General features: G+C 43.3%; 1 protein-coding gene and 1 non-coding gene across 3 annotated transcripts; both read right to left on the reverse strand.

Annotated features, from left to right (window-relative positions):
- Positions 1-4,134: 4,134 nt before the first annotated feature.
- Positions 4,135-99,101, reverse strand: PRKCQ (protein kinase C theta). 2 transcript variants are annotated; one of them, XM_068987063.1, is made up of 17 exons: positions 98,984-99,101; positions 94,270-94,469; positions 90,210-90,270; positions 79,333-79,495; positions 77,942-77,973; positions 77,760-77,845; positions 76,489-76,618; positions 73,062-73,171; positions 71,982-72,099; positions 69,876-70,036; positions 65,105-65,278; positions 30,910-31,001; positions 28,509-28,571; positions 23,868-24,006; positions 15,991-16,179; positions 7,077-7,205; positions 4,135-4,290 (listed from the first exon to the last, which is right to left on the reverse strand). In XM_068987063.1, exons 1-17 carry the CDS (start codon positions 99,099-99,101, stop codon positions 4,135-4,137), a joined length of 2,121 nt encoding a protein of 706 aa, XP_068843164.1. The 2 variants fall into 2 exon arrangements, with proteins under 2 accessions (XP_068843164.1, XP_068843165.1); XM_068987064.1 differs by lacking the exon at positions 15,991-16,179.
- TRNAF-GAA (transfer RNA phenylalanine (anticodon GAA)) lies at positions 61,734-61,806 on the reverse strand. The gene has a single exon. It is a non-coding gene; the product is annotated as a tRNA-Phe (tRNA).
- Positions 99,102-144,179: the final 45,078 nt, after the last annotated feature.

The raw sequence follows: 144,179 nt of genomic DNA on the forward strand, positions 1-144,179 counted from the left end.
CTGTGCATTCACAAGTGTCTCTGGGTCTTTTCTCTGACAATATTGACAGGTTTATAAACCACAGTGTGGATGTTCCACCGGCAGGAAGAAACAGCTGCCAAAGTCAAAAATCGAGAGCCGGACAGAGGCCTCTTCCTGTGCGTGTGGAAAAACCACGAGCTCTGCAGTCAGAGAGGATATTGGAGGCCAGAGAGGGAAGAAGCTGGTGAGAGAAACAAGGTGACGAGAGAAACACACAGGCAAGAGTCAGAACGCGACAGGAGCTGAGCGACGGTGGAGGTGTTGCTGCAGGAGAAGGGATGTAAGGGTCTGGCCTGGGTGGGGAGGGCCCTGTCTGTATCAGAGACAGGATAGCCTGAACCTCACCATTGCCCTCTCCCAGCGCACCCACTGCTGGCTTCCCGGAACAGAGCATCCATTTCCTGCAGCTGCTGTCGTAAGTGACCATAGGCTGGTTGACTTGAAAATGACCCAGATGTACTCTCCCTCAGTTTAGGAGGGGCCTGCGTGTGTGCTCAGTAGCTCAGTCATGCCTGACTCCTGCATTTGCTGAAAGATTCTTTACCACCGCATCACCCAGGAAGCCCTCTCTAGGTTTTGGAGGCCAGAAGATCAGCCAGGGTGCTGGCAGGCCACGCTCCCTCTGTAGGCTCTAGAGGCGGCTCCGTCCTGGCCTCTCCCAACTTCTCGCAGCCCTGGGTGTTCCTGAGCCTGTGGCTGCCTCACTCCTGTCTCTGCCCCCAGCCGCCCCTTCTCCCTGCGTTTCTATTATAAGGACACCTGATGTTGGCTTTCGGGTCCAGCCCTACAAAATCTAGGACGCTCTTACCTTGAGATCTTTAACTTAATTAAAGAGATGTGCCAAGACCCCTTTTCCAGATAAGGTCATGCTGGCAGGTACTGGGGGACATATCTTTTGAGGGATCACTATTCACACACTGTGACATACACTCCTTACTCAACTTGCCTGACAGCTCCTTTTCAGCCTGAATATACAAAGGAAATGTGGGAAGTGAGACTGTAAACCTCAGGGTTTACAGTCTAGAAACAGAGGCAAAGCAGATGCTTTTAGAGCTTGATGGAAAATGGTGAGTGTGTTGGAGTCGTGGAGAGAAATCCAGTGGAATGGAAGCTTAAAGGGGCAAGAGATACACCAGCTTGGGTTGGCGGCCTTCAAGAAAAAGGAAGCTCCTCATAGCAGACCTGAGAGACAGGACATGAACTTGTGGGATGGGGACAATCTGGGCAGAAAAACTAGCCTCAGGGAGGCCCAGAGGCAGGAAGCAATGGGGGTTCACAGGCAGTGCTAAGAACCATCTGGAGTGATGGGAGTACAGATGAACAGAGGGCAGAGGCAAGAGGGGATGGTAGAGAGGCTGTCTGGGGACAGGATAGGGCACCTTGAATGGGGTTTAACCAGGGAAGCCTGCACAACATTATGAATATAAGGGCATGGTATAAAAACCTTGATTTCTGAAGACAGTACTTTTATATTTCATAAATAGTAAAAATTATTTTTTTCATAAACAGTAAAAAATTATTTTAAGCTATTTGAGATGCAGTAGAGGCAGAAAGAGGCCTTTCTGCAGCTTCCTTTAACTAACTAAATGCAGACACTTCAGAGAAGTGAGAACCACCATAGATTCCTTCTTTGGTGTGTGTCTGATCCCAGGAGTGAGACAGAGAGTAAACCCACCTCCGCAAACTCTCATCTCCTGAAACCTATTTGCTCTTTCCATTGGAGACTTTTCCTTTTCCTCCCTGTCCTCTGGCAAGTTAGCTATTTAAGCCCCAAATCATAACCACCATTTTGAGTGCCTCATCACGGAGCTCTCCCACATGTACACACGTTACACGCATAAATAAAAGTACGCTTCTCTTGCTCATTGGGCTTTTGTCAACTTAATTCACAGGCCCTTGGGCACAGAACATAAGAGGGTAGAGGAAAAGTTATTCCCACCCTACAGTTTATATATTGTACATGTGAATTAAAATGTGGACAGACTTAAGATGGGAATACTGGTTCACAGACTATTAAATAATCCAGGCACGATTAGCAGGGGAGAGAGGAGAGATACGTATGTATTTGGAGAGACTGCAGAGGCAGATTCAAACGGATTTTGTAGAAGGGAGAGAGGGAGGGAGGTTAGAAAGGGAGAGCACATAGTTGACAAGAACTCTGTGGCTCTAAGCCTGGATGACCAGGTCCATGATGGTGCTGTTATTAGAATTAGGAAGTAAGAGATAGAAAGATCTTAAGAAAACAGGACATGTTAATGGAACCTGCGTGAAGCCTGGCAGAGAGCCTAAACTGGAGATGAGGATTGAGATGATTGCATTGAGGATCCTTAAAGGCATGGGATAAGAGAAAACTGTTAAACAAAAATGCGGGGAGGGGCCTCAGAGGTGATTTGGGGAAGAAGGAGGGAGTGACGCCAGCTAGAGGTGGGGAGTTAATCAAAGGTGGAGGTGATGAAAGAGGAAAGGTCAGAACATCCATGGGGCTGGAGATTAAACAGTTCGTATTAAACTTCATATCAAAAGTTGCAGAGAGGTAGATAAGGATCGAGCACATTCCATAAGAACAGGAAAGAAGGCTGTCATTGGAGAAAGCAGTGTCAGGAGAGAGGTTAGGAGGCAGAGCTGAATTCGGGTGTTGGAGATCATTCTTTCAAAGAATCTTATTGGAGGGAAGAGCATCCCAGGTGCTGAGAACAGGAAGTGCAAAGGCCCTGAGGCAGAACTACGTCCAGCGTGACGGGGAGACCACTATGACTGAAGTCGTTGCAGCAAAGTTGAGAGTGGAAAACTAAAGACCTGATCCCACAGGTCCTTGGAAGACTGTGTAGGGAATTTGGAATAAAGTATGTTGGAAAGTGAGTGGAAAAAGAAATCTTGTAGGAAAGAGAAAGAGAAATATAATACCAATAACTTCAGGGTTATCTGAGCCTCTCTTCTGGTTGAGGATTTTGAATGATTCTCAAAATTTAAAACCACCTCAATGATAGCTAAACAGATGATAACCCAAACAGAACCAAGTTGGGGGAGAGGGGGATGAGTAGGGAATTAAACTATGAAGAGACATCTTTCTTTTATTCCATTTTTATGTATCCATCTCTTTGTCATGAAGTCATAACATTTTATCAAAATATACAAGCAACACAGATACTTTAAACAGGTAGAGCTAGAATTCTTATTAAATAAGATCACTGTGAATAGCATGCATGGGTGTTTATCCTGAAAGATGTCTCTCTCAAGAGACTTACGAGTCATCAAAACATCAGTAACTGTATCATAAAGGAATGGGATTTCTTTTCCCTAGAAGAATTACACATTTCATTTTTTTCTCCTGTTCTAATGTGAGGATGATAATGAGAAACTGCCACTGATACTGAAATCAGCTGAGAATGGATGGGTGGGAAAGTTTTATTGGCAGGAGGAAAATGATTCTATGACTAAATCTTCATTGGATTCTAATTTCTATGTTGACAAGGTAACAAGAGTAGCGGTCGAGTCAACCTTTCATATCAATGACACCAACACTCTCCACCTTCTTTCTCCCATGAATTTCCTAGCTAATCAGAACGAATGGATTTGTAAATCTCAACTTATAAGCTATGTTTATTATGAAGAGTTCCTGTAAGACCCTATTCAGGGCTTCCCCCACCCATTCCCCCTTACACTTGCACAGGTGTGAACAGAATGAAATGGGTTAGTGGTGACCTGTCTGTGGCTGAATGGAAGCCAGTGCTATGCCAGGCCATGTGCTGTCTTCAGTCTTAAGAGGTTCAGATTATGCTCCTTGAGTCAACACGTAGGTCATGGACCAGTAGCTGGTGCCCAGGTGAAGAGTCATAACTCAGAGCAGAGTTCAGTTTTCAGATCTTTCACAGCATGGAGATCCATCTTCAAGTAAATAGCTACAGTGAGTAAGAAACTAACTTCAAGACTGGCCACAGTCATCAGTGAAGCAGAGCTAGTTTCTGCTACAGACAAAGCTGCTGAGGAGCTCCCAGGGGCTCAGCCTCTATGGGTGAGTGTTTCTTTTCTTTTCCAAGTTGAAAAGGAACCCAAGGAGTGTCTGCTTGAACCAGTTCACAGAGGGAAGAGGGCAAATCCTCCGGAGAGGCGAGGTCAGGATATCAGCTTCTCCATCCCTGGGTTCATGAAGGAAAAGTTCCGGAACATGTTCTGGTCCATGCTGTTGATCAGCGCCCTGTCTGCGAATGACAGCCGGGGCTTCTCATTCAGGAACTCCTTGTCGAAATTGCTGCAGTCGTATGGCGATTTCTGGATCAGAGTTTAAGTGGTGGGGAGAAAAAGAGAAGATCAGCCCCTGAACTCGTTATCTTTGTTTTCACCATCAAGGCTATACTCTGCATGTGAAAAAGCTGGCATCTGCAAATAAACTAACACTTACAGCTGATCACATGGGAGTTTTATTGACCGTCTCTCAGACCCCGGATCATCAGTGTTATCAACAGTGTAATAAATGCATACAGAGGGATTCTATGACTTGCACATTCAAATAAGTTTACGTGAGGCGGGATTGGCAACCTTCGGGAAAATGGTCAGCCCCAGTCTGACCTCTGATTTTTTAATCTACAGGTGACCCTGGGTGGAGAAGTAGTGAGAGGTAGGGGTTGGGGTTGGGAGGGGAGGAGGGGAGGAGTTTTGCAGATTATACATTCCTGTTCTGTCAACATCCTTCCCTACTGTTCATTCCCCTTACCCACAGTCATCTTATTTTTTTTTTAAGTCATTTTATTTTTTATTAAAACATTGTATTGCTGTATAACTGATTTACAATGTGTTAGTTTCAAGTGTATAGCAAAGTGAATCAGTTTTATATATATATATAAATACATAAAATACTACTCTTTTTTTAGATTCTTCATAAGGACCTACCGTATAGCATAGGGAACTCTACTCTTTAATGGCCTGAATGGGAAAAGAATCCCATGCTAATTTTATTATTAAACCTCTTGGGCTGTCTTCCACAGACAAGACAGATTAAGGTGACCTCCCTTCACGCCACCCGATCTACTGGTGCCCATGACCAAAAACAGACCTGTTCACAAATACGGCTCAGTATGGTGTGCGCTTCCACTTTCTAAGATTAACAGCAACCATTACGCAATCTCACCCTTATACGAGCATGACTTAGAGTCAGCCCTTCCACTCTTAAGGGGCCCCCAGAGCTGCTGAGGTCAACGGTTCTTTGGCCTTTGCCCACAAACAGCTGCTTAGACTGCAGGTCATGGAAATGCCTTCCTATGGGAAGCATCTGGAATCATCCCACAAGGAAAGAGTAGATCAAAGGTCCGATTATTTTTGTGCAGAAAACATCAAGTCCATCATAGTCTCTCATGGAAGTCGAGACAAACGACATTGCCCTGATGAGCTGGAACAAGGCAGAAATTACTCTCTAAATTATTAACCTGTGTATTAGAAATGGTGCTGTTACAAATACGAAGACTGATCGGGGCCAGCCCTGTAGGACCCTCGGAAAATGTTGAGAATAACTAACTCTTCCTGGCTTGGGGACACACTGCCCTGACTGGCCATCCACCACCACAAGTAACGACAGAAGACGTTTTCTAGAGTGAATGCAGTCTTTGAAATCCACAAGCCTGTGCCACCTGGTGCAAAGATGGCTCATATTCGCCCAGGTCACTGCTATCTTATTCTCAGAATCACCAGGAATGAGCATAGAGCTGGCAAATGCACCACTTTGCTTTACTCTTAAAAAAAAAAAAATTGTGATAAATATGTCTATCCTAATCTCCCAGTCTACCCCACTCTCCCCACCCCCTTGGAATCTATATGTTTGCTCTCTACAAATACATGGGTCTGTGTTTCTGCTTGCAAATAGGTTCACCTGCACATTGTTTAAATTCCACATATCTGTGTTAATATATGACGTTTGTTTTTCTGGCTTCACTCTGTATGATATAGTCTCTAGTTCCATCCATGTCTCTGCAAATGACACAGTTTTGCTCCTTTTTATGGCTGAGTAACATTCCATTGTGTATACGTACTACTGGGGAGTTTGTGTTTCACAGGGACCGAGTTTCAGTTGAGGAAGGCGCAAAACCCAGGAGGGTGGGTGATGGTGAGGGCTGCACAACCTTGCGAATGTCCTTAGCGCCACTAAACAGTGAAATGTGGTTAAAATAGTATGTTTTTATATTATGTGACTTTTACCATGATAAAAAAATTAAAAATTGTGGTAAAATGTACACAACATGAAAGTGACCATCCTGCTGCTGCTGCTGCTGCTGAGTCGCTTCAGTCGTGTCCGACTCTGTGCGACCCCATAGACGGCAGCCCACCAGGCTCCCCCGTCCCTGGGATTCTCCGGGCAAGAACACTGGAGTGGGTTGCCATTTCCTTCTCCAATGCATGAAAGTGAAAAGGGAAAGTGAAGTTGCTCAGTCGTAATTGTTCAGGTGCATTCATATGTTCCGTCACATACCATCTACCTTCAGAACATATGTTATCTCAACTTTGCTCATTTACAGTGCCCAGAAAGTTCTGCCCTTGCTCAGGGAGGTTGGGGACTCTTGCCAGTGGGAATTTAGAGACCTGTCTTTTTCTAAGCACCACCTTACTTCTTACATGAAAAAAACATCTACCAATTATCATTAGAGTCTGTAGTTACATGACCAGATGACACGTGTCAGGGAAAATTTCACAAATATCACAGAACACATGGCTCCAAAATTCCTGTTAAAGGAGGCAGGGTTTATGCTCAGTTTGGGTCACACAGACTTGACCCTGAAAGCCTGAATGCATCCGTGCAAAGCTCCACATTGCATCTCAGGGTTACCTGTCCACACACATATTCAGTCTAAGGCCTGTATACTCAGTGATCCATTCTTCACGCAGCTGCATTTGCAGACACAGTAAATGAGTTACATCCCCCTCCCCAGCCCCATAGCCTGATTATGGTTAAGTAGATTTTCTTCCAAGAACAGCACCCCAGAGGGTGGGTGGGGAGTCAGGGTCCAGGCAGCCTGGGTGTGATGTGAGGACGGTGCTGGCAGGACCTCAGGGTCCCGGGGGCCCCTTACCACTTTAGGTCTGAATGGCGGGTCGATCTCCTTCCTTTCCAACTCTTCCCAGTTGATCTCCCGAAACAAGGGGTGCTGACGGATGTCTCCCCTCACCCCCAGCCGCTTCTCAGGCTCTCTTACGAAGAGCTGAAAGGGAGCAGAAGGGGAGCAGTTACTTCTCATGGGATGAACCAGGCTCCTCAGATGCAAGAAGCCTGGACCGCAAGGCTTGACTCCACTAGGAGAGGGGTTTGGCTCTTGCCACCTGATTTCAGAGCCTTCTTTTTCTACAACTGTCTTAAACTATCGACTCAAGTCAAACTAGTGGCAACAGGTCTACTGAATATTCCAGAGTCTGAGCTTTGCTCTAGAAATGCTATTTTTTTAATTATCTAGACCTCGATAGAAATCAGCTTTGCCCTGTGTTATTCATGAGGCCGCCAGCAAGTCACAGAGGCTCTGAGTCAGGTTCCTCATCAGTAAGGTGAGTGAATCCTCCTTACAGGTCTGTTCTGTGGGTTACAACAACACACACACACGCAGGTGTGCGCTAATTCCTGGTCTGCAAAACACACCAGCAGAGGGTAACTGACCAGGGTGTGTGTTTGTTGTTTGGTTGACTGCCATCAACCAAGTTTGGTTTCTTACAAAGCTGCTTTCTTAGGGTCACACTCATGCTCTAAGGAAAAGCTTAGCCTCATGTTGTTTTAATTAAATGCTTCAGGGAATCAGGTTAGAAGTATAACAGCTGCCTGAGGCCAAGTGTGCACACACTAGTTTTCTGTTCATTCCCCCAGTAACATGGGGAGTTTGTTCCAAGAGGATCATGAAAAAGAGTTTTCTGAGCCTAGCAGATATACCTGTGAAAGGTAAAAAAAAAAAAAAAAAACGGTAAAAGGAATAATGAGAAGGTAATGTGATCTCCAGCTTCAGGACTCCAAATCCTTTCTAGTTTTGCACAGATGAGTAAACTATCATCTCTGCCCTGCAGCTGATCCTCCCCACCCTGGTCCTGAAGATGCGCATTGACCTTGTGGGCAGTCATCGTCTCTGCCACAGGGGAGGCTGCACCAGAGGAATAAATGCTTACAGAGAAAGGTTTGATTTCGTCCATAAAAGCTGTCACAAGTGTGGTTTACATTTGTAGGAAAAGGCACATCTCTTACATAAACGGCCAGTATGCAGCTGGAGTTTGTTTAAACGTATTCGACTGTCTGGGCAAGAAAGCAGTGCTGGGACGCTGCGGATGGCCCCCTCCCCTCGACCCCCAGGCTTCGCATCTGCCACTAGAATCTCCCCTCCAACCTCAGTCCCTCCTCAGACGGCTCTTTCTACTAAAGGGAGAGGCGTTTCTGTCTGGGATCAATAGTGTTTCATCATTTTCCAAACAGACAGGACATCCTGGACGAATAAATGAGGAAGAAAGGGGCATGTCTCTGACCACCGTCAACCGGACAGCCGTGTTCCCGCTGTAATTCTTTAAACCTTAAAGAAGACATTCCCCACAAGTTTTAAAGTTTACTTTTCATTTAGTTATTACAAAACATTGGCTGTATTCCCCATGCTGAATAATACATCCTTCTAGCCCATCTTGCACCTAAGAGTTTGTGCCTCCCCTCCCAACCCTGTGTTACCCCACCCTCCTCCCCACTGGTAACCACCAGCTCTCTGTGTCGGTGGGCCTGCTGCTTTTTCGCTATATTCACTAGTGTGCTGTACTTTTAAGATTCCACATGTAAGTGATATAGTATTTACCTTTCTGTGCAAGTGTTAGTCGCTCAGACCTGTCCAACTCTTTGTGACAAGATCTGACTTATTTTCGCTTAGCATAACGTCCTCTAAGTCCATTCATGTTGTTGCAAATGACAAAATTTCTTTCTTCCGTATGGCTAAACAGTATTATACTGGATGTGTGTGTGTGTGTGTGTATGTATTACATTGTGTGTGTATATATATATGTGCATACATATACATACATACGTCTATAAAACATCTTTATTGATTTGTCATTGATGAAGTCTCATGTCTTTGCTTCTCACGTCTTTGCTATTATAAACATTTCTAGATTTCTGAGGAACCTCCATGCTGTTCCCATAATGGCTGCCCCAATATTCACATTCTCACCAACAGTGCAGGAGAGCTTCCTCTTCTCTACTTCCTCGCCAACGTTTTTTACTTGTTGTCTTTTTGCAATAGACGTTCTGACAGGTATGAGGTGACATCTGATGGTTTTGCTTTGTGTTTCCTTGCTGATTAATGATGTTGAACATCTTTTCATGTGCCTCTTGACCATCCTTATTTCTTCTTTGGAAAAGGTCTTCTGCCCATTTTAATTTTGTTATTTTTTATTTTTTTCATTTCTTTTTTTAATATAAATTTATTTTAACTGGAGGCTAATTAATTACTTTACAATATTGTGTTTGATTTGCCATACATGAACATGAATCTGCCACGGGTATACACGTGTTCCCCATCCTGAAGCCCCCTCCCACCTCCCTCCCTGGACCATCCCTCTGGGTCATCCCAGTGCACCTGCCTCATGCGTCAAACCTGGACTGGCAATTCATTTCACATATGATGTTATACATGTTTCAATGCCATTCTCCCAAATCATCCCACCCTCGCCCTCTCCCACAGAGTCCGGAAGACTGTTCTATACATCTGTGTCTCTTTTGCCATCTCACGTACAGGGTTATCATTACCATCTTTCTAAATTCCATATACATGCGTTAGTATACTGTATTGGAGTTTTTCTTTCTGGCTTACTTCACTCTGTATCATAGGCTCCAGTTTCCATCCACCTCATTAGAACTGGTTCAAATGTATTCTTTTTAATAGCTGAGTAATATGGTACGGGCACAAAGACAGGAATACAGATCAATGGAACAAAACAGAAAGCCCAGAGATAAATTCTGCCCATTTAAAAATTGGATTGTTTTTCTTTGGATGTTGAATTGTGTGAGTTGTTTACGTATGCTGGCTATTAACCCCTCGTTGATCATACCGTCTGCAAACGTTCCTTCTCCCTAGTAGTCTGTCTTTCGGTTTTGTCAGTGGTCCCCTTTCCCAGCTGTAACTCTCGCTGGGGCACAGCCTCTCTTGACATGCATTTGTTCCGCGCACTACATGCATCTACGCCCTTGCCGGACTAGAGGGTGGAGCCCGGTGCAGACACCACTGCCGTTACAGAGGCCAGTGAATACTCTGCCCACCTTTTTCAGAGGATCCATTACTTCTGGGTCTCACAACATTAGGTGTAACTCCCTAGAGGGAGTTTCTCTCAAAATGATTCATTAGCATACCTTTGATTTTTACAGAAAAGGGAGCTCAAGGATGTGAGGGCTGTTGGATTAAAATCATAGAGCAAAAGAGATGCAGAGATGAAACTAGAGGCCAGTCTTACAATCAGCACATCGCAAAATGGAAACCAATTTTTCTCAGCCCAGCTCCTAGAACCTGGGAGATCTTCCCATGGAGCAAGGACATGGACATTCTACTTGCTCACATGAGAAAGAATAAGCCCAGATTCCTCCACATGGATTCAAAACCTCTTTCAACAACTGGTTCTTTTTCTTCCCCTTCTTTATCCTTAATTGTCTTTGTTTCTGCTCTATTCAACAAGAAAATTCACTTTCTACATTCACAGTAAATCTTTCCCCTGCCACTGAAACTCTGCAGGTGACTTTTTTTAAAGCGGAGGAGGGTATTTGCTAGAATTTAGCTTTAGATTTAGTTTTGTTTTTAAACTTTTTATTTTGAAATAATTATAGGGCCTCGGTCTGCTGTAACAAAATGCCCCAGACTGGGAGGCTTAAACAGCAGACGTTTGTTTCTTGTGATTCTGAGGGTGGGAAGTCTAGGAGGCGCTGACATGGTCAGTTTCCGGTAAGACCTCTCGTCCTGGCCTGGAGGCGGCCATCTTCTTGCCACGGGCTCACGTGGCCTTTTCTTGGCGCACATGTTTGGAGGGAGCGATCTCTTTTCTCTCCCTCTTTTTGTAAGGACACTAATCCCACCTTGAGGACCCCACCCTCATGACCCCATCTAAACCTAACTGCCCCTCAAAGGCCTCACGACCTATAACGTCACTTTGTGAGTTCGAGGGCTGAAACATGTGAGGCTCTGGGAGCACGCAAACATTCAGATCATACACGTAGATTCACAGGAAGTTGCAAAGAGAGTAGAGGCGGGTCCTGGGCGCCTTTGCCTGGTCTCCCCGAGCGCTTCCATCGTAACAGGACGACAGTGCAGGAGGCCGACACGCGCACAATGCATGTGCCTCGTCCTGCGCGCTGCATCACACGCAGAGGTCTGGGCGGCCATGAAGACACATGGGATACAGGACTGCTCTACCACCACAAAGATCTCCCGTGGGGCTCCCCTGGATGGTCACTCCCCTGCCGCTGCGATCCCTAACCCCCAGGAGCCACTAATCCGGTTTCCAACTCACAGTGTTGTCCTTTCAAGAACGTTACAGACGTGGGCTCATACAGTACGTGACCTACAGAGACTGGCTTTTTCTTCTTTTCACTTTAATGTCCTTTGCTTATTTGGTGACTCAATAGTTCTGTCCTTTTAATTGCTGAGTAATTAAAAGATGGAAACTTGACGTTAGTAAGTAAAAGGCCCATGCCCTTGCTCTAGATAGTTCTCCCAGGTTCTAGGTGCTGAGCTGATGCAATTAGTTTCCATCTTGCACTTTTCACCGCATCTTTCCTCCTCCTCAATCTTCCTCTCCTTGGAAACCACCCCAACCCTGGTGTCTTTCTGTGGACTTACTCCCATCATCTCCACCTGGGCTGGGTTACACCCTCACTGCGTCCTTGCCGGGGAGTCTCCTCTGCTGAGCTGGGAGGAGCTGGGTTTGGAGGCACAGGTGTTCAGCTTTATGGAAAAGGTAGCTGCAATGTCAGCTTCAGACCCCCCAAGCCTTTTCCTCGCTTTCTTTTTCTAGTGAGTTCTGACAGTCCAGGCCTTTGGAGGGCAGCCTTCATGCTATGGATTGAACCGTGTCCCTTCAAAATCCGTGTATGAATCCCTAGCCCCTAGTGTGGGTGAACTGGGAGTAAGGAGATGCTTAAGGATGAGGTCACGAGGGTGGAGCTGATCTGATAGGCGAGTTCTTATAAGAGGAGGCGTCAGAGTTGTCCGCGACAACACAGTGCCTGCAGCCAGGAGGGTTCTCACCAGAAACCCCACCTGCCAGGCCCAGACCTTGGATTCCCAAGCCTTCAGAACTGTAAGAAAATTTCTGTTGTTTAATTCGCCTAGGCTATGGTGTTTTGTTACAGCAGCTGGAACCAACTAACATACCTCAATTAACTCCTTCCAAGAGCCAGGGTGTAAAATAAATGTACCAACTGTCATAGTGCCTGAAGCTGCCATTATGGAAAAGCAAAATTGTTTACATTCAATGCTTGTAACTAATTTTTACTGTTGTCATCTTTTTTTTAAAATTGGTTAATTTTGAAATTAGCCTTCATTTTATAGATGTGTTGTTCAGTCATTAAAAGGGAACTTGATTGGTCATTTGGGGAGTTTTCTAAGTTTACTGCCTGTTTGGATCCATCAGAAAGTGCAAGCTGAAGGTGTACCGGTTCAGATTTTTAAATACCATCAACCTTGGGCTGGGGCTCCTCTGGGGGCCCTGTCAGCACTTCAGATTCAAGACCTTGATTCCTCAGGGAGAACTCCACAGCTGCCTCTACGTATGAAACATCCTAGTCCAGCTGACAGTCGGATGAGAGGCTGAAGTGCATTACGCAGTTTAAATTTAATTCTGAGCAGTTCTTCATGAGAAAAAAGGAGACTGGTGAAAAAAAGATAGGCCGGATAATCTTCTAAGTTTGGATTTAAAACCACTGATAACATCTGATGTGGAAAGATCCTATTCTCGTCCCCTTTTCATTATAAGAAGAGCAGAGCTAAAAATTATTTCCCTAAATGACTTTTTATTTTAGCTAGCTGATATGAGTTGTCAGGAATCAAAACTCTGTTTTGTTCAAAACACCTGCATTTGCAGTTCTTAGATCTGCTGGCTCTTGGTTAACACTTGTGGGTCTTTTTGATCCACATAGTTGCTGGAACAGCTCAGTAAATGTAGGTGCTTATCATGATATGTAATTAGCATGTTGTATGAGCATGAGTTTCTTTCTTTCTTTCTTTCTTTTTTTTTTTTACAACTTACTACAATCACACTGCACTGGTGTTTTGCATCTTCAAAAGAGGAGAACTTAAAGTTTAAATCTGCAGTTGGCTTTCCCGTGCATCGTGTGTCTGTGCAATGGACTGATTCCCTGGGCTCTCCTGGTGCATGGTTAGTGATCTTGGAGTCTGTAGCACTGGGTTCTGGTTCTTTTTCTCTCTTAAGTAACCTCCTTTCTTACTTTTGTTTGCTTTTGGCTGTGCTGGGCCTTCGTTGCAGGCTCTTCTCTGGCTGCAGTGAGTGGGGTGCTCTCTAGCTGTGCTGCGGCGGCTCCTCTTGCTGCGGCCATGGGCTCACGGGCTCAGTAGCTGTGCTGCGTGAGCTCAGCTGCTCCGCAGTATGTGGGATCCTCCAGACCAGGACTCGAACCTGTGTCTCCTGCATTGGCAGGCGGATTCTTTACCGCTGAGCCACCAGGGAAGCCTGCCAAGGCTTAAGTCTGGTCTATCGCAGGTGAGGTCTGACTCCTACTTTGATAGTAAATTCTGGAGATCGCTGCTAAGATGATAAGAGCCTGCAGTATCAAGGGTTCTGGGTGAAAAATACATCAGTGTCTCCTGTGGACACGGGTCAGGAATGTGGCAGGAGGGCTGGCCTGCGTCCATCTGGACAGCCCCTGGACTCTGCTCAGCAGGAGTCTCACCCACATGGAGTGTCGCTGGCTTAAGGTTTCATACAGAAGTTGGGTTGAGGGATGAATTCAACAGCCTGAGTCTCAAGGGCTTCATTGCAAATTGTCTCCAATTACAGGCATTTCCAAGACACCTGGTAGAATCCCATACAAAGCCTTGGCTTTATCCTTTTTATTTTTTAATTTTTTCGGCCATGTCATGTGGCTTGTGGGATCTTAGTTCCCTGACCAGGGATTGAACCTGGGCTCTCTGCATTGTGAATGCACTGAGTCCTAAGTACTGGGCCACCAGGGAACTTCCAAAGTCTTAGCTTTAAAACCCGTCAGATTCAAAGAGCCGGCAGCCCCCAGTCATACAAGAGCAGTTCTTTCTCTTCATAATCTCCCTGTCCTCTTGCTGTGTCCGGTCTGAAGCAGAAACCCAAGAGTTGGAGACGAAGGGAAAGCGCACACAGTTGGTACTCTGTGACCACACTCTCTTCTCCAGAAGTGAGCAGCTGCCAGCCGTGAACCTGGCCGGAGGAAAGGGAGCTGGAAGTCTTTGCTCTCAAGTTAGGACTGATGTAATGACTTATATCTTGGCCAGGACAGCTTTAATTTCTCAGCAGAGACAGTGTTTTCTGACTTAGGAGTGACAAGAACTTTTTCTTTTATCTAAGAATGAGCAGAAAGCCACACATCTTATCCACATCTTCATCCAGGGTAAGGGGGAGATTCTTAATTACATTTCAGGATCAGCGTTATAATTTGACATCTGTACACATTACAGAGCGATCACCACTGAGGTCTAATTACCACCCATCACCACAGAGTTGACTCCCCTTCATCTATTTTTGCCCAGTCCCCTAACCCTCTTCTCTTCTGGTAATCATGAATCTGTTCTTTGTATCCATGAGCTTGTTTTTATTTCATTGTGCTTGTTTTGTGTGTTTTCTCAGATTTCACATGAGTGAAAGCACATGGTACTTGTCTTTCTCTGACTGATTTATTTCACTACCTAGAACGCCCCCTAGATCCATCCATGGTGTTGTAAATGGCAATATTTCATCTTCATGACTGAGTAATATTCCATTTACGCATCTCTCACACACAGCATAGCTTCCCCTGTTCATCGATGGATAAACATTTAGGTTGCTTCCATATCTTGGCTATTGTAAACAATATTGCAGTGAATACAGGGGTGCATATATATTTCCCAATTAGCGTTTCTGTGTCATTCGAATGAATAACCAAAGTGGAAGACCATATGAGTGCATGGCAGTTCTAGTCCTAACTTTTTGATGAATCTCCATACTGTTTCCCATAGTGTACCTATCGATTTACATTCCCAACAACAGTGCATGAGGTTCGCTTTTCTCCACATCCTCATCAGTACTTATTTCTTGCCTTCTTGATAACAGCCATTCAGACAGGTACGAGATGACAGCTCATTGTAGTTTTGACTTGTGTTTCCCTGGTGAGTGATGTTAAGCGTCTTTTCATGTACATATTAGCTACCTGTATGTCTTTGAGAAATCGTTTATTCAGATCCTCCTTTGCCCATTTAAAAACTGAGTTGTTTGTTGTTGAGTTGTATGATTTCTTTATGTATTTTGGATATTAATCCCTTATTAGACATATGATTTGCAAGTATCTTCTCCCATTCAAAGTTTTCATTTTGATGATTTCGTTTGCTGTGTAGAAGCTTTTTAGTTTGATGCCGTCGCATAGTATTTTTTTGCTTTTGTTTCCCTTGCTTACAGAGCCAGATCCCCCAAAATACTGCTAAGACTGATGTCGATGAAGTCTGTTTTCTTCTAGGAATTTTACGGTTTCAGGTGGACAGAATAGACTGTATAGGGATTGTTGCTGGAGACTTCTTTTGTAAATTATGCATGTGAGGGTCTATCTTACACTCATTTTGATAGCTCATGTTCATCCTATTGGTGCCTCAGTTAAAACAGATGGCAACCATCCCCTTTAAGGCTGGCTCAGAACAATTATTGTTTACTATGTATTGGGTTGGTCAAAAAGTTTATTCCAGTCTTTCCATAACATCTTACGATCAGAAAACCTAGTGCTAATCTTACAAAAGTCTCCTTGACTTCACTTCTTACCTTCACTAAAAGGTCCTTCGCCTCCTTCTCGAGCCATCGTGGGTAAAAGGGATTGTCCATGCGGATGGAGTGGAAAAGCTCCTCTTCATCCTGCCCGTGGAAAGGGGACTGACCAACTAGCATCTCATAGAGGAGAACACCGAAGGACCACCAGTCCACAGAGTGGTTGTACTTCTGACCCAGGAGGATCTGTGTGACCAGGAGGCAAAGACACAGAGAATAAAAATGAGGTTGACTCAGATCTTGCATGGACTTTTCAAGGCCACCCAGGATATAACTCATGAGGACAGAGCACAGTTTTAGCAAAGATGACACTGAAAACGATGTTTTGAGAAGTTAATGATTGGGTAGAAATGAGTGGGCAGTGCCCAAACTAAGCAAATAATTTTGAGATCAACCTCTTTTTTCCCCCACCTAAGTGAAACAGCGAAATTGTACCATCACCCTTCATCTGCCCATCTGAGACGGGAGCATGTGGGTGACAGATTTAGCCCAGGAGAGCTGGTGTGTATCTATGCCCTTCAGTGCCTCTAAACCAAACCCACGGATTTTATGGACTTTCTGTTAAGTGCTGGGGCTTCCCTGATCGCTTGTTGGGTAAAGAATCTGCCTGTAACGCAGGAGACACAGGAGACACGAGTTCAGTCCTTGAGTTGGGAGGATCCCCTGGAGGAAGAAATGGCAACCCACTCCAGTATTCTTACCGGGAGAATCCCATGAACAGAGGACCCTGGTGGGCTACAGTCCCAGGTTCACAAAGAGTTGAACATGAGTGAGTGACTAAGCAACCTAAGCAAATGGTCCTGAGTCTTTACATAAAGTTTTTGTAGCTAACCAAGCAGCCAAGGAGGTTGACCAAGTCCACCCCTTAAACTTAAGCAGTCATGGTTACGAAGAGTCAAATTTTGTGACTATGCTGAGACAGAGTAGGACAACAAGCTGATAGATATTTGCAAAAAATAAAGATCAAGTTGCAAACAGAATTTTTCAATCTGCCACTGACTTCCAGGATAAAAATGCTATCTACTGGCCTTAATATTTGAACACCAAAGTTATCTTAAAGTTCAAAAAATAACCTTAAGGAACAGTGTAAAAGTGGACCTAGGGAGAATGATAAAATAAAGATGAGCACACACAGCACAATCTTAGTTCGGGGGCCTTTGCCTCAAGTGGGGACTGGTTCAGGTGCAATTTCCAGGACGTGCCACAAGGGGGAGCCCAGGGCAACCAGAAGCCGCTCTGAGCATCACATCCTGGTACACAATTTCATTTCTGTTGGATTAATGAAAAGAAATGTGGAAGACAGGAGACAGTTAAGGTGGGAATTCAGTCTGCCAGGGCTAGGTGATAACGAGTTTCAGTCCTAAGTTAGGAGAGAGAAGCACAATGCCAATTCAGTTATTCATGGTATGAACAGAAAATCTGCAAACGTCTGTGATGGGTACTGGGCGTTTCCCCCTACTTCGTGTGTTACTGACAGAACATCTGGGGTAGGTCCTCTTATCCCTGTTTAACAAAGGACAGTGACTGGACCCTGGGAGGGTCTTCACGTCTTCCTTAAGGTCTCCTGGTTAGTCAAGAGCTATGTTCTGAACCCTGGTCTTTGGGGATCTTACTATACAACGTTCCTTTTCCATTATAATGTTGTCTCCAGGATTGAAACTTTGCTCTAACTTGGTCATGCTCAAACTAGTCTATATTTTTAAAGAAACTGGTGGAGAAACACTGGCTGGAGCGGCCCCTTCTGAATCTCAGACCCTGATTCCTTCTCTTGGCCATGCTGTCTTTTGTCCTGTGTCCCCCCCATCTTTGCTCAAAATAATACAGGTAATCATAATGTTACCAAACCCTCTTTCTCTCTTAGAGTAAAGGAGAGCTGCAATTCCATCTGCCTTGTGGAGCTAGTAATGTGAGGTCTGCACATGGCTCACCGGGTGATGTACACAGCAGAGGAAGTGTTCTTAGAAAACCAAGTGCCCTCCAGTGCCCCCACTCAGCATGACTCCTGCCTTCTCCAGGGAGCACCTTCTCTGTATTAAAATTCTTGACTAAGTGGCTGGTAGATGTTAGAAAGTAGGGTGTCTCCTTATTTTACTGTTTTCCTATTCTTTGTCAAAATGAGTGTAGACCTCCAATTATACGTCAGACCCTCGGTCTTATAGCAGTGACGGGACAAGGGAGGTTTTGAGAAGGCCCCAGGAGGCATGGACTGCTGGGACTGTTCCCTGGTTTGGAGGAGCACAGTCGGCTTTTTCACGCATCGTTCCTGACACTGCACTGAATGCCTTAACTTCTTGGGTTTTGGGATCTCCGCCCATATCTTTGGGGTCCCCTGGGGGAGAGTGAGTGAGATGAAGGAAAAACTTCACCAAGGCCCATGCATGGCGTGTGTGTGGAGCCCATTTGGAAAATGGGTAGGGTTCTGACGGAAAACGGGGAAGCTAGGGAGTGTTCCTGTGTAAAAGAGGCCCAGAGGCGGGGGAATCCAGCACAGGTTGAGAGACGGGCATTTGAGGTGCAGGGCTGGGTGTGGACATTCAGGGGACGGGTGACAGATGCTCTGAGTGGCAGGGGAGGAGCCTAGACATCGAAGTGGATAAACTGTGGTCCTTAACGGTGCAAAATTCAGTTTACTGGCAAATCGATTACGTGTGCGCTGCGGGGGCCACAGAGGAGGAAACAACCGCTTAGTGTAAGAAGCCAGGAGCATCTTCAGGGAGAGGATGACCCTGGAGGTGGGGGCTATCAGACCCAGGATCCCAAGTGCCCGGTTCAGGGCCACGGGAGAGGAGGGAAGCTGGGCTTCTCAGGACATACGATTAAGGACCTTCGCTCGGGGTTTCGGCTTGTACCAGACGATAACGGGGACCTCCTGAAGATGCTCAAAGTCGTGGCATGGCAGGTTTTCCCACTGGAAAGGAAACCTGGTCGTGCAGTGGAGGAGGGGCCCTCGGTTCAAGGCACTCCAGGGGTCACCTAGACGGTGCCACAGGATATAGATGAAGAGACGAGAATCTGCATTTCTGCGAGTTTAAAAAAATTCTGAGGGACATCTGAGCCCTGGTTTAGAGACCTGAACAAGGACTAGGTTTCCTGAGAGGGGAACGGGAAGCCTCATCTCAGGAGGAGCTGCTGGTGTGTCCGCCAGGGCATCTGTTTCCAGCACGTTGAGAGGTGTGTCTGTTACGACGACTTACTGTCCTAAGGTGTGGATTCACCTGTGTCGTAGGCCTGGTTAAGGGGATGGCTGGGTTCTGTTTGAACTAAGCTCATTTTCACAACATGGTGGGTCCTTAAAAAGTTACCTGCAAAGAGGCTTGGGATGAAGACCACGCTAACTGATGTAAAGCCAAAGAGGGCAGTGCAGGGGCCTTACTCCTCGTCCCAGCTCCTTGTCACTTTATCATCAGGCTGAAAACGATCATCTCATTAGTTATAGTAGGAAGCTGGCTAAATCAGGTGTATCAAAAATGCTGTTGTAAATTCTGGACTTACATCCACTGTTCTTAACCATGAACCTTGCCTTATACCTTGCGGCATCTATCTTACACTGCGTCTTTGTGAGGGCTCTTTTCTAGCTATGAGCCACTAAAACCAGAAACTGAAAGAAACTAACCATCTGAACTCAGAGTTCCTAAGAACAGCAAGGAGAGATAAGAAAGTCACCCTGAGGGATCAATGCAAAGAAATAGAGGAAAACAGCAGAATGGGAAAGACGAGATCTCTTCAAGAAAATTAGAGATACCAAGGGAACATTTCATGCAAAGATGGGCTCGATAAAGGACAGAAATGGTAGGGACCTAACAGAAGCAGAAGACATTAAGAAGACTTGGCAAGAATACACAGAAGAACTGTACAAAAAAGATCTTTATGACCCAGATAATCACGATGGTGTGATCACTCACCTAGAGTCAGACATCCTGGAATATGAAGTCAAGTGGGCCTTAGGAAACATCACTATGAATAAAGCTAGTGGAGGTGATGGAATTCCAGTTGAGCTATTTCAATCCTGAAAGATGATGCTGCGGAAGTGCTGCACTCAATATGCCAGCAAATTTGGAAAACTCAGCAGTGGCCACAGGACTGGAAAAGGTCAGTTTTCATTCCAATCCCAAAGAAAGGCAATGCCAAAGAATGCTCAAACTACCACACAATTGCATTCATCTCACACACTAGCAAAATAGTGCTTAAAATTCTCCAAGCTAGGCTTCAAAAGTATGTGAACTGAGAACTTCCAGATGTTCAAGCTGGTTTTAGAAAAGGCAGAGGAACCAGAGATCAAATTGCCAACATCTACTGAGTCATGGAAAAAGCAACAGAGTTCCAGAATAACATCTATTTCTGCTTTACTGGCTATGTCAATGCCTTTGACTGTGTGGATCACCATAAACTGTGGAAAATTCTTCAAGAGATGGGAATACAAGACCACCTGACCTGCCTCCTGAGAAATCTGTATGTGGGTCAAAAAGCAATAGTTAGAACCAGGCGTGGAATAGTGGAACAACATGTTTCCAAATTGGGAAAGGAGTATGTCAAGGCTGTATATTGTCACCTTGCTTATTTAATTTACATGTAGAGTATATCATGCAAAATGCCAGAGTGGATGAAGCACAAGCTAGAATCAAGATTGCTGGGAGAAATATCAATAACTGCAGATATGGAGATGATACCACCCTACAGCAGAAACTGAAGAACTAGAGTCTCTTGATGAAAGTGAAAGAGGAGAGTGAAAAAATTGGCTTAAAACTCAACATTCAAAAAACTAAGATCATGGCCTCTGGTCCCATCACTTCATGGAAGATAGATGGGGAACAATGAAAAGAGTGGGGGACTTTATTTTCTTGGGCTCCAAGATCACTGCAGGTGGTGCCTGCAGCCATGCAACTAAAAGATGCTTGCTTCTTGGAAGAAAAGCTATGACCAACCTGGACAGCATATTCAAAAGCAGAGACATGACTTTATTGACAAAGGTCCATCTGGTCAAAGCTATGGTTTTTCCATTAGTCATGTACGGATTTGAGAATTGGACCATAAAGAAAGCTGAGTGCCGAAGAACTGATGCTTTTGAACTGTGTTGTTGGAGAAGACTCTTGAGAGTCCCTTGGACTGCAAAGAGATCCAACCAGTCCATCCTAAAGGAGATCAGTCCTGAATATTCACTGGAAGGACTGATGCTGAAGCTGAAACTCCAATACTTTGGCCACCTGATACAAAGAACTGACTCATTGGAAAAGACCCTGATGCTGGGAAAAACTGAAGACAGGAGGAGAAGGGGACAACAGAGGATGAGGTGGTTGGATGGCATCACTAACTCTATGGACATGAGTTTGAGCAAGCTCTGGCAGATGGTGATGGACAGGGAAGCCTGTTGTGCTGCAGTCCATGGGGTCGCAAAGAGTCGGACATGACTGAGCAACTAAACTGAACCAGTATTTTGAGTGCCTATCACAAAGTACTAAGCCAAGATTTTAAAAATTAATCGAGCCTCATGATTTTAGTAGAGCATAAAACGTACTATGAATAGTCATAATTATTTAAGACTATTTCATCTTAAGTTTAGCCAAATCCTTTTCCTGCATGTTTTAGAACTTACGCTGTACTGTTGCTGCTGCTGTTGCTAAGTTGCTTCAGTCATGTCTGACTCTGTGCGACAGACTAGCTGGTGATAATGTATAATAAATACATGTAAGCTGGCGATGCATTTTAAACTGATGAAAGATGATCTAAAAGTGAAAATATGTAATGATGCACTGGCTGTTGGTGGTCCTGGAGCAGAAAACCAGGTCAAAAGGCATCACTGGGGTCCAACCAGAGGTGCCGAGGTCCAGGACAGGGATTTGCTGCTGAATTTGTTTTGCCCCAAACGGGGAGGGACTGGAGAAGCTCGTATTTGATTCACAAAGGGATTCACTCTGAGCATCAAAAAAGAATCAAGGTGTGTGGCAGGGAGGCGGAGATCTTAATTCACAAGACTGGGGAGGGAAGAGAAAAGATGTGTGAAGTCCTGAGGTCTAAATTTAGAGGATTTGGATTTGGGAGGGTCAAGAAAGAATAGAGAGAACAGGTTTGGAACCTGCTATGTTTGAATGGCCTGTGCCAGTTAGTTGGAGATCTCAGCAGGAAAACAGACATACGGGTTTGGACAAGACGTCTGGGCATGGCTGCAGTGATTCAAAATCACAGTCACACATCTGCTGCTCATGGAGAGTGTATGGGAGGAGAAAGGGCCCGGAGTGGAGCTGTGTGAAGACAAGCATGACTGAAGGTGAGAGGATGAGTCTGAAGCTGCAGAGAGAAGCCAGTCTCGGACGCTAAATTCTGGAAGATGCCGAAGAAAAGAGATTGAAAAGGAAGGGCTGCCCAAGATAGGGCGGGGCATAAGGTATGTGTAGACAGGGCAGTTAAAGCCACAGTCTGCTCACCAGAGGCCAAGCTCACATTTCAAAAAGGTGCAGTCAAAACTAAATACATACGTGCAGGGCAGAATCTCCTGTTTCCCAGACTGAAGATGCTGCTGTTACTTTGGCAATGACAGGGATATGTCGCTAAATTTGTTTTGCCCTGGAAATCAGAGGCCCGTCACTGTCTATCTAACAACCACTCAGCACTCACACACTTACCAACAATTCTTCATTCACTCTTTGAAAAGGTTTCTATTAGTGCACCTTAATGTGCCAAGCCTTGTGCTCCATCCTTGGATATAAAAGTAAGAATATACTGATCCACACAAGCGACAAGACGAGAAAACAGAACCGTCTACACCTGCACCAACATCACTGCCCTGGTTTTGCTATTGCACCATAGCTATTGAAGATGGAACTGGTAGGGGAAATGGTGAACGGTAGACATGAGTGATGTTTCTTTACTCTTTTTGGAAGCTTCTTGTGAATTTGTAATGATTCCAAAATAAAACGTCTAAAAAGTGTACAAGCAGCAGTCCTGGGACCTCCCTCGTAGTCCAGAGGCTGAGACTCCCCACTCCCAGTGCGGGGCGCCCAGGTTCAATCCCTGGTTGGGGAACTAGATCCCACGTGATGCAACTAAAAAAAAAAAAGAATCCTGCATGCTTCAACGAAGATGCGGTGCAGCCAAACAAATACTTTTTAAAAAAAAGGAAACGGCCGCTGGCATTAGAGCGATCATCCAACAGTGCAGAGAGATTCAAAGACAGAAAAGCCACGATGACAAACTTACGGTGCGAGAAGAACCACGTGGCAAGGGGGTGTCTTTCTCATCTGCCCCTGGGCAGCTGGCATGGAATCCAGAACTGGGGGCGGGGAGGGCAGTGGGCAAAGCAGGATTGAAGGATGCCTTTTGAGCAAACGCTGCACTTGCAGGGGCTCAGAATACAAGGGCAATGGCTTGTTTCTGTTTTAAACGTTCATAGGCTCTCCCATGTGACGAAATAGCACAAGACAGAAGTATTCTCATTTTACACGAGAACGTGGGGCTCTCCAGGCTCACACGGGACACAGCCTGGAAACCACAACTTGGGCGTTTCTAGTCCCAAACGAAGCCACTGAATGCAGGTGGATGCCCCAAGAGCCTGTTCAGGGTCCACCTGGCTCTTCTCCAGTGGCTGCTTTCGGTTGGTCTGAGCAGGGTGGATATATTTTAAGGCTGGGGTGCGGGGAGCTAGGACAGGATGGACCTGCTGGGTCCTTCACGCTTGGCGAGATGCTGCAGTCAGGGCTGGTACCACCCGCCAGGAGACACTGGCAACACCTTCGTGCAGCTGCGTTTGTCAAGTATTTGGATTAATAAACACACCTCCGGCACCAAAGCACTTTAAAGTCTTTTGGTTTTTCCAGGGAGGCAGCAGCAGCAGTGCTGGCCTGGGGTGTGCTGAGGTGGGGAGGGGCCGGGATGAACCCTACCTCTGGCGCGATGTAGTCGGGGGTCCCACAGAAGGTGTTGGTCCTGGCGTCTCCCAGCATGTTCTCCTTGCACATCCCGAAGTCTGCGATTTTGATGTGTCCATCTTTGTCTAAGAGGATGTTATCCAGCTTCAGGTCCCTGAAAAACAAAGCAGGTTCTCACTTTAATAAGGCAGTTTTGGTGACATGGGGTTGCTGTGTAAGACGGGACACGGTGGCCTCAGTGTCCCATCGGGTTTTTCAAATCAAGATGGCAGAGCAGAAGGACATGCATGGGTCTTCTCCCAGCACAGCTGGAAAGGCCACCCGTGGGTGCTTCGCTGGCCTCCTCTCTCCTTTCAACCCTTCATCCACGGCATGGCTCAGGGGCTCACTGCCTCTCCTCCACGGTGTTTCCTCCGTGACCAGCGTCTCTGCCCAGGGCTCGATCTATTATAGCCCCACGCAGGCAGGTAAGCTATTTCTGGGCCCAGATCTGACAGGCTTCCCTGGTGGCTCAGACGGTAAAGCGTCTGCCTGCAATGTGGGAGACCCGGATTCAATCCCTGGGTCGGGAAGATCCCCTGGAGAAGGAAATGGCAACCCACGCCAGTATTCTTGCCTGGAAAATCCCATGGACGGAGGAGCCTGGTAGGTTACAGTCCATGTGGTTGCAGAGTCAGACACGACTGAGCGACTTCCCTTTCCTTCACTCTGACAGTCTTGTACCTTCTATGCCCGGTGCAGTGCCTGGCCCATCTCAAGAGCTCCATCTGTATTTCTTGTATGAATGGCTGAGCAGGTGCCGAGATGGGGATGCTTAAAGGTCATGTGCCATCTCTGCAAAGCAGCACCCCTCAATATTAAGAGGGGCCTTCCAGAAATGAAGCCTGGTGTGTCTGGGGTCGGGTGGTATTTAGTATTGCACAACACGTACACGCGTTCACTTCTATGCAGATAGGGGTGCAGATAAACCCGACTCATCAAGGAAAAGGCTGGCTGCTACCCATTTCCCTTTCTCACTTATTAAGGAGTAGTTGTTACTCGGTCGCTCAGTTGTGTGTGACTCGTTGCGACTCCATGGACCGTATAGCCTGCCAGGCTCCTCTGTCCATGGGATTCTCCAGGTAAGAATACTGGAGTGGGTTGCCATTTCCTTCTCCAGGGGATCTCCCCAACCCAGGGATCAAACCCACGTCTCCTGCATTGGCAGGAGGATTCTTTACCACTGAGCCACCCATTCATTCAGTGAGGCCTAGCTTCTGCTTAAGCAAGAGTTTGAGGTTTTACATTGCTTGTAATCAGTATCCACATTCTTAAGTTCCCATCGCTATTTCTCTCTCTTGTGAAACTCTAAGCTTCAAGAGGGTGGAAATGCGTATTGTTACTGTACAGCAATGCTCTGACAAGAGTGTGGCGTGTGGCGATCGTTCCATAAATATTTGTTGAATGAATTACTCACGAGCCGGTGACTACCTCACCACTTCATTGCCTGCTGCAGTTAAGTCCTGAGTAACGGTTCCCTTTCAGTGCTTTCTCACCTTGTGTGGGCGGATCAGCCGGGGACAGAGAGCAGGGGATACAGTCCTGTTCTGGTGGGTGGATGCGGCTAGCAGCTGCCCCAGAACTGACGTCTTACATCTGGACCAGCGTGCTAACCTCTGGCACCAACGCCTCATGGACAGTCTGTCTGAGCAGAGGCGTGGATGCTCCCACGGTACAGGAATGTGTATCTCACATTCATAGCAGTATCGGTTCTGTTTCTCCCATCCTAAACTCAAATGCCATCACGCTCTCATTAATGAGGACTACACACTTCCGATACGTCTGTCTTCTCCTTAGGCAGGCCCTCGGCTTTATTCCTTCATTGTAATTAAACCCACTTTCATTGTGATGTGTTGCCTGTATTTAGACTTGAGGGAAATGTCAAGTTAGAGTCTAGTGAAAAAGAAAACTTTTTTCTCCCACCCATGATCACAGACCTCTCACATTCTGCCTTGGACCCTAGGCTGAGCATGTCTGTCTGAGAGTCTCCCTCGGGCACTCTTCATTAGAATCTTATTCCCTTGCCGTTCGTGTCTTTTCGTGTACTTATATTTCACCTTCAAAAAAACCCCAGAACCCCAAACAAAGTACAAACCCAGAAAGTGACTTCCTCAGGTATCCAGAGGCTGGACTTCTATAGCTTCAGTACCCACCATGATGCTTAACAGAGGCTGTGTGTTCAGCGGGTGCTCTGCCCAAGTTACCAGGTGTAGTGGTTTAAGGTACCCCCTCCCCACCAACGATGTTTCTATCCTAACCCCCAGGACCTTATGAATGAGATCTTATTTGGAAAGAGAGTATTTGCAGATGTAACCAAGTGAAGGATCTTGAAATGACGTCATCTTCGATTATCTGTTGTCTGACTCTTTGTGATCCCATGAACTGCAGCCCACCAGGCTCCTCTGTCCATGGGATTTTCCATGCAAGAATACTAGAGTGGGTAGAATACTAGAAGGGTAGATCCTCTTCTCCAGGGAATCTTCCTGACCCAGGGATAGAACCCATGTCTCCGCACTGGCAGGAGACCAGTGATCCACCAGGAAAGCCCTGGTTTATCTGAGTGGTCCCTAAATCCAATGTCACGTGTCCATGTGAAAGGCATACAGGGAAGAGACACAGGCAGAGGCGAAGGCTGAGGGACAATGGGAGGGACACCCCAAGCCTGGGAACCCCTGGGGCCACCAGAAACTGGGAAAGGCCAGAAGGACCCTCCCTAAGAGCTCGCAGAGGAAGTGTGGTCCCGTGGACACCTTGATTCTGGACCTTGGGACTCCAGAGCTGGGAGGGGATAAACTCTGTTGGCTGAAGTCATCAAATTTGTGCTAAATCTTATGGCAACCCTTTGAAACTAATCATCAGTGGACAGAAAAGGGAAACTAATAGAATCTCCTTGTTAATTCGGGAGCCCAGTGAGTGTCAGTGAGTAAGTTTACAAGGTACCTTGTAGGCTGAAAATTCTCTGAAGGCCAATCTCAGTGTCCATGTACCTGCTAGGTGATGTCCCTCAATTCAAATTATTCAATGACTTCCCAGGATCTCCTACAGTCCTGTGAGTACACTGCTAAATAAATGTAGTGTTCTTTCTTAGAGGCGCATAAGGCACTTCAGAAAACATGATTTCCCAAACAATTTATGATATTAAAGACACTCATGGACCCTCACTGTCTTTTTGTCCTGAGTGTCAGTAATTTACAAGAGATGAAGAGATAGAATGTGGAGAAGCAGCCTGCACTGGGGCATGTGGGGTTTGGTGGCATGAGGTCCCTTTCAGCTCTAAGATCTCTCTTCTCTTTGGTCTTCCTAGTTTTTCCTCCCTCTTTTCCTATCCGTCCATCCCACACAATCTAGAGGGCCTCAGTATAGGTATACTTTGGGGATATTGTAGGCATTTCATACAGAAGGAGAAAAACAAACCATGGAATCTGATCAGGGTTTTCACCATCCTGGTGATCAGATCTCAATTTCCTGAAGGTTAAAGAATCATGTCAGATTTTTAACCTATCGTTTTGTAGACAGACCCCCACCCAATACAAAAGTATATCCAAAGGGTGTCAGAGAGACTGCTTAAGAAAAATGAGTGCGGAAATCTCCCCTGAGTCATCTGGTTCGGCAGGTCTAAACAGGGTGCCCACACTTGGCTGCACCCCCTGGAAGTAGAGGTTTCCCCAGGCAGAGTTTCAGTCTACTCTGTAAGCCCTGGTACGGACCATCCTGGATGGAGTGCTTCTCAACCACATTATTATACAGTTTTCTGTCTTCAGCAATTTGTGCAGAGCGTCACTTAGCCTTTCCTAATGACTCGGGGTCCTTCCCGAGCACTGGTCCCAGGAAAGCAGGTGATCCCATCCTCCTGGGCTGTGAGCTTGTCCTGCTTTCCCCCTTTATGTCGGGTCCTCAGCTGTCTCTTCTCACCGTGGTCACTGTGCAGGCCTCCAGCTGCTCAGCCAGGATCCTGTCTAGCTCCTTTTTTTATAAACAAATTATCTCCCTCTCTAATCTGCAGTGAGTTGGAAACTAGATAACTAAGCCTTTGAAGATTTGTATGTTAAATGAGTTCAAGTGTGCCTTGAGAAATGGACACTGAAGTACATTAGCTTTTATCCAAGAAGGTTGTGAGATGATGGTGTACAGTAAGTTCTGGATGGATATCCGCTCAAGAAAGAGGGGACACGTGGTGTCCTGGGTACGGTGACTAGGTGTAGGCATGTAGGTTTTCACAGGCGTGTTTGAATGTTCAGGGAAGGACTTCCCTCTGCCCTCACCCAGGAGGACACTCAATATGCAGATACAGGCAAGAATGAAAAGGAGACAGAGAGAAAGCAACTGTGAGATGCCAGAGAGAAAGTAACGGGAGGAAATGAGACAAAGGGAGGCGAGAGGGCGAAGAAAAGGAAAGAAAGAACAGAATGAGGTTGCAGCCCCTCGGCGTTGAGATGGGAAATTTCCTCCTTGGTTGGTAAATCAGTGTCCGCGATCGCTCTGGGCGGGAAGCCTGGGTGTGGAACTTTGTGCCACAAAAGCACACTGACCGCTTCCGGTCACCTGAGCATGATGAGTAAACCACCCGGAGCAGGGAATCCCGACATCCCAGGGCTTGTTCCCAAAGAACCAGCCTACCTGTAGACAATTCCTTTGGAATGAAGGAACTGCAGACCGAGGATGATTTCGGCAGCGTAGAACCTGAGCGAAGGAAAAATCGAGGTTCCACATGAAATGTTTAGTGGGAAAAAGGTTCCCCTTTAGACAGTGAGTGTGTGGCGTTCTGCTGAATATACATGCAGAATTTTGTTTAATCCTAACAAAAGGAAGACCACATCCATTCTACATGCCCAGCTTCAGTCCTGAGAGAATGAACAGAGCTGATATTTAGTGCTGCTGCTTATACTGTGAACTAGAATACCCACTCCAGTCCTCTTGCCTGGAGAATCCCAGGGACGGGGGAGCCTGGTGGGCTGCAGTCCATGGGGTCGCTGAGGGTCGGACATGACTGAGCGACTTCACTTTCACTTTTCACTTTCATGCACTGGAGAAGGAAATGGCAACCCACTCCAGTGTTCTTGCCTGGAGAATCCCAGGGACGGGGGAGCCTGGTGGGCTGCCGTCTATGGGGTCGCACAGAGTCGGACACAACTGAAGTGACTTAGCAGCAGCAGCAGAATGCTTGAATTATCATTTTGGAGGATTATGAGAATATTCAAAGACACTAAAATGTAATAATAATGTAATAAATTTCCCTTTTATTTTTAAATCTACCTGGACCCCAGATTCCACATGGACCTGACTTGCTCACACATGAAAGATGCAGTTTGAGAGGAGGAACGCACAGCGGTAGAGCTCAGTGATCTCGCAGGTTCAGCTCTAGAACACTGCAGTAAAGCAGATCTTTTTTTTTTGGTGGTGGGGGGGTTGGTTTTCCTGTGCATACAAAAGTTACATTGACACTATACTAGTTATGAGGTATGCAATAGTCTAAAAAATGCACATGCCTTAATTAAAAATACTTGCTGTGAAGTATACTTCAATAAAAATAAATGAAAATACAGCTGAAAGATGCGTACCATCATCTGACAATGTAGAGTTGCCACAAACCTGCATTTATTGAAAAAAAAAAAAGGTATCTCAAAGCATGATAAAATGAAGTGCAATAAAAGGAGATATGCCTGTGTTAGGGGGTGATCCTGTGCTCTCCACCTTCACAGATGAGTGACTCAAAGGAGGTGAGTTTAACAAACATCACTAGTTGGATTAGCTATAAGGGAGAACTTCCTGCAAGTGTGATCTGCTGGATCTTGGAGAGGAATGCAGGAATCCCTTCCCGGGAGGCAGTGAGGAAAGACAGACAGCGTGTGTCTGTGATGCCTCCTACACTTAACAGACCTGGAGGGGGCTGGGAGAACCCTTAATAGCAGAAAAATGCCTGAAGATTTCTGTGCTGCAGAAATCCCATAAAATTATCCCCTGACACTTGGCTGACGGGTCCTGGAGACAATAAGATCAGCAGTGAGCTAACCACTGGATGTGACAAGACGGACGTTTCAGACCGGATTTCTGCAGAAGCTGCTGGAAAAGTCTGTCTGTCAATGCAGCTTGACATGAACCACTCTTGAGTGTTTGTTAGGGGTGAGTGAGAGACTGTTGAGCATTCAGCGAAGAAGGCTAGTGTGTACCCACAGTTTTAGGTGGGCCTAGGGGCAGTTTTTGAACGTCTCAGGGGTTTGATGACTCAGGAGAGGGGGACCGAGGGAGGCCGGATGCAGAGGGCTCTGTGAGCTCTGCTACAGTCCACCTAGTAAACCCACCTTGCTTGATTTGCCTGCATCCAGGGTGTGTGTGCATTCAGTTGCTCAGTGGTGTCTGACTCTGCGACCTCATGGACGGCAGCCCACCAGGCTCCCCTGTCCTTGGTATTTTCCAGGCAAGAAAACTGGAGTGGGTTGCTGTTTCCAACTCCAGGGGATCTTCCTGACCCAGGGATCAAACCTGAGTCTCTTGCATCTCCTGCATTGGCAGGTGGATTCTTCACTACTAGAGCCACCTGGGAAGCCAGCATCTAGGGTGGCTTGATGCCAAAGAAGGTGGAGATTTATTCTCGAGAGAAAGCAATGTCTCTTCCGGTTCTCCAGTTCTCCTGCCCCCAGAGCTGAATGCTTGATGCTTTACTCTAAGCTTCCCTTGAAAGGCCCCTGTGGACATCCCACCCGTGACCCCTCTTCCATCTGAGTTCCATTCAAGGGGCAAATCTTGCTTCTAGGTTCAGGTGACTTGGAAGGCTGATGAACTGGGGTGGTTCCTTAAACTAAGTACTTGATCTCGAGGCAGAAAAATGAAATAAAACTAACTGAATGGAAGCTTTAGGAGCCGGGAAAACAGGTGCCTCGTTGGATGTGTTTCTGGGGTCGCCTTGCCGTGGAGTTTAGGTCCTCTGAGTAAAGCATGTGGGAAAAAGCAAGGTGTGGGCACAGTGGACCCCAGTCCCCGACCAGACAAGGGGGACCCCAACCCTATGAAGGGCTCTTACGTGGCTCTGCAGAGGTCGAACTTGTGGCAGCTCTGGATGTGGTACATTAAGTCTCCTCCGTTGAGATACTCCATCACAAAAAAGAGGTTCTCCTGCAGAAAGACACGACAGTCCCACTGTGAGCTTCTTTTTTTATTGGGGTATAGCTGCTTCACAACAGTGTGTTTCACATGGTTTCTGCTGTACAACAATGTGAATCAGCTGTCTGTATACCTATATCCCGTCCCCCTTGGACCTACCCACATCCCACCCCTCTAGGTCATCACTGAGCACCAAGCTGAGCTTCCTGTGCCATGCAGCAGCTTCCCACTAGCTATCTATTCTACGCATCATAGTGTATATATATCAGACCCGATCTCCCAGTTCATCCCACCCTCTTCTTCCTCGCTTGTGTCTGTTGGTCCATTCCCTACATCTGTGTCTCTGCTCCTGCCTTGCAAAGAAGCTCATCAGTACTATTTTTCTAGATTCCACATATAAGCATCCATATATGATACTTGTTTTTCTCTTTTGGGCTTACTTTTCAAAGGAATGAGTTTCATTATTTCAGAGGAAACGATTCTGTCCTGAAATCCCTTTCAAAAAGGCTGGCAACATAATTTAGTTGATCTGCAGCATTTCTGAACCCCAAGAAGTCTGGGAAGTTGGGGGGGGGTGAGCGTGATGCTGGATGCCTGAAAGCGCTGATGCAGCGGAGCAGATGGGGGCGCATGAGGGAGGGGCCGCCTGGACTTGCTCACTTGACCGAGGGATGGTCTCGGGCTCTTCAATGTGTGCTGACTGTCTACCTACTCAAGCTGACAAGGGTGGTAAAAGTGGGGCTTCCCTGGTGGCTCAGACGGTAAAGAATCTGCCTGCCAATGCAGGAGACATAGGCTGCGTCCCTGACTCGGGAAGCTCCCCTAGAGGAGGAAACGCAACCCGCTCCAGTACTCTTGTCTGGGAAATCCCATGGACGGAGGAGCCTTCTGGGCTACAGTCCTCGGGGTCGCAAAGGACAGGACTTAGCAAATGAGCGTGCACACACGAGCACCGTGATTTTGAAAGTCCTCATGAGCCACGGAATGAGCGATCTATTCAGTGTGGGGATGGCTGGATGTCTGCACATAAATCTCCATCTGTGAACCTGACCCGGGCGAAGTTTTTATTTTTTAAACAGAATTACCATGACGCCCGCAAGATCACGAAATAGAGGTGAGAGGGCTTCCTCCTGTTAAATCATCTACTGTTCATGCCAATGGAGCTCAGCCTGGGGGCAAATACCTCTGTGCACCACGTCCTGACTGCCTTAACATCTAAGTCAAGGCCGCCATGAGCCGAGGGCTGAGAAGCAGAATGGGTTAGGACGGAGTGGGCGGCACGATTCTGAGCTTGACAAGAGTGAATCACTTTTCGATCAGCCTTTGTCTTCTGTGTCTGAGTCGTGTGTTTTGTTCTCTTATAAAGAACTCAAGCAGGCCTGCTCAGAGTGTATTATTTCTGATTTCAGAAAGAGTCCAAACAAAGAATTAGAATTCAATAACCTCTAGGATTTGCCCCCGAGTCTGAGCATTTGGCAAGTCTTTCATTTTGCCTACTTAGCTGGCAAAACCATACCGTTTGTCAAGTAGCTCCATGAAGAAGTGAATTTTACAAGAGGAAGGTTGCCTTACTTAGGATGCTCCCTCCAGCAGGGGTGTGGCTGAGGTTCTTGTTCATGACACAAGAAAACATTGAGCATCTTTCCATCCGATCAGTGAAGTCAGTTTTATCTTTTATTTAAAATCTTTTTTTGGCTGTGATGCACAGCTTGTGGGATTTCAGTTCCCTGATCAGGAACTGAATCTGGGCCGTCAGCAGTGAGAATGCAAAGTCCTAACCGCTGGACTGTCAGGAAGTCCCTGAAGTCAGTTTTCACTGGGCTTTGCCAGTACCCTGATTATGGACACTAAAAGAAGTGATACAGTGAAGAACCTCTGGCTAAGAAGAAAGCATTTGGTACATCATTCAGTGTTTATCTCTCAGCTCCCCAGTTTACAAATGGAATACATGCTGTTCTGTGCCTGGCCCACAAAAGCAAGAGAGTCAAGAGTTAGTTTCTGCTTTGCAGTGGTTCTTTGACAATTGAAGGCAATAATTAATGCTGATATGCTGGCAAAGACTGAAGGCAGGAGGAGAAGGGGACAACGGAGGATGAGATGGTTGGATGGCATCACTGACTCAATGGACAATGAGACTGAGCAGGCTCTGGGAGATGGTGAAGGACAGGGAACCCTGGCGTGCTGCAGTCTATAGGGTCACAGAGTGGGACATGACTGAGCAACAACAACATGCTGTGAACAGGCTCAGGGGTAAAGAATCCTCCTGCAGTGCATTTCTGGCAGAGTGCATATTCCTGTAGAGTCATTTATTTTTTAACTTTTTATTGGAGTATAGTTGATTTACCATGTTGTAAAGCAACAATGTTAGTTTCTGCTGCTGCTGCTAAGTCACTTCAGTCGTGTCCGACTCTGTGTGACCCCATAGATGGCAGACCACCAGGCTCCCCCATCCCAGGGATTTTCCAGGCAAGAGAACTGGAGTGGGTTGCCATTTCCTTCTCCAATGCATAAAAGTGAAAAGTGAAAGTAAAGTTGCTCAGTTGTGCCCAACTCTTCGTGACCCCATGGACCGCAGCCTACCAGGCTCCTCTGTCCATGGGATTTTCCAGGCAAGAGTACTGCAGTGGGGTGCCATAGCCTTCTCCGATGTTAGTTTCTACTGTATAGCAAAATGTAGAGTCAGTTAAATACTGAGTACATTCAAAACTTCAGAACAATAAAGGATTCTGTGTGTTTGTATGCAAAGTACTGTATTTTCCAGAGCATCTACAAATATCTTTCATCACTTGGCTGATAGGATGTATTTTGTTCTCCTGTGTTTTCGGTTGACTAAAAATGTTCATTCACGTTGACCCGTAAGATGTTGTGGAAAAACCCAAATGAAATTTTTGCCCAACACAATACTCATAAAAATATAAGAGACCAATTTAGGGGGCCTCTAACATCTAAATTCCTTTGTATTCATCTTCTTTGTGAAATATTTACATAAAATTTAGCTGTAAAAGTACTTTATACTAGTAGAAAGGAGGAAGGCCGGTCACAGCTATATACAGTAATAGAAGTACTTAGACACTTCACTAATCTAAGAATTGGGAAAAAAAATCATTTTTCATGTGAGAGATATGCATTCATCTCAGTGGTTTTCAAAGCCAAATCCTTGAAATCATTAAGGTCTAAATTTAACCTAGATATTGCGCTTGGATCTCTACCTTGGTGGATCCCACCCTTGTTACTTACTCTGCCAATGCCCTGAGTGTGGACGAGAGTCAGAGTGGAGGCAAGTCCCCTTCAGAGGGCTGACTACCTCTGCAGAGATTTACATCTTTACTTCTCCTTAATGCCCCCCCAAAATCAAGGCTTTGGTTTGAAATTAGAGACTGAACAAGTTACTTCCTGGACATCCGCATCTCTGGGGTGGGGAGGAAGAGCATGGAGCCGGGGTCAGGGCTGCCCACGCCAGGAGCTCACAGAACCAGTGAGTGGCCCAGCCTAGGGCGGAGCTTGCATCGCGGAGGCACACCTGCTCAGCACCTGGGCAGGGCGCACCCAGTTCCCCTGTCGCTCCAGGCGCACGCCCACATCAGGGTGGTCAGGAGAACACTCAGTGTCTTAGGTATGCTTGTAATTTAGAAGACTGGAGTCACTCTGAATCTGGAGAACTTAATTTATTCCTTAGTTGTTTACCGAGCCATAAGCTAACACATCCTAGGAAACAGGTTTATTTGCTTTTTTCTAAAAGAATAAGCCATCAAAGAAAGCCAAAGATAATCACGTGTACTTCTGCTATCTGAATGTTGGGTGCGTATGCGTGTGAGGGAGGCAGGGCTCCCTGCAGGCTGGCAGACTCGTTCATTACGTACGGCCTATTTATATTCCTACTGTAAGTTCTAATTAGTAAAGTTCACTGCCTTCCATAGATTCGTTAAAACGTGTCAGAAATAAAGTGCCCAAGTTTCTAATGCTTGTTCCTGCACCAGAACTTGTGGCTCAGTTGGTATTTGCTGGCTTAATTGTCCCACAGGGTCATCTTGTAGTAACTAACAAATTCTCTCCTTCTGTAACATGTGCTAGCAGGGATTCAGTTCATGAATTTTAAAATTGTTTTCCGTGATACGACTGGGTCTCTACTAAGAGAAAATAGTGTAGTTAGGCTGATGGACTTTGCTCCCAAATTGCTGCCCTGCTTGACAGTTGTGTGACCTCTGGTGTCTTTGTGACCCCTGCAGGGGTGACCTCGATTTCCTTGTTTGTAAAATGGGGATAATAGTGTCTACTTTGGAAGGCTGCCCTGAAGAATAAGTGATCTAAAATACATAGCATGCCTAGAAATGATTTAAGATATGTAACATGCCTAGAACATGGACTCGCACGCAGTAAATGCTTTATAAACACCAGCTGTTATTTATGACTATAATTACTATACATAATATACACGCATGTTGAGAAATATACATTCACAAGCACAGAAGGATTCCTGGAACTGACTGAATTTTAACATAAAAGACAAGTTTTAAGGAATACGGTTTTGATGTGAAAATGATCTCCTCTGCTGAAGATTTTAGTTATCTTTCCCCCCGTCACTGGCAATGAGAAACGAATACTGAAAAAAGATGAAATACTCAAAAATCCTACCTCTGGGTACCTTTGAATGATATAGCTAGAAATAACTCTCTTCTTTAATGCTTTTGTGTATTCTCCACTTTTTAAAGTATATTTTGGTGTAATTACTTTTATAACTAGGGAAAATACTAATGAAATTTCCTTAAGAATGTATAAGTGAGTGAGTTTTCCATCACCTAATGTTTCCATAGTGTAGATTCTCTGTATCTACCAAGGGGGTTTGCTATTTGATATGGACATCTCAATTCAGTGTTTGATGCAAAGTAAGATGCTATCTTTTTTAGCTCAACTAAATTGAAACTGGCAGGCCTAGCATTATGAAGACAGCATGACCAGGTAGCACCCGATACTCCCTGATAAAATCGGAGTCATCTGATAAAAGACTTCTTACATCATTTTAATCAAAATAATACACATTTAAAAAAAGATTTTAAAAAAAGAATTGATAACAAAAAGATCTAAAAGGGAAAGCCTCATTAAAGGGAAAGTGTACACTGACAATGTGAAAGAGGATTAACTGTAAGGTTAAAGTGACAGATTTAACAAAATCAGTGATGTAATTCCCATAGGACTGTTTGCATGTCAGTGTCCTTTGGAGGAATTACAAGACCCAGGGCTGTCAACATACCAGGGCTTACAACATGAGCTTATTCTTTAAAAGACATTTTGCGAATAAACACTCTAGAATTGGTAAAGGGGAAGTGTAAACTTACCCTAATATGATCTGGCTTCTACCTGACTTCTCCTTCGAAGGATCACATTTGTTTTGCACAGGACAATGAAAATAAAGAACTTGGGAAATTATTCAGTCATGATGACTAGCGAGTCAAGTACTGAACCAATAGGGAACAGTTGCCAAGTGAGCCTAATTATCAGCAAAGTGAGAACTTTTTAGCATTAGAGACTTTATGATCTTATCAAACTTGTAATAATTTTGAGATTACACAGAAGACGTGGCAAATACCATGCAAATAAGGTCAGGAATATAGATTCCCTTTCCAGAAAAAATAAAAGGAGGAAAAGAATAATTAGTCATTTTTTCAGGTTTTTTTCCTTCTCCCAAGGGCTAATGAGTTAATATAGTAAACTTTATATGAGAGAAGATTTGCATGTTTGAAACAATAAGGTTAGAATTCAAATATTTAATGTCCAAGTATAAGGACTTTTTTGGCAGTCCAGTGTGCTTCTAATGCAAGGGGCACAGGTTCAATCCCTGGTCAGGGAACTAAGATTCTGCATGCCCCACAGGGTGGCCAAAAAGAAAAAATCCAAGTATACCAGTATGCTTTTTGGAGAATTATATGTTTTGAAGCATATGTAATAAGTGCTGTAACATCCAAAATGATAGTATAACAACATGGAAACTGGAGAAGAGACCTCAGCTCAACCTTGGGGTATGTCCTATTACAGTCAGTGGCAAGTGTGGGATGGTGCACCCTGAAGAATGAAGGGCAGTTGGTCCATATCTAAAAGGAAATTCTCCAGATCAATATTTAGCCCTGTGCCACAGAGTAAGAACTCCATACATAGTTACCTTTATTATGTGTATTGTTATTATTTTGTTAGAACAAATGAAACATGTTCTATATTCCTATGTGTTCTCTCTCTATATATATAGAGAAATATATATATATAGAAATATACCTTCATAACGACCAAGAAGGTACGTGATGACTTTAGAATTCTTTCAAATCTCGCGCCAGTTAAGTGGCCACATGCAGAAAGCATGCTACCCACTCCAACCCCTAGCCTCAACAACAGGGAGTTGCACACGTTTCCAGCTAAAAAAAGAAAACATGCTTCTTGATATCAAGGGAAAGTACTATTTACTTGGAGAAATGGTAACTTGCATATGAACGCAGTTACAGAAAGGCAAACTACAGGAACAAAACCACCTTTCCGGGTTTTATCATCTGAGAAGCCTGAGGAGGTGAAACATAATGGCAATTAAGTAGGATTTGGTGAATCTGAAAGATATTTATGGGGGAGATTCTCTTTAAGCCTTCAAAGAAGGCAGAGTGGATTTGCAGACAAGGGGTTCTTTCCACATGTGCTGGAAGGAGTTGCAAAAGCCTGGTGTTTTGTGGGAAGCTGGTGTCTGGGGCTTTGGGAGAATAGCTGATGCAGCAACCAACCGACAATGAGGGCATGTGAGCCTTGAGGAAACGTTACACAAATCACATCAAGGTGAGAAAACACCCGTGAGCTTAAGAGCAGGTGTGTGGAAAGGGCATGGCATTTCCAACTTAGCAGGCAACACACGCAGGCAGAGTTCCTGAATATTTGTGCGTTAACTGCCTATTACCATTAGTGTCTTGGGAGAGGGCGGGACCTGAGGCTAGAGTTTCGAGTACAATAGGAATCTACTATACACCCACTAAACTATTCTTTTTTTTTTTTGTAAATTGTGAATCGAACATCTGCTGAATCAGTTTAGTTGCATAGAAAGGGCATCTGAAACACATCAGAGTGAAGGGCAATTTCTGAAATAACAGTTTTCAAGCATTCATAGTATCAAAAACTGGCAGAGTCCTGTAAAGAAAAGAGACATATGCTATATAACACAGGAGTCCAGCCTGGTGTTCTCTGATGACCTAAAGGGGTGGGAAGGGGGAGGGCAGAGAGAATCAAGAGGGAGGTGATATATCTGTATAATGATGGCTGAACTGCGTTATCGTATGGCAGGGCCCAACACATCATTGTAAAGCAATTTTCCTCCAAATAAAGAATAAACAAAAAACATTAACTACTTTATGAAATAAAAGAAAAGTTACCTATGAATGGGGACAACACAAAAAGTTAATTCTCATCTCAGTTCATGGATAAGTGTTTTTGAGGATGTGGCTTATGTGGTTTTCTTTTCCTTGCTCAAACTGTGATCACTGTCAGCACTTCTAACTCAACCGGAGCGTTTATGGATTAAAGCGTTTTTGCAAGCTTTAGACAAGGGAGTTTCTGAATGAAATGCTTGCCATTAAAAACCTTCCAGCAGTCTTAATGGATTTTACCTTCAGACTAAGGGAATTCTCACAGTTTGACTTTTTTTTTTTAAACTACCATGCTGAAGGAGTTCTTCTATCTCAGATAATACTCTGCAGTTCATAAGGCACTTTTCTCCACAAAGGATTCAAACTTCTTTGCAAATGCTATATATTCTTTAATGTTGTCCCTTGGAGACTAAAAGGGGAGAATTGAGGTTACAAAGAAATGTTAGGTGACTTGTTGAAAGTCACGGGAAGCTTCAGGCATCAACTCTTGCTCTGAATTCATAAGCAGAGGCGTGACTGTGGCGAGGCCGGCCTTGCATGTTCTGTTATGAAGGGAAAGTGAAACTCAGTTTTCTGTTTCATAAAAGAGACATTGCAAGGTAATAATGACAGAGAAGAGTCACCTGGTTCAGACAGGGTGTGTGGAAGTCGAGGGTGGTGGTGTAAGCACATGAATTAACAACAGCATTCTCACTCCTTAAGTCAAATTGAGGACTCTGCATTTGGACGCCTGCAAAACAGCTGGGTGTTCACTCACTTTCGGCCTGAAGAAGGGGGAGGGTCCTGGAGATGTGCTCTGTGATCTAAAACGTCTTGTAGGTGTGACATCGTAAAGCTACTGAAACTACTGTGCTAGCTAAAAAGTGCATTTGGCTTGAAAACTGTTATTTCGTCTGTAAGATCTTACAGAAACATTGGAATGTGCATTACGGCCAACCCAACACCTGAATACAGATGGGCCTTTCAGGATTCAAAGGAGACACAGATGAATGTAGACCACAGTTTACTTTTCATTTCTAAGGAACGATTATTTCCTTAGAAAACAAAACAATCCCAAAGTGTTAGATCCTGTGGAGTCCCATACCAAGGTCACAGGTGCAGAGCCCAGAACCAAGATCATCTCTGGATGAGCCCCATAGTAACTGTTGCCATGAGCCCCTAATCTAAACTGGCAGCTTCCTGACCCCATATTAGGTAAAAATGCCCACCCTAACCGATCCCCTAATGCCACCCTTCCAGCAGGAACTGTCTTTGTCTTGAGGCCATAAAAATTGGCTACTAACCCATGAAAGTATCGGCGCTCCCTTGAGCCAGCCTGCTCTACTTGCTATGCCCTCATTATCTCTGCTCTTTGTTCTTAACAAACTCACTCCTTTCTGAATTACTCTGTGTCTGGAAGTTTATTTTTTTTTAATTAAAAAAAATTTGTAATCGAAGGATAATTGCTTTACAGTATTGCATTGGTTTCTACCAAACACCAACATGAATCAGCCATAGGTTTACCCATGTCCCTTCCCACTTAAACATCCCTTCCACCTCCTTCCCCAACCCTCTAGGTTGTTAGAGTCCCTGTTTGAGTTCCCCAGTCAAACAGCAAATTCCCTTTGGCTATCTATTTTGCATATTGGTATGTATGTTTCCTTGTTATTTTCCCCATACCTCCCACCCTCTCCTCCCCTGTAGCCATGTCCATAAGTCTGTTCTCAATGACTTTATCTCCATTTGCTGCTCTGCAAATAGGTTAATCGGTACCATCTTTCTAGATTCCGTATATATGCGTTAGCATACAATCATTGTTTTTCTCATTCTGACTTACTCCACTCAGTATAATAGGCTCTAGGTTACTCTGTGTTGTGGAAATTCTTTTCCAACCTATGCTTGGACCACAACAGAGGCATCTTTTCCCTTTTTTTTTTTTTTTTTAAAGAGACAATAGTCCCCACATGGAGTCACCTGTGCTAAGCCCACATCACTAGCTGAGACGTAACACCTAACCTATTTGCAGTTCCAACCTTCCCCAGCGATGCAGTCTTAACTGGTCAATCTGGAACTTTCTGGTCAGTGTGAGTGAGGTCACCTGCCTGATATAAACCCTCTCCTCCCCTAAGGGAAGGTGGTCTTGCCTGAAACAATCTGCCTTTTCCTTGACCCTCCCCAATTTCTGCCTATAAAGGCTTCCAGGCTCCTCAGGGCTCCTTTTTATTTGCTAATTGAGATGCTGCCCAATTCAGGAATCACTGAATAAAGCCAGTTAGAGTCCTAAATATACTCAGCTCAGTTTTGTGTTTTAACAGGTTTGGTGACAGGATCTGAAGGAAACTTCTGACAGCTTTGAGAATGAGAAACACAGGTAGGAAACCACTGACTTCTCTCCCCCGCCATTACAAACGCTGTGGGTGAGTTCCCTCGGTTTTTGAGCTCTGCTCTTTGCATTGAGCTCCTGATGACATTTAATTGGCTTTCCAGTCCCCTGTTTGCTTGGAGCCCCTCGTTCCGTGCTGGGACCTGCTGGCGGTTTATGCTGGAGCTCCCCATGTGCTTGGAAGCCCCCTGCAGACTCCCTGCTGGGAGCTGCTGGTGGCAGCTCTGGTTCTCCATTTGTGGGGTTTGCTGGTTCGGTCCTTCCCCCAGGCCCGGGTTCCATGTTGGGAACTGTTGCAGGTACGTGAGGTCTTTGTCTTGGCCAGGATGCAGTGACAGCCCTTGGTTATTCCTGGTGTGTTAAGGTGCACATTCGCTTGTCTTATGTGGATGAAGGTTGCTGTTGATGGGAATTTCAGAGGCAAGAAAAGCCACAAAATTGGTGGGCATGGATCAAGCACTCAAAAGCTGCTAGAATGCTCACCACCTCACCCAGAGACTCCTGGGTGAGGACAGGATAGTCATGGAATGGCTTAGAGTGACACTGAGTCACCTGCGCACCTCGACACATCCACGCAGTGGGGTATGTACATTGTATAAAAACCACACAAGCCCCGCAGCACACCCCGCTTATTCACCTGTCTCTGAGAGACCCAAAAGGCTCAGCTAGAAAAAGATGGGACCTTTCAATTCTAAGAGAGTTAAGTATGACACTTGCTTATTGTGTCAGTTTGGGGGCCAAAATATGGCTGCACAGAAAAGTGGCTGAGCTACCTTTGTGGCTGAGGGTCCTACCAGCCCTCATGGAAATGACCACAGCCATTATGGGGAAAGTTAGTTGAGATTATTTAAAAAGTACATTTGAAAATAAGACCTTCCAAATCAAACACACAGAATGGGGATACCTGTTTTAACACATTATCTACTGGTTGTTTTTTTTTTTTTGCGGAAACTAACGCCTGTGGCTGGCAATTCATTATGTAAGTGAATATCAAACTATCTGCATTTGAGTAAATATCAACAACTTTTTATTTTGGACTTAATGTATTTATTTGAAATTTTGTACATGTCTTACTGAAGCACTCTAATGTTTCAGGGGAGTGTGACAGGCAGAATGTAGCAGACACTGCAGTGCAGGGGAGTATTACAAACACCCTGGTTTTCACTGCACTTTCCCCTGGAAAAGCAGACTGCTGGATGCATTTTTTTGGCAGGGGGGTTCCTGCAGGTATTGTTTCCTCTTGAATACATTCTTTTATTTTACCTGACAGTCGACAAAGTGGATCTTTGCGTGGGGGGTGGGGTGTGCTCTTTAGAAATAAGAAATTTCCCAATGCATCATTTTTGAAAATGTCAGTAATAAATTTGTGTTTGTAATATACGCAAGGTTGGAACAAAAACTTAATGGAGCCAAATGTGAATGATAATGACAATTACGTTGTATAATGAACCTCTGATCAGCTTCAAGCTCTTAACAACTCTGCACAGTGATATCAATTGTATCATGATCTAAAAACATTGATAAGCCTCTGGTCAATAATATTCAGGTAACAAAAGATGGACTAATATGTCTCCTGTTAATGATGTGTTAGCTGGCACGCAGAAGCCTTCAAAAGGCTGCAAGATGTCAAAGGAGGGCCATTAAAAATTTGTTGCAACAGGCTAATGAAATACAAAAGACACAGGAGGCACCTAAAACAGACTGAAAGATGGCATTACCTAACCTTAGCTGCTCCCTTCTGTTCCCCTTTATTTGGACACTCATTCTAGTAATCTGATCTCAATTGTCTTTCTACTCTGAAGAGAACACAAGATCATAAGCAAAAGTCCACCAAGTCAGTGGACTTGCAGACAGCCCCATGTCTACCCTCAATGGAAGACCCCCATAAAGGCCCCTCCCAGGATTGTCAAGACTGAGTGATTTTCTGGTAAATTGCTACATTATTCCCTTAAGCAGCTAAGGCTAACTAAAATTTAAATTAATGAGAAACAATGACCGAGTTTTGGTAGCTTCCAGAGACTCTCTACTGTACACCCCACTTCAAGCCTGCATATGGGATCCCAGGAAAACTGGCAGAAGGCAGCTCAGGAGAGAATTCTTCCCTGAATTAGCTCTCCTGGATCTTTATCAATCCATGAGAAAGAGAGGAAAAGACAGTAACTTTATATCCAATTTGGGGATACCTCTTAAGTACAAGGGATGGTTCTATACTGCAAGAAATATTTGCTGTTTGCCCCGACTAAAAACTGGTGAGATATTTACAAGGATTTAAAAAAAAAAATAGTTCAGTGATAAGAAGTTGGTCAGAAATTGGCAGTTGATACTGACAGCATCATAGAAATTTCTTCTTTTAGGCCTCTTCCCTTAAGCCAAAATAAATCTGTGTACACCCCAGAGGGAAATAAAAACCTATCGCCTTTGTGAAAGGATTTACTAAAACATTCCAAAGGCAAACAGCTCTAACTCCAGAACATATAAATTTTTTGATATCCATTTTAGTTAGAAATCTTCTCCCTGATATACAAGGAAAAAATGAATTAAGGATAACCTAGTTGGGCTGGGGTAGATCAATGTAAGCTGTCATTTAAACTGCAACCCAATTCTTTGAGGAATTAAGAGCTACTGTCATGATCTTACAAATTTTGCAAAACTAGAAATTCAGCTCTAGAAGCTGTTCAGAATTCCACTATCCCTTCCACCAAGGCCACAGCCACCCGTATTTATCTCAAATGTATGTATTAATCGTATATCAGTTCTAATGAGATGGATGAAACTGGAGCTGATTATACAGAGTGAAGTAAGCCAGAAAGAAAAACACCAATACAGTATACTAACACATACATATGGAATTTAGAAAGATGGTAAGGATAACCCTGTATGCCAGACAGCAAAAGAGACACAGATGTATAGAATGGACTTTTGGACTCTGTGGGAGAGGGAGAGGGTGGGATGATTTGGGAGAATGACATTGAAACGTATACTACCATGTAAGAAACGAATCTCCAGTCTATGTTCGACACAGGATACAGGATGCTTGGGGCTGGTGCACGGGGATGATCCAGAGAGATGATATGGGGTGGGAGGTGGGAGGGGGTTCAGGATTGGGAACTCATGTACACCCGTGGTGGATTCATGTCAATGTATGGCAAAACCAATACAGTATTGTAAAGTAAAATAAAAATAAAAATTTAAAAAAAAGAAAAATTCTGGCCTTAGGAAACCAAAGTCCTTCTTGGAGGAACCTGCATTCTATTCCCATGCCTTTGAGATGTTAATGTTATCTAAATTTTAGGGAGGTAATTCTTATCAGTAAGAAAATAAAAGGGGGAAAGTCATTTGAAACTTCAGTTCAGCTGCTCAGTCGTGTCCGATTCTTTATGACCCCATGCATGGAAGCACACCAGGCTTGCCTGTGCGTCACCAACTCCTGGAGCTTACTCAAACTCATGTCCATTGAGTCGGTGATGCCATCCAACCATCTCATCCTCTGTTGTCCCCTTCTCTTCCTGCCTTCAATCTTTCCTAGCATCATCAGGTGGTCAAAGTATCAGAGCTTTAGCTTCAGCATCAGTCCTTCCAATAAATATTCAGGACTGATTTCCTTTAGGGTGGACTGGTTGGATCTCCGTGCAGTCCAAGGGACTCTCAAGGGTCTTCTCCAACACCACAGTTCAGAAGCATCAATTCTTCGGTGCTCAGCTTTCCTTATGATCCAACTCACATCCATACGTGACTACTGGAAAAACCATAGCTTTGACTAGACGGACCTTTGTCAGCAAAGTAATGTCTCTGCTTTTTAACATGCTGTCTAGGTTGGTCATAACTTTTCTTCCAAGGAGTAAGCGTCTTTTAATCTCATGGCTGCAGTCACCATCAGCAGTGATTTTAGAGCCAAAAAAAGACCATCACTGTTCCCATTGTTTCTCCATCTATTTGCCATCAAATGATGGGACTGGACGCCATGATCTTCGTTTTTTGAATGTTGAGTTTTAAGCCAGCCTTTTCACTTTCATCAAGAAGCTCCTTAGTTCCTCTTCACTTTCTGCCATTTGAAACTTAGGTGAACAAAACAAAACAAAAAATCTCCTACATGCCTTCCCCACAAACTTTAGTGAAAATGCATTAGCCATCTGAGCAGGTAACTTTAACTTATTTCTCTACCAGGTAAACAACTTAGATCCAGCCTCTTTTGTAAGTAGTAAATTTCTTACTGGAGAAGGCAATGTTACTGTAGCTGATTCCTGCCATTAATTTAAAGATGAAAGCTATAAGGTCTCTGTACATCTCTTTATGTTCATGTGTCTGTATACATGTGTTGTATGGTTATTTTTCACCTCCTAATGGTATTACTAAAACTGTTAAAAAAAAAAAAGAGTTCCATTTAGTTGGTTTGAAGAGAATTAAGCACTTATATGAAGTTAAGTATTCCTAAATCTCCCAGAAATACACAGGCATACCTCAGCGATATTACAGGTCCAGTTTCAGACAGCTACAATAAAAACTAATATCACAATAAATCAAGTCACACGAATTTTTTAATTTCCTAGTGCATATAAGGCTTATATTTACACTATACTCTGGGCTATAAGTTGGAAATCTCATGGACGGAGGAGCCTGGTAGGCTGCAGTCCATGGGGTCGCTAAGAGTTGGACACGACTGAGCGACCTCACTTTCACTTTTCACTTTCCTGCATTGGAGAAGGAAACGGCAACCCACTCCAGTGTTCTTGCCTGGAGAATCCCAGGGATAGGGAAGCCTGCTGAGTTGCCATCTATGGAGTTGCACAGAGTTGGACACGACTGAAGTGACTTAGCAGCAGCATGGGCTCTAAGTGTGCAATAGCATTATGCTTGAAAATGTATGTACCTTAATTAAAAATACTTTATTGCTAAAAAAATGTTCACTATCTGAGCCTTCATGAAGTCATAATCTTTTTGCAGGTTGAGGGTTTTACGTGTTTGTGGCTGCAGACTAATCAGGGTGGTGATCACTGAAGGTGGTGTAGCTATGCTAATTTCTTAAAATAAGACAATAGTGGTTTATTGACTCTTCATGAGTGATCTCTCCAAAGTGGGCAATTCTATTTGATAGCATTTTATGCATGGAATGTCTTTCAAAATTGGGATCAATTCTCTCAAACCCTGCCACTGCTTTAACAATTAAGTTTATATAATATTCTAAATGCTTTGTTGTCATTTCAACAATCTTCACAGCATCTTTACCAGAATTAGGCTCTAAGTCAAAAAAACACTCTGCTCATCCACTGAAGTCAGTCCTCATCCATTAAAGTTTTATCATGAAATTGTATCAATTCAGTCACATCTTCAGGCTCCACTTCTAATCCCACCACATCTGCGTTACTTCCTCCACCAAGGTCATGAATGCCTAAAAGTCATCCGTTAAGGTTGGAATCAACTTCTTTCAAACTCCCGTTGATGCTGATATTTTGATTTCTTCCCGTGAATCATAAATGTCCTCAATGGCGTCTAGAATGGTGAGTCTTTTCCAGAAGGTTTTCAACTGACTTGCCCAGATTCATCAGGAATGAACATCTGTGGTGCAGAGCCTTGAAACATGTATATGTTAGAGAATAAGACTTGAGAATTGAAATCACACCTTGGTCCTTGGGCTGCAGAATGGAAGTTGTGCTAGCAGATAAGAAAACAACAGTAATTTCATTGTACATCTCCATCAGAGTTCTTAGGAGACCACATGCATTATCAAGGAGCAGCAGTATTTTTAAAGGAATCTTTTTTTCTGAGTAGATCTCAACAGTAAACTTAAAATATTAAGTAAACCATGCTGGAAACAGAGGTGCTGTCATTCAGGCTTTGTTGTTCCATTTAAAGAGCTCAGGCAGGGTGGATTTAGCATAATTCTTAAGGGCTGTAGGATTTTTGGAGTGGTAAATGACCATTGCTTTTAACTTAAAGTCACAGTTGCATTCAGTTCAGTTCAGTCGCTCAGTCATGTCCGACTCCTTGTGACCCCATGAATCGCAACACGCCAGGCCTCGCTGTCCATCACCATCTCCCGAAGTTCACTCAGACTCACGTCCATCGAGTCCATGATGCCATCCAGCCATCTCATCCTCTGTCGTCCCCTTCTCCTCCTGCCCCCAATCCCTCCCAGCATCAGAGTCTTTTCCAATGAGTCAACTCTTCGCATGAGCTGGCCAAAGTACCGGAGCTTCAGCTTTAGCATCATTCCTTCCAAAGAAATCCCAGGGCTGATCTCCTTCAGAATGGACTGGTTGGATCTCCTTGCAGTCCAAGGGACTCTCAAGAGTCTTCTCTAACACCACAGTTCAAAAGCATCAGTTCTTCGGTGCTCAGCTTTCTTCACAGTCCAACTCTCACATCCATACATGACCACAGGAAAAACCATAGCCTTGACTAGACGGACGTGTCGGCAAAGTAATGTCTCTGCTTTTGAATATACTATCTAGGTTGGTCATAACTTTCCTTCCAAGAAGTAAGCATCTTTTAATTTCATGGCTGTAGTCACCATCTGCTGTGATTTTGGAGCCCCCCAAAAATAAAGTCTGACACTGTTTCCACTCTTTCCCCATCTATTTCCCATGAAGTGATAGGACTGGATGCCATGATCTTTGTTTTCTGAATGTTGAGCTTTAAGCCAACTTTTTTGCTCTCCTCTTTCACTTTCATCAAGAGGCTTTTTAGCTCCTCTTTGCTTTCTGCCATAAGGGTGGTATCATCTGCATATCTGAGGTTATTGATATTTCTCCCGGCCATCTTGATTCTAGCTTGTGTTTCTTCCAGTCCAGCGTTTCTCATGACGTACACTGCATATAAGTTAAATAAGCAGGGTGACAATATACAGCCTTGACATACTCCTTTTCCTATTTGGAACCAGCCTGTTGTTCCATGTCCAGTTCTAATTAGCATCTAACGAGAGTCGGTTTGTCCTTTGACACCAGGCACTGACTTATCTCGGGCTATGAAAGACCTAGATGGCATCTCCTTCCACTATAACACTGTATCATCTGCACTGAAAATCTGCTGGTGTGGCCTCCTTTGTTAATTATCTTAGCTAGACCTTCTGGATAATTTGCAGTAGCTTCTACAGCAGCACTTGCCGCTTCACCTTACACTCTCATGTTACGTGTATGGCTTCCTAAACCTCACAAACCAACCTCTGCTGGCTTCAGACTTTGCTTCTGCCGCTCCCTCCCTCTCCTGGCTCTCACAGAGATGGAGCGAGCAGGGCCCTGCTCGGGGTTAGGCTTTGGCTTAAGGGACTAGTGCAGCTGATTTGGGTGATCCAGACTGTTAAACTTTCCTCCACAGCCGTCATAATGCTGTTTCACTTTCTTATCATTCCTGTGTTCACTGGAGTCACACTTCTAACTTCCTTTATGTTCACACCCTGGGCTAACGGTTGGTGCAAGAGGCCTATCTTTCGACCTATCTTACCTTCCACCACGCCTTTATCCCAAAGCCTAATTATTTCTAGCTTTTGACTTAGAAGTGAGTAATGTGTGTCTTTTCCTTTCACTGAGCTTTAGAGGCCACTGTAGGGTTGTTAACTGGTCTACTTTCAACTTCGTGCCTCAGAGACTAGGGGACCTGAAGAGAGGGGGAGAGATGGAGAAAAGGCCAGTCAGAGGAGCAGTCAGAACACACTGAACGTGTGCCAGTTAACATGCTACCAACAGGGGCATGTTTGCAGAAACCAGCACCTGCAGCCAGCCATTTGCTATGTGAGTGAATATTGAAACACTCGCGTTTGAGTCAATATCAACACTTTTTTTGCACTTAATATATTTATTGGAAACTTTGTACATGTCTTATTAAAGCATTCTGATAGTGGAGGTGATGGAATTCCAATTGAGCTATTTCAAATCCTAAAAGATGATGCTGTGAAAGTGCTTCACTCAATATGCTGGCAAATTTGGAAAATTCAGCAGTGGCCACAGGACTGGAAAAGGTGTTTTCATTCCAATCCCAAAGAAGAGGCATGCCAAACAATGTTCAAACTACTGCACAATTGCACTCATCACACACACTAGCAAAGTAATGCTCAAAATTCTCCAAGCCAGGCTTCAACAGTACATGAACCGTGAATGTCCATATGTTCAAGCCGGATTTAGAAAAGGCAGAAGAACCAGAGATCAAACTGCCAGCATCCACTGGATCATAGAAAAAGCAAGAGAATTCCAGAAAAACATCTACTTCTGCTTTATTGATTACACCAAAGCCTTTGATTGTGTAGATCGCAGCAAACTGTGGAAAATTCTGAAAGAGATGGGAATACCCAGACCATCTTACCTGCTTCTGGAGAAATCTGTATGCAGGTCAAGAAGCAACAGTTAGAACCAGACATGGAACAACAGACTGGTTCCAAATTGGGAAAGGAGTACATCAAGGCTGTATATTGTCACCCTGCTTATTTAACTTATATGCAGAGTACATTATGCAAAATGCCAGGCTGGATGAAGCACAAGCTGGAATCAAGATTGCCAGGAGAAATACCAATGATCTCAGATAGGCAGATGATGTCACCCTTACGGCAGAAAGTGAAGAGGAACTAAAGAGCCTCTTGATGAAAGTGAAAGAGGAGAGTGAAAAAGTTGGCTTAAAACTCAACATTCAGAAAACTAAGATCATGGCATCTGGTCCCATCACTTCATGGGAAATAGACGGAGAAACAATGGAACAGTGACAGACTATTTTTCTGGGCTCCAAAATCACTGCAGATGGTGACTGCAGCCATGAAATTAAAAGATGCTTGCTCCTTGGAAGAAAAGCTATGACCAACCTAGAGAGTATATTAAAAAGCAGAGACATTACTTTGTTGACAAAGGTCCATCTAGTCAAAGCTATAGTTTTCCCAGTAGTCATGTATAGATGTGAGAGTTGGACTGTGAAGAAAGCTGAGCACCAAAGAATTGATGCTTTTGAACTGTGGTGTTGGAGAAGACTCTTGTGAGTCCCTTGGACTGTAAGACGATCCAACCAGTCCATCCTAAAGGAGATCAGTCCTGAATATTCATTGGAATGATCGATGCTGAAGCTCCAATACTCTGGCCACCAGATGCAAAGAACTGACTCATTGGAAAAGACCCTCATGCTGGGAAAGATTGAAGGCAGGAAGAGAAGGGGACGACAGAGGATGAGATGGTTGGATGGCATCACCGACTCAATGGACATGAGTTTGAGTAAGCTCTGGGAGTAGATATTGGACATGGAAGCCTGGCATGCTGCAGACCATGGGTTGCAAAGAGTCAGACACAATTAGGCGACTGAAATAAACTGAATATTTTGAGTGTGTGATAGGTGCTACAGGAGGCACCTCTGTGTAAGGACAGAACACGTATTACAAACACCCTGGGCTTCACTGTGCTTCCCCCTGGAAGAGCAGACCTTACACTTTCTGGAGACATTCTTTTTAGTGCTATGGGTATTATTTCCTCTAGAATACGTTCTTTTATTTTACCTGATAGTTGGCAAGGTGGATCTTTGTGGGGGCCTCTTTTAGAAATAAGAAATTTTGTAATGCATCATTTTTGAAAGTTTTATGGTAACAGACTTGTATTTATAATAGACACAAATTTGGACCAAAAACCTAATGGAGCAAATGTGAATGATAACGAAAACCATAAGTTTTATAATGAATTCTTGATCAATCTTTTAAGCTCTAGCATCTGCTGTTAATTGCATCATGCTCTAAAAATATACTGATACATCTCTGGTCAATAACATTCATGTAACAAAAGATGTTTTTATACATCTCTGGTGAATGATGTGTTAAGTTTGCCATCTTACATGGGCATAGTTCATGATGCCCAAACAATTACAACAGTAACATCAAACACGACTGCAATGTAATAATATAAAAGTTTGAAATATTTAAGAATACAAAATGTGACACAGACATAAGTGAGAAAATGCTGTTGGAAAAATGGCTCCGATAGACTTGCTCAATGCAAGGTTGCCATAAAGCTTTAATTTATTAAAGAAAAAAATGCAATATTTGTGAAGTTCAATAAAGCAAAGCACAATAAGGCAAAGTATACCTATAACAGAAAGTAGTCCAAATGCTTCTCAAGTTCACATGATCAGACGTAATCTTTAGTAAATAAAAGCTTGTTGAAGTTTGTTGGGTTAACTAAAATACGTGCTCTGAATTATTATCATTAAAATAATGCAAACGTACAACTTTTCTACTTGTTTTACTGGTCAAATAAGTTCATGTTATCTGTTACAAAGTTTTTCAGCAAGAAAAAAATCTTAGGGGGTGATGAATGACTTGTCCAATGTCTTATGAAGCTTTTGTGGGTAGTGTAAACATAATTATTGAGAACAAATGAGTCAAATTGATGTAAATGGGATAACAAGTTTTAGGTAACTTATAAAATAGTTTCCTCAAAACTTTGTGGTAATCTGAAACCCAAGTTTTGCTAATTTAAATTATGGATAGTCATTAAATACCTAGATAATTTCCAAATAAGATAAAATACTGAAACACTAATTTGAATACAGGTTTATCTACTTTGGGCATTTACAGACCAACTAAAGATTTTTGGGTCTATTAGTAAACTTTTTTTGTGCCATACTGAAATATTTACTATTAGAAACCATGTTTCAAGAAATTTTAAAAACTGTCAAGCCACAAAATAAGCTGCTAACAGAAGACTTTATAGTTGTTTACTATCTGATTTTCACTAAAATTAAGTATTTTTAGGGTTAAACATTATAATTAAAGCTATTAGAAATAGTAAGGGGAAATATCTCTGGGTGCAAAGATAATAGGATGTGTGATTTGACAATGGTAGGTATGAAGAATAGAGATGTATTTCTGTTGAGGAAAAAGAAGGCAATTTTGTCCTAAATGCAGAGTGGTTATTTCAGAATGGAAAGAAGGAATAAACATCGAAAACAATTGTAGAAAGTTTGTGGGAAAAAGAGTCTTGGGAGCTGAATTTTATGCGTGGGTAAGCTATCCATGATCCGAATGAATTTAAGTAAAAAAGAGTTTTAGTCAAAATTAAAATTGCTTTTTCTTAAAAGGAAAAGTTCTTTTGCACTATTGGTCTACTTCTGGTAAGCAGCCATGAAAGGGTCTTCAAAATAAATTCTTGTGATTCCCATTATCTTTATTAGGTCTTTGATTGCTTGAGTAATTCTGAGCCTTCTCTACTAAAAGAGACATTTTAAACAATTATGCAACTTTCTTTTTTTAAACTTATTTTAATTGGAGGCTAATTACAATATTGGAATGGTTTTTGCCATACATTGACATGAATCAGCCATGGGTGTACATGTGTCCCCCATCCCCTCCCTCAGGGTCACCCCAGTGCACCAGCCCTGAGCACCCTGTCTCATGCATCAAACCTGGACTGGCAATCTATTTCACATATGGTAATAAACATGTTTCAATGCTATTCTCTCAAATCATCTCACCTTCTCCCACAGAGTCCAACGGTCTGTTCTTTACATCTGTGTCTCCTTTGCTGTCTCACATATAGGGTAATCGTTACCATCTTTCTAATAATTCCACAACTTTCTGTATTTACCTGCAAAGTCTTTATCCCCTTGTTTGAATGGATAACTATTACTTCATAGTGAACTATGATCTTATTTGACCAAGTATTTTTAAACTTTTTGGTGTTTTTGACAAACTTCTCCCAAATCAAATTCTAAATGTAATCTTTTTGACCTCAAACCAACTTTGAGATTTTCCAGAGAGTCCTTGGAACATTTCAAAAGATTTGTTTTCTCTCCTTAGAAAAAGATGTTAGACTAACTAGGCTTATTTGATACAGTAAATTGTATGGGAAGCCCTCATAAAAGGTAATACTAAGCTTCCTTTAGGTTGTATTTCTATAGATATATAAGTATTCGCAAAATTCATATGTCCTGGGATAATGTAATCAGCCATACTTCCAGTTACCACCTTAAAATGTTTATCACAGAATAACTATTTCCTTATCAAATGAACTCTTATCAGATCTTTAACTATAGTCATTTGTAAGTCTGTCATTTACAGAGTTACTGTTTTACCCCGATGCTTTTGCAAAAGTATTTCTTCAAAAGTGCTTTATCTTTAAAGAAATTCATGGAAAGGACTCTGACAAATACAGGTTAGTGACAACTTTGGTTCATACAACTCAACTGGGTAAACATTCCCAGAACTAATAAAAAACTGGATTCAAGTAGAACAAGAATGAATAACATGAGACTGAAGGAACCGAGAAGGATGATTAGAATTTCTTATTTGAGACATTGCTGGTATCTTAATATTGTTTTTCCAGATTTGAGATTGCTCTTGCGGTAACATGACCGACAACAATGAGGTAAAGTATACCATTGTAAACAAAGACGAAATGTTTTCTCTGATTCTTCCAGAACCCAGAAACTCTCGAGTATTCTTTTTAAAGCAAAATAGCTATTTTACATAAGTTTAGTGAGAATCTGTCGTTGTAACAGGGCACAATTGATTACATTGGTATTACTACCAAGGCATTGACTGTAATAGTATATATGAGAGAGATGTGTATAGACTCAGATATGACCAGACAGCTGAAAATAACTAAGATTCACTTTGGGGAGTCTATAAAGTCCTTTGGAAAAATTGGACTCGTACCAAGATTCCTGGTAACTAAACAGGCGAGTAAAAAAGGCCATCACAAGCACGGAAATTGAAACTGTAATCAGAAATCTTCCAGCAAACAAAAGCCCAGGTCCAGATGGCTTCACAGCTGAATTCTACCAAAAATTTCAAGAAGAGCTAACACCTATCCTACTCAAACTCTTCCAGAAAATTGCAGAGGAAGGTAAACTTCCAAACTCATTCTATGAGGCCACCATCACCCTAATACCAAAACCTGACAAAGATGCCACAAAAAAAGAAAACTACAGGCCAATATCACTGATGAACATAGATGCAAAAATCAACAAAATTCTAGCAATCAGAATCAAACAACACATTAAAAAGATCATACACCATGACCAAGTGGGCTTTATCCCAGGGATGCAAGGATTCTTCAGTATCCGCAAATCAATCAATGGAATTCACCACATTAACAAATTGCAAAATAAAAGCCGTATGATTATCTCAATAGATGCAGAGAAGGCCTTTGACAAAACTCAACATCCATTTATGATAAAAAACTCTCCAGAAAGCAGGAATAGAAGGAACATATCTCAACATAATAAAAGCTATATATGACAAACCCACAGCAAACATTATCCTCAATGGTGAAAAATTGAAGGCATTTCCCCTAAAGTCAGGAACAAGACAAGGGTGCCCACTTTCACCACTACTATTCAACATAGTTCTGGAAGTTTGGGCCACAGCAATCAGAGCAGAAAAAGAAATAAAAGGAATCAAAATTGGAAAAGAAGTAAAACTCTCACTGTTTGCAGATGACATGATCCTCTACATATAAAGCCCTAAAGACTCCACCAGAAAATTACTAGAGCTAATCAATGAATATAGTAAAGCTGCAGGATATAAAATCAACACACAGAAATCCCTTGCATTCCTATACACTAATAATGAGAAAGTAGAAAAAGAAATTAAGGAAACAATTCCATTCACCACTGCAACGAAAAGAATAAAATACTTAGGAATATATCTACCTAAAGAAACTAAAGACCTATATATAGAAAACTATAAAACACTGATGAAAGAAATCAAAGAGGACACTAATAGATGGAGAAATATACCATGCTCGTGGATCATAAGAATCAATATAGTGAAAATGAGTACACTACCCAAAGCAATCTACAGATTCAATGCAATCCCCATCAAGCTACCAGTGGTATTTTTCACAGAACTAGAACAAATAATTTCAAGATTTGTATGGAAATACAAAAAAACCTTCAATAGCCAAAGCAAACTTGAGAAAGAAGAATGGAACTGGAGGAATCAGCTTGCCTGACTTCAGGCTCTACTACAAAGCCACAGTCATCAAGACAGTATGGTACTGGCACAAAGACAGAAATATAGATCAATGGAACAGAATAGAAAGCCCAGAGATAAATCCACACACATATGGACACCTTATCATTGACAAAGGAGGCAAGAATATACAATGGAATAAAGACAATCTCTTCAACAAGTGGTGCTGGGATAACTGGTCAACCACTTGTAAAAGAATGAAACTAGATCACTTTCTAACACTGCACACAAAAATAAACTCAAAATGGATTAAAGATCTAAATGTAAGACCAGAAACTATAAAACTCCTAGAGGAGAACATAGGCAAAATACTCTCCAACATAAATCACAGCAGGGTCCTCTATGATCCACCTCCCAGAATACTGGAAATAAAAGCAAAAATAAACAAATGGGATCTAATTAAAATTAAAAGCTTCTGCACAACAAAGGAAAATATAAGCAAGGTGAAAAGATAGCCTTCTGAATGGGAGAAAATAATAGCAAATGAAGCAACTGACAAACAGCTAATCTCAAAAATATACAAGCAACTTATGCAGCTCAATTCCAGAAAAATAAATGACCCAATCAAAAAATGGGCCAAAGAACTAAATAGACATTTCTCCAAAGAAGACATATGGATGGCTAACAAACACATGAAAAGATGCTCAACATCACTCATTATGAGAGAAATGCAAATCAAAACCACAATGAGGTACCACTTCACACCAGTCAGAATGGCTGCGATCCAAAAGTCTACAAGCAATAAATGCTGGAGAGGGTGTGGAGAAAAGGGAACCCTCTTACACTGTTGGTGAGAATGCAAACTAGCACAGCCACTATGGAAAACAGTGTGGAGATTCTTAAAAAATTGCAAATAGAACTGCCTTATGACCCAGCAATCCCACTGCTGGGCATACACACTGAGGAAACCAGAATCGAAAGAGACACATGTACCCCAATGTCCATCGCAGCACTGTTTATAATAGCCAGGACATGGAAACAACCTAGATGTCCATCAGCAGATGAATGGATAAGAAAGCTGTGGTACATATGCACAATGGAGTATTACTCAGCTATTAAAAAGAATACATTTGAATCAGTTCTAATGAGATGGATGAAACTGGAGCTGATTATACAGAGTGAAGTAAGCCAGAAAGAAAAACACCAATACAGTATACTAACACATATATATGGAATTTAGAAAGATGGTAATGATGATCCTGTATGCAAGACAGTAAAAGAGACACAGATGTGTAGAGCAAACTTTTGGACTCTGAGGGAGAGGGAGAGGGTGGGATGATTTGGGAGAATGACATTGAAACATGTATACTATCATGTAAGAAACAAATCGCCAGTCTATGTTCGACGCAGGATGCAGGATGCTTGGGGCTGGTGCACGGGGATGATCCAGAGGGATGATGTGGGGTGGGAGGGGGGTTCATGTTTGGAAGCTCATGTACACCCGTGGCGGATTCATGTCAATGTATGCCAAAACCAATACAGTATTGTAAAGTAAAATAAAGTAAAAATAAAAATAAAAAAGAAAAGAAAAATATACGATATTATAGCAGAAAAAAAAAAGATGCAGAAAAAAAAAAGTTAATTTCCTGGTAGGTCCATATAACTCCAGGATATTTTTTTAGACCTCAATAAGAGAGGAACTCACCCAAAGTTACAGGTATTGCAGGTAAAATTGGATTGTGAGATTCTGGCTACCTGGCTTCAGAGGCTTAAGAGTTCAAACTGAGGTTCCTTTATAGGAAACAGTTTTTAAAAGAGTATAAATGGCTGAGCACTATTCTTGCTGCACTTATGTAATTAAACAGGCCAAGTTTAATGCAAACAAATTGGGTTTACTGTTAATGCTCTTTGGTTAAGAGAACAGTGATTACAGAGAAGGAAACTGTATTTCTGTAGATATCAGAGTTTAATCCTGGGAAGTGCTTTGGAGACTTTGTAACATCCCTGTAACCTGGAGTGGATCTTGAATACTTCCAGTTCCCTCAATTGACTGATTATGACTCTCCAAACTACTGTTTCCAATTTCCTCCCACCCTTCTGATTTGGAATCCCGAAGAACAAAGACTGCCCTTGCATCTCCTGGCAAGCGACTATCCCAGATCTTCCTCACTGACCATATGGGAGCCAAACTGCAGGGACTTGAACTTGGGTGTACATCTCACCTGATACTAGGTCCTGTCCACCCACTCAAGACCTCAGAGTCGAATCGGCTGGGAAGAGAAGTAGCCAACGTTGAGGTGCATTGCTGGGTAGCCAAGCACGCAACCCTCTCTTTTTCAGCACCTTCCTTGACTCTGGCTTTGACTTGGAAAGAGAACACCATCCCCCGTATCTCCCAAGCTACTGCTTGGGTGTGGGGGTGGAATCCTTCAGATCGCTGGATTTCTCATCAGAAACTCTGATCTGTCCATGATGTTGGAAAGCCCTGGTCTGTTTCCCTCCCTCTATCTAACCACCCCAAACTTGGGGAACTTTCTTTTCAGGCTCTACACAAATGAGGAGACACATAGCAAGGGTAACCTCCCCCTTCCTTTGGGAGGATGCTGTGTCACTAGTCAAGACAGCCTGTGGTACCTGGATTAACGCGTCTGCAGAAGCTGAAACTCAAGTCACAGGAAAACACTGAGCAACCCACTTGGGCTGAAAAGGTGACTCTTTCAATGGGATCTTTTTTGTTTTTCCTTCATTAGTTTGGCCGCACTCCAACTATTGGGAATTATTCTACTTTACACAGTCACAAGAGTCTCCCTGGAATGCTGTGTTCTTTCAAAGGCTTTAAATTCATGTTTGTAGGCACTGACCCTCAGGTAAACGATCTCCCTCAACGTGGAGTTTCCAAAAAGGGAGAGGATGCCTGACTTAAAAATGGTGACCCTGAACCCTGTGGCCTGTGAATAGCACACAAAGGATCATCAAAAACCACGGGAACTTCAGGACGGCAGCTGGGAACAGTGCTAATACCTTACATTTTGATCACATCTTCCAGTTAAGCTGACGGTCTGGTCTAAAGGGGAGGGGGGTGATTGTTGATAAAAATAGTCCCCAAGTGGAATTACTCGTGCTAAGCCCACATCTCTAAATGGAGACTTAACATCTAACCTACCTGCAATTCTAACCTTCCCCAGTCTAGAACTTCCTGATCAGCACTTGTGAGGAACTGACCTTGCCTGAAACACTGTTCTTTCCTTGTCCCCACTTTCTGCCCATAAAAGTCTTCCATTTCATACAGGTCCTCAGCGCTCCTTTCTGCTTCCTAAATAGGATGCTATTTGATTCATGAATTATTGCAAAAACATAATTAGACCTCTAAATTTACTCAGTTGAGTTTTATGTTTTTAACACTTTCCAAACCCTTCCCCCACCCCCCCACCCCCCACCTAGGGTTATCAGAGTTAGATCAGAAAAACTTTGCGTACTCGAGTTATTGAACTTTTACTCTAGTATAACGAAACAGAAGAACACTATTTTTCTGTGTGTTTTTCCCCCCTGTAGGTGAACATTTAGATACTACGAGATGACATATCACTAAGACACTTACATGGTATGAATATATAGGAATCCCATATCTGGACAAAGATGCCCTGGTAAGATTGCATGCTGTTTCCATCTCAGTGGCCTTAAGACAAAGTTCATCTTTCCTAGCTTCAGTTTTCTCATAGGTAAAATGGAATAATATCTACTTCACTGGGATTACAGAATTAAGTATCTTATCTTATTCAAGGTTCCTAGGAAATTATCTGGTGCTAAATTGACTTCAATAAAGCTAGTTTGAATCATATATTTTAATCTAAAAATATGTTAGAGCAGAAATGTCTGGTTGCCTCTCTTTCTTAGGAAAAAATATGCTGGATGATGGTGTGCTCGTCTTAAAGATCCAACTTTCCAGCTCTCCTTAGGGCTATAGAAGAGTCAGAGAGAGAGAGGTAAACAGCAGCTTTTTGTAAGTCTTTTGCAAAAGTGACTTGATAAAGAAGACCTAGCAGGCATGGGGTTGTTCTTTCCTCCCTAGAATGTGGCTGTGGCAGCTGGGCTCCCATAGCCATACTGGACTGAGGAGTACTCTTCAGGATGAGAACACAGTGAAGCAGATGGTTCCTGGGTCTCGGACATCAGGGAACTAACTCCTTTCGTATGAAGAGACTGACTTCTGTCTCATTTAAGTCATTGTTTCCAGTCTCTATTACTGGCAGCCAATGTAATTTCTAATTGACATACATGTCAATTCACATTTAGACAATTTCAGAGACATGGCTCCTAGTTTTTAAAACAATTTTCTGTATCAAGAAAATAGGGCATCTAATACTAATAGCATCTTAAAATCAAGAAAGCAGACTACTGTTCTTCCAAGCTAGCTACCAAGTCCCTATAGTTTGAGTCTTGCCTCTGTTGGGGAAATACAGAACTTAACAAACAGTAGGTCCACAAGAAACCACATTTGTTGAATTAACGGTGACTTTCCAAAGTGATTTATGAAGTGTATTTTCAAAGTTTTATGATTAATTAGTTCCTGATAGATTTTAATTTGCCAGCACAGTTAAAAGATTCCTCCCATGGACACACTGATCTACACAGAAAGCAATTCCTCCTGAAGAACTGAGGGCTGACTGAACAGCTTCTGCTCAAGAAATGACCCAGCACTACCAGGAACCTAGAGGGGTGGGTGGAAGGGATGTATGTTCACTTATGGCTATTCACATTGTGGCACAGCAGAACCAACAAAACATTGTAAAGCAATTATCTTCCAATTAAAAAGAAAACTAGGATCCACCTCTGACACTGTGGTCTGCAGTAGGAAGGATACCCCTGAGAGGCCTGTCCACAGACTTGCCCACTTTGGGACACATGGAAAGAAACAGTGATTTAAAGGACACTTAGACCGTTTACTAACCTTAAGGCATCAGCCAAACATGTGGGGGAACTGCTGGAACTCTTTCCAAATTGGAAAGGAGACAGTAAAACTGTCACTATTTGCAGATCATATGATACTACACATAGAAAACCCTAAAGATACAGTGAAAAAACTATTAGAGCTGATAAATAAAGTTGCAGGATACAAAATTGATATGCAGAAATACAGTGCATTTTGTACACTGATAATGAACTGTTGTAAAGAAAAAGCAAAACGATCTTGTTTACAGTTGCATCAAAAAAGAATCAAATACCTAGGGATTAACTTAAGAGGTGGAAGACCTGTATTCTGAAAACTAAAAGACATTGATGTAGGAGATTCAACATGATACAAAGAATATGTGGAAAATACCCCATGTTCGTGGATTGAAAGAATTAATATTGTTAAAATGTCCTTACTACTGAAAACCATCTAAAGATTTAATGCAATATCTATCATAATACCTATGACATTTTCTGCAGAACGAGAACAAATAATCCTAAAATCTGTATGGAATCACAAAAAAATTCAAGAAGACAAAGCAGTCTTTGACTGCTTCAAATCCTCATTGTTATAGAAGTTAAAACCAAATTCTCAACAAGTAAGCAGACAAAATCCAGAAGTAAGACCCTTTTCCCAACTGACTACATTCTAGACTTACACAGAGGAAATCATTATTCATGTAAATTGCTGCTTTTTACACTCACTTGTGGCATTTGGTTATTTTGTTTGACATACAAGGTTCAAATAAATCAGGACTATTAAGTACAAAACGGGCTAGAAGTATATATTGCACAACATGGGAAATCTAAATATTTTATAATAACTATAAATAGAATATAATCGTTGAAAATTGTGAATCACTGAATTGTACACCTATAACTTATAATACTGCACAGCATCTATACACTATTAAAAATTAAATTTAAAAATCAAGGTGTCTCAAAACAACCGAGGGTCCTTCAGAAAGTGCAATAATGTAAGCTTTGCCTCCCCTTCCCCACCATCTCTAAAAGAACTTAATTCCTTGAAATCTAGTGAGACAGTCATTTTTACATTGCACGTGTACATTCTGTAACATTTTTTCTTGTGCATTTACTGCTCTGGTTTTGGTAAAGCATTCCATAGGCTTGGAATTTTAAGCGCATTTCCTTTAACAAGGAAAAATGTAAATAACCCCTGAGAATTGACAATCAGAGACAGAATTATGCCTATTTCTTACAAAATGGACTTCATGGCAGCCTTCTCTGCAAGATATGAAAACAACAGTCAAACAAACACATAAAAACAGCTAGTGGGAAGCTGCTGTACGGCACAGGGAGCTCAGCTCGGTGCTCTGTGATGACCTGGGGTGGAGAGGGGATATATGGATACATATGGCTGATTCACTTCATTGTACAGCTGAAACTAACACAGTATTGTAAGCAATTATATTCCAACAAAAAAAAACAGCAGGAAAAGGTGCCAAGAGAAATTTGATTTCCTAGAAGCCTGGTCTGAGGTGCATTTAGCATTTTGATAAAAGCCTCACAATATTTCAAGAGGAAAAGTGAGACTATGTAACCCCCAGGGTGCACAGCAAATCTAGAACACAGAACAAGACAGTTGGGCAGAGTTCCTTATTTGGTCTTTCAGTAAAATATCTGCACCATCCAAGACCAACAGACATTTCTGATCTCCAGGAGGAACCGTCTAGCAGGAAATCTCTGTAACCCTCAATACCAGGAATCCCAAACTCCTTTCTGCTGTAAAAACATAAGCCTACTTAAACAGCTTATCACAATCCCTTTCTTCCTTCATGCCCTCTTATAGCCTCTATACTTCTGTTACCCAAGACCTTTACTGCCTATTCAAATCCTAATTTCTAGTTTTTCTCAGCTCTGATACTTAAAAGTCAGCATTCTGCAATTAATATTATTTACCACCGTTAGAAGTATCATTGTCGCCTCTTTGAAAAAGTGTAATTGCTCAGCCTTGCTGACTCTTTGCAACCCCATGGACTATAGCCTACCAGGCTCCTCTGTCCATGGAATTTTCCAGGCAAGGGTACTGGAGTGGGTTGCCATTTCCTTCTCCAGAGGATCTTCCCAACCCAGGGATCGAACCTGGGTCTCCTGCATTGCAGGCAATGGTTTACCATCTAAGCCACCAGGGAAGCCACAAGAGAAGGTTTGCCTGCTGAAACCCAGGATTGAACCAGGGACCTTTAGATCTTCAGTCTAACACTCTCCCAACAGAGCTACTTCAGCTCCACAGAGTATGAAATTCTCTAGGTCAGAGACTATATTATTTCTATATCTTTCACAATGGAAACCCAGACCATGAGAAAGCACTCAGTGATCACATACTGTACTTGAAGCATTGTGAAATGGCATTGTGAAGCACTGTGAAGACTCTGAACTGAACTGAACTGAAATAGGTAATAGTAGAATAGAAATGGATAGATATTGTTCAGTTGCTCAGTCATGTCCAACTCTTTGCGACCCCATGAAGCACAGCACGGCAGGGCTCCCTGTCCATCATCAACTCCTGGACTTCACTCAAACTCACGTCCATTGAGTCAGTGATGCCATCCAGCCATCTCATCCTCTGTCGTCCCCTTCTCCTCCTGCCCCCAATGCCTCCCAGCATCAGAGTCTTTTCCAATGAGTCAACTCTTCGCATGAGGTGGCCAAAGTATTGGAGTTTCAGCTTTAGCATCAGTGCTTCCAAAGAACACCCAGGGCTGATCTCCTTCAGAATGGACTGGTTGGATCTCCTTGCAGTCCAAGGGACTCTCAAGAGTCTTCTCCAACACCACAGTTCAAAAGCATCAATTCTTCGGCGCTCAGCTTTCTTCACAGTCCAACTCTCACATCCATACATGACCACAGGAAAAACCATAGCCTTGACTAGATGGACCTTTGTTGGCAAAGTAATGTCTCTGCTTTTGAATATGCTATCTAGGTTGGTCATAACTTTTCTTCCAAGGAGTAAGCGTCTTTTAATTTCATGGCTTCAATCACCATCTGCAGTGATTTTGGAGCCCCCCAAAATAAAGTCTGTCACTGTTTCCACTGTTTCCCCATCTATATCCCATGAAGTGATGGGACCAGATGCCATGATCTTCGTTTTCTGAATGTTGAACTTTAAGACAACTTTTTCACTCTTCTCTTTCACTTTCATCAAGAGGCTCTTTACTTCCTCTTCACTTTAAGGGTGGTGTCATCTGCATATCTGAGGTTATTGATATTTCTCCCAGCAATGTTGATTCCAGCTTGTGCTTCCTCCAGCCCAGCGTTTCTCATGATGTACTCTGCATAGAAGTTAAATAAGCAGGGTGACAATATACAGCCTTGACGTACTCCTTTTCCTATTTGGAACCAGTCTCTTGTTCCATGTCCAGTTAAAGAGGCAGGTCAGGTGCTCTGGTATTCCCATCTCTTTCAGAATTTTCCACAGTTTATTGTGATCCACACAGTCAAAGGCTTTAGCATAGTCAATAAAGCAGAAATAGGTGTTTTTCTGGAACTCTCTTGCTTTTTCCATGATCCAACAGATGTTGGCAATTTGATCTCTGGTTCCTCTGCCTTTTCTAAAACCAGCTTGAACATCTGGAAGTTCACGGTTCATGTATTGCTGAAGCCTAGCTTGGAGAATTTTGAGCATGACTTTACTAGCATGTGAGATGAGTACAATTGTGCGGTAGTTTGAGCATTCTTTGGCATTGCCTTTCTTTGGGATTGGAATGAAACCTGACCTTTCCCAGTCCTGTGGCCACTGCTGAGTTTTCCAAATTTGCTGGCATAGTGACTGCAGCACTTTCACAGCATCATCTTTTTAAGATTTGAAATAGCTCAACTGAAATTCCATCACCTCCACTAGCTTTGTTCGTAGTGATACTTCCTAAGGCCCACTTGACTTCACATTCTAGGATGTCTGGCTCTAGGTGAGTGATCACACCATCGTGATTATCGTGGTCATGAAGATCTTTTTTTTACAGTTCTTTTCTGTATTCTTGCCACCTCTTCTTAATATCTTCTGCTTCTGTTAGGTGCATACCATTTCTGTCCTTGATCGAGCCCATCTTTGCATGAAGTTTTCCCTTGGTATCTCTAATTTTCTTGAAGAGATCTCTAGTATTTCCCATTCTGTTGTTTTCCTCTATTTCTTTGCATTGATCGCTGAGGAAGGCTTTCCTATCTCTTCTTGCTATTCTTTGGAACTCTGCATTCAGATGCTTATATCTTTCCTTATTTTAGCTAAGTACATTTATTCATCTATTCCCTAATTAAATGCTTGAGAATCTATTGGCAGCTGGAGAAGTGGTGATGACATCCCTAAGTGACCGTCCACATTTACTGGCTGATTCCCAGTTTCCCTACTAACACTTCTGTGGCTGGAGGCAGACGATGCTACTTATACTAAGTTAGTACATTACCATCAAGGCTTGAAATAGAACAAGAGAAAAATTTCCTCATTTTCTTTGGATCTTAACCACATAGCTCCCCATGGGTCTGCTTATTATTCTTGGCTACACACAACACAATTCTAGGCCTTACGCATGGGGATAGGGTCAAGTACAGCAGAAAAATAGAAAACCATAATGTTTATATGGATGACTGATCTACAGCAATGTTCATTTCCGTGTTATTTAAATCAGAACAAAATTTAGAAATAGCCTAATGAGATAAATCACATTGCAGAAGGATATCTACAGATGTCAGGAAATGTACAGAGTGTTAAAGTGCAAGTTACAGAGCAGGAGGTATTTGCACTAACCAGTTATTTTTATTTTTATAAACCCAATGGGGGGGGAAATCTAGAAGGATAAACTTCAACATAGTAATGGCGACTATACCCAAGTAATGGGATATATATGATTTTCTTTAAGCATATAAGCAAATTTTCTAAAATGATCCTGAATAACTTTTAAGTTAGAAAAAAAGTGTGTGTGTGTGTGTGTGTGTGTGTGTGTTAATTTTAAAGAAAAGGCAGATCAGGAAGAACATTCTCCCATAAGAGGCATTTTTGACAAAATTCACAGTTTTATCTGGCTGCTCAGTTCCTGGTAAAATATGCTCTCAAGGATGATCTTCTACTGGCCTTATAAAGGGAAATAACAGTACACACACATTTTGATCCATTTTTCCAAATTTTGTCTCCTGAAATATATGTATGGTAGATGAACAGATGTCGCACCTTTTCCCTTTCACAAAGCACTGCTTTCTTAAGCAAGTCACACACTACTTAGAATCCTTGTTATAGAAGTTAAACTGAATTCTAAAAAGCAAGCAAGTAAAACCAGAAGTAAGGCCCTTTCCCCAGTCAACTGCATTAGAAAATGCAAGTTTCCTGCATTTTTCCAAACAAGAAAACTTGTTTCTTTCCAAACAAGTTTCTTCCCCTCTAAACAACTGTGAAAGGCTTGCTTAGTTGGATGGAGGGTGGACTCAGAGAAGAAATAAATACACGGAGTGGGCGCCCCGTGTCTCCTGTTCTGCAGGAGCACCCAGACCTACTGGCTGAGGGTGTAGAGATGAAGGACCATCTGGGCAGAAGCCTTACCTTGGTCTGGAATGTGCAGAACATATGTGTTAAGAACGGATGCTCCCAGGCCAAGGAGAGGACCCTCTTCTCTACCATTGTGCACTCCACGTCATCATCCATTAAAACCACATCTTTCTTTAAGGCTTTTATTGCGAAAAATTGATTGGTTTTCTTGAACTCTGCTAGGAAGACCTGGAAGGAAGGAGAAGAAGCAGGGTTATTTTAGAATTTGGATTGACACTTGATAAAGAAGACTCATGATGTGCATGAGAGAGAGGTACTGGGGGAGGAAACAGAATTAATTCTCCAATCCTCCTCTATCCCCTTTATGGAGATAAACCAAGTTTTACTGGCGTGGGATGCTATTAACAGCTTCATCCACTCTACCTTTCAAAGGGTTTCACAAAATCAGATGGGTTATTCTCAGCCCCTGGAAAGACTCTATTTTAAAAAGTGGAATCTAGGAAAATCGTATAGATGAACCTATTTGCAAAGCAAAAACAGACACACAGATGTAGAGAACAAAGGCATGGACATCAAGGGGGATGGATTAGGAGGTTGGGATTGATACACACACACTACTATGGATAAAACAGATAACGAATGAGAACCCACTATATAGTTGAAGGAAAGCTACCCAATGCTTGGACCGAAATGGGAAGGAAATCCAGAGAAGAGGGGATACATGTACATGTATAACTGATTCACTTTACTATACAGCAGATATGCAACACTGTAAACCAGCTATACGCCAATACAATTTTTTTTAAGTGTCCTGTCTGCCCAGAGACCTAAGTTTATAAAAAAAAAAATCAGAGAAAAATGTGTATTGAGGAAGCAGCAGCGAGCAAGGAAGAGGAAGCCTTGACTGCTTTAGAAATAATCAATAAAAATGAACATAAAACCTTATTCCACGTTTTACCCACTTTTTCAAGGCCAAAAAGCATACGTGAGAAATATAACTGTCCTGATGTATTTAAGGAATGCACAGCATTTCCTCTGATGGCACAGACACTAACATTATCTTCACGACCTACTATGTGCCAGACATTCTGCTACAGGCTTTACACATGCTATCTAATTTTAGTACCTGTTTAATTCTTGGTTCAGAACACTCTGCAATACAGATAGTAATAATAAAAGAAACCTAGGGTCAAAGGGCAACTATCTCAAACTCACAGAGCTACTCAGTGGAAAATCTGACTCCAAAGCTGACTTTTTCCACTCAATTTCAGGCATCTTATAAGACAGGACACCAGATGGCTTAGAATGGAGGGTTGCTCCAACCTGCATTCTTGCAGATGATGCAGCCACAGGCAACTGATAGAAGTGAGGGCACGGCCTGTGGAGTCAAAAAGCCACAGCTCTGGCCTCATTTCACAGACATTTACCAGCTGTGGGAATGTGGGCTCACAAAGCAACCTCCCTGGGCTTCGGTTCCCTAATGTGGAAAAGCCTTAACTATCACTACACTGCTGACTTACAGGACTGTTGTGAAAATCACACACCAGGTGGGGAAGCGACTTGAGAACTCTAAAATGCTTTCTGAATGACAGTTATTGGAATCTAAAACCAAAACGAATATGTGTAACAAAACAGAAGCAGACTCACGGATATAGAGAACAAACCAGTGGTTTCCAGTCGGGGGGAGGGCCAAGACAAGGGCATGGGATTAAGAGGTACGAACTGCTCTGTGTAAAATAAATAAGCAGCGGGGATATACTGAATCTCATGGTGAAACAGAGCCATTATTCTGTAATAACTTTAGAGTCCAATCTATAAAACTACTGAATCATTATGTTACAACACATCTGCTGCTAATATAATACTGTTAATCAACTATACTTCAAAACTCCCACTCATCACTTGTTTCTTTTAGTGACTTTTGAGGAATGCTGAAGTTCATGAAGACACACCAAGAGTGGAAAATGCATGTGTCTATGTTTAAAATAATACAGTGCAGACACATAGCTTTGGGGGTAGCTGGCTTGATAGAGAGGGTAGAGCTTAGATGAGAATTCAGGCATGAAGGTGAAAGTGTGAGTCACTCAGTTGTGTCCAACTCTTTGCGACCCCACAGACTGTAGCCCACCAGGCTCCTCTGTCCATCGAATTCTCCAGGTGAAAATACCAGACTCGGTAGCCATTCCCTTCTCCAGGTGATCTTCCCAACCCAGGGATCGAACCCATGTCTCCTGCATGGCAGTCAGAATCTTTACCATCTGAGCCATCAGGGAAATAATGTGCATAGCCCCAGAAAACATGCCATTTATTCTGGGCCTAAAATCAATGGAGAACCAAAACAGGCTACCATTTTGGTGAGGAACCATATCTATAGAGTGAAAAAAAAGAAAAACAAGAACAAGTTTTAGAGTTCAAGAAGAGGAAATATATTCTGCTTTGGGGCTCCCCTCTCTCACTGGGCCCCCACAGTGCAGTCCCCTCAGGGTCCAGGGATCTGGGATTCTGATGGGGAGGAGCTTAGTCACAGATCCGAGGCTACTGAAGCTCTCAGCTGTCCATTGGGTTATTTACTAAGGCAGGTAGGTTTAACTTAAGGCTGTGTTAACCTTGTTGAAAAGTAGAAATCTACCAAGAAAACAAAGAAAAACATTTCTATAACAATTAGAAATCCTCTTTTGGTAATTGCTTCTTTCAATAAAACATTCCTCCAAACCAGCCTTAAACTAAGAAGTCGAAAAGGCAATCTCCATCTCTATAATGTCCTTTCAATTTTTGGTAACAGGCTATCATGGCACATTAATTGATGCTACATTTTAATGAAGACTGGCTGTAAAACTGCCTATTGCACTCAGAATAACACCAAGTGAGCCTGCGATGGTTTGTGCTATTGTGGAAACAAACTAATAGCTGTTGGCTACAGTTGGCAGGGCAGAGTGGGTTTTGCCAAAGGCGATTCCTTGGTATTAAACCCAACCCCTACTAGCAGTACAAAGTCATTCAGCTATGGCAAGACCTAGTTGCATTTCAGCTTGTTTATTATTAAACTGGGTAAGTTTTACAGCCCAAGTCTGGTGAGCAGGTGCTGAGCATAATGCTGGCCTTGGTTGCACAAATTCATGGAACAGTAGTCTCTGGCTAAAATTCTCCAAGTGACATCCAATATAAATAAAAAAACAACTGCTGCTACTTCTGCTGCTAAGTCGCTTCAGTTGTGTCCAACTCTGTGAGACCCCATAGACGGCAGTCCACCAGGTTCCCCCGTCCCTGGGATTCTCCAGGCAAGAACACTGGAGTGGGTTGCCATATCCTTCTCCAATGCAGGAAAGTGAAAAGTGAAAGTGAAGTTGCTCAGTCGTGTCCAACTCTTCGCAACCCCATGGACTGCAGCCTACCAGGCTCCTCCGTCCATGGGATTTTCCAGGCAAGGGTGCTGGAGTGGGATGCCATCGTGAGATATCCTTAATAGCCAATATAACATAAAAGCCTGTATTCCATGACATCCCTCTTTATAATCACTGACTTGACAATCTTCTCGTCACTGATAGTTGATTATAATTTCTTAGACTATGTTTTCCTCCTCCTCCTCCTCATCCCCATGATAGAGAGCCCATACGTTGAGTGAGTGGCAGGAATAACTGAGAGGAGGGACTCCTCTGTGAAACTTTTCCTAAGACACTCAAGTTATGGCTGTAATTCTGGCCTGCACTATGTCCCTTCCAAATAATTCCATGGACAGGCTCCTCTGGAATCTTCCTGACCCAGTGATCAAGCCTAGACCTCTCGCATTGCAGGTAGATTCTTTACCATCTGAGCCACGAGGGGAGCCTTAATAATTCATATGCTGAAGTCCTAAACCCCCAACACCTGAGAGTGTGACCTTATTTGGAGACAGGGTCTTTACAGAGATGATTATGTTCAAATGAGGTCATTAGGATGGGCCCTGATGCCATCGAAGTGGCATCCTCATAAGAAGAGGGAATAGGGACACAGAGCAATGGCCGTGTGAGGACACAGGGAGAAGACAGCGTCTACACCCGGGAAAGAGGGAGGCCTCAGGAGGGACAGCCCTGTCCACACCTTGATCCAGGATGTCCAGCCTCCAGAACTGGGAGAGATACATTTCTGCCGTTGAAGCTGCCCTCCTCTGTGGTGTTTTATTCCAGTAGCCCTAAGCTAAGACAAGACTGAGAAAAAAATCATAAGGAAAGTAAAACCACACTCTGGGTTGAAGAAAGGAGCAAAACAACAACAAAACCACCAATGAAACAAAAATATCTATGAGACAGGAACTGGCCGGGGCACCTTCCCGCTTCGTTGGCGTCCGAAGATACCACGCTCAGAAGCTGGTGGGATGAACACCTTCAAAGTGAGACGGCTAGAGCTGTTTTTCCCCAGGGAGTAGAGGCTGCTGCTCCCAAGAGCTCCCTGTGCTTAGTCGCTCAGTTGTGTCCGAGGCTGTGCGACCCCGTGGACTGTAGCCCGCCAGGCTCCTCTGTCCATGGGCAATCTCCAGGCAAGAACACTGGAGCAGGTTGCCACACCCTCCTCCAGGGGATCTTCCCAACCCAGGGATAGAACCCAGGTCTCTTGCTTTGCAGGCAGATTATTTACTGTCTGAGCCACCAGGAAGCCCCTGGGTCCCTTTTGATTCAGACCTCTCTCTGCCCTCTAACATACATCACATCACATCACAGCTCCCGCCCAGGAAGCCTCTCTCTGCACACCCATGCCTGGTTTTGGTCCCACCAGCTCAGTTCCGCTGGCCAGAGCTTTGCTTCTCAGTTTCTGTCATCTGGCCCACAGAATCCTACATACAGTATCATACCTTGCCAAAACTTCCTTTCCCCAGCATTTTGTGCAAGGTGAAATCCTCGATTTTTAGTTTCATACGTAGAGAACTTCTTTCTTTGTTCGGCTCAGGTTCTGGACCATCGCATGCTTTCTCCATCTCTTCCAAGGGAGACTCCCAGGAGATCCCCTGAGGCTCTGAAAATGATAAGCCAGTGGTTAAAAGGAAACAAGGAACAGCGGAGAGTCTTCCTAGCTATTCTGAGAACCTGCTTTCTTTTTCATATCCTTTTCTGAAGTTTCATCTGCAACAGCTCAGAAAGGGGTTCCTGCAGGGCAAAAGGAGCACCTCCTGCTTGGAAGCCTGAAATCTGGGGGGTGGACCGTGTCTCTTTATGGGACAGACTGGGGGAAATGTCAGGTTAAGAAACATTCCAACCAGCAAAAGACCATCTCTGCAGCAGAAACAAGCACTTTAGATCATGCCAGATCATGGACATATAGGGATTTTAGCTGAACTGGAGGGAAAATGACTCCCCATTGCTTGCATGGCTTGCAGGCATAACGGCATCAATTTCTGTGACCTATCATGTAGGGAAGAAGAGCTGGATAGCAGATCACTGAAGACCCGAATGGAATCATTCGCCACGGTCTTCAGGTCAAGATGCTGCCTATTTTGATTGTCTCTGAGACATGGTTTACCCAGAGACCTTTCCCAAGTCTAATCCAAACACTTCTTTAAAAAAATTTACAGACAATTTATTCCTCACCCCATGCCAGAGAAGTTGTAGACCAACTTTCCTGGAACCTTCCTCCCACCCTCTTAGAACATTTCTTTTCTTAAAATTGAAATATACTTGACATATCACACAGTGCTAAGTTAACACGCATAACATGTTGATTGACACATTTATCTACTGTGATATCACTTGATGGCACCTCATAGCACATAATTATCCTATCCTTTTTGTGGTTGGAATGATGTGTGTGCTCAGTCATGTCCAACTCTTTGAGACTCCATGGACTGTAGCCTGCCAGGCCTCTCTGTCCATGGAATTTTCCAAGCAAGAATACTGGAGCAGGTTACCATTTCCTGTTCCAGGGGATCTTTCCCATCCAGGGACTGAAGCTGCATCTCCTATGTCTCCTGCCTTGGCAGGAAGATTCTTTACCACTCCAGGTTTGTCTTTACCACTCTAGGTTTGTCTTTCATATTCTACATCCAAGGAAAATAAGTAGTTTATAATATATGTTGAAACTATTCAGAATCACATGTATACATATAGCTGAGTCCCTCTGCTGTTCACCTGAAACTACCACAACATTAATTAATTGGCTATACCTCAATATGAAATGGTTTGGGTGTTAAAAAAATAAAAATTGAGAAAGAATCACACAGTCACAACCTCTCAAAAAGCACCTTCCAACAGGAGGCTGGATGAGCTTCCATCATATCATAAAATGTTAAGGATGTTGGCTATTCTTCCCCAGTCTAATCTTAAACTTTCCAGTAAAGTCTCTAAGTACAGAATAAGATGATCTGTGGTATTTCTACCTTAGTGCTCTATGGAGGATTCAGTTTTGTAAAACAGTTGGACCGTGGCAGGGAATAACATTCTAAAATTCTAAGGAAAAGTTTGCCGTTATTTCTGAGAATATTGCCATTATTTCAGAGAAACCCCATCTTCTTACCCCCACCCCAACGTCCCACAACCCCATCCACTTCCAAAGCTTTTCTAGTGGGCTGTACTTTGGTTTTACTTCTAGAAGTAGAAGCCTCTTTGTGGGTGGCTAGGTCGGTAATTTCTAACTAGAAAAGAATCATTCATCAGGCCAGGTAAAAGGAGGCTTTAACCCAGAAAGTCTTAGAGAAAGTGTCAGTTGCTCTGTTGTGTCCGACTCTTTGTTACCCTGTGGACTGTAGCCTGCCAGGCTCCTCTGTCCATGAGCTTCTCCAGGCAAGAATACTTGGAGTGGGTGGCCATTCCCTTCTCCAGGGAAACCTTCCCCACACAGGGATCAAGCCCAGGTCTTCTGCATTCCAGGCAGATTCTTTACCTTCTGAGCCACCAGGGAAGTCCTGGACTCAGGTTAATGAAGACGAATTACTGATGACAATTCCACTGTGAATAGGGATAGCTACCTTTTTTCCCTGGTCCTGGTACGGACGGCGGCTTTGCTTCACCTTTTATGGAGCACGGGAGACCAATTTCAACTGGACCTTCTCTGAAGATGTGCTCAGAATCTCTTAAGCAGCGAGCCTGGGTTACAAACAAGGAGTCAGACCACCCACCTACCCACTCACCACAGACGGGACCATGCATGCCGCTGTCCATGGTCCCGAAGCCATTTCAGATCCCTGAATATGTAGGATAACCGAACCTCTCCTCCTCCTCGGCACTCTCTTAGGATCCCATACCCTGTGAACGTCCATTATATTTTATGCACCAGCAGGGCGTGCTCACTTCCTTCATATTTTCTGGGGGCCCACTGGTTTTTCCCACACTCCCCACTGCGCTCAGTCACAAATAGGAATCAAAGACCAATGGATGGAAAAATAGCTCAAGTAGGCAAAGCCAAGTCTTTAAGATTTTTTTTTTTTAGACCAGACCATTTTTAAAGTCTTCCTTGAAGTTGTTACAATATCACTTCTGTTTTATGTTTTGGTTTTTTGGGGCGAGGCATGTGGGATCCTAGCTCCCTGACCAGGGATCAAACTCACACTTCCTGCACTGGAAGTTGAAGTCTTAACCTCTGGACCACCAGGGAAGTCCCAAAGCCAAGTCTCAAAGAGGGTTTGTTCACAGATGTGAGGATTCAGCACGCTACTGAGCAGAAAGGCAAAGCTGCCTCAGATTCAGTGTTTTGGGGGCATTTTGGAGATGATTTCAGCAAATGTTTTTCCCACCAGCTATTACATAGTCATTTTATACAGGTATAAAGCTAGCAATGAATCCTCAGTAATTTTAATGAATACATTTGTTTGTGCCCCTGCTCATTCCATGAAGAATTTAAGCTCTTACAAAGATCCCCACAAGCGAAATGCATTAAACAAACATCTCAAAGTGGGGATGTGGACATGCAGATGGAAGCCAGGGTCAAGGCACGAGCTTGGAAACAGATTCCAGATTTCCCCATACAGTTGTTACAAGTCCAAGAGTGAAGGGACTGAAATAGTCCTTGTTGAAACTACGGGCACTTGTCCCCTAAAAGCCATTCCTACCTGCTGAGTGCTCTCGATCATTGCCAGTGCTTCAGCCATCAGCTTCTGGTTTATTCCACAAAGGTTGGCCACCTTTGTCTGGCATCTGTGGTGCACATTCATGCCACATGCTGAAAGAGAAGCAACGCCGTGAGCAAGGGCGACAGAACCAACTTCCAGACACTCTGAACACGATCTGTTTTGGGTGCAGGTACGTCCAACAGACAATTGGCAAACCCCCAGCACCATCTTCCGCACAGAGGGAGACGCTGAAGACAGATATTAGGGCGGTGCTCTTATTATGCCACCAAGCATCCACCTCTGCTTCACTGAGATACTCATGCACCTGGCAGGTGCCTTTTGGCATGATGCTGGGACACGACTCCTGCTCGAGGCTGAGCCAGAGCCTTGTTGATGGCAAGGAAGGCTGCCGCCCATTTGTGTGCACAAACTGAGCACAGTGATTGGCATCCAAAAGGTGCTTACCAAATACAGCTTTTCTTTCATCTTTCAAAATGTTATTGAAATATTTAGATGATACTTTAGCTGTCTTTACCTTTAGTTTTCACTAGGTAAACAGGCCGTTCACAATAAAACAAGATAGCATTTTCTATGTAAGTAAGTATAAACCATAGATAGTTGTAAAAAAAAAACCCATCAGAAGCGAAATCTTCAATACAGTGAAGATGCTACTTATAATGGCCTCTGTCCTCTGAACCCTGTCTGATTTACTTGACTCTTCCTGGCTCCCAGATGCAGGCTTTATGTTGGGCGGCCCCAGCTCCCATTTCCTACCCATGACTGGAAGGGAGAGAGAGGGAGGCAGTTAGCAGGGACTGAGCATTTATCTTACTGTTTAAAAGTGTACCAGATCTAAGCTCCTCTCTGATGTGCCATGCAGAAAGGCTCCCTGCCCACCAGGATCAAAATGTCAGAAGCCTGTTACGAACCTAGTAGGTGATAACTCAACCTCTGTGAGTGCAAACAGTTCCTCTGATGACTAATTTCTTGCGAATTTCGGCAGCCAGAGGAAGGAGACAGGATCAGGGTAAGAGGGGACCGTACGTACTTAGGCAGGAGGCTTACAGGAGAGCAAGAAGAAGAGAGAGGGAGGCAGAGACAGGGGGAGACCCAGGGGAGAGAGTGGGAGGTGGAGACGCAGACAGGGGCATGAGCAGGGAGCAGACAGCACCCCGCCTCGCGGGGTTCCAGCAAGAACAGAGAATGACTCGGGGGGAGGGAAGTGGGGGGGAGAGGAGGGGAGAAGAGAAGGAGGGAAAGTAAGGAAGGCCAGAGGCCGGGAAATGAAAGCAGAGAATGGAACAGAGAAGAAAGAATGTTGAGAAATGAGGGGACAGAGCAGGGCGTGGGAGCCGTGGAATAATGCCAAGGAATCCTAGCGGGAGTTCTGAGCTCAGAGGCAGCAGCCACTGCTGGGATGAGCGTGGCCTCTGCAGGCGGGGTGATGGGCTCCAGGGAAGAAAACCCCGATGTCCAAGACCATCAGACTCGAGGTGCCATGAGGAGTGGATTTGATCATTCCTGTCCTGTTTGTCCGCTCAGAAACCCTCCAGTTACCTGTTGCCTGTGAACTCCTAAAGACACTCTACACAATGCCAGGCCACCCACCCACGGACTGTTGAGCAGGGGTAGACAGGACAGTAGGTGGTGGTCCCTTGGGCAGCAGAGGTTTCTCTGGTTCAGATGAATTTTGACTACCTGTGGGTTTGCCTTCAGCAATGAGTTGAAAAACCTAATATCTCCTGCCTTCCTTAAGATGTCACTCCAGGCTCCACCAGACCTGCAGATACACCTAGGACGTGGATAAGGAGGAATCTAAGGGTGATCTTCCTGCTTAGGTCAGCCCCCTTTATCACTTAAAAGACCCAACACACATTAGCCAGTGGCAGAAGTTAAAATGGGGTCACCCACAAAAAATAAAGTGGCTTCTATGTTTAATCAGTGGGCTTCCCAGGCGGCGCTAATGGTAAAGAACCTGCCTGCCAATGCAGATTTAAGAGACACGGGTCTATCCCTGGGTTGGGAAGATCTCCTGGAGGAGGGCTGAGGAACCTACTGTAGTATTCTTGCCTAGAGATTCCCTTGGACAAAGGAGCCTGGCACGCACCTGTCCATGGGGTTGCAAAGAGTCAGACATAACTAAAGTGACTTAGCAAACACGCATGTTTAATCAATATCCTAGGATAAACCATAATGGAAAAGAGTGTGTAAAAAATGCATATAAAGTATGCCCATTATATAATGTGTGTGTGTGTGTATAACTGAATTATTTTGCTGTATAGAAGTAATTAACAAAACAGTGTACGTCAACTATACTCCAATAAAAATTTTTAAAATTGAGAATAAAATGCTCCCTGCTGAGTGGGGCACCTTTGCTTTGAACACATTATCTAGGCTCTGTCCCCTCTCAGCCCCACTCCAAAGGCAGAAGGGCTCTGATAGTTTGTGTTGGAATTTTTCCTCCCTACCCCCTAAGCCTGGTGAAATGGCATCTCAGTTTCTAAAGGTTATTGCCTTAGCAACCTGGGCTTTTAGAGCAAGAAAGCCGTCTGGCTTTTTCTCTGGTTAGACTGAATAACTGGATGGGTAAAGGGGAGTGAGCTCGGGCTCTGTGGTCAGGTCACCTGGAGGAGGCCATGCTGTCAGAGCTCGGCTGCCCCCTGCACAGGCTTCCCTGGCAGCTCAGATGGCAAACAATCTGCCTGAGTACAGGAGACCTGGGTTCAACTGCTGGGTCAGGAAGATGCCCCGGAGAAGGGAATGGCAACCCGCTCCACTCTTCTTGCCTTGGAGAAGTCCATGGACAGAGGAGCCTGGTGGGCTACAGTCCATGGGGTCGCAAAGAGCTGGACATGACTCAGTGACTGACACTTCCAACATTTAAACTGTGCAGCTGGGGTTCACAGCACACTCTGGGGACAGGTGTGCCAGCTTCAGTAAGCCAGAGAATTTTTCCATACAGGACTTTTCAGCAGCCCAGCAGATGTGCCAGGCTCATTCCTCGATGGGGCCACAGACAGAATGGTCCTTGCTGGTTCCAGGGAGAGTGGCAGGGGCATGGCCAGAGCTGCCAGAGTCAGGAAGGGACAGGCCAGGGCAGGGGACCAGTCAGAGGAGCCTGCCGCCTCCTTGCTCCGAAGGACTGGGTGCCTCAGATAGCACCAGGCCAGGAGCCTGGACAAGGGACCTGAATGTGCACTTCTCTGGGAAATAAGACACGGGGTGGTGGAAGGTGGAAGGGAAAGAACAGCAGTGGCTTGTTATCCGAGAACTTCTCTTTCAGGACCACGGGGCTCTTCCGGGCTGGCTGAACAAGCCAGTCATCTTCATCTTCCCTCCCTCCCTCATCCTCTCATCAAAGCTGCAAATCCACCCCCCTGGAGGTTCAGTAGGTGGAGACCCCAAGCACCTTTCACGTGGGACTCACCGTCACACTTGAGTCCTTGCCTGGCCAGGCCCCACAGCAGGGTCCCACAGTGCTCACAGAAGGTTGGGCTCTTGTAATTGTAGACCTTAAATCTGTGCGGCATGTCGATTTTGAACCTCTCCTTGTGGAACTGAAAGGGAACAAGAGAGTGTGATGGTTTGTGTGTCCCTGGGTCCCCTACTTGTCATTTCTCTAGCAGAGACTTTTGCAGAATGAACAGAATAATAAAAACATTGCAATGATGTGTATTGGAAGTCATGATTTTTACTTGTCAAGCCTTATAGTCATGTCCAGTGAAGACAGGAAGCCATTAGCTGTTCTGGGTCAAGGGCATGAGATACTCGTTTCAGGTAACCTGGAGATAGCTGAAGTCTGCCGCCTCTGGGCAGATGGGTTAATATTTCAGGAAGGAGACCAGAGTTATTCGTTTAAATGGGAGTTATGTCAACGGACTTCCTTTCCTAATTTAATGTAATTTTTTCCTCTTCTCTTTCAACCTAGAACTGGTGCTTTCACCTTTGGAAGCTATTATATAATGCCTCCTCTAGAGGCATCGGTTTATCAGTGAGGAGTGGGGAGACTTTTCACGCTGGTTAGATATGAACAGAAGAGACGAGGCACAGAGAACAGTTCTGCCAGGTGCTGTGACAAACATGTCACCTGTGCTGCCTTTTACACATGCAATATCTCACACAATCCTCAAAATAGCTCATTTGAAGCAGCCTCTGTTAGGATTTTGATTTGATCTATGGGGAGATTAAACACGGAGAGGGCAAGACACTAGTTTTGGGTCTCAGTAACAATCGTTACTGGAGAGGAAAGTGTTTTAGGGATATTGACGCGCCTGGAAAAATTTAAGAATTGCGCATTATGAACAAGGATTAGGGAGTTGTTGGACTTCCCTGGTGGTACAGTGGATAAAAATCCACCTGCCAGTGCAGGGAACATGGGTTTGATCCCTGGTCTGGGAAGATTCCACATGCTGTGGAGCAACAAAGCCTATGCACCCCAACTACTGAAGCCTGCAAACCTAGAGACCATGCTCTGGACTAAGAAAAGCCACCACAATGAGAAGCCCTGAGCGCCACGGCTAGAGAGTGGCCCCTGCTCTTGGAAACGAGAGAAAGCCCACACGCAGCAACAAAGACCCAGTGCCACCAAAAAGAAAAGAATTTTTTTTAAAGTCCTTTAAAAAGGAATTCGTGGGCTGTTAAAGGCAATGTCAGGATGAAATCATCGTATTTCAGACAAAGGCGAATCTCGGTCCGTACCATAGTTTCTCGGCTGTTGATAGCTGATCCTGTGCATTTTGCTATTACTTTATCGATACACTTCTTGTGAATTGCTGCATTACATTCTGAAAAGAAATAACTACAGCTTGAGATTTTCAGAAGTTAAGGGACAACTAGACAAAAGGAATGATGCTAGTACAACAGAAATCCTTCTCACTTACGTCGACACTGGTAGCCTTGTTTGTTCAGACCCCTGCAATAAAGCATATGTTTAAATATGTATATGGACTTTAGAGGCAACTGTAGTACCAAACACAAAAACATTTAAAAGATGAACAAGCTCTCATAGCTTCCTGCTCTCACATAGCGTTTTCTGATCAGCAGCCCTCGTCTGTTATTAGCCAAGGGTGTTAATGTGTGCTCTTATTTTGACCTGCTTTGTGAAAAGCCTGAACATTCAGTAAATGAGTTGTTCATTTCCTTTTCATTTGCATATTTCCCAAACAAACATGCAGACAAAAAAAAAATGTCCAGCCAGAAATGGATCACAGGCTCCTGGTAGCAAATTTCCATGTCGACACTTAAAATTTTTCACTGTCTTACTAAGTTCAGTACAGATAAGCAAAGATATCCATATAACACTTTATTTCCTCTTTCTGAGTATCTGAGAACATTTGCAGCTAATAAATTCTCAACCTTAAGACTGATTCTGTTAACATTCACTATTAGAAAGGAAGGAGTTCAAGTCATTAGATGAAGACAGTTGATGGAAATCCACCAAAAGTCTACCTGACCTTTGGATACCCTGGTTAAGCCGGAGGTTGTGCATTAACAAATCCTGCAAGAACCCAAAGGACTGAAGACCCCAAAAGAGTGGGGGAGGCTGAAACAAGAGATAGGAGTCATTTTGAGTCTCCAGTCTACCGTAGCCTTCGCTGCTGTGGTTACTGAGGCTTGAACCAATCTCTGTTCGGGGGCTGTTTAAGACACCCAAGAGTCTTGTAAACACAGAAACCCATCAGCTCCAATGGGCAAGTGTTGCCTTCTGCAGACATTTAGTTAGCACAGTTGGGTTGTTGAGCTGGTGGCAGTTTTGACTATAAAACTGTGCTTACAATAAAGATCTCTCCCTCTTCTGTCCCTCCCCACTCACCCCCAGAAGCTTCCCATTTAATTGGAAACCAAAGTTTCCTTGAAATCTTTCTTAAGGGAGCTGGATTCCTCATGCTATAGGAGCTCTATTATGAAAATATTCTCCAAAATCACACCATTTGAGCCTTCTCAATCCAGGTGAGGCCACTGGAAACTCTCAGGTAGTACCTATTCCCGTACACTCCCGCAAGGTGAAACATGCCAGGCCAGGTGGATTAAGAAGATGCATCATGGGACTTCCCCGGTGGTCCAGGGTTTAAGAATCTGCCATGCAATGCAGGGGACGGGCATTCAGTCCTTGCTCAGGGGTCTAAGATCCCACAGGCCTCAGAACAACTAAGCCTGTGCTCTGAAACCTGTGTGCCATAACTAAGCCCCAACACAGCCAAATAAATAAACAAACAAAAAAAGTGACACAAGGCATAACCTGAAGCTTGGCGTCACATGCGAGTTACCATACCAGACAAATTCATGGCAGACGGAGCAAAACGTGGGCTGTGGGAAGAAGGTGGCCGTGAACTCATGGCACTTGACGTGGTGGACTTTGGCCTGCTTGATGGCTCCTCGGCGGTGATGCAGAGCGAAGAAGCCGTCGGTCTCGAATTCGTTCATGTCCTTTGTGTCTGCAGGAAGAGGGCAGGGACAGTGACCTTCTGCGAAATGGCTGCCACAGCTTGGGGCGAGCAGCGCGGGGGTAGGAAACGGGGAAGGGGCAGAGATGGATGAGGACCTAGACAAGCTTTGAGACCATTAGCATCCCAAGTACTGGGTTGGGCTAAAAGCCTTTGGGGTTTTTTCTAAAAGATGTTATGGACATTTTGGCCAACCCAGTATTTCTAAAGTTTGGTACAGTACGAAGTGGCTTTCCTTAGTCCCATAACAGAATTACCAGAGGGTATCCTGTTCCAGGATTGGAACAACAAGGCTGGAATCTTGGCTCAATCCTTCCATCCTCTTTCACGACACTGAGCTATATCCTCTCTCAATTTTTAAAACCAGAAATTGGAACATTTAAGGTATTTATTGACCTTTCCTCATCACTGTCAGTGATGAGTCAGCCAGAAAAGGCAGGAAGTGGCAAATACTTTGCCTGTAATTCTAAAGAATAATGTGGTACTGAACAGTAAGTTGGAAACAATATATATATATTTTTTAGGTCCCAGGAAATTTTATATCTGGTTGTTTATAGACAAAAAATGTAGACAGGCAGGAGCTGGCCAGATTTCTGAAGGCAAAAAAGCTTTGGGAAGTTGTTTATGCTTTGGTTCCTGAAGCCCATGGGAATCAGATGCACCAGCAGTAAAACTATACAGGTCAATGTGGAAAGGGCCAGAAAGGAACAGACGATTGTAATTTAAAAATGTCTAGATAATCCTGGCTGGGACCTAGTCATCTACATCAAATCACGTTCACATTTCTTCAGTTTACCCTGGGCTCTGGGTGCTGGTGAAGGGGCTCTGGGTAGTAACTGTCCACAGTACCCACAGCTTCTAAAAGGCTGGAAGAAGTCTGAGAAATACTGGTGAGAATATTTGCCCTGGCCAAAGCCCAGGTCCCCCAGCCAAAGTACACAATAGCAAGGTAGTTGTGATTGACCAGTACGATGGGCCCTCCAGCGTGCATGAGAGAGTGCATGGTAAAGGAGGTGGAACACAGCTGCCATCATCACTAAAATATGGATAACGAATTGACGATTCAGTTCCTGCAACTGCGATTTCAAGTAGATTCTTGGATTACTTTACTTATTTTTTAAATTACAAAAAATGGAGGTTTGGCAAGGATAAGGGGCTCCTGTTTCACAAATGAAGAGAGTTAACAATATTTAAACCCAATTGTTTCCCTTCCGGCTAAGCCATGGCAGTGGCTGGACAACACACTCGAGGCAAGTGATCCTGCCGGAGTATCTTAATTTCCCCACCCCTTTTCATGGCCAGGCTGGAAGCACACTGGGTAGACGGAGCCGGGGGAGGGTCACGGAGGTGGAGACCCTCCTCCACCGTCCAGCCTAGTGCCAGCACTCATTTCAAGACTGAAGTCTTCTCTCCAAGAGTCCATGGGTCTGTTTTATGGAAACCCCAAACTCTCAGATAAAACGTCACTCTGCTGTACACCTGAAACTAACAGGATTGTAAATCAACTCTACTCCAAAGAAGATAATAAGCATTCCTAAGAAAGACTTCCTTACACGGCTGAGGACTTTGCCTGATACTTCAAGGATAGGCGATCTAGGTCTTTTTTTTAAAGGAACTGTGCTTATTTTTGTGTGCGGTGTTAGAAAGTGATCTAGTTTCATTCTTTTACAAGTGGTTGACCAGTTTTCCCAGCACCACTTGTTAAAGAGATTGTCTTTACTCCATTGTATATTCTTGCCTCCTTTGTCAATGATAAGGTGTCCATATGTGTGTGGATTTATCTCTGGGCTTTCTATTTTGTTCCATTGATCTATATGTCTGTCTTTGTGCCAGTACCATACTGTTTTGATGACTGTGGCTTTGTAGTAGAGCCTGAAGTCAGGCAAGTTGATTCCTCCAGTTCCATTCTTCTTTCTCAGGATTGCTTTGGCAATTTGAGGTTTTTTGTATTTCCATACAAATCTTGGAATTATTTGTTCTAGTTCTGTGAAAAATATGGCTGGTAGCTTGATAGGGATTGCACTGAATTTGTAAATTGCTTTGGGTAGTATACTCATTTTCACTATATTGATTCTTCCGATCCATGAACATGGTATATTTCTCCATCTATTAGTGTCCTCTTTGATTTCTTTCATCAGTGTTCTATAGTTTTCTATATATAGGTCTTTAGTTTCTTTAGGTAGATATATTCCTAAGTATTTTATTCTTTTCGTTGCAGTGGTGAATGGAATTGTTTCCTTAATTTCTTTTTCTACTTTCTCATTATTAGTGTATAGGAATGCAAGGGATTTCTGTGTGTTGATTTTATATCCTGCAACTTTACTATATTCATTGATGAACTCTAGTAATTTTCTGGTGGAGTCTTTAGGGTTTTCCATGTAGAGGATCATGTCATCTGCAAACAGTGAGAGTTTTACTTCTTCTTTTCCAATTTTGATTCCTTTTATTTCTTTTTCTGCTCTGATTGCTGTGGCCAAAACTTCCAGAACTATGTTGAATAGTAGCGGTGAAAGTGGACACCCTTGTCTTGTTCCTGACTTTAGGGGAAATGCTTTCAATTTTTCACCATTGAGGATAATGTTTGCTGTGGGTTTGTCATATATAGCTTTTATTATGTTGAGGTATGTTCCTTCTATTCCTGCTTTCTGGAGAGTTTTTATCATAAATGGATGGTGAATTTTGTCAAAGGCCTTCTCTGCATCTATTGAGATAATCATATGGTTTTTATTTTTCAATTTGTTAATGTGGTGAATTCCATTGATTGATTTGCGAATATTGAAGAATCCTTGCATCCCTGGGATAAAGCCCACTTGGTCATGGTGTATGATCTTTTTAATGTGTTGTTGGATTCTGATTGCTAGAATTTTGTTGAGGATTTTTGCATCTATGTTCATCAGTGATATTGGCCTGTAGTCTTCTTTTTTTGTAAACTCAAAATGGATTAAAGATCTAAACGTAAGACCAGAAACTATAAAACTCCTAGAGGAGAACATAGGCAAAACACTCTCCGACATAAATCACAGCAGGATCCTCTATGATCCACCTCCCAGAATTCTGGAAATAAAAGCAAAAATAAACAAATGGGATCTAATTAAAATTAAAAGCTTCTGCACAACAAAGGAAAATATAAGCAAGGTGAAAAGACAGCCTTCTGAATGGGAGAAAATAATAGCAAATGAAGCAACTGACAAACAACTAATCTCAAAAATATACAAGCAACTTATGCAGCTCAATTCCAGAAAAATAAATGACCCAATCAAAAAATGGGCCAAAGAACTAAATAGACATTTCTCCAAAGAAGACATACGGATGGCTAACAAACACATGAAAAGATGCTCAACATCACTCATTATCAGAGAAATGCAAATCAAGACCACAATGAGGTACCACTTCACACCAGTCAGAATGGCTGTGATCCAAAAATCTGCAAGCAATAAATGCTGGAGAGGGTGTGGAGAAAAGGGAACCCTCCTACACTGTTGGTGGGAATGCAAACTAGTACAGCCACTATGGAGAACAGTGTGGAGATTCCTTAAAATACTGCAAATAGAACTACCTTATGACCCAGCAATCCCACTGCTGGGCATACACACCGAGGGAACCAGAATTGAAAGAGACACATGTACCCCAATGTTCATCGCAGCACTGTTTATAATAGCCAGGACATGGAAACAACCTAGATGTCCATCAGCAGATGAATGGATAAGAAAGCTGTGGTACATGTACACAATGGAGTATTACTCAGCCATTAAAAAGAATTCATTTGAATCAGTTCTGATGAGATGGATGAAACTGGAGCCAATTATACAGAGTGAAGTAAGCCAGAAAGAAAAACACCAATACAGTATACTAACACATATATATGGAATTTAGAAAGATAGCAATGATGACCCTGTATGCAAGACAGGAAAAAAGACACAGCGGTGTATAACGGACTTTTGGACTCAGAGGGAGAGGGAGAGGGTGGGATGATTTGGGAGAATGGCATTCTATCATGTATACCATCATGTAAGAATTGAATCGCCAGTCTATGTCTGACGCAGGATACAGCATGCTTGGGGCTGGTGCATGGGGTTGACCCACAGAGATGTTATGGGGAGGGAGGTGGGAGGGGGGTTCATGTTTGGGAACACATGTAAGAATTAAAGATTTTAAAATTAAATAAAAAACAAAACAAAACAAAAAAAAAGGAACTGTGCTGGAAATAAAAAGGCTTGGTGAATTCGGGGTTAGATTTAGGGTCACCGAGGCAACTGCCTTCTCCTATAGGCTCTGGTTTAAGTGTAGAGATCTATTTACAACTCGGGACCGGCACAGGAGGCCATCTGTCAGGAAGCTCTGACTCATTTCTATTTTGGTGCTGATGAAATAAAAGGAAATAAAGCATACAATTACTTTTGAACTCAGGGATGGAGGTGAGTTATTCTGGGAACTCTATCCATATTACTGTGAAAAATATACAAATATAACCATGTAACAATTACATGGTGGTGGTTTAGTTGCTAAGTTGTGTCTGACTCTTGCCACCCCAAGGACTGCAGACCACCAGGCTCCTCTGTTCATGGGATTCTCCAGGCAAGAATACTGGCATGGGTTGCCATTTCCTTCTCTATGAGATCTTCCCGATCCAGGAATCGAACCCAAGCAGATTCTTTACTGACTGAATGGTCAGTAAAGCTATTATAATAGTCTGGACTATATACAACTATATGTTTATAAATATAAAATAGTCTGTGTATTAGAACACTGTACATTTAAAAATATGTCAGAGACTACATGTAAGTAATTCATTCCCTTGCTCCTTGCTATAATTCCTTTATCCTCTGATCATTTCAATCCTTATAAGAAAGTAAATGTATAAAAGCTCAGAATTTTAAAAATTCTCCTTGTAATTACTATTTATTTCTGAAGTAATTTGGCTTTCCGTTTGTTCACTAGCTTGAATAAGCTCACTTATTTTTATATAGTTGGTTATTTATTTTATAGCAATGGTGCCTAATCTATTTGCTTAGTTTAACCAATCACTTGTTTGTAGTCAATTAAGTCACACATTTCCTGGAGAGCTATGAGCGAATTGCTATGCAGGACAGTATAAAGAATTATGAGATGTTACCCCTAATTTTGAATGGGTAAGTCAGGAAGAAATGGCACTCACATGAAGAACAGACTTGGAGATAAAAACTCCCATATTTTGGGGAGGGAGGAAATGAAATTACAAAAGAGGCCATAAAGAGGCAGCTGAAAAATTAAGAGGAAAACTTGAATAATATTACATGAAGCAATACAAGAAAGAAAAGGTTTCTCAGCATTGACGGATCGAGAGATGTCAAGGGAATTGAAGCTTAAGAAACAAACATTTGTTTTGAGGATTCATTCTTTTGGAGAACGCCATTTAGCAGATGGATTGAAAAATGAGCCAGATTCTTTGGGTTTAAGGGTTGATAGAGTAGTGAAGGAAAAAGGAGTAATATATTAAACTGTTTCTCAAGAAACGTGTCAGGGAATGAAAGGAAAGAAAGCCTTGCAGAGAAAAAAGGTTTAAAAAAATACCTTTAAACTGACAGATTGGGACTGACATATATACACAGTTCAGTTCAGTCACTCAGTCGTGTGCGACTCTTTGCGACCCCATGAATAGCAGTACACTAGGCCTCCCTGTTCTTACCAGCTCCCAGAGTTCACCCAAAGTCATGTCCATTGAGTCAGTGATGCCATCCAGCCATCTCATCCTCTGTCGTCTCCTTCTCCTCCTGCCCCCAATCCCTCCCAGCATCAGAGTCTTTTCCAATGAGTCAACTCTTCGCATGAGGTGGCCAAAGTATTGGAGTTTCAGTTTTAGCATCATTGCTTCCAAAGAAATCCTAGGGCTGATCTCCTTCAGAATGGACTGGTTGGACCTCCTTACAGTTCAAGGGACTCTCAAGAGTCTTCTCCAACACCACAGTTCAAAAGCATCAATTCTTAGGCGCTCAGCCTTCTTTACAGTCCAACTCTCACATCCATACATCACCACTGGAAAAACCATAGCCTTGACTAGACGGACCTTTGTTGGCAAAGTAATGTCTCTGCTTTTCAATATGCTATCTAGGTTGGTCATAACTTTCCTTCCAAGGAGTAAGCGTCTTTTTCTTTTTTTATTGTTATTATTTTACAATATTGTATTGGTTTTGCCACACATCAACATGAATCCGCCATGGGTATACACGTGTTCCCAATCCCGAACCCCCCTCCCACCTGGCTGCAATTACCATCTGCAGTGATGTTGGAGGTCAAAAAAATAAAGTCCGACACTGTTTCCACTCTTTCCCCATCTATTTCTCATGAAGTGATGGGACCAGATGCCATGATCTTAGTTTTCTGAATGTTGAGCTTTAAGCCAACTTTTTCACTCTCCTCTTTCACTTTCACCAAATGGCTTTTTAGCTCCTCTTCACTTTCTGCCATAAGGGTGGTGTCATCTGTATATCTGAGGTTATTGATATTTCTCCCGGCAATCTTGATTCCAGCTTGTGCTTCTTCCAGCCCAGCATTTCTCATGATGTACTCTGTATATAAGTTAAATAAGCAGGGTGACAATATACAGCCTTGATGTACTCCTTTTCCTATATGAAACCAGTCTGTTGTTCCATGTCCAGTTTTGACTGTTGCTTCCAGACCTGCATATAGGTTTCTCAAGAGGCAGGTTAGGTGGTCTGGTATTCCCATCTCTTTCAGAATTTTCCACAGTTTATTGTGATCCACACAGTCAAAGGCTTTGGCATAGTCAATAAAGCAGAAATTGATGTTTTTCTGGAACTCTCTTGCTTTTTTGATGATCCAGTGGATCTTGGCAATTTGATCTCTGGTTCCTCTGCCTTTTCTAAAACCAGCTTGAACATCTGGAAGTTCACGGTTCACGTACTGCTGAAGCCTGACTTGGAGAATTTTGAGCATGACTTTACTAGCATGTGAGATTATACAGTGGGAGTGAGAAATAGATTTAAGGGACTAGATCTGATAGACAGAGTGCTTGATGAACTATGGACAGAGATTCGTGACATTGTACAGGAGATAGGGATCAAGACCATCCCCGTGGAAGAGAAATGTAAAAAAGCAAAATGGCTGTCTGAGGAGGCCTTACAAATAGCTGTGGAAAGAAGAGAAGCGAAAAACAAAGGTGAAAAGGACAGATATAAGCATCTGAATGCAGAGTTCCAAAGAATAGCAAGGAGAGATAAGAAACCCTTCCTCAGTGATCAATGCAAAGAAATAGAGGAAAACAATAGAATGGGAAAGACTAGAGATCTCTTCAAGAAAATTAGAGATACCAAGGGAACATTTCATGCAAAGATGGGCTCGATAAAGGACAGAAATGGTTCAGACCTAACAGAAGCAGAAGATATTAAGAAGAGGTGGCAAGAATACACAGAAGAACTGTAAAAAAAGATCTTCACGACCAAGATAATCATGATGGTGTGATCACTCACCTAGAGCCAGACATCCTGGAATGTGAAGTCAAGTGGGCCTTAGAAAGCATCACTATGAACAATGCTAGTGGAGGTGATGGAATTCCAATTGAGCTATTTCAAATCCTGAAAGATGATGCTCTGAAAGTGCTACACTTAATATGCCAGCAAATTTGGAAAACTCAGCAGTAGCCACAGGACTGGAAAAGGTCAGTTTTCATTTCAATCCCAAAGAAAGGCAATGCCAAAGAATGCTCAAACTATATACACAGTACTAGGTATAAAACAGGTAACTAATGAGAACCTACTATATAGCACAGAGGGGGAAAAAAGAGAAGGTAATTCATTTGGACTGTAGCCTGCAAGGCTCCTCTGTCCATGGAATTCTCCAGGCAAGAATACTGAAGTGGGTTGACATTCTATTCTCCAGGGGATCTTCCTGATCCAGGGAACGAACCCAGGTCCTCTGCATCACATGCAGATTCTTTACCATTTGAGCCACCAGGACATATGTTAGGACATATGTTAAATTAACCTTCTGCTGTGTGACTCAGGGAACTAAAACCGGGGCTCTGTAACAACCTAGCAGGGTGGGATGGGGAGGGAGGTTCAAGAGGGAGGGAACATATGTATACTGACGGTTGACTCATGTTCATGTTTGTAGAAAACAATACAATACTGTAAAGCAATCATCCTTCAATTAAAAACAAATAAAATTTAGTGTGCATTCCAATTTACATTAGGTACAAACAAACAGTTTTTGATTGCACTTATTCATGCACTGGAGAAGGAAATGGCAACCCACTCCAGTGTTCTTGCCTGGAGAATCCCAGGGACAGGGGAGCCTGGTGGGCTGCCATCTATGGGGTCACACAGAGTTGGACACAACTGAAGTGACTTAGCAGCAGCAGCAGCAGCATACAAGGTACTTAGAATAGTCTAATTCACAGAGTCAGCAAGCACACTGGTAGATGCCTGGGGCTGTGGGGTGGACGGGTGGGAAGATGGGGATGGGAGTTCATGTTTAATGGGGACAGAGCTTCAGTTTAGGAAGGTGAAAAACTCAGGAGGGTGGGTGACGGTGAGAGCTGCTCAACAATGTGAACGGGCTTGGTGTAGTTGAACTGTACCGTTAAATATGGCTGAAATAGTATATATTATGTGACTTTTAGCACAGTAAAAAGCTTTGAAAAAATATCTATTTCAAGTTGGAGAAGATAGCATAATTATGTATGTCTTGTCAATGAGGTGGAAACCAGAGAGAGAAGAAAAAACTGAAGATGCCAGAGAGGAAGCAGGGCTGGTGTTACAGAGCCGCCAGGGTCGACAGCCAGGACACCAAGAAGGGGGCTCTCTCAGAGGCCGAGAGGGGGAAGAGGGCTCGGAGAGCAGCAGCTGTGCCCTGAAGCGCAGACACCGGCGGAAGGCACGGGCTCTCCCAGCTCCACCATGTTAGTAGCTTCCTCAGCAACTCAGAAGGGCTATGGGAATATTTGAGACAGTCACTGAGTGGGAACCACAGGAAAAGAAAAGGCGTTTCCAAATGCCAGAGTGAGCCCACTGAACGGTTCAACACACATGCCCTGAGCCCCTCCTAAGTACTCAGTGAAGCAGGAAAATGAATGAAACAAGGCCATCTGCAGCAACATGGATGGACCCAGCGACGATCATACTAAGTGAAGTCAGACAGAGAATGACAAGTATTACACGATATCACTTCTATGTGGACACTAAAAAAATGATACAAATGAACTTATTTAAGGAACAGAAATAGACTCACAGACTTAGAAAACAAACTTGTAGTTACCAAAGGAGAACGGCATGGAGGCATAAAACAGGAATGGGCTTAACATACACACACAGACAGATACTCAACAAGGACCTACTGTACAGCTCAGGAAACTATACCCAGTATTTTGTAATAACCTATAAGAGAAAAGGATATGAAAGTATATATACCTATGTGTGTGTGTGGGGGGGGTGCATATATATATATTCAGACATATCTAAATCACTTTGCTCTACACCTGATGCTAGCTATACTTTGAAAAAAGATTGAAGAGTGGTAGCATTTGATTCATTTACACAGCATTTTGACAACAGGATATAAATGCAACAGGAAGAACTGACAGGCTGTCTGAGACACCATGCACACGGCTCGTAAATTAACTTCTGTGAATGGTGCCTGTGTGTGAGATGCAAGTCTTCAGTGACACCTTTTTTTCCTTGCTTGTTCCTGAAAGCATTTGAGATGACTAACTTGAAGCATTACTACTCTGTTCTTCTAGGGCTAAGGGAAGTATTTATCAGCTTCTTATTCATTTTGTATTCTGATGGTGTGACCACATGTCACATCACACCATTTATACACGGTGTGTACACACAGGGCAACACATAGCAGAACCTTTGGTGTTTATAGTAAATTCCCAAATGAAAATATAAACAGACTAGAAAAGCCCTGGGCATATGCCTTCACACCACGTGAAAAATAAATGCTGGACTTCCTTGGTGATCCAGTGGTTAAGAATTTGCCTGCCAATGCAGGAGAAGGCAATGGCACCCCACTCCAGTACTCTTGCCTGGAAAATGCCATGGATGGAGGAGCCTGGTAGGCTGCAGTCCATGGGGTCACTAAGAGTCAGACACGACTGAGTGACTTCACTTTCACTTTTCACTTTCCTGCATCAGAGAAGGAAATGGCAACCCACTCCAGTGTTCTTGCCTGGAGAATCCCAGGGACGGCAGAGCCTGGTGGGCTGCCGTCTATGGGGTCACACAGAGTTGGACACGACTGAAGCAACTTAGCAGCAGCAGGGAAAACAGGTTTGATCCCTGGTCTGGGAATATTGCACACGTGGCGGGGCAACTGAGCCCGTGCACCACAACTGCTGAGCCACACTCTAGAGCCTGTGAGCCACAGCTGCTGAGCACATGCACCCTAGAGCCGGAGCTCTGCAGCAGGGGAGCCACCTCAACAATAAGCCTGCCCACCTCCACAAGAGAAAGCCTGAGCACAGCCGTGAAGACCCAGTGCAGCCAAAGATGAGATCTTTCAAAAGCAAATACTATACATGTTTTATATTTCTGTGTGTATCTGGTCCCACAGAGTGTATATTCAACTCACGCTCGAGCATCATCGGAAATTTTAAGGAAATTCCTTGTGATTCCATTTTCTTTGCTTTCGAAAAAGTGAACTAAGTTGCAAAGAAGAAGAGACATGCCCACCTCATCCCCAAATAGGAATAAGAAACGTCACTTGCCACTCATTTCCAGAAAGTATCTCGCGTTCATCAGCATTCGGCCTTGAGGTTTCAGCTCTAACTGGTGGAAGGGAGAAAAGAAACATGGGTCAGAGCGTGAGGCAAGTGCTGAGCTGAACGACATCCCAGCTGAGGAGCTGGGTGGGGCAGGAGATTTCCAGCCCAGCTCTGTTCCTTTTCATCTTGCTCACTCATGTTATCATCAAAATAGCACAGCATCCACAAATATAACCTTTCTTTTATCAAAACACCTCAGCCGCTCATGAATTCGATTTGGAGATCAAAACTTCCTGAAGGCCATGTCCGACTTTCTGCGGCCTGATGGACTGCTGCCTGCCAGGCTCCTCTGTCCATGGAATCTCCCAAGCAAGAATACCGGAGTAGGTTGCCATTTCCTCCTCCAGGACCTCTTCCTGACCCAGCATCCCCTGAGTTGCAGGCGATTCTTTACTGCTGAGCCAACAGGGCCTCTAGGTTAACAGGGGTATTAAATGGGAGTGGCCTTTTACTTTCACATGGAGAACCTGCTTCCTTTGGAAAGTGCCGGACCATCTGCTAAGGGAACTTTTAATTAGATTGGTCAAGGAAGGGATTAAGAATGTATATATTTCAGTATGATTATGTAGAAGGGACCAGACAAAGTGACCTGTTAAGGGATGATAGATATGTGATGTGACGTAAGGGACACATGGCAAATCTGAGAGGACCTCACTAACCACTAATAATATAACTAAACTGTGACACAGCACTGTTCACATGCTAAAAAGAAAAAAAAAAAGGTGAACTGAAGCCCATTGCTGATCACTACATCTATGGGTAACTAGAATAACTGAAACATAGCAAGAAGGGTCTGGTTGAACTCAGGACTGAATATGAATCATGGTTAAATAATTCAAAGTCATGGTGATCTTGTACCTTCCACCAGACCTTTAAAGATATTGGAGAAACTGACATAATAGCAATGCCAATGGTACAGCATCACTACTATTAGAATTTTACGATGTGACAAGCTTCTACCACTTGCTTAACTACACATTCCCATGAAAGCTTAAATTTGTTCTTGTTGTTCAGTTGCTAAGTTGAGTCTGACTCTTAAATGGCTTAAATAGATTAGTGAAAAGAGAAGGGCCTTTGACATCAAGTACATATACCATTATTCTCTGGTTTATGGAATAATAAATAGTGGAGGCAAAAAATAAAACTCGAAGAACGAGGGATAGGGGCTCATTCCCAGAGGAAGTGGGAAAAACTGGTACCAGGTGACTGCAATGCTATCAATATTCAGGAATTAGTGGTGATAGAAGAAATTAAATCAGTGAGCTGCTGAAAAAACAGCCTCCACAGAAAGTCAGATTCCATCACATTTATGAGTGAGTGGGGGATAACCACACCAACAGGGAAAACCCTGGGAAAGCAGAAACAAAATATCCATGTTTGGAAACTACATGGTGACTGTGGAGGTAAGAGGCAATTCTGAGAAAATCTTTTTTTTTTTTTTTTAATAGAGAAACTAATTTTAAGAAAGCAGATTTCAACAGAAGCAAGGGAAACTAAGTCCAAAGAAAGTTGTTGATGCTTAAACATGATAAATAAAAGTGAACTAGGAAATAACCTTGAACATAACAAAGGCAAAAAATATAAGAAGGTTGCCAGTAGTTAAATGCGGATCCGAGGGCTTCAGTTCAGTCGCTCAGTCGTGTCCGACTCTCTGTGACCGCATGAACTACAGCACGCCAGGCCTGTCTGTCCATCACCAATTCCCAGAGTTTACCCAAACCCATGTCCATCGAGTTGGTGATGCCATCCAACCATCCTATCCTCTGTCGTCCCCTTCTCCTCCTGCCCTCAATCTTTCCCAGCATCAGGGTCTTTTCCAATGAGTCAGCTCTTCGCACCAGGTGGCCAAAGTACTGGAGTTTCAGCTTCAACATCAGTCCTTCCAAAGAACACCCAGGGCTTATCTCCTTTAGGATGGACTGGTTGGATCTCCTTGCAGTCCAAGGGACTCTCAAGAGTCTTCTCCAACACCACAGTTCAAAAGCAACAATTCTTCGGCGCTCAGCTTTCTTTATAGTCCAAATCTCACATCCATACATGACTACTGGAAAAACCGTAGCCTTGACCAGACGGACCTTGTTGACAAAGTAATATCTCTGCTTTTTAATATGCTGTCTAGGTTGGAAGGATATCGTATCCTTCCAAGGATCCGAGGACTTATGTCTCAATAATCCCAATATGCAAAAAATATGGAAAGTCTGACAAGAATAAACTTAAAAAAATGTCTTGGCAAGAAAGCAAATGCAACTTTAAGAGGTATAAATAGAAAAACAACTTGTTTGTCAAGGATGCATAATAAAAGAATTTTAAAAATAGTTATCCCTTTATTCACTGAAAAGGAAATCTATAGTATGCTACTTAAAAATTAGAGATTTGGTGACTCTTCCCTTTTAAAAAAATGAGGCAGAAAGTGGAAAATAAATGGGAATGGGAGAAAAACAGAGGAAGATTTTCTCTAGTTTCTCTCTTCTTTCTCTGAGTCTGGTCAAATGCTCTATGACTCAGAGGTATCTGCAGCCCCACCCTCTCCCCCAACAGGTCTGTGTAAACTTTTACCACTAAGTCACATGCCTGTGACATTACCCACTTATTTATCCACTTCCTATTTGCACAACCAGCTACCTAAGAGGAATTCTGTTTTTGTGATCTTTCACCAGGCTGAATGAGTTCACAGACACCCTGAACTAAATTATCTAAATACATCTGAGCATGGGGGACTTTAAGAAAAAAGTCTTGACATATCGTTATCGTTAAAGATTACTTTAGTGATGCAAGCAAAGATATACTTTCCTAAAAAGTACCTCTCTCTCTCGCTCTCTTTTTTTAAGGTAAAAAATATACCATTGACACGAAAATCTGTTTTAGGCTTATATTATTCCCATTTTGAAACCTGGCATTTGAAAATCTTTTGGCTGGAGTTCTTAAGAATCTGAGTTATAAGAAGCATGAAGCTGAGAGGTAAGAGTCTCCTCCTTTGCATAAAGGATGCAGACAGTTGAAAATACTTTTTGGGTTTCAGCTCTTACAAAAGCAGCTTTTACTCGTATGTTTTCTTTAATTTTTATACCCCAGACATTTTCACAGGAATTTTTATGCTTTCTTAGTTTACTTCTCCCTTTAACTTATAACTATTTTGGTAACAAATGTTTAGAATCAAAGTTTTCAAAAATCTGCGTGGTAACATGAGTTGTGTATAATGTACTTTTTCGAGCAAAGTAAGCTAATCCTGAATATTCATTGGAAGGACAGAAGCTGAAGCTCCAATACTTTGGTCACCTGATGCGAAGAGCCCACTCACTGGGAAAGACCCTGATGCTGGGAAAGATTGAAGGCAAAAGGAGAAGGAGGTGGCAGAGGATGAGATGGTTGGATAACATCACTGATTCAAGGGACATGAGTTTGAGCAAACTCTGGGAGATAGTGGAAGACAGGAGAGCCTGGCCTGCTGCAGTCCATGGGATCACAAAGAGTCAAATACGACTGAACACTGAACAACAAGCTAAGCAAACACATTATGACTAGAAAAAATTACATGGATTGAGATATTAAATGGATCTTTGCTCTCTTCTTACTTATCTGTCCACCATCCTGTCTAAGATAGTTTATCAAGGTATCATGTAGGTATCTAGATATCTTGATATTCACGTGATATCTTGATACACAGATCACAGGTAGGTTCCCACGCTATGAAAATTTTGTGGTATTTCCAAGCTGACTTTAACAGTTATAGATCAGTAACAGTTCTTCACACCCTAAGAGACCTTATTTCCTTTACCCAAGAATCAAAGAAATGTGAGTATGCTAGTATGTTCTACAGTCCACAATGAATACTCGTCACAGTCAAGTCACCAATGAGTCAGTGGTAGGGAGTCGGTTTCCCCGAGGCCTTCAGGATGTCAACCTTCAGGATGACATTGAAATTTTGTACCAGTCGTCAGCTGCGATGGTGTCTATCACTTCATGGAATATACACATAAATGAAGCCCATGCCCTGGCTACTTACCCATATTTCTGTCTTCCCATTGTTTTTCCTGCACCTCTCGGCCAGGGAGTAGAGCTCCACGGTGGTCTCGGATATCAGGTCCACGTTTTTGCCCTTCACGATGATCTGCATCACTCGCCCCTTGTTGATGTGGGCGTCGAAAGTGCTGTCCCAGGGCGGGTACATGGTTGGCTTTTTCTGGATGTACATCTGCCCATTCTCTAGGAATGGAAACATACGTTCTCATTACGCTTTCAGCCTGCTCTGGGAAACAATTCACCCATTCCCTCTGCTCTCGAGGACTATATTAGTCTTTTGGGAGGACGACAATAACACATACAATTAGAATTAGAGACACTCAGAGAATGAACTCATGGTTACCAGGGAGGAAGGATGGCGGGGGAAGGGATAGTTAGGGAGTTGGGGATGGACACGCACACACTGCTATATCTAAAATGCATAACCAACAAGGTCCTACTGTATAGCACAGGAAACTGCTCAGTATTAGGTAGCTGCGTGGATGGAAGAGGGATTTGGGGGAGAATGGACACATGTATACATGCATGGTTGAATCGCTCTGGTGTGCACCTGAAATTATCACAACACTGTTAACTGACTATACTCCAATAAAAAAAACAGTAAAAAAAAAAAAAAAAAAGAAGAAGAAGAAGAATTAGAGATAAAATAGGACAAGATGAGATGGTTCCAAGGTCTACATGCAAGGTAATGTACTAAAACTTGGAAGTCAACCTGGATAATTTATGCAAATAAATCTGGCATCTTCACTGGCAATGCTCTTTTCCTATTCATCAGTTGCTTCTTTTGAAGTCTGAACATCTGAGCAAATATAAAGAACCCAGCAGCTAAGTCTGGTATGTTTGGTAGAGGACAGTGACCTAGATCCCCCCCTCTTTTTTTTTTAACAGGTTATATACTTTTATGCCTTTGGGGATCCTTCTGTGTTAATGTATTAACGGTGGACACATGACTATTCAATTTCACTGGTATCTAGTAAAAAAAAAAACAAAAATGATAACATAAAACTACTGTGTGTTGATTTGAAAAAGACAGTGACTTAATTTCAGGCTTATACTGAGTGTTCTTTTAGAAAGATATTTTAAAATTTTCCACTCAACATAAATACCTTTAATAGGCAAAACCTTTAAAACACCATGAAACATTATTTTCTTCTCAAAATGAGGATACATTTTAACATAAACCATGCACCCTAAGCGAAAACTAACAAGTGTCTCAGAGAGGTGGAGGTCTTCATCCCCGGAGTCAGTGAAGCAGGCTGCAGAGGGCCTGCAAGTGGTTAGTGACAGGAACCAAGGGCAGGATGATGAAGTTTAAGGGAACCATCCCAGAACCACTAGGGAAAGTGATTACTAGTGAGATTCAGCAGTGTTGCCCTCTCCTCCATCCACACTGGATTCTCTGTAGCATTTATACCCTAGTCGTTGCAGGAGCAGAAAACTGCAGCTGTATTTCAGGGTTTCTTTCTTGTGACCCTAAGCACATGAAGCAGCAGTCCGAGCAGAGATTTATCAGAGAAGTTGATAAAGCAAAAAGAAAACGCCACTGAAAGCAGGGAAACAAAGCAGTTCTAACTCTTGACGCATGATGCTGAAAGAGAACAGGCATCAGGCATTTGCTAAATTATTCTTTGGGAGGTATACAAGGATTTGAATAAGCTGAAACCTCACACTGTAGGTAAACCTGGCTGTGAGAGGTATAAACTCTAGCAATGTTGAGCATGGAATTGGAAGGGGAATATTTTTATGGTTTGTTTAATAGAAATTTAACTCAGGATTAGACTTAAAAAAAAAAAAGCCATGGCAATATTAGTGATCAGAGTAATGTTTTACTTCCACAGGCTTCAAGCTGCCTCTCAAAATTCCTTTACCTTCTTCCAACCATTATCATTCAGCACACCCAGGAAACGGACAGAAATTCCCATAGCAAGGCATTTTTCACACTTTCATTCAGTAAAGAATGAAAATCATTTATAAAGAGAAGAAGAACTCAAGATCCTGTCTATTTACAGTGGAGTTTACTATATTCAAAGGCTCAAAGACTGAGCACTGTGTCCTAGTTGCTCCTGTTCTTTGCTTTATGTAAAATGCAGCCTTAACATCCCAAACACGGAAACCTGCTAAAACGGTATGGAAGTAATGTTTTAAATACCATGTTCAGAGAGATTTCTTTTCAGGACAAAACTAAAACAAAATGAAAAAACAAAACCTTCCACACTCCACAGGCTAACCTTTCAGAAAAACAAACTTCTCTTCCAACATGTCCTCTTGATTCATGTGGCTGATTAGACCAAGTTCAAAGGCAAGGCCAAAAGAAGAAATAGATACTTAAAAAAAGGCTCCCAGGAGGCAAATGTCAGTGAGACCTGTGGATGTAAAGGGAACCAGATCCAAGGGACCCATTAAGTCAAAAAGCAGCTTTGAAAAACTCAGACATTGCACACTTCAAAGATTTCAGTGACATTTGAAAGGTTTTAGATCGGGAGCAAGTGCCATTCTCACTGTTAATAAACAGGAGAGAGATCTGGGCAGAAGGGAACTCAAGATGATCAGTCAGCCTCCTCCACTTTGATGTGCTCCTGGGGCTGGAAGGCAGAAGCCAGTTGAGCACAGAGAAGTCTTTTAAGGGAAAGAAAAGCCAGCATCCAGGATTGGAAACCCCAGGGTTCTGTGCTGGACACATCCAGCTGGAGGTCATCACCTGCAGAATCAGGTTCCTCTTGCACCTGGGAACGTCACTTAATTTTTCTTTTTCAAGACTACCTTCTCTCTCCCTCCCTCTCTCCAGTCTCTCTCCATCTTTCTCTTCAGCCCCAATTCTCTGCCTGCACAACCCTGCTTTGATGTCTTCACTTCACATGACTTACTATGTGATCTTTCTGTTTTTTGCTTATCTTCTGCTAGGAGAGGAACTCTGAAGGAAACGAATGTCTTCTGGCCCAGTATACAGTAGGTGCTCCATAAATGCTTTCTCTGTAAATGCACTGTAGTGGCCCCTAATCGTTCCTGTGACTGCATCGGTGGCAATCAGACTTCCCTACAAAGTGTCATCTGCTAAAACCAGAAACTGTGTGTAGAGAGGTAGGGAAAGGCAAGGAGGCTGGGAAAACCATGAGATATAAACTTCATCCTGCTTTTTATTTTTCTCTTTTCTTTCTGTTTTTAGAAAGTCCATGAGAACTTTAAAACACAGAGGCAGGGACCAGACAGGGTAGGAGGAGTTTAAGTGATCGTGAAGATATTCTAGACAGAATAGGATTATCTTATTTTTCCTGAGTGACACTGTTTATTCACATTATCATTTCTAATGTGCTTCAGAAAATAAATTGGTTAAAATATTATCAAATTTTCTTTAAGACATTTTAGCAGTCACTTCATTAGACAATTTAGCTTTATGTTCATTCATTCTTCCAAATGGAAGAAGTATTCCAAATGTCCATTCAATACTCATTTTTCGTCTGTTCACTTATTACAATGCACAGTGATGTTAATTACTATTTCATTTAGAAAAATTCCTTGACTCCATGGTACTACCATGCTCAAATGTGCACACTAGTTACATTGCTGTACCAGTAACTTAGACAAGTCAGAGTAGGATGATTTTAATGGAAAGATCTAAACCCATGAAGGAATCTTGGAAGACTGTCATGCTTTCCTCCTTTCCATGAAATTTTCATGAATATTTAAATCTGACAAAATTCTTTAACTCACCTGGGGTCTTAGTAAAGGAAGTCTTCTGAAATTTGAACCCTAATTGCTAATCCTATACGTTTTGTACTATTTATCTGAACTTGGTCAAAGAAGCAGTAAAATATCTTCGGCGTTAAGTCTAAGACTATGGAATATTACTCAGCCATAAAAAGGAATGCATTTGAGTCGGTTTTCGTGAGGTGGATGAACCTAGAACCTAGATCCTGTTATACAGAGTGAAGTCAGTCAGAAAGAAGAACACCAATACATTAACGCATATATATATGGAATCTAGAAAAATGGTACTGATGAACTTATATTCAGGGCAGGAATAAACCTGCAGATACAGAAAACAGACTTTGGACATGGTAGGGGAAGGAGAGGGTGTCACAAATTGAGAACGTGGCATTGAAACATATACGTGGGACAGCTAGCTAGTGGGAAGCTGCTGTATAATGCAGGGAGCGCAGCTTGGTGCTCTGAGACAGCCTGGAGGGGTGGGAGGGTGGTCCAGAGGGAGGGGACATATGTATACTTAAGACTGATTCGCGTTGTTGTATAGCAGCCGCCAACACAATATTCCAAAGTAAGTATCCTCCAACTAAAACTTTCCAAAATGCAAGACGATGCAGCCTTTATCTATAATCATAGAACACAATCAGAAAATACTGGACCATGTTCTACTCTATCTCATTAAAGTAGGTTTTTGGGTTTTTTCCTTCGTTAACTCTGCACATAACGTCCTCAACTCATTCTTCCTTTCCTTCGTTTATGTGGAAAATGGGACCATGACCTAGAACATAAGGCAGGCAACCGGGTCTAGTTCAGAGGCCGTTACTAAGCCCATGAGCCTCTCAGGAAGCACTTGGCTTCTCTGGGCATCGTTTCCTGAGCTGGAAAGTCAGGTTGAGTCAGGCGACCTTGAAGATTCTGGAAGGCCTTGCTTCCCAGTTCACTGCAGGGGCTTCCTCTTCCCCCGCCCCTCACGCCCAGCACCCACTCAAGCTTACCTGATTCAACATACTCTTTGACAAGCACGGCACAGTAAGGGTTAACCGCCTCACCCTGGCAGGACTGGCAGGACCCACAGTCGAAGTTGGACAAACCAATTCGGAGAAACGGTGACATGATTCAGCTCACTCCCTGCAAAGCAACAGAAGACAACAGCTGTTTGAAGACTGTGAAATATATTATTTTGGGTGTTGCATCCCTCTTAACCAGTGCTTTATCTCTGAAAGCCAGAGCCTCAAGTGGCTTGACTATCCGTTCAAACAAATGTTTTACTTCCCCTTCTGCACGGTGCATTATTGGGCTCACCCCAAACCGCAGGCTGATGTGCCAGAGAGAGCGGCGTCCTGGACTAAGGTTATTTAACCTTGTCAGTTAGACCTGAGTCCCACTCCCAATTGAATGGAGTTATATTTAATAGTTGCAGAAAGACACAAAAGCATTCCAACACTTCATTTCTTCTATTAGCCAAGTAGGTACCCAGGAAACAACACAGTAATAAGAAAATGAGTTTATAAACAGTGAGTCTATTTTAGTCTCAGCAGTTAAATATGACACTGTGAAATTCTTACATGGGCTATTTGTGTGTGTGATGGAATGGGCTCTGGGCATTTATTTAGCAGCTGATCTGTTTACTTTAGACACACACAGATATATATATATATCTGTGTCTGCATGTGTGTGTATGTATTTAAAGAGCTTCTGAACAGTTTGAACCACTTAAAAACCCTAAATCACTGACCACCATGAAATAGCAACTTCATTGTGGAAAAAGAAAGAAAGGACTTTGTAAAAGTCACAGATCTAATAATTACACTTTCCGGGAGATGTTAATGAAAATCATCTTAGTGTTGGCTACAGAATCGGGGATTCTAGTCTGATTTTTCATCTACGGTTCTTTCCTTTGTTTGACCATTTACTTCAACTAAACCTCCCTCCTTTACCTACTTTTACATGAGGCTCCATGAATCTGAAACTATTACCCGGTATCAATAATTAGTGATAAAATTACACTCTTGCTTCCTGTCTCTTGAACAGATTTCACCTCATGAATTTTCCAAAACATTCTTAAGGCAGCCAAAGGGAATGTGCACTGGCCAAAAAGTTCATTTGGGTTTTTCTGTAAGAGGTTATAGGAACTTTTTGACCAACCCAGTATCAAGAAGAAAGCATTGGCTATCTTTCTTATCTTTGTGGAAAAGAACAAAACTACTCAGAGGAACAGGCTCCCAGATGCCATGATCGATGACACAGCTGGGAATCTCGAAGCTGTCATCTGAAGCCAGCAGAGCCACGGAAGATTGCCAGTCCTCTGGGCCTCTGGAATGCTGCTGGCCTTTAGGTTTCTTGTTTGTTTGTTTGTTTTTAACCAACAGGGAGACATGTCAGGGGCCCTTGACAGCTGCTGTTAATTTCATGGAGATTAAGAGAGCCCCAATTTCCTGCAGTTCAGCAGGTTTAAATAAAAGAGATGGTCACAGAATCATCCCAATTTGTCTCATGTTCCTCTGAAACACGTTCCCATGAATCAGCAGTGAGATGACTTCCAGGTTTGTCTTTAGGGAGCCCCCTTACCTTCTGAGCTTAGAACTCTTGGGTAGAAGCCTGTCTAAGAGATGAGAATTCTCCAGAGAAAACTTGAGACCCCTCCACCCGCCTCTCCCCCCGGGGTTCCTGGGTCATGTAGATCTTTCAAACAAATTTATATTCTTCCACGGATCAAGCCAAGAACTGGCATCATTTATGGGACTATTTACCACATGTGGACTTTTTGGAGATTTCCTCCAAACAAGCTGAAGGTAAGCAATTCATTCGGACTGGAGCCCGGAGGGGTCAGTGACTCGTAATGTCTGAGTTACAAGCACTCTGACCTTTCCTGACGATGCGTCACTTTGCTATTTCCAGGCTGGGCTCAGAATTAGGCAACAGCACTCAACGAGCACCTGGGAAAATCTGTCTGGGGAACAGACAGAAGGCTAGGGTCTGCAGGGGCTCTATCACAGCACGGAAGTGAGTCGCAGTGAAACCCCCTCCTCCCGCAGGGCTGGCGTAGACATCACCCGATGTCCTATCCACAAGCGATCCAGGCTCCCTCGCCAGTCTCCCTGTCCTATCCCATCACGCATGGGCATTTTGCCCATCTGCCCAACGCATCCATCTATCTGGCAGCAAACCCAGTGCCTCTCGTTCTAAAGGCCTGGTCCCAGGGACGGCGTCTGACATTTAGAAAGCAGAACTGGCATTTGTGTGCTTTACCTCACACGTCGTTCAGTAGAGCCTCAAGCTCAGGGGTGCCTTTTTAAGCCAAAAGGTAGCATTTTATTCCTGAGCTACTCAGCATCTTCTCTCCTTCTGTATCGCGTCCTGGCTATTGTAAATGGTGCTGCTACGATCAATGGGGACCGAGGGTGTCACACAGAGTGACGTCACAGGAACAAATATAATGCATAGATACATGCAATCTAGAAAACTGGCATGTGAAAGTGAAAGGTGCTCAGTCGTGTCTGACTCTGTGACCCCATGGAATTCTCCAGGCCAGAATGCTGGAGTGGGTAGCCGTTCCCTTCTCCAGGGGATCGTCCCAACCCAGGGATCAAACCCACACTGCAGGCAGATTCTTTGCCAGCTGAGTCACAAGGGAAGCCCAAGAATACTGAAGTGGGCAGCCTATCCCCGCTCCAGCGGATCTTCCCAACCCAGGAATCAAACTGGGGTCTCCTGCATTGCAGGTGGATTCTTTACCTACTGAGTTATCGGGAAGCCCCAGAAAAATGGTATAGATGATCCTACTTGCAAAGCAGAAATAGAGACACAAACGTGGAGAACTAATATATGGATACTAAGGGGAAAGGGAGGGTGGGAGGAACTGGGTGACTGTGATTAACATAGACTGCTGATACTCTGTATAAAATAGGTAACTGATGAGAAGCTACTGTGCAGCACCGGGAACTCTGCTCAGTCCTCTGTGGTGCTCTGAATGGAAAGGAAATCCAGAAGGGAGGGGATACATGTATACACATAGCTGCTTCATTTTGCTGTACAGTAGAAACTAACACAACACTATAAAGCAACTATACCCCAATAAAAATTGATTAAAAAACAGTAATAGGCGATTATCATGAAATGAAGAAAATACGTAAAGTTTGTAAGACTCTCCTTACCTGAGGCAAATTGCATTCAATATTTTGATGGATTTTCTCCAGTCTGTTTTAATTAATTGGTTTTGTGTTTTTGCTTTATATTCCGTGCTCCTACTGTTTGTATGAGATTATATCTGACTTTTAATTTAACATTTTATCATGAAAATTGTCCAAGTTACTATGCCATCCTTTTAATTCTTGCATGATATCCCATTGAGGGACAGCTCCATTATCTGCTTTATTAAAGTCTTATAGTTACATACAGAGATTGTGTCCCGATATTCCATAATAGAAATTAGCTGATAAGCACCTTTTACAATTTTTTTTTTTTAATTTAGGAAGATTGCATCAGACTAGGTCACTAGAGAACTCCAATATGACTAGATCAAATGATATTACTATTTGTAAGAGATTACTATTTAAAGAAAATAACAAAAGGGGAAAATATCTATAGTAAATGTAACAGAAAATAAGTGATCATCATTCTTATATAATAAGTATACACAAATGTGTAGGAAAAAATACCCCAAACCACTACCCATGACCCAACTAAATAAGTGACAATGTCACAAATATATAAAATACAAAAAACATAGTTGTAACTAGTTTGTAGGAAAATTTCCAGCCTTGTGAGCAATTCAAGAAATGCAAAAACAAAGCAAGATACTATATAACTGCATTTATGTGACATTCTTGAAAAGATAAGCTACATGGGAAAAAACATCAGCAGTTTGCAGACAGGATGTGATTGCAAAGGAATGGCATGAGCGGGTTGGGGGGGCGGTCTAACTGCTTTATAGCCTAGCTGTGGTGGCAGTCACAGAAATCTAGACATAAATACACAGAATGATTCACCCAAAATAAATGTCAATTTTTCCACATGGTAACTTAAGAAGCAAAATAAAGATATATGTGACTAGCATTTCAAGGCATAGATTATAAATTCAGAGGTTATATAAAGAATATATATTAGGAAATGGAGAATCCATATAATAAAATACTGAATTAAAATCTGAAGTAACCAAGAATAGCCTCAATTTACTAAAGGTGGTCAGAGTCTTAAAAAAAAAAAAGAACATCTTTCACTCTGTAACACTTAAACGCTCCTGAAATTTTGCATTTTGGTGCAAATAGCTGAAAAAAAGTACCATTGGCATTTAACAATGCATTTTCGAGGTATATTAATATTCAATTCAAACTATAATAATAAAATAACTAAAATACTTAAAATATAAAATAAAACAATAACATTACTTCACCTGGGCAATTAGCAAATATTTTTTGAAGTGCTCTTACCTAACACTGGCAAGGACAACATGCATCAAATGCTATCTTCTCTGTTGTGAGCACAAATTTCCACAGTCCTGTTGAACACACACACACACACATGCATGTATGTATATGTATATATGCAAATCTCAAGAGCCAAGAAGATATGTAATAAGCACATGAAGATGAAATTAACACAAAAGATTTTTGTGCGGTGACTTGCGCTCAGAGCGGATGCATTTTGCACCAAAATGCAAAATTCTGCCTTGTACAGAAACACAGGCACTGGAATCTCACCCATCAGGACTGGCCTCTCCCAGTCTCTCTACAGAGTGTACATTTCATAATCTCTTTACTGACAGTCACAGTGACCTTGCCTTTTACAACAAAGAGTGTGTGCATGAGAGTGACTGGCCGTGACTTCCCTGGGGGTCCAGTGGTTAGGAATCTGCCTGCCAGTGCAGGGGAAATGGGTTCAATCCCTGGTCTGGGAAGACTCCACACGCCACAGGGCAACTAAGCCTGCGCACCACCGAGCCTGCATGACCTGGCGCCCATGCTCTGCAACAGGAGAGGCCACCGCAACGAGAAGCCTGTGCGCCACAACTAGAGAAAGCCCACGCACAGCAACGAAGACCCAGAGCAGCCAAAAATAAATGATAAAATTACATTTAAAAAAAAGTGACTGGCCAGCCCAGGCTGTCCTGGTTGCCCAGGGCAGGACACTCTGCAGACCGTTCATCCGAGGACTCCCCTGGACAGCTCCCGGGGACCCTTGACCTGCCAGGTCTGCAGGGAACTCACTGTCTTGCCTTTGGAATCTGCCCAGGGATTGGTGCCAGGACTCCTGGCCTAGCACCTCGCCTAGACATCCCCCTTTCTCTCATCCGCCACAACCAACTTTCTCTTCTCCTTCCCCTCCTCCTCTCCCTCCTTCCCTGGGACCTCCATTGTGCATCATCCCTCGTTAGACCCAATGTAGCAGCTTACTGTCTCTCTCCAGCCTTGTCACCTCTCACTTCCAGTCGGATCTCCACACTGCAGCCGCGAGGACCTTCCTCAAGATCATGCAGCGCTCCCGCTGCTTCTCCTGCGTGTCACGCTGCTTCGTGGCTCTAGGCGCTTCACAACCCCGCCCCTCTCCCTGGACCGCTTTCCTAGTCCCCTCTGTCCTCCACCTGCCCCTCCCCCACTTCCTCATTTTCCAAGTTCCTGCTCAGTCTCTACCTCCTTGCAAACCCCTTCTTCCCTCCCCTCCATCCCCGCCCCCCCCCCCACCTCACATCTTGGTGGGATTTACTCAGCCTCCCGTGGTCCCTGGGTACCCTGCGAGACACACCTGTCATAGCAGTTCACCTCTCCTCTGCCATTTCAAAAGTCTGAGTGGTAGGGCCCCACCAGGATTTCTCCAACATAATCCTTAGAGAGGGTGGGGTATACCTATATCCTCAGAAGAGGGGTGGGACTCAATCTGTGGAAGTCCCTCTGGTTAAATCAGTGTATCTAGCAAAAGCCTTCCAGAGAGAGTACATGTGGGTGCCTTCCTCAATAGACCCTAGCTGTGATAAATGGTTTCCTCTATTGCCACATTCCTTTGGGGAATGCGGGCTGGGGAGGAGACCAGTGCTCACACGATCATATTGCCCCATAATGCTTCATTTGATTGATTCGTTCACGTCTGTCTTCTCAAACAAGACTTTGGGCTCTGAGGGCGGAGACCAGGTCTTAATTAATCATCTACATACCTCTGAGGATTAATCCTTCTCTCTGATACTGAGCAGATGCTCACTGCCTTCTTGCTAAGGAACTTAATTTTCCAAAGCCAACATTTTACATCCCCTCTTAATCTTCATGCATTTCTTTTACCTGCAGGGGTATTCTATGGTCTGATTAGGTGGCAGCCAGTTACAGAGGAAATCAATTCAAAGGAAACGTGCCAGGAGTCGTTACAGGCAGAGAATCGATGCCATTATGAGCTCAACGGCAGCAGTTATTTAACTTCTCTAAGTCTGTCTTCTCGTTGGGAAAATGGTGATAATGTTGTTACTTGTTTCAAAGAGTGAAGAGGATGAAATGGGAAAACACAGGGAGGCATTGAGAGCAGGGCTGGCACACAGCCAACTCTCAGAAAAAGTTATTATTATTGCAACTCTGAAATACTTCCTAGGGTACTTTATGAGCATTATTAGTGTGTACCAGAAAAGGGTAGAAAGTAAATGGAAATGGTCTTTTAGGAGCGTTATCTGGGCTGAATTATGTGACCTTCTTCTGCACCCTGCCACTGAGCTCTCATAAAGCCCTTCGGGTATCTCTTCTAAAGCACTTATTTTGCCCTAATGGAGTAATCATGATGCCAGCACTCGTCCCGATGAACTAGCAGTGTGTCCATCCAGCCTTCTGCGCTTTAGCTAGCCCAGCTGTGAAATATCGTCATAATGTGTACTTTAAACCTGTGGAGGATCTTTACTCTTACAGCTCAATGTTTTCCCCTTTAACTACGATCTCATTCCTCTTGGGCAGGTAGATGGGCAAGTCTCAGAGGTGTGCTTGAGGTTATATCCGTCAAGTATCAAATGGAGAATTCTGGTCTCTTGACTGCCTGGTGCTGCCTGACCTACTTACCTAGACTGACTCACCCGCCACAATTCAAACCCACCAAATACTTTCATGGTGACCTGAAGGATTGCCACCACATAACGAAAGCGGCTGGGGGGAAAGTCCATGGAATATGAAACGGGAGAAGTTCTCTAAATGCTTGTCAGCAAAAACATGTCGAGACTTCACTTCCTCTGCAGCAAGTCAAGTAAGAATGAACATACTTCTTGATTTTACAAAAATCTGGACAGCAGTTGTATTGCTACAGGTTAGCTGGAGGAGCCTTAAGGACAGACGGAGAGTCTCACAGAAACACCAAAACCTTAACATGTATCAACAGAAGAGAAAGCACAAGCGAATCAATAGCAAGCTTGAGAATGAGAAAAAAATTCAGTGGGTTCCCAATCCATCAGCTCAGCTGAAATTTGGTAAATGTCAGGCAAATTCTGGCAAATGAAGATACACCTACCGCTCTCACATTTCTTTATGAGACACAGAGGCAGCCTGAGCACACAGAACACATCCCTTCGCCTGCCAAAAAATGTAGAAATAAAACAAATACTGAAATTTAGGGAAAAGCACCTGTATGGCATTATTACTATTCTGACACTAGTTTGAATGTGTGATATGGACAGACAGCCCCATGAAAGCCCAGCTCTGACCAAACTGCACGAATATTCAATTGTCTCTGTCCAATTGACTCAGCCCGTTTTCTGAACACACCCCAACAATCCATCTCATTGGCTCTGTTTTTACCTTCCTTCCAGGTGTGTGCTCCATCACCTGCACTCAGGCACATCCTTCAACCTTTCTCCATCTTTTAAGGACCTCACCTCTGCCCTTCCAGAGGTGGGCAGAGGAAGGGATCCAGAGATCCCTTCCTGTTTCGCACAAGAAGAGGAGTGATTTACCCAAAGGATAAACTACAGGAATAACCAACGTTTGCCTAGTCCAGCTCCCTCCTCTCTTTTCGGGGATCTGCCAGTTTTCAGAGACTGTGTTTCTCTCCTCTCCTCTGCTGTGCCATAAGCAGGGCAGGGCTATCCTGCCAGTCCTGGGAGGCCAGCCATCGTCCAGCACTGCCTATGACCCTGTGAACAACCACCAACCTATCTGCTTGGATGCTTTGGCCATATCTACCAATCCAGCCTTTTATCACTCATCAAGTTGATTTTTTCTTCTTCTTCTCCATCTCTCATGCTGCTAAGTCGCTTCAGTCGTGTCCGACCCTGTGCAACCCCATAGACGGCAGCCCACCAGGCTCCCCCGTCCCTGGGATTCTCCAGGCAAGAGTACTGGAGTGGGGTGCCATTGTCTATTTGGTACAAGCACATGCCTCGAGGGTTATTTATTGGGTCTTCTACAATTCACAAGATTTTGCGAAAAGCTTTCCACAGCTTGTATTATTCAGCCTTCTCATCAAGCCCACGAGGTAGGTATAATTAGCTCCATTCTACAGATTAGAAAGCTGAGGCCTGAGTGGGTAAGCTGAAGGTCAGATAGTTCATGGGCAACAGGACCTGGATTCCAGCTTTGCTTGCTCAGTGCCTCCACCCAAATTAGTCAATGATTCCTTGTTAGAAAATCACTTCAAGGTTAGGTCAGGGAGGAAGTGAAAGCCTGGAGAGTTCCCCATAGATTGTTTCCATCTGCTCAACCAGCCCCTAATTAGAAAGGACCCACAACAGCTGTCAGACAAGCTTTCCCAGCAGCCTCCTGGATGCCTACTTGCTCAGTCACCTCGGCTACTAACTTGACATTTCTTTTTGTTGGAACCTGTGGTCTAATGATCTGTCCTTCTACTCCTTGGCTATAACTTGAAGAGTTAAAGGGTGGGTGATGGGGCGCTAGCAGTAAAGAACCTGCTGCCGATGCAGGAAATGCAAGAGATGTGGGTTTGACCCCTGGGTCAGGAAGATCCCCTGAAGGAGGGCATGGCAACCCATTCCAGGATTCTTGCCTAGAGAATCCCATGGACAGAGGAGCCTGGTGGTCTAGTCTGTAGGATCGCAAAAAGTCAAACACGTCTGGAGCGTCTTAGTGCGCACACAAACAACATAAAGGAATTGACGTTTCTTGTCAGAACTTAAGCTCTTTTGGAAGTGAGGTCAAAGCTGCTGACCTGGATGACTTTCCCATGGGGTCATAAGCGTGTACTGTCCGCCTCTGTGTCTTCTCCATCCCTGCTGTTACTGGTGGCTGGCTGGTACCGGTTATGATTCCTGGAGCCAGAGTCCAGAGCAAGACGCACTGCTTTGTATAAAGTCGGTCTCCTCGGCATTCCTTCCTGTCCATTGTAGGGTGACCACTCACTGAGCCCACAGATGCTGCCTCATATGGAAAGTGGATTTAAGGATGGGTCTGTTTATTTAGGTCAAATTTTCCTCTTAAAAGACACTCTTGGGACTTCCCAAGTGGTCCAACGATTGAGACTGCTTCTACTGCAGGGGGCGTGGGTTCAATTACTGGTCAGGGAACTAAGATCCTGCATACTGCGTGGTGCAGCCCATAATTAAAAAAAGAACAAAGACACTTCACCACACAGAAAAAGGTAATGATGTGAGGTGATGGATATGTGAATTAAATTGACTGTGGTGATTATTTCACTGTATCAAGTTTAATCAAGTCATACATCTTATATATCCAATTTTGAATTGTCAATTATACCTCAATAAAGCTGGTGGAAGAGAGGTGAGTTTCTCAGTGATTCTACCATCTTATCAACCCAGTAGCTCTAACAACACACACAGAATGCTGTGGGATCTTCCTAGTGTACCAGAGGAAGAGTTCTTCCACCTGCTGGATGCTCAGGCAGGAAAAACATCCCACCTGAATGCAAGACATCCAATCAGAGCCAGGGCTCAGGGCTCGGTCAAAGAACATCTCGACTGAGATGGTCAAGGTGAAGCCCCTGGCCGCAGCGTCCCTTTTCCTTGACATGACTGTGTGCCATGAGGGAGGAGGGGACACAGTAAGAGCCCACAGGAGTGTCAACAAGACAGCCATGGTATAAAATCCAGCTTTCCTCAACCACACAGTCTTACACAAGGGACCTCATCTCTGTGTGACAACCTTTCCATTTCTGCAACATGGAGAAAATAGCAGACCTGCTTCATAGAGTTGTCATAAAGATTAAATGAATCAACCATTAAATGAAACGCTTACAATAGTGGTGGGAAAGGTAGCTATTATATCACATAGAACTTTCCCAAAGCATCCTTGGAAATTCTCCCTGATGAAAGCAGTGGCCGATGATAACTCACTCAGTGGATTATCTGACCTGTCCTAGAACTCACCTAAACTACTGGCTGCTTTTTTTTTTTTTTTTTTTTTGCCATCAATATTTGCAAACCTGCCTACTAGGTATAAAGCCCTGTGCTGGACAGAAACACATAACAGGGTCTAAACGAGTCCTGGGACCTCAGCGTGGAGTAGCCCACTTCTGCCTAGAAGGGATTAGAGAAGGGACGGACTCCGCTTTCTCACCTTTCATCCTGCGAGTAAAATGACGTGGCCAGTTAATGCAGACTCAGCCTCAAGAGACAAAACAAGAGATGGCAAAGTGGGCTGTTGCTCCTGCGTACGGCAAGAGCAAAACACTCCTGTCTGCCCAGTGCCTCAAACACCACACCCCACTTCCTTCCCCGGGTGTGTGACAATTTTCAAAGAAAATACAGTACTTGTTAGTGTCACCACAGCAGGCGGAAACAGCGATGTTCAGTCCAAAGATGAACTAGCAGTTCTGTAAAGAATAACCTACCCAGAGCCCTGCGCGCGCGGGCAGACCGGCAGTGCTGGGGGAGTAACCGCCGCAGACCAGGAGACAGGATGGCCAAGGGCGGGGCCAGGAGGAGCAGGCAGGGCGGGGCTCTGATGGTGGAGGGTGGATGTGTGAGCCACCCACCCCTTCTTGTGGCCCACAAATGTCCCCACCTTAGAAATGACCGGGTTGTAAAAGCATGTTTGTGATCGGAGCTTAGACTCCATGGAAACTGAAATTAAATACTCTTTAGGTGCTGAGACAAGCCTTGATCCGCCCGTTCATCTGTTCATTCAGAATGAAGTCAAGATTCTGACACTAAGCACCCTTCTGTCACTGTCCTGGCTTAGGAGGTCTGCCCCTGGTTTTCCCTCCTGTGACCTCTCAGATTTACTGTGGGTTAAACAGCCGCATATGAGGTCTATATTCTCAATTTAAAAACCACAGAATACTTTGATTCTCAGAACACACTAGTTGACTGGGTGAGACCATCTGTATTCTTGGCCGCAACTGCAGTGGACACCCACCACCTGGGAGATGGGAACCCGCGAGCCCAGCAGTTCTCAAAGTGGGATCCTGAAAGACCCTCAGCATCCAAACCAGCAAGGTGGCAGGGCAGGCTTAAAAATGCAAACCCTCCATCCCCACTTGGACTCACCGAATTAGAAATTTGGGGAGTGGGTTCCTCCATGAAACCCTCCACTGACCCGCTGCATATTTAGCCTCTGGAAGCATCAGGCTAGAGCAAATGCCTCCAGGCCAGGCTGTGTCTCTCTCATCTCTATTTGCTTGGTGTCCAGCACAGCGATTCGAAATCAATGATTCTCAATCAGGGCGGCCTTGCCTCTAGGGGACATTTGGCAATGTCTGGGGACATTGCTGGTTGTCACATATGGGTGGAGAGGGTGGGGCTGGCAACTGGTAGGCTGAGGCCAGAGATTCTGCAAACAAACCTACAACACATAGGACAGCTGCCCACAACAAACACATCAATGGTGCTGGGGCTGAAAAGCTCTGTTCTGCATATTAAATAAATGTATACTAAACGTGGAGATGCCAAGAGAATCCTCTCTCTTCATTCCTCCCTGCCTCTTATCCCTTCCTCTTCTTGAGTGAATTCTAGCCCCACAACGAGAAGAGACTATGATGGCTTGGGAGAATGGGTCTCTCTCTTTCCCACACCACCTCATTTGTAGCACTAGTAACACAGTCGGAGAAGGCAACGGCACCCCACTCCAGTGCTTTTCCTGGAAAATCCCATGGACGGAGGAGCCTGGTGGGTGCAGTCCATGGGGTCGCTGAGAGTTGGACACGACTCAGTGACTTCACTTTCACTTTTCACTTTCATGCATTGGAGAAGGAAATGGCAACCCACTCCAGCGTTCTTGCCTGGAGAATCCCAGGGACAGGGGAGCCTGGTGGGCTGCCATCTATGGGGTCGCACAGAGTCAGACACGACTGAAGCGACTCAGCAGCAGCAGTAACACAGTAACTGACATGTAATACAACTCACTACAAGTGTTCCAACTACATAAATGGATACACTGGTTATGAGTGAAAATGAATCAATCTGTAAGCAAATCAGTGGATTTGTCCATTTTTTTTTTTCTTTTTGAGAGCTGAAAGGGCTCTTAGTGATCAAGTAGTCCTCCCACTCCTATAAAAGATGAGGAAATTCAGTCTCAGAAAAATTAAGGCAAGTGATCAGATCTACCTGATTAGTGGAAGAAGTGTCACTAGGGTCCAGGTCTCCTAGATCATTGTGCTTTTATTGTAGATATCACTCCAAGAAAAATGGATTTGAACAAGTGTTTGGATTTCTCCTGCACAAAACATTATACTGCTTACACAGAAAGACTGTTCACACCACCAAATGCCAGTCCTCCAGCCTTAATATCTGGAATGTATCCTAATTTTGCTGATTTGGGACAGGACAGCAGCTTCACGTGCAGTAGCCAAGCATTCAGTGAGTGAGTGAAGCTAGCTAACCGCTGATTAGTCACATTCCAAAGAAGTCAGGGGGTGGGGGGGCTTTCCTGTATTCATCATACACAAAGAAAATAGGAAGAGATTAAAAGCTTCGTTTCTTTGAAGAAAAAAAAAATGGTAAGAGGTAAAAGCAGCACTTGATTATGAGACAGAGTTCTTTCAAATGCCAAGCTCTGACTTTCCTTGGTGAGCCTTCAGTGAGCTATCAAGATTATTTTGTGATCAGAGCTATTGTGAGAAATGCATTTCAGCCTATTCTTACAGACAACAATCATAAGAGAACAGCATAAAGGTTCATGACTATTATTGTTCTTCACAGCAGAAGGCACGGAGTGAATAAGTGTCTTCATTTTGACAAAGAATCCACTACAAATTAGTGGCAAATAACATGCATAGAGCACTGATAGCTTATACAGAGTTTTTTAAAGATGAGGTTGAGAGAGAGGTTGCTGGTCTTGAAAGATACTGGAAACTGTTTTCATTTTTTTTTTTTTTAATTGGTCCTTCATCTCACTTTGAGAAGCATTGCTCTCTGGTACCTATTTGTTACACAAAACTTGGGAAAATGCAATTTCCTTTAGTATTCTATTTATCTTTTTTATATTCCCCCTTTGAATATAAGCTCTATGCTTTTAGGAGTAATGTCTAGTTTTTGTTTTTAATAGCCTTCAGTTGCTTTTTTTTTTTTTTAGGCAGCCTTATATTCATAGCAAAATTCAGCAGAGAGGACAGAGATTTCCCAAGTACCCGCTGCCTGCCCTGTGCACAGCCTCCCTCATGACCAGCATTCCCCCACCTAGACAGTACATTTGTTACTTACCTGGGTATGCCACCATCACCCAGAGTGCTGAGTTTACATGAGGGTTCACTCTCGGTGGTATCAGGCTGTGCATTTGAACAAATACGTAATGACGTGGGTACATGTCAGATATGCATGACAGGTACAAGTCTGTCCTTCTTATATCAGACTAAACGGTTTCCCTGCTCTAAAGACCCTGTGCTCCACCCGTCCGTCCTCCTCCTCCAGCCCTGACAGATAGGACAATAAAGACGCAGTAACAGGAACAGCATGGTGCTGCGAGCAGAAGAGCTGGGCAGATCACCAGAGGAGACAGAGTGGCTTGAAGCAGGTCTACACACTTATGAAAGCACGTGTACAATGACGGCAGAAAAATCTGGGAAAAAGGAAAGATTGCTTAACACATGGGCTGTGCCCCTCAGCTAAACCTTCATGAAAGCTGACATCAAAATAAAATTTAGATACATTGATGACATTAATGTAGAAAGAAAGACCTCTAAAACTACTAAAGATACGAGGTATGTAGAATAATGATTATATCCTTTAAGAACTAGGAAGGATTCTCAAATATGATATCACAGACAAGCTTCATACAGAAACACACTTCTATCCTGTTTTAGCTAAAAAGGTACAAGTGTTAAACATTAAATCCAAATCAGAATGCGGGAGACATGATTATAAAATAGGTAGTGAAATATTTGACAAACAAATACGTGAAAGCTCTTAAATATCAATAAAAGGTCAAGCCTAATAATTAAATACTATTTGCCCAATTAAAAAATAGACAAAGGCTAAGAGCATACATTTTACAAAATGATTATAAAGGCAAAAGAAAACCATGAAAAAAGTTCAGTTTCACTAGAAAGTAAAGAAATGTAAATTAGTCAGGTCCATAATAATCCTTTCTCTGCAATTCCAAAATACAAAAAGCTCTGGAAATAGGAAAAAATGCTTCTACAGTGGAAACTAATTTTTTTCTTCCTTACAGTAAAATTGTAATCATTGAATATACAAGAAGAAAAGAAAATATGAAATCATCAATTTGCGAACCTAGTGCCAACTAATTTTGTAGCAAAATCTGATGTGGACTACTCATGGTCTATTTAATCCCACTGAACATAACTGTTAATACCTTATCCCCCCACATACACACACACACATAAAGCCTACTGGGAATATTTTGTACTAAATAGTTATAATTTATTACCTTTATAAAATACAAATTATAAAACAGATTTAGCTATAATAGTTTGGATAGGGGACCTGTACAATCTTTATGGAAGAAAATATGTATTAAATCACTGAAATGACGAGGCAAGTATATGAAGGTATATAAACAAGAATGCCCATTGCAGCATGGCCTACTAAAACTGGGAATAGCCTCACTGTCAAAAAATAAGCTATTATTTAAATATATTATGACAAATAAATACAGTGGAATATTTTACAACCAGTAGACTGTTATTCACTTAATTTACAGGCTATAACTGAAATAGAGATGTGCTAACCTTAGTGTATAATTAGACCCTCATTAAAAAAAATAAATTTGCATGTATAAATTTTAATGGGAAAAACTCTGGGCCAAAACACACTCTCTGGGTGGACTGAATTTTAGGTGATTCTAAATGGTTATTTTTGAGAGGTTTACAATACTAATTTTAAAAAATGATCCTGTATAACAAAGAAGGGAAAATGCTTTTCATACATCAACTCATTTTTCACACCTAACCATTTTGTGCCACAAGATGGGCATTATAGAGAAGTTCCCATTATAGGCAAGGGAGAACCAGAGAAGTGGAGACTTCTATTGAGGCTGTAGAACTCGTGAGTGACAGGGCCTAAGCCTTCTGATTCCAACACTGCAAGACCACTGGACGCCCGGCCCCAGGGTACCAGCTGGCACACATTCAGATCCTGAGCTTCAATAACATTTGGGATTTTAACAAGTCACTCTTGTTAATATCAACTCACTGGGAGGTCTGCACATGGAAAGTGCTGGGAAGGCAGTTCTTAGACACCAAAGCCTTTTCATTTTAAGAATCCTCCAATCCTTATCAGAGGAGATTCCCAATTTAGGTAACAGCAGTGGCCCATGACTTCATTAATAGGTAGCTTTGTTGTTCAGTCGCTCGGTCGTATCTGACTCATTGCGACCCCATGGACTGCAGCACACCAGGCTTCCCTGTCCTTCAGTATCTCTCAGAGTTTGCTCAAACTCAGGTCACTGAGTCAATGATGCCATCCAGTCATCTCATCCTCTGTCACCCTCTTCTCCTCACAGGTAGTTTACTGCTACTGCTGCAAAGTCGCTTCAGTCGTGTCCGACTCTGTGTGACCCCATAGACGGCAGCCCACCAGGCTCTGCCATCCCTGGGCTTCTCCAGGCAAGAACACTGGAGTGGGTTGCCATTTCCTTCTCCAATGCATGAAAGTGAAAAGTCAAAGTGAAGTCATTCAGTCAAGTCCGACTCTTCGTGACCCCATGGACTGCAGCCCACCAGGCTCCTCCGCCCATGGGATTCTCCAGGCAAGAGTACTGGAGTGAGCTGCCACGGCACAGGGAGTTTAGGTCAGCATACATTATTTTTCCATAGCAATGTTACTCACGATGTTGAATGGACGGATGCACGTCTGAAAGTACCGAATGGTACCGTGAAACCACCTGCAATGGGTTTGTAACAGGTTTCCTAGGAACTGCCCCCTAAAGTCTCATGTGGGGTTTCAGGAACACACCCCAGGACAGAGGACTCAGAGAACACAAAATTGTTAGGAGTAGTGGGATTGGATCAATTCCTCTCTCAGCTCCAGGTCACTTGGAGGGCTCCCAGGGCCAAGGCAGTGAGAAGACAGACCTGGGGCGAAGGGCTCTGGGGAGGTGGGCAGGAGTGGGGTAGCTGTACCCACAGGTGATGCTGAGCATGGAGAGCAGGGGTGAAGCAGGAAAACGTGACAGATGGCAACAGAAGGCACTGGGGGACGGAGACGCAGGTGCGGCTGGAGAGTGATGCCAGGGCAGGTGAACCAGGAGAAGAAGGAGCACGCAACCGGTGCTCTCCCACAGAGGGCATCTGAAGCTGGGGGCAGGGCACCACCTCACCACCTGCACACTTTCTTGCAGTTGGATGTGGTCAAGGGCCAGTGAGCTTAACTGATGAACAGCTTCCAGGTTGGGCCCACCTGCCTTCTGCCCCTGGCTAGAACCACCTTGACAATGCCTTTGATCACCTGAGCCTGGAGGCCCTGGTGGGAGAGGACCAGAGGCCTGTGACAGCAGGCAGACACACAGACGGCCAGACACCACACTTCACAAGATGAGGAAGGAATGAATAAAGAACTGATGAGAGCTTCCTGAATGACAGGAGGACTGTCCTAATAACGAAAGAGAATTGCCTTAGTCTACTCTAAAAACTTCTCCTCCCCGCTCCTCCTTCCTGCCCCTGCTCCCCACATGGACCAGTCAAGTCTCCCTGTCCTGCTAACAAGGGGCAAGAGAGGATGTTGACAATGGTAACCAAACTGTGCATCTGGCCTCAATGTCCTGCACTCATCCCACATGTGACAGTGCAAAACGCGCCAGAACCATCCTCTGGACACATATTTTCCTGAGATTTAAAAATCTGAAAATCAGATGTGTCTGCCCGGGTAACAAGTCAACAAAGTCTGGGAGAGAAAGTGGAAGCAAAGGTGTCAGGTACCCCGTCCCTCTGTCCTGCCCTTGGGCCGCATGAGGGAAAACGCCGAACTCAGGGCACCAACTTTCCCTCCCCGGGACAAAACCTATGCTATCTTGGAAAAACACACGGCCCCTAATTCTCAACATCTCCCAACCTGATCTCTCAGAGTGAAGTGAGTCCTGCACAGGTTGCGGTGGGAACAAGTCAGTGAGGCCTAAGGGACAGAGCAAGACAAGGGCTGATGTGCGTGGGTTCCCAGGCGTGGACCAGCGGAAGTACCAGAAGACGACCTAGCGCTGCCCCTGGTCTTCGCTGTGAACACGTGATAGGCTGGAGAAAGTGGGAGATTCTTTTCTTACTTTTGTTCCTGTTTAAAACTAACATTTCATTTTGTTCTAAACAGAACACAGAATAAGCTATTTTGTTAGCTGGTGCCTCAGTTTTCCTCTTAGGGAAATCAATGAGAAGAAGGAACAGCAAAATCTGACCATAATTAGAAGTCCTTTTCACATATGCTTCATGCCATGGTCTTGTAACACATCCAAGGTGGTACCCTCATCCATATTTTATAGGTAGTGAAACAGGCTCAGTGAGGCAAGAATATGCACTCAAGGTTGCATAGCTAATGGTGGAGAAGCAGGGACCAGACTCCAGCGCCATAGTGCTACCCTGACCCTGGGAACTCACTACTGAGGGGTTCTGTTCCTTTCTGGGGTCTGTCCTGAAAGCACATGGAGCTCTCTTTGATCTCCTGTATGCCAAACTCTGACCTTTAAGTAATTATTTTTTAATTATGCCAAATGCCTTTTCATAAAAGCTGGATGAAGCACAAACTGGAATCAAGATTACCAGGAAAAATAACAATAACCTCAGATATGCAGATGACACCATCCTTATGGCAGAGAGTGAAGAGGAACTGAAGAGTCTCTTGATGAAAGTGAAAGAGGAGAGTGAAAAAGTTGGCTTAAAGCTCAACATTCAGAAAACAAAGATCATGGCATCCGGTCCCATCATTTCATGGCAAATAGATGAGGAAACAGTAGAAATAGTGGCAGACTTTATTTTGGGGGGCTCCAAAACCACTGCAGATGGTGACTGCAGCCATGAAATAAAAAGATGCTTGGAAGAAAAGTTATGACCAACTTAGACAGCATATTAAAAAGCAGAGACATTACTTTGCCAACAAAGGTCCATCTAGTCAAGGCTATGGTTTTTCCTGTGGTCATGTATGGATGTAAGATTTATAAAGAAAGCTGAGTGCTGAAGAATTGATGCTTTTGAAATGTGGAATTGGAGAAGACTCTTGAGAGTCCCTTGGACTGCAAGGAGATCCAACCAGTCCATCCTAAAAGAGATCAGACCTGAATGTTCATTGGGAGGACTGATGTTGAAGCTGAAACTCCAATAATTTGGCCATCTGATGTGAAGAGCTGACTCACTGGAAAAGACCCTGATGCTGGGAAAGATTGAAGGTGGAGGAGAAGGGGATAACAGAGGATGAGATGATTGGATGGCATCACTGACTCAATGGACAGGAGTTTCAGCAAACTCCGGGAGTTGGTGAAGGACAGGGAAGCCTGGCATGCTGCAGTCCATGGGGTCACAAAGAGTCTGACATAACTGAGCAACTGAACTGAACTGAATGTCAAATGGAGTTCTTGGGTGCAATCTCAAAAATGACAGAATGATCTCTGTTCGTTTCCAAGGCAAACCATTCAATATCATGGTAATCCAAGTCTATGCCCCAACCAGTAATGCTGAAGAAGCTGCAGTTGAACAGTTCTATGAAGACCTACAAGACCTTCTAGAACTAACACCCCAAAAAGATGTCCTTTTCATAACAGGGGACTGGAATGCAAAAGTAGGAAGTCAAGAGATACCTGGAGTAACAGGCAAATTTGGCCTTGCAACACAAAATGAAGCAGGGCAAAGGCTAACAGAGGTTTGCAAAGAGAACACACTGGTCATAGCAAACACCTTCTTCCAACAACACAAGAGAAGACTCTACACATGGACATCACCAAATGGTTAATACTGAAACCAGACTGATTATATTCTTTGCAGCCAAAGATGGAGAAGCTCTATACAGCCAGTAAAAACAAGACTGGGAGCTGACTGTGGCTCAGATCATGAACTCCTTACTGCCAAATTCAGACTTACATTGAAGAAAGAGAAAACCACTAGACCATTCAGGTATGACCTAAATCAAATCCCTTATGATTATACAGTGGAACTGACACATTGAAGGGATTAGATCTGATAGAGTGCCTGAAGAACTATGGACAGAGGTTCATAACATTGTATAGGAGGCAGTGATCAAGACCATCCCCAAGAAAAAGAAATACAAAAGGCAAAATGGTTGTCTGAGGAGGCCTTACAAATAGCTGAGGGAAGATGAGAAGCTAAAGGCAAAGGAGAAAAGGAAAGATATATCCATTTGAATGCAGAGTTCCAAAGAATAGCAAGGAGAGATAAGAAAGCCTTCCTCAGAGATCAACGCAAAGAAAGAGAGGAAAACAATAGAATGGGAAAGATAAGAGATCTCTTCAAGAAAATTAGAGATAGATACTAAGGGAACTTTGCATGCAAAGATGGGCTCCATCAAGGACAGAAATGGTATGGACCTAACAGAAGCAGAAGATATGAAGAAGAGGTGGCAAGAATACAGAGAAGAACTGTACAAAAAAGATCTTCATGACCCAGATAATCACGATGGTGTGATCACTCACCTAGAGTCAGACATCTTGGAATGTGAAGTCAAGTGGGTCTTAGGAAACATCACTATGAACAAAGCTAGTGGAGGTGATGGAATTCCAGTTGAGCTATTTCAAATCCTAAATGATGATGCTGTGAAAGTGCTGCAGTCAATATGCCAGCAAATTTGGAAAACTCAGCAGTGGCCACAGGACTGGAAAAGGTCAGTTTTCATTCCAATCCCAAAGTAAGGCAATGCCAAAGAATGTTCAAGGTACTGCACAATTGCACTCAGCTCACACACTAGCAAAGTAACGGTCAAAATTCTCTAAGCCAGCCTTCAACAGTACATGAGCCATGAACTTCCACATGTTCAAGGTGGATTTAGAAAAGGCAGAGGAACCAGAGATCAAATTGCCAACATCCGTTGGATCATTAAAAAAGAGAGTTCCAGAAAAACATCTATTTCTGCTTTATTGACTATGCCAAAGCCATTGACTGTGTGGATCACCACAAACTGTGGAAAATTCTGAAAGAGATGGGAATACCAGACCACCTGATCTGCCTCTTGAGAAATCTTTATGCAGGTCAAGAAGAAACAGTTAGAACTGGACATGGAACAATAGACTGATTCCAAATCAGGAAAGGAACCTGTCAAGGCTGTATATTGTCACCCTGCTTATTTAACTTATATGCAGAGTACATCATGCTAAAGGTGGGCTGGATGAAGCACATGCTGGAATCAAGATTGCTAGGAGAAATATCAGTAACCTCAGATATGCAGCTGACACCACCCTTATGGCAGAAAGTGGAGAGGAACTAAAAAGCCTCTTGATCAAATTGAAAAAGTTGGCTTAAGACTCAGCATTCAAAAAACGAAGATCATGGCATCTGGTCCCATCATTTCATGTCAAATAGATGGGGAAACAATGGAAACAGTGACAGACTTTATTTTTTGGGGGCTCCAAAATCACTGCAGATGGTGACTGCAGCCATGAAATTAAAAGACACTTGATCCTTGGAAGAAAAGTTATGACCAACCTAGACAGCATATTAAAAAGCAGAGACATTACTTTGCCAACAAACGTCCATCTAATCAAAGCTATGGTTTTTCCAGTAGTCATGTATGGATGTGAGAGTTAAGAAAGCTGAGCACCAAAGAATTGATGCTTTTGAACTGTGGTGTTGGAGAAGACTCTTGAGAGTCCCTTGGACTGCAAGGAGATCCAACCAGTCCATTCTAAAGGAAATCAGTCCTGAATATTCATTGGAAGGACTGATGCTAAAGCTGAAACTCCAATACTTTGGCTGCCTAACACGAAGAACTGACTCATCGGAAAAGACCCTGATGCTGGCAAAGACTGAAGGCAGGAGGAGAAGGGGACGACAGAGGATGAGATGGTTGGATGGCATCACTGACTCGATGGACAGGAGTTTCAGCAAACTCCGGGAGCTGGTGAAGGACAGGGAAGCCTGGCATCCTGCAGTCCATGGGGTTGCAAAGAGTCAGACACAACTGAGCAACTGAACCAAAATTAAATTGGGTGACTTATGTTGACACCTTTGTCAAAAACCCTTTGCGGGGACTTCTCTGGTAGCCCAGCAGCTTAGATTCCTTCCTTCCTACTGCAGGGGGCCGAGGTTCAATCTCTGATCAGGGAACTAGATGCCACCTGCTGCAACTAAATTTATGTGCCACAATTAAAGATCCCGAACGCCACAACTTAGACCAAGTGCAGCCAAAGAAATAAATATTAAAAATATTTTTTTTAAATCCAGTGCTGGCTTAAAAAAAAAAAATAACAAATTGGGTTTCCACTGGGTTCTGTGCAGCTGGTCTTTATTGAAGACCCACAATTATTAAAAGGTACTATTCATCCCATTCTTCTCTGGGGCTTTCAAAAGATACTTGCACCTCAGTTGCTCCCCACAATGAAGCTACCCTTCTTGCTTTTGCAGACTTGGGTCAGGGAAGGCTGAAGGAACACTGCCTTTTTCTGGTTCCTCGTCCACGGTGCCACCCATCCTTGCACTTCCTCCTCTGGGCCCTCTGCCATTCAGGACTTTCTCACTGGTGATGGAACAGGAATAAAAGCCAAGTGACAGAACAGGACATCTGGCCTCAGGGCAAAGAGGAAGGAAGAGAGGAAGCAGGGGGTTTGGTTTCCCCACCACATCTCTCTAGGGGAGGAATGTACACATTGCCTCCAGGAGCAGAGAGGATGGACCATAGGTCCACCAGCCTCCCCTGGGCTCTGCCTTCAGTTTCTGCCTGAATCGCCCCTTGTCTCACCCTAGTGCTAACTCTCTGAAGCGAGAGATGCTTCTCTAGAGTGACGGTCCACCGTGCTACACGCCAGCATCCAAACTCTGGGGCTGCCATGACTGAGGCCCTGGGATGGATGACTTTGGGGCTACAGGAAGCCTAGCCCAACCTGTCTCCACTGATTCCTTGCTGGGCTTTCAGTAAATCAAGGAAGCCAAGCTGGATCTGACTGGAGATAGAAGCAGTCTAACAGGAATTACCTCTTAGCAGAGACAGAAGAAACATCTTATAAGAGCTGCTCCATTAGCAAATATTAAACCAAGTTTTGAGCTTCCTGTTACCAATTACGAATTGGCCCATTGGCTTCCCTGCTGGCCCAGTGGTAAAAGAATCCACCTGCCAACACAGGAAATACAGGTTCCAATCCCCGGGTTGGGATGATTCCCTGGAGGAAGACATGGTAAGTAATTCAGTCCAGTATTCTTGTCTGAAATGGATTTTTCAGGCAAGTGGAGCTTGGCGAGCTACAGTCCATGGGACTGCAAAGAGTTGGGCATGACTGAGGAGCTAAACACAACAACATCCACCTCTACAAGGATTAAATCATGGGCTGTTGCAGCTGTTGATTTTCAGCACTCCCTGAAAAGAGTAGGATGGAGAGCAAAAATGAGATACTGTGCTCAGCAGAAAACTAGCAGGAGACGTCTTCAGATAGCTAGACATTTTCAGGAGCTGAGTTTTTAAAACTATCTTGTATCTCCTCAGATCTAGAAAAGCGCTAAAATCCTTCATGGTGATAACTGCTCCTTGTGACCAGCAGAAACCTGCAAAAAATATATGCTTGACTGCATGTATTTCTCTTTCACCAAAATCACATTTATACTGACCTTCCTCCTGCTTTTCTAGAGCAGGTTCACAGAGCTATATGAAATGCTGTCTCCCACGCTATAGTCCTTATTTTGTTCCAAATAAAAATTGACTCGCAACTGTCATGCCACGCAATTTTTCAAAAATCAACACTGTCTACAGTTCACATGACTGGGTTTGAAAAGCACAGGAAGTGCTTCCTTCTGCTTTCAGAAAAACTTGGGTGGCACTGAAACAGCTAGGAATGTCCTTGCTTAGTTAGCAGTGATGTCATGGTGATGTTGCTGAGTTGACATGGTCCAAATATACAGTTCTCTCCCCACCACTATGCAAAATCTGAGTTGGAGTCACGTTCAGATTCTCCTAGTTCAGGTTGTAAGTTGCCAACTTTTAACTATTTCCAAACGACTTGAAAGGTAAGTTGTTGTTGATTCAGTCACCAAGTCATGTGCAACTCTTCATGACCCCATGGACTGCAGCACACCAGGCTTCCCTGTCCCTCACCATCTCCCAGAGTTTGCCCAAGTTCACGTCCATTTAATCAGTGATGCCATCCAACCATCTCATCCTCTGTTGCCTTCTTCTCCTCTGCCTTCAAGGGAACTACTTTGGGGTTATTTTTACTAATTTCAATTAGTAAAGTGACATGGCTAAGTATCAAGCTATGGTCCTCTGGTACTGGAGAAGAAATATTAGTGAATATAATCATTAGAGCCCCAGTTTCCTTTCTGTTGATCCAAATTATTTTGTTTTACTATAACTTCAGGACTCATCAGTTAATGAAAGTAACATACATTAGAACTTGGAGGATGTTGAGTTTTCTGAATTTATATACATTGGCTCTTCTAAGTCTTCACTAAGGTCATTTATTTCTACAAATACTGTTCACTAGGACACAAGACTTGTATGACCTGCCACTTAAGGTGCCTCTTTCTTGAATTTGAAAGGAATTGCTGTTAATTGTTTTTCATATCTTTAACAGGAGTGTTATGAGACATCCTGTTAATATTTTACTAACATAAAAATGCTCTCTCACTTTCTGAGTATTTCACCTGCCTGCTAACTCTCTAAACATGGAATTAGGTGAGTTTGGCATGAAGTTTATGCTAAGTCCTTCTGATTACCACTTTTTTTAAACAACTAAACAGAAAATGTCCTGCTTTATTACAAGCCTCTTTCTCTCTTTTAAATGAAGATTAGAAAATTGCTAGTTAGGACTCTTTTCAATGATCCTACTTACACTGATCTACATGTTAAAATAACCTCCAAGCTTTCTCTTTTCCATGTGAAATAACAGCTTCTCTTCATTCTTTCCCCCAAAATAGTCATATTCAAATGATTTCCCCCTACTCTTTAAAGAATATTTGATTTCTATATGAACTTCTAAAAATGTTGAACTCAAGGGCATTTCTGAATGATTAAGTTTAAGGTCCAGCAAAGATACTACATCTTTTCAACATGTTCATATTCTTGACTCTCAATCAGAGCCAGGAGATTGGACCGGGCAAGGGGACCACGGTTCTAACTGTGGCCAGCTCTTGGGTTCTCACTAAGAATGAAGAGGCCAGTGCAAAGTTCAAGGGGATAAACTCAGAGGAAATCTCTTCCTTCTGTGGGCCTCAGCTTCTCTGCCTATAAAATGAGGGAGCAGAGATTCGGCTCTCTGGGCTGTTTGCGAGCCCAGCACCCTAGAGTGTGTGATGACTTCCCAGCTTGCTAGCTGCACCTGCCATCCTGCTGAAGCCAGTGCATTTACAGACAGACACCTGCCATCCTGGAGAAATACCCACTGCTGTTTGATATTATAGGAATAACCTATAATCTGTATGATCCGTTCAATCATTACATTCACACAATCAATACTCATGGAGCATGGATCATAGTACTTCATCCTCAAAGTACTTGCATTTTAGTGGAAGCAATAAAACATGAAAATAGAGATATTGATTATCAAGCCAATATAGAATACTGACCCCTGATAGAAACCACGGGATCAATAACCTGGCATCTCTAACTTCAGGGTTAACAGCTCTCATTCTAAGACAAGAGCAGTGTCTGAGTGTAAGTTGGCAACAGGGTTGTCTGTTATGCTTCCCACCCGTTTTTAGATGTTCACTGTAGCATGTAGAGACACATGCGAGAAAGTTGCCATACAATCCAGCTATCCCACCCCTGAGCATACACCCAGCGGAAACTACAATTCAAAATATACACGTTCCCTATGTTCAAAGCAGTACTATTCACAATAGCCAAGATAAGGAAACAGCTGAAGTGCCCACCAGCAGATGAATGGATGAAGAAGATGACTGGATAAAGGTACACACACACACATGTTGTTGTTTAGACACTTAGTCATGTCCAGCTCTTTGGCAACCCCATGGACTGTAGCCCACCAGGCTCCTCTGTCCATGGGGTTCCCTAGGGAAGAACACTGGAGTGGGTTGCCACTTCCTTCTCCAGGGAATCTTCCTGACCCAGGGATCGAACCTGGGTCTCCTGTATTGGCAAGCTCTTTACCACTGAGCCACCACAGAAGGCCTAAATGCACAATGTAATATCCCTCAGCCATCAAAAACAGTGAAATAACATCTGCAGCAACACGGATGGACCGAGAGATTACCACCCTAAGCGAAGTGAGTCAGAAAGAGAAAGACAAATACCAAATGATATCACTTGTATGTGGAATCTAAAATATGATACAGATCAACGTATCAATGAAACAAAAACAGGCTCACAGGCACAGAGAACAGACTTGCGGTTGCCAAGGGAGGGTAGAGGAGGGGCAGATTGGGAGTTTGGCATTAGCAGAGGCAACCCTTTATATACAGGATGGATAAACCACAAGGTCCTACTGTGGAGCACAGGGAACTATATTCAATATCCTATGACAAAGCATAATGGAAAAGAATATGCAGAACATACTTGTGACTGATTCATGTTGATATATGGCAAAAACCATTACAATATTGTAATTATCCTCCAATTAAAATAAATTAATTTTAAAAGACTATACATACATGTACATATTAATATATATGTATAACTGAATTGTTTTGCAGAGGAAGTTAACACAACATTGTAAATCAACTCCAAGTCAAAATTTTTTATAAAAGAAAACATCAGGAGATTAGCTTAATGTCGAAGAATTTGATGTTACAAGGTCACTTGTCTGCTTTGTGCTTCAAATTCCTCATCTAAAAATAATGGAGGTGATGAAGGCATAGCTTACTGAGGGATTCCTAAGATCCCGCTGGAAAAATACATAACCCATAAGATGTAAGGTATTCAAAGTCAAATTCACATTTTTTTCATTGTTACTGCTAAAAACAATAAAATAAATTTTTTTAAGGTTTTTTTTTTTTTTTAGCCTCAGTGCAGAAGATCCCAAAGTTAGTAGGAAACCCACTGCCAACACGTCCTTTCCCTATGCAGAGTTCCATCTGTGGTGCGCTGAGAAAGTCTTGGGTTAAGAAGTCAGTTTTTCTCCCCAGGAGAGCACAGCCCTTTACACACCTGGTAGGGAGGCAGCCAGTTTCTGGCTCTGTCCTTTGAAAGTTGTTCCTCCCATATAGCAGTGCCCACGTTTCTGTGTGCTCAGTAATTGGTGTGCACACATCCTGCTGTGTTTGGTTTTAAAAAGAAAAGAAAAAGTCACACAGGAGGAGTCCAGGCATCTTAAAGGCTTGTCAGCCTGGCACGTGCTTCCTGCCACTTTCTGCTGAGCCCTCCATCCTGTCTTTCTCTCCTCAAACGAAGGAGGAAAATGACATGGGGCAGCCCAGTGCTGGGAAAAGGGGAGAGAGGAAGAAGTCAGAACTGGGTCTGCCATGACTAAACTCACCAAGTTCATTCTCAGAATAAGACTGCACACATCATGTTAAGGGCAACAGCAGCTTCTGCCACTCTTATCTATTAGAGAGAAACTAACCGCTGTTTTGTGGTTACATAAGAAAAGCAAACACACACCTCCAGAAACTTAAAACACTGTCATTGATGATGAAATAAACTCACTCCTAACGGAGCAGGTTTCCACCGTGTGCCCGGCACGGCTGCTCTCCAGACAAACACACACCAGTGCTGGAATGAAGACCAGCTTGGCCAGAGATCTGGGAGGTGCCAGGGTCTTTCCACTCGTGGCCCTCCTGACTCTTTTTTTTTTAAAGAAACTTTGATTGGAGGGTAGTTGATTTACAATATTGCGTTAGTTTCAGCAGTAAAACAAAGTGCATCAGTTATCCACACACACATACCCACTCTATCTTAGATTCTTTCCTGATGTGGGCCATTGCAGATTCCGAGTACAGTCCCCTGTGCCATGCAGCAGGGCCTTATTAGTTAGCTTCAAGTGCACCCTTCCTGATAGAAGAGAGAGATCTTGTTTGTCTTCGTGTAGGCAGCTGTCAAGACTGGAAACCAGCATGCCAGTCCTCTCCATTATGGGAAAGGGAGTCATCTCTAGCCCTGAAGGCTACCGTTTTTCACACAATTTGCAGGTTGTTTCAAAGCAAGTTTCCATTTTTCCCTCAGGGGAGTAAAACTGATTATACCATTTATTACTTTACCTTCCTACAGTAAATCAAACACCCCATTAATACAGTCTACCCTTCATCCCTGATTAACCTGAGATGCATTTAAAATTCTGTAAGGAAGTAAGAGATAGAAATGTAGCTTGGGAAAATATATTTTGGTGAAATGTGTGCTATATATTGAGACTATTTTAAGTCTTCAATGGACGTGTTAAGTGTGTGACAGATTTTTACAATGGAAATGTGAGTTAGACATATTAGGACTGGTTACTATTGATTGCGTGCTACTCAGGGCTTTATACCCACCTAAAAGAACGGCCACAGCATAAAAAGGGAAAAAAATGGTGCTATTTGCAGAGACGTGGATGAACCTAGAGACCGTCACACAGAGTGAAGTCAGAAACAGAAAAACAAATATTGTCCATCAACACATATATGTGGGATCCAGAAAAATGGTACAGATGATCTCATTTGCAAAGTAGAAACAAAGTCACAGGTGCCGAGAACAAACTTACGGTTGCCCAGGGGTGGAAGGAGGGGTGGGATGAACCGGGAGATTGGGATTGACATGTGAACACTACTCATCTTATGTATAAATAACTATTTATTACATCTATTATAACAGATAATGAGAACCTATGTATTGTCCAGGGAACTCTACTCAGTGCTCTGTGCTAACCTAAATGGGAAGGAAATCCAAAAAAGAAGGTATATATGTACATATATAGCTGACTTAACTTTTCTAGACAGCAGAAACTAACACAACATCGTAAAACAACTATATTCCAATAAAAATAAGTAAATACAAGTAATATGTGAAATGCAAAAAAAAAAAAAAAAAGCCCACAGAAGCTCTGCAAGATAGAAATCATCATCTCTCCATTACAGATGAAGAAACTAGTTAAACATCTCACATGAGGATTTGGAGCTGAAAAAGGAGCCGGGATTCAGCATCTGCGTGCCCCAGGCAGCCAGAGGGCCTATTCTTAACGGTGTGTGCCCCCAGACAACCTATTTTTAACTATTTAAATTATTTTATGTACCCTCCAATTAATCAAATGTGCTTAAAACAAATTATTTATTCCGACATTTCACTACTTTGGCTTCCCTCGTGGTTCAGATGGTAAAGAATCTGCCAGCAGTTTGGGAGATCCGGATTCGATCCCTGGATCAGGAAGATGCCCTGGAGAAGGGAATGGCAACCCACTCCAGTATTCTTGCCTGGAGGTATTCTTGCATGGACAGAGGAGCTTGGCAGGCTACAGTCCATGGAGTCACAAAGAGTCGGACATGACTGAGCGACTAACATTGCACTAATTTACAATTACTTTCCTTCCAGTCAGAAGTACAAAGCAGTCACAGGGTATGTTTTGGAAGAAAGGGTAACAGCAAAAATGTCAGTATCAAGTTAATACCTATCTTTATCAACATGTGCAGGACAGATCTAAAGATGTGAGGCACTTCTGGGCCCCTACCTGCCCCACCCACGACCAGGGCACCTGGCACTCCTCTGTCTCCAAAGCCGCCTAATTAATTGCTAACCTACTCTATCCTCTGGGAAGGCCCTGAGTAACTGCTGAGGATGAGATCCCAGGAAGAATGTGTTTGTTTGTATAACACTATGTTTCACCTTTTCTTTATTTTCAGACAGACCCCCCAAGTCTGTAAGTCCTACAATTACTCTGCTCGCTGGGTTTAGTTTAGCATAAACAAAGCATTTCTTTTTTTTCCAGTCAATTATGGGGTTGGTCTCCCTGAGCTCCGTTGTGTTCAATTCTATCCATCAAACATGCAGAAGCCCAGTCTGTGACACAGATGACACCTTTACTTTCAGAAGACTGAGAAAGCTCTATTATTTCAGGTGACTAGTAAAATACTCACAAACTTTTACCAGTTACCTAATTTTTCTTAAGAGACAATACAATAGACATTTTCTACATTGCTTTCTCAGTCTAGACAAGGCAAGATTCTTTTAAGGATAGATTTCCAAAAATTTGACTTTTCCCCCTGAGCATACTTCTATTATAAATTGAGGGTAGAGTCATTAACTCATAGAAAAACATTCTCAGGACAAACAATTTATGTGTTAAGCTACTCTTTGGGGAGAGCTTGAGAGAGAGAGGTTTGGAGCAAATAATGGTGGTAAATCAATGTGAAAGATGCTAAACTGATTGTCATAGTCCCAGTTTTAAGCTTCACTCCTGCACTTATTTGACATCTATTCCAGAAAGATTGTGGATGGCCGGATGTCTCCTCCGAAATCAACCCCACTCAAAATTCTCCCACCGACTTGCCTCTCTAATGACACATCATCAGCTTAAGTACCAACTTGCCCATCTAATCAAGGACCACAACACACTGGTAACAGCAACCAGTGACACTATAATTAACTCCCTAGTGATTAATTCTTATTGACTCAGGCCAAAGGAGGATTACAAATTAAGATAACTGGAAACTGGGTCTTGCAATTTGATTCTTCCTGCTCGTCTTCAATACCTGCATTGATCAGATAACTATTCAACATTCTCTCTTACCTAAAAGAGATCCAATCCAACCAACGTATCAAATCAGCTTTGTTTTCCTGAGTGACACGTCTGCTACTTTTTCATTCACGTTATTGATGCCCAGGTGGTACGGGTTGTTGGGGGAAAGGAGCAGGAGAGAGTGAAACAGACAATCGCTGTTACCACACTGGGAACAGACCTCTAAATTATTGAAGCAGGAGCTTCTCCAGTTCAGTTCAACACGATGATAATGACTATGCTGTTACTAATGCGTGACACAAGGAACTAGGGAAATGAGAGAAGTGTATTCCTTCTACCTGATCCTCATGACATTTATAATTTAGAAAGGGAAGAGAAGGAAATGATTATGTATGGGCCAAAGCTCTGTGCTAGGCACTGGCCATCATTTTTCCTGTTCTCATTAAATCCGCACATCAACCTTTGAAGAATGGGCTACTGATCCCATTTTACAGAAGAGAAAGTTGAAGCCTAAAAAAGTTAGAGTTATTATTCAACCCCATGTCAGAATACCCTTCCTTTTTTATTGAAGTATTTCCTTTCTTTTTAAGGCCCAATAATACTCATTGTACATGTCACATTATGTTTATCCTTTCACCTGTCAGTTGCATGATAAATGGAAACAGTTGTTTCCACCTGTTGGATATTGCAAATAATGCTGCTATGAACTTCAGTGACCAAATATCTTTTTAAGATGCTGCTTTCAATTCTTTTGAATAAATACCCACAAGGGTGACTATTAGATTACACTGTAATTCTAGTCTTAATTGTTTTGAGGACCTGCCATATTTTTTTCCATAGTGGCTGTGCCATTCTACAGTCTCAACAACAGAGTACAAGGGTTCTAATTTCTCCACATCCTCACCAAAACTTGTTGGATTTTTCGAACTAGCCATCCTAATGGGTGTGAGGTGATATCTCATTGTGGTATTAATTTGCAATGATATTGAGTATCTTTCCATACACATCTTGGTTATTTGTATATCATCTTTGGAAAAATGGCTACTCATGTCCTTTGTTGATGTTTTAAGTTGGACTCTGTTTTTTGTTGTTGTTGTGTCGTAAATAGCTATTAGTTTTAAAATTGTACTACAAAACATTTCAGGCATACAAAATATAAAAAAATAACTTGATGAATACCCAATACCTACAATCCAACCTAAAACAGAAAACCTGACCAATATATTTGAAGCTTCCAATATCCTTCTCCTGACTGAATTCCCTTTCACACTCTCACCAAGAGAACTACTATCCAGATGCCAGAGTTTATTATTCCCTCCATTTTTATACATGTAATAAATATTTATATATCTGTTTCTATTCTACTATTGCCTATTTCAGTTCAGTTCAGTTCAGTTGCTCAGTCGTGTCCAACTCTTCGCAGCCCCATGAATCGCAGCATGCCAGGCCTCCCTGTCCATCACCAACTCCCGGAGTTCACTCAAACTCATGTCCATCAAGTCGGTGATGCCATCCAACCATTTCCTCCTCTGTCGTCCCCTTCTCCTCCTGCCCCCAATCCCTCCCAGCATCAAAGTCTTTTCCAATGAGTCAACTCTTTGCATGAGGTGGCCAAAGTACAGGAGTTTCAGCTTTAGCATCAGTCCTTCCAAAGAACACCCAGGGCTGATCTCCTTTAGAATGGACTGGTTGGATCTCCTCGCAGTCCAAGGGACTCTCAAGAGTCTTCTCCAACACCACAGTTCAAAAACATCAATTCTTCGGTGCTCAGCTTTCTTCACAGTCCAACTCTCACATCCATACATGACTACTGGAAAAACCATAGCCTTGACGAGACAGACCTTTGTTGGCAAAGTAATGTCTCTGCTTTTTAATATGCTATCTAGGTTGGTCATAACTTTCCTTCCAAGGAGTAAGCGTCTTTTAATTTCATGACTATTTAACTGACTTTAAAACTCAATATATAAACTGTTATTTACATTCTTCTGCAACTCCATTTACATTTGTGAGGTTCATTTTTCTTGGTACATGTGATCTCAAATATTCATTTTATTCACTCAATAGCTGTGGTTATCAAACTTTTTGGTCTTAGGATTCCTTTACCTTTAAAAAAAATTACTGAGGCTACTGAAGAGCTTTGGTTTAAGTGGATTCAGTTAATCAATATTTGCCATATCAGAAAACAATGCTGAAAAAAATCAGCAGTGGCCACAAGACTGAAAAAGGTCCATTTTCATTCTAATCCTAAAGAAAGGCAATGTCTATCAATGTTTAAATTACCATACAATTGAACTCATTTCACACACTAGTAAAATTAGGCTCAAAATCCTTCAAGTTAGGCTTCAGCAATACATGAACCAAGAATTTTCAGATGTACAAGCTGGATTTAGAAAAGGCAGAGGAACCAGAGATCAAATTGCCAACATCTGTTGGATCACAGAAAAAGCAAGGGAATTAAAAAAAAAAAATCTACTTCTGCTTCATTGACTATGCTAAAGCATTTGACTGTGTGGATCACAACAAACTGGGGAAAATTCTTCAAGAGATGGCAGGACCAGATCACCTTACCTGCCTCCTGAGAAATCTGTATGCAGGACAAGAAGCAGCAATTAGAACTGGACATGGAACAACAGGTTCAAAATTGAATGGGAGTACATCAAGGCTGTATATTGTCACCCTGCTTATTTAACTTATATGCAGGGTACATCATGTGAAATGCCAGGGTGGGTGAAACACAGGCTGGAATCCAGACTGCTGGGAGAAATATCAACAACCTCAGATATGCAGATGATACCACTTTAATGGCAGAAAGTGAAGAGGAACTAAAGAGCCTCTTGATGAAAGTGAAAGAGAAGAATGAAAAAGGTGGCTTAAAACTCAACATTCAAAAAATGAAGATCATGGCATCTAGTCCCATCACTACATGGCAAATAGATGGGGAAACAATGGGAACAGTGACAGATTTTATTTTCTTGGCTTCCAAAATCACTTTGGACAGTGACTGTAGCCGTGAAATTAAAAGACACTTGCTCCTTGGAAGAAAAGCTATGACAAACCTAGATAGTGTATTTAAAAGCAGAGAAATCACTTTGCTGACAAAGGTCTGTCTAGTCAAAGCTTTGGTTTTTCCAGTAGTCATGTATGAATGTGAGAGGTGGACCATAAAGAAGGCTGAGCACCAAAGAATTGATGCTTTCCAATTGTGGTGCTGGAGATGACTCTTGAGAGTCCGTTGGCCAGCAAGGAGATCAAACCAATCAATCCTAGAGTAAATCAACCTTGAATATTCACTGGAAGGGCTGATGCTGAAGCTGAAGCTCTGATACTCTGGCCATCTGATGCAAAGAGCCCACTCGTTGGAAAAGATCCTGATGCTGGGAAAGATTGAAGGCAGGAGAAGGGGACGACAGAGGATAAGATGGTTGGATGGCATCACTGACTCAACGGACATGAGTTTGGGCAAACTCAGGGAGATAGTGAAGGATGGGGAAGCATGGTGTGCTGCAGTCTGGGGCAGGGTTGCAAAGAGTCAGACATGACTTGACAACTGAACAATGAAGAACAACAATTTAAAACAATAAAACCCATTATATAAAGTTAACATAAGAACATATTTTATGATTAAATAATCTTACTTTTTCAACACAAAAGGCAATGAGAAAAGTGGTTCTGTTTTACCCTTTTGTAAATCTCCTTCATGTCTGGCTTAATAGAAGACAGCTGGCTTCTTATTCTTATTTCTGCATTCAGTCTGTTGCTATCATAACACATGGCCTCTGGAAAACTCCACCATACAGAATGAGAGAGAAAAGGTGAAAAAGGTCTTAGTCGTGCTGTGAAATGAGTTTTGATCTGGAAATACCCTGAAAGAAGTCAGCAGGATCTCCAAGGATCTCTGGACCACACTTGAAAATCACTGCTCCTTAGAATTTCACTGAATTAAATATACTGCAATCTTTTTTATCTATTCTTCTGCCAATGTTCAATTTTTTTTGCTTTTCTTAATCATATTGTTGCGAACATTCTTGCAGATATCTGCTTTGCCACAGGTTTCTACAAAATATGCACAAAGTAGCAGAACCGCCGCATTTTGGTGTATACACATCTTCTACTCTTGCCTGGAAAATCCCATGGACGGAGGAGCCTGGTAGGCTGCAGTCCATGGGGTCTCTAAGAGTTGGACATGACTGAGCGACTTACTTTCACTTTTCACTTTCATGCATTGGAGAAGGGAATGGCAACCCACTCCAGTGTTCTTGCCTGGAGAATCCCAAGGATGGGGGAGCCTGACGGGCTGCAGTCTATGGGGTCGCAAAGAGTCGGACACAACTGAAGCGACTTAGCAGCAGCAGCAGCATCTTCGACTACAGTATAGTTGTTGTCAAATTGCTCTCTCAAATGTACAATCTATAAATGCGTCACTAGTTTCCAGCACCTAAAACTTTAACCAAGATTATCTCTGGGAGGCAAGAAATGTGATGATAATTTTTTTTTAATCTGAGAGATAACTAATAGTATGGAACTGTATCCTATATCTGGAGAAAGCCCTCCAGAACAAACAGATGTCTGTTAGAGTTAGAATTAGCAAAAACCACAGCCTCAAAGACAAACTCTGGCAGAGCTCCTTCAAGTAATTCTAGGGAAGAAACACACCTATTTCACTCTCCTCTCTTCAACACCCAATTCAACCATCTGTTGTTGAATTCAGCTGTGTGACCTCAGGCCAAGTTGCTTTATCTCCTTGCAGCCAAAGTCCTCATCTGTAAAATGGTGATCATTCATGATTCTACGGATTAAAACACATTAACTTCAAAAGGATGACAGTGCGCCTGGGATATGTGATTTACACATAAAGCAACAAAAGCCAGTAAGCCTGATGTGAAGAGCTAATCCATTAGGAAAGATCCTGATGCTGGGAAAGACTGGGGGCAGGAGGAGAAGGGGGTGACAGAGGATGAGATGGTTAACGGCATCACCAACTCAACGGACATGCCGCTGCTGCTGCTAAGTCGCTTCAGTCGTGTCCGACTTTGTGCAACCCCATAGACGGAAGCCCACCAGGCTCCCCTGTCCCTGGGATTCTCCAGGCAAGAACACTGGAGTGGGTTGCCATTTCCTTCAATGCATGAAAGTGAAAACTGAAAGTAAGTTGCTCAGTCATGTCCGACTCTTAGAGACCCCATGGACTGCAGCCTACCAGGCTCCTCTGTCCATGGGATTTTCCAGGCAAGAGTACTGGAGTGGGGTGCCTTTGCCTTTTCCACAATGGACATGAGTTTGAGCAAATTCCAGGAGATTGTGAAGGACAGTGAAGCCTGGTGTGCTGCAGTCCATGGGGTTGCAAAGAGTCAGACATGACTTAGCCACTGAAAAACACCACCACCACAATTTCTGAAGAGGAAAAAGTCCACACCAGCAGCTTTAGGAGAGAAGTGAGGCTCTGAGCCAGGAATGAAAGGATGTTGGGATTGGATGAGAGGAGGTGAGATGGGGGTAGGCAAATGATATGAAAATAGTTCCCCTTTTGATAGCCTGGTCAGCAATATTTAGAGGCAGTGGCTAGCTTCAGGGCCTGGGGAAATGCTGTGGCTGATGCCACTTCCCTTGAGAGCCCTAAATTTAGAAGGAACCTGCTATGGCCACATCCACTGTGTGCTGCTATGGGGAGAGGAACACCTGGGATTTTGTCAACTTTTGCTGGAAGATGACTGCTGTATAAGGCATTTCTTCTAACGCATCACATTCAGATTTACTGGGAAGAAAGGTTATTTCCATTAAAAATAACTTACTCCAAAGCTATGATGATTTATTTGAGCCGCTTCTTGAGAAGTGAAAATCAGTTCCTGTCACCTCTAACTGACATATAAAGCAGGGTGGTTATTTATTTGCATATCTTAGTAGAAAAACCTCTCATTTGTCTAAGTGATGCATATATTAGCTATTTTTAGGAACTCCTAGTGCAGAAAACATCAATTCAGATGAATAAAGCAATCCTCTGAAACAGATTGCTAAACAGAAAAATATTTACCAAACAGCAATTCTATGCTATCATTTAGATGGGAGAAAAATATATTGGTTTTGACATGCACAAAACTACAGCGTCCAGGTTTGAACATGTCAAAAAAAATCATCAAAGTAGAATTTATGGGGTTCCCAAGTAAATGTGAGTTACTTTAAGGATAACGCAGTATACCAACTTTATAACATTAATGCTTTATAAGTGGATTTTAAAAACAGAGAATGGTTTAAGATGGACCTCCATCAATGGAACATTACAGTTAGAATTATTACCTTCCTGTTATTCCTTCTTATTTTACAGATTATGCTTTAAAACAACAAATAATATGAAATAGATAAAACAAGCAAATGCAGAGACAGAAGATAGGGTGGTGATTACCAGTGGCTAAGGGGAGAAATTTTGTCCAGAATCTCTGCTTGGGGTGATGAGAAAGTTCTGAAAGTGGATAACTGGCGTGATGGCTGCATAACAGGATACAGCTAATGGATGCCACTAATTCTACACCTAAAAATGGTTGAAATGGTGAAAATTAAGCTGTGTGTGCTTTTAGCATAATAAAAAGCAACAAGTAATCTAAGCATTTATTACTGAATTCACTAACAATATTTTCACAAAATTTCATTCCTGGTCCATTTCCTTTCGTTTGCTAAGTAGGCTGTCACACACCTTTTCTCCTTATTCTCTAAAACTATAACTCTGTCTTCTCCACCTTCAGTAGATGAAACTATTTCACAAGAAGATGGAAGCCTCAAGGCATAAACTTGTTCAACTTCCTTCCCTCTGGTCCAACTTACCTCTTCTCCACCTGTTCTCCCCCAGCTGTGCCCTATGTATGATCACATTCCAGGGCCACATCCCTGGAAACTCTTCTTCTCCTCGACCCCCCCAACTCCCACCATCCTTGTGATCTCACCCCCTCTTCAACCCAGGAGCGACAGAGGAGGAGAGGGTTGGATGGCATCATCGACTCAATGGACATGAGTTTGAGCAAACTCTTCAAAGACAGTGGAGGGAAGCTTGGCATACTGCAGTCCACAGGGTTGCAAAGATTCGGACAAGGCTGAGTGACTGAACAACCACAACTGACTCACAAATGCGCTCGTATTCCCCATCCCTGACAGCCTGTGACTTGGCTTCTGCAGATGTGGCTGCTTCTGCCCTCCCCCAGCAGCAAGCGTCCCTTCCCACCACCGGGCAGCTTCTCTACCCTTTCCCTTTGTCTTCTGTGCCCACCGCTCCGCTGACCCGGCTCTCCCCAAGGGCGCCGATGATGCCAATTTCCAGAACCAGCGGCTCATTCTTAATCTTCTTCCTCCACACTACACAGCGCTGCTGACAGTGCTTCCCCCTCTGCCTGCCCTTTCATCTCTTTGGTCACTCTTTCAGCTACTCTTAGTTCAGCTTTCTTTACCTAAACTTCTGAAACACATCCAGGTTTCAACTTGAGTCCTTTCTGGCTAATCACACCCACATTGGTGGCCTCAGTGATCCTCCACTTAGTGATAACTTCAAAAAGACACTCTTCTTGAACTTCACTTGCACGCCTTTAGTCCTATAGTTTCAGCTACACGCTGGATCGCTCCACGTGTCTTGCTCAAGCACAGCCAGAAAAAATACGAGTTCTGCCTTCTCTTCAATGCTCATGCCTCTCTGCTCTCTCCTGCCCTGCTCAATGGAATTACCATCCACTGACTCTTCCAAGCTAGAAATATTGGAATCAACTGTGAGTACTCCTTGATTTTTGCCTCTTACATCCAACTGTGCAACAAGACCCACCAGTTTTATCCCATTGTTTCTTTTGTATTTGATCCTATTCTCCAATCCTTTTGACTTCCCTGGTGGCTCAGACCGTAAAGCGTCTGCCTACAATGTGGGAGACCTAGGTTCGATCCCTGGGTCAGGAAGATCCTCTGGAGAAGGAAATGACAACCCACTCCAGTACTCTAGCCTGGAAAATCCCACAGAGGGAGGAGCATGGTAGGCTATAGTCCATGGGGCCACAAAGAGTCAGACACAACTGAGCGACTTTTCTCTCTTCTCTTTCTTTCTCTCTTTCTTTCTTTCTTTCTCCCTCCAATCCTTTAGCTTGACAACTTCAGACCTTTTCCCTAGATCATGACAGTAGTTTCCTAATTAGTACCAACCTCCTTGTCTTTGCACGCAGTCTATTCATCCTTCACCTTAGCCATAAAAGCTGCCTTTCCAAAATCTCTTCAATGTTGAAAAACGTAAAACTTCTCTCTGCCTACGGTATGAAGCCCAGACTCAAAAACCACACAATTTCTTCCTTATGGATGAACTTCCAAACTTTAAGGAAACTGAACTTTGGCTAAAGATATCGATTAAACCAGGCATTTAAAAATATTTTGGTTTCTTAAAATGTGTTCCTCTGAATAGTTTTGTCTCAGAGAAACTTAAGCAAAACAAATCTTCCCTCACACAACTAGTAAGATGGAAACAGAACCTATAATGTTAGTTAAGAAAAAAAAAAGCTTAGTAAACACTGAGAGGAGATATATGCAGAAACCCACAACTGATTTAATTTGCAAAACCACAGCTTTAACTCAACTAAAGTAAAGATAACTTAGATAAAATACAACCAGAAAACTGAGATAAAAGAAATGGAGTAAATAAATTAAGCTGATGATTTAGCAAGCAAGGGTCACGGGTGTATGGCATGAAAGTCTGAGAAAGCACTTTGGACAAAGAAAGGTGATGGGTTGACTCCAGAGAGCCCCTGGGAGCAGAAGTTCTTAGGGGAACCCCTGCTTGTTGGAAGAGGATCATTTCTTGGACCATGTCCATTTCATTTGTATGGTCATTTAGTTTCAGGAGAAAAATAAGATTTTATAGGTTGATGTTCAATTTTTGAGGTTGGGGTGGGTGACCACTGGTATTTATTAAGGCTCCTCTGCAGCCAGAATTAAGCAGTGGAAGTCACGAAAACTTCTACTTTCTCGACTCCCACCACCAACCAGCTGTGATACCCTGAATATCTCATCTAAGCCCCAGTTTCCTGGCCTTTAAAAAGAAGGGTCTAGATATACAGAACAGATTTGTAGACATAGCAGGGGAAGGAGAAGGAGGGACGGATTGAGAGAGTACCATTAACATGTATACACTACCATGTGTAAAATAGATAGCTAGTGGGAAACTGCTGTATAACATAGGTAGCTCAGCTCGATGCTCTGTGATGACCTCACGGGGTAGAATGGGGGGTGAGGGTCGGAGGTAGGCTCAAGAAGAGGGGATCTATGTATACTTACAGCAGATTCAAACTGTTGCACAGCAGAAGCTAACATAACATTGTAAGGCACTTATCCTCCAATTAAAATTTAAAATAAATTTAAAAAAATGAAGAATCTAAAGAGAAAAACATCTGTCCTTGCTAAAATTCTGTACTTCACTATTTTTATCTCAATATTATTAAGATCAGAAAATGCTAAGTGTATTTATCCTTAGGGGAAACAAGAGGAGACAGACTATTTTCAAAGTGACTAGTGGTATTTCTTTTCCAGCAAATTAGACAGTACCAAGTGCATTCTCAGGGCATCCCTGGTGGCTCAGATGGTAAAGAATCTGCCTGCAATGCAGGAGACCTGGATTCGATCTTTGGATCAGGAAGATCTCCTGGAGAAAGGCATGTATCCACTCCAGTATTCTCACCTGGAAAATTCCATGGACAGAGGAGCCTGGCAGGCTACAGTCCATGGGGTCACAAAGAGTCAGACACTACTGAGCACCTAACACACACACACAAACGCGCGCGCGCGCGCGCATGCTTTCTCAGGCACAGTGAAGCATGCTCCCTCCAATATGTGGATGTTAAAATAAGGAAAGGAAGTGACAGACTGGGGGCTTGGGCTGCAGGGGTGGGAAGTAATTAGACAGCCCTTTAGTTTCCTTCTACTCATTTGCCTGTGTGCTAAAACAGCAGCAAGAGGCATTAAAAAGTTCTGGATGTTTTGGAAAGGTAGAGGCCCTCTTCACTAATCGGAATCATGATAGTCAGAATCCATATATCTATTTAGATAACAAATAAGTAATGACAACCTAAGTCCCAGGCATGTACCAGCTTAAGAAAAAAAACAAAAAACCCAGTGGTGACAAAGGAGTCAGGGCAGGCCTCATGGACAAACAGAGAAAATAAGGTTTATGCATCACTTGGAACCAGGGAAGGACAGAACAGGACTTTTCTGTATCACTGGTGACCTGTCTGCACCTTCTTTTTCTCTATACCCATGGGGTTTTTTTTTGGTAATTTTTTATTGGAAGATAATTGCTTTGCAATATTGTGCTGGTTTCTGCCATACCTCCACATGAAGCAGCCACAGAAATACCTATGTCCCCCCCTCCTGAACCTCCCTCCCATCTCCCAGCCCTCTAGGTTGTCACACGGCACTGGGCTGAGCTCCCTGGGTCGCACAGCCAATTCCCACCGGCTAGCTCTGTTTCCACGCTACTCTCTCAATTCGTCCCAACCTCTCCCTCCTACACTGTCTCCGCCAAGTCTGTTCTCTATGTCTGCATCTTCACTGCTGCCCTGCACACACATGCGCCAATACACAATATTTGTCCTTCTTTTTCTGACTCACTTCACTTTGGACCATAGGCTCTAGGTTTATTTGCCTCATTAGGACTGACTCAAATGTGTTCTTTTTTAAAGCTGAGTAACAGTCCATTGTATATATGCACCACAATTCCTGTATCCATTCATCTGGCTGAGTAACAGTCCACTGTATACGCGCACCACAATTCCTGTATCCATTCATCTGTTGATGGACATCTAGGCTGTTTCCGTGTCCCAGCTACTGTAAACAAAGCTGCAGTGGACACTGGGGTACATGTGCCTCTTTCCGTTGTGGCTTTCTCAGGGCACATGCCCAGTAGTGGGATTACTGTGTCATATGCTTACCCATGATTTTATGGCAGTGAGCACATAGCAGATATTTTTCCTCTCCCTCCCACTCCATAGAAAGCAAGCGCTTAGTAATCTAAGAACAGGCCAGGTTCCAGAAATTTCTAATTCTTCATTCTTTTTACTGTAACTTCACAGCACTGTCGTGAGCTAGACGATCTTACTTACATGCTGTTTTTTGTTTGATTTTTAATGCCTTTCTCCTTCATGAGGGTTAGGACTTTGGCTCTCTTTTCTGCCCTGTATTCCCAACACCACATCCATCACTGACAATGATCAATGAAGGGCTGGATCAATTACTATCTGTGGACTGAATAATTCCCTGTTTGTTCCAAGTCATAAAAGTTTCCATTTTCTCTAAGTTACTGATTAAACCACTCTAACGTGTGAAGGTGATCTGAGTGCTACTTGCATTTTTCAGAGGATCTGTGTGTCTTAAATTTCTAGCTGGCAGAATTCTGGTACCGGGAAGAAATGAGGACTTTCAGGTGGTTACTGGAGGGTATTTTGAGATCAGGTGGGAAGGAGAAGTCCAAAGACAGCCACCCTTTGATTTGCTAGAATGTCTACTCCAAGGAAAAACAAATCCCTCTGTATGTTCACAGACTCCTCCTTCCCTCTATGGGCAAACCCATAAATCTCCAAGAGCTGGCCCAGGAGGGTTGCACAGGGTCAGAAGCGTAAGGGTCCATAAGGGTCAGAAAGATAAAGCTAAAACAGAAGCCCCAGAAAGCAGAGGTATGCTTTGTTTCTACCCCGAAGACACTGCATCATGGGCATTCTGCATCTCAGTGGTTATTACATTTTTTTCTGTTTATTCGTTTTCAGGACTAACATTTATATTCCACCTCATTCCACCCCATTCGCTCTAATATGAAACACCTATGATATTTCTAGTTGTTATTTTGCAAGCCAACCAGAAAAATAATAAAGTACAGAGCTTTGAGATTTAAAAATAATTATTCTTTGGAAAATATTGGCAAAACAAGTGTTTTCTTGAATAAGGATATCGCTTTGAACTTTCTGGAATCTTGGGCTTCAGAACTTGTCAAATAACAACAATCAATAAATAACAGACATAAAAGGGATCAGAAACAATTTGAATCTTAGCAGTGATTTCATAGATACACAAACATACTGACTTAAAAGCAGATTACAAAGTTACCTCTGGCATATATTGAGAAACAATATAAATATGTCTCACAGCATAAAAATATATCATTCCTCTCATTTCCAGAATTGCCTTACAAAGTCAAATTTCAAACTTCAAAGTTATTACCAAAGGAGATTAATCTGGCTGAATTTCTCACTCATTTTCAATTAAACACACTTTCTTCTGAACAGCTCTTTGCAAGTTACAGTAGTCAGCATATATAAGTGTGTGTATGTGTGCCCACAGATGATAGACTTTGCCATTTTAAAATGTGCCCCAAACCATAACTGATATAAGGAGGGAAGGAAGTCTCGTAACTCATTTCTTAGAATTAACACTACTGTCCGGTAATATTTTTTTTAAAACAATGAGTCAGTAGATACAGTATATTGCCTAACTCAGGCTAAGCCAAGTGGAGCATCAGGAACAGATTACAGCATCAAGCTGCCCGGGTTCAAATCTGAGCTCTGCTGTTTAGCAGCTCTGTGACTTTGAACAAGCTGTTTAACTCTTTCCTCATCTGCAAAATGGGGACAATAAGACGACCCACTCAAGTAGGTTAACAGATGTAAGCTGATCAGAGCAGTACCTGGATGCAGAAAAAGCTCGATCCAAGTTAGTTGTAACTATTAGTCTTGAGTTTATCCATTCAACAGTCAAAGGAATGATGATCATGTTTGCTTCTTCCACCACTTAGCAGAAAACATTTTCTCACAATGATTACTTCCTTTAGAGCTGTTTTGTCAAAAAGCAGCTCTGCTCGTTCAAGGTGGGCCTTCCCGCTCCCTCCCCCGAGTCACACCACTTCCCCTGAAGCTCGTCACCAGCCTCAAGTGCAACAGTCCTCAGTTTCACTTTCAGGTTATGCAGTCAGTGTGGCTGGGGAGGCGAGCTAGTCACTTAACAGGCACCCAAGTGAAGTAAGCACCGGCTCGTCACTGCTTTGCCCAACTTCTCCCCTGCCCTCTTGGCCAGGCAGTCACCTGTGCAGAAGGTGCGCGGAGGAGGGCTGAGGTTCTGTACTGTTTGGCATCCGGGTGCCCCGCCTTTTCATGGCAGGTCTGGGATGCCCTTATGGGGTGCTGCTCCCGTATCTCTGTGAATGCACACGGCCAGGTCTGAAGCCAGCTTCCTCCCTGCCGCTTCCTTCTTAATCGTGACACTGAGCTCTAGCTGACCCTTCTGTTTCAGCTGCTAAGCTCGTGTCTCACGCTCTGTGTGTCTGGCCTGTCCTCCTTCTCTCCCTGCATGGTGGCAGTTCTGCGTCCACCCCTTTGGCTCCGTCACACGGCTTACTTTCACAGCTCTGACCTCCTCCTCATCACACCCGCCTTCTTCCTGTTTGGGGTTTTCTGGTCTTCCCTCCAGGCACCCCCCTGCTCTACCCAGTGCGGAGATCACACCAATGTCCTAGCTATGTACTGAGCACCTGCTGAGTGGGGGACGAGCCCAGGGCTAGACTGGAGAGAGAGACCCGGATCCCTGCCCTCAAGGAGCTCACAGTGTGGTCGGGGTGGAGGGGGTGTTGTTACTGCCGAGGTGGCTTCCGGTACAGGAAGCCGGGGCGCTCACTCAGGGGGGAAAGGATGTTTTAATTAGAGCAGGGGGTGGGGGCGCCTTCGCAGAGGTGGTGATGTCTGAGGGGTCGGCCGAGTGAGGATGCGAGGGGCAGAAAGGCATCTCTAGCGTGTGGTCCCCCACGGAGCTACGCTAACCAAGAGGCATGGAAGGAAAAGGTGGTGCTCAGGCCCTTGGGAGAGGGAGACTGGAGAGGCAGGCAGGGGACCGGCGAGCAGTGTCAAGGGCCTGGATCTTATTCTACAGGTGACGTGGGGCAAGGGAAAGAATGGCAATTCCATTTTTGTCTGCGTCACTCTTCTGCCACCAGTGAGACTAGAGGTTCCGTCTCAGAAAAGAAATGTGAGGTGGTGAAATATTATCCTATCACAGCCTAAATACGTGTGTTTTCAAGGGTAGCTGCCAGAGCACCTCCCATTCCAAAGCTCTCCTGCGATGCTCCTCGGCCCAGCCCCCTCCCTGTCATCACGGCTGACTTGGGACTGGCTTTGACCAGGAGATCTCGGCAGAAGTGATGCTCCGTGGCTTCTTAGTTTGGCCCTTAAGAGATTTGAGCCTTTGTCCATGGCAGATATTTACTGTGAGGATCTAAGCACCATGAAAAGAAGTCCAACGTGGCTGCATAGAGAGAAAGAGAAGGAGCCGAGGGTTCCAGCCTTCTAGCCAAAACCGCCAAGTGTCATCTGTTGCTGCTTAATTGCTCAGTCACATCCAACTCTTTGTGACCCTATGGACTGTAGCCCACCAGGCTCCTCTGTCCATGGGATTTCCCAGGCAAGAATATTACAGTGAGTATTCTCAAGAATTGCCATTCTCCACCTTGCCCCATGTCACTCAAGAATATGAGCGTGAGTTGCTATTTCTTTCTCCAGTGGATCTTCCTGAGCCAGGGATCAAACCCACGTCTCCCGTATTAGCAGGCAGATTCTTTACCACTGAGCCACCAGGGAAGTCCATTTAATACACTGGGTTGGCCAAAAAGTCCATTTGGGCTTTTCTGTAAGATGGTATCAGTTCAGTTCAGTTCAGTTCAGTTCAGTTCAGTCGCTCAGTCGTGTCCGACTCTTCGCGACCCCATGAATCGCAGCACACCAGGCCTCCCTGTCCATCACCAACTTGCGGAGTTCACTCAGACTCACGTCCATCGAGTCAGTGATGCCATCCAGCCATTTCATCCCCTGTCGTCCCCTTCTCCTCCTGCCCCCAATCCCTCCCAGCATCAGAGTCTTTTCCAATGAGTCAACTCTTTGCATGAGGTGGCCAAAGTACTGGAGTTATGATATAGAGAAACCTAAACAAATTTTTTGGCCAACCCAATATGAGCAATTCCATCTCAGATCTGTGCACAGCTTCAGAAGAGACCCCATGTGAATCCATGATCAGCAGAGCCAGCCCCAAATTCCTGAGCCACAGAATCACAAGCAGATCAAATGGTGGTGTTTTAAGCCACAAAGTATTGTGGATGTTT

This window comes from Capricornis sumatraensis, chromosome 15 (assembly GCF_032405125.1).
Source record: "Capricornis sumatraensis isolate serow.1 chromosome 15, serow.2, whole genome shotgun sequence".
NCBI classification, from domain to species: domain Eukaryota; kingdom Metazoa; phylum Chordata; class Mammalia; order Artiodactyla; family Bovidae; genus Capricornis; species Capricornis sumatraensis.

Bases quoted from the DNA above. Each gene is read 5' to 3' on its own strand.
- PRKCQ (XM_068987063.1), bottom strand. From the start codon at position 99,101: ATGTCACCGTTTCTCCGAATTGGTTTGTCCAACTTCGACTGTGGGTCC. The intron at 72,100-73,061 runs GTAGGAATGGCT...TTTGTAACCCAG, and splicing joins TGATCGAGAGCACTCAGCAG to GCTCGCTGCTTAAGAGATTC. The intron at 24,007-28,508 runs GTAGGCTGGTTC...TTTGTTTTTCAG, and splicing joins TCCAAAGGAATTGTCTACAG to GGACCTGAAGCTGGATAACA.